Source organism: Myxocyprinus asiaticus, chromosome 33, assembly GCF_019703515.2.
Source record: "Myxocyprinus asiaticus isolate MX2 ecotype Aquarium Trade chromosome 33, UBuf_Myxa_2, whole genome shotgun sequence".
In the NCBI taxonomy this organism is placed as follows: domain Eukaryota; kingdom Metazoa; phylum Chordata; class Actinopteri; order Cypriniformes; family Catostomidae; genus Myxocyprinus; species Myxocyprinus asiaticus.
Window position 1 is genome coordinate 29,913,782 of NC_059376.1, and position 126,464 is coordinate 30,040,245.

The following is a 126,464-nucleotide window of genomic DNA, read 5'->3' on the forward strand; positions in this document are numbered from 1 at the left end:
TTTGGTAATAACCATTACGCGCGGTTAGTGATGAGACAACCAGTATCGCAATAGTAACGGTCTATGGACAGATACTAAGACTTAATCTTCTCGCAGTAAGATTCACCAATAAATGTTTTTTGCAAATGATGCCAAATATTTTAGCTTTACCGACAAGCACATCCAAGCCTTCCTGGACGAAAGGTAGACAAAAGTGAAATCGTTTGTCAGTGATTGTTTGCGTCCAGCAGCCTGTTTTCGGTTTTAATTCTACAGATCACACCCACGTTATTCCGGGGAAGGGGAAGTTACTACATGCTGATTTTCATAGACAGGAAATTCTAGACAAAAAATATCAGACAAGGGTACATTACTTTTTTTTGTCGTTGTTTTAAGGAATAGGCTACCCTTGACTTTTTCGTTTAAACTTCCTAACCTTCTGACAAAATTGTTTATGCTCCAGACCTTACCATGTTACTACCATGGTGATGGTAATTATAGTTTTTTTATTTATTTTTTAACCAAAATACCACCCAAGTTACAAAAAATGCCACCGAAATCCCAAATCTGGGAGCAAAAAAAAAAAAAAAAAAAAGAAAGAAAAAAAAAACTCAATGCCCTCTGAAATAGTTAATATTATATTTTAGTCGTAGTTGTGTGCATTATGGCATAAAATATGAATTTATGTTGATTTAATTCTTAGGATAAGAGGTAATCATTCTCAATGTTAAGAATTTGTATTAGTTAATCAATTAAATTAGTATTTGACAAACGGCCATCATAAAGGTAAATCTAGGGGACAAATATTGCCAATTAATGTAAAAGTTATTTTCTGAGACTGGTTTCAGTTAGCGTCATTACAATAAAACCTTTTTTTTTTTTTTTAAATACAAAATGACAAAGATTCTTACACTGTTTGAAGAATGTTAGACATTGAAAATATGTTTTAGTAAAAGATTCCCTGCATAGTTTTCTTTCCAACTCTCCCAAACCATCGCGGGACATATTTAAAGGGACAAAAAAAAAAAAAAAGGTAAGGCACTTAGAGTGGAAGTGAAAGCAGCCAGTCCAAACAAATTAATATACAGTTTCCAAAGTATAGCTACAAGATATGAACATCATACATGTTAGCATGATTTTAGTGTGCTAAAATTGCTTACTAACCTGATCTGTGAAGTTATTTCCAAGTTTACAACTTTATTGCCACGACAACAAAACCCTGTAAACCCCGGTATTGAATATTTTTTTGTGGTTATCAACATTATAACACAAATGCTGTTGATTGAGCTTCACTTGTATTGAGCCCTGAACATTCCTTTAAGCTGAAAAAGGGAAAATCGTGCACACTGAGTAGTATTATGATCATTATTATGCTTATAGACATTTCTTTAACAATGTTTAACAAAGGGTGGATGACATTGCAGCAATATAGTAATTACTATAGATTAAAAGCCTTTACATTTCCTAAATCCAAATTTAGAATCTATTAACTGTAATGTCATAATCAGAGTAAACCAGTCATTTGCCAACTATAACAACTATATTTTTTTAACCCTCACAAGCTCCAATGTACACAATTGGGTCTGAACTTGATCTAGCAGTTATATGACAGGTGGCAATACATTAATCACATGGCAATAAGACACACATCAAAGTAGGTATGAGATGTCTTATTTGGCATTTAAAAGTGTAGGCTACAAATTAAACCTAGTAAGCAGGACTTGGGTCACTATTGGGAGCTGATGGGACTTTGATGTTGAAGACAAAGTAAATATGTAAATTAATGAGTCAGCACTTCATGGCTGGCAAGCACAAGCCTGCAGGTATGTACTTCTAAAGCAGGACTGATGTTTTTCCCTTCAAGGGGGAATTACTGCCCACATGCTTAACCAGTTTCAAATATCATGCTGGGTTGAATACATCTCAGAGCATCACTCAAACTGCTGGAAAAAAAAAAAAACAGGCTCTTCACTTATTGCCCTGCATAAGTATGCAGAAATCAGCGTAAGTGGAGCTTTTACAAAATCAAGCTCAAGACCAGTCATTGTGAGGGAGAACAAGTGAGCAAAAAAAAAAAAAAAAAAAAAAAAGGCAGTTAGATTTTGATACTCAGTACTAAAGTTTGTACAAATTTTAGATCATGGAAGAATGTTTGCATCTGTGTATTTTGACAACCATGTATAGTTGAACTATAATGTGTACCAATGATCTGATCTGCACAAATTTGCCTGCAGATCCCATTAAGATAATTCCTAAAAACTTTGTTTAGCGTATACTGCAGTATTTGATTTTATAAAACAAGAATGAAACTAAAAACTGCTCATTTATAAGCCAGAACTCACCAGTAAAGAGCTGATTATTGTACAACAAAAACCAGCCAAGGTAAGAGGTCACTGGTTGGAGCTGTAAGTACACCCACCTGCAATACCATTCACTTCCATAACGTGTGATTCACAACATGCACACTTAAGACCACATCCAAAAGCAATCACTCAAGAGTCAAGACAAAATGTCATTGCAGGACACATGCTTACATTTTAAACATTTTACTTGGAAAGGCACAAACTATGATTTCCTGGTAAATAAATTTGATGTGAGAAATAAAACTTAAGTAAATTCTTTCTTCTTTTCCTTAAACAGTCCTCAAACAGATAAGAGCCCTGTGAGGGAATGTTCCCACATCAGTTTTTAATAGTTTTTCACGTCGGTTAATTTCAAGCCCAATGTGTTGTCTTCTTTTTTCCAAAAGTCCAATAACAACAACGACAAGAGAATAATATCCATTTGTCTCTCCATCTCCCCACAGTACCTGAGGCCAGTAACTGTGCTACAGAGTCCATGTTGACAGAAAATAAAGAAATGGAATACAACATACAAATATATATATACATATATATATATATATATATATATATATATATATATATATATACACATATATACATTATATATATATATATATATACACATTATATATATGTGTGTGTGTGTGTGTTTATATTATATATATATATATATATATATATACACACACACACACACACACACACACATATATACATATATGTGTGTATATATATATATATATATATATATATATATATATATAGACAGAAAGCATATCCAGAACACTACAACTGCTTTACAACCCAGGGAGTCCTCTGAAAACAATCCAAAAAAAATTAAATTACAGAAAAACAAAAGACTCCAGAGTCTGGTTGAGATTAAATGTGTCCTGTTACTTTTGTCATTTTATGGGTGTCATTCCCAGTGCAGAGTTGACTCCTGCCCCCCGTTTGCCACAAATAAGAACTATTTCTAAGAAAATCTTATATCATTCAGCCCATTGATGTTTCGTCCCCTGATCAATGGAGAGTGAACAATAAACATTCTGCATGGAATCTAGAATACACCAAGATCTTTTTTTTTTTTTTTCACACCACTGTGGTCTTGTATCATCATTAGTGGATTACACACCAGTCTCGTTCATTTAATCTTGAGTTTTTGTGTGATATTCTTTACACATCTTCTTCTGTATCTTCAATTATTCTCTTTTATTTTGAAGGAACTAGAGTTTATTGGAGTCAACAACATTCCTTTGCACTCCATTAAGTGGTGAAGAAGCATCTATAAAAGAAAGTGTGATGAGGACAGAAAGAGAAAGAGACCGAGAGAGAGAGAGAAAGATCTGTGTATTTGCTTGCATTTCAAACTTAACAGTGACCAGAATGTTTCAAGTTCTTTTCAAAGAGCGCTCTTCACTTGTGCCTCTGGAGAGCTTTCCTCTTTCTCCGCTTAAAGAAACAACAGCACCTGCACAAAAATCAGCAAAACAATTACATTTATTAAAGACTACATTTAAATGCAGATTTCATGATTAGTGTAATTAGGTTGTAAGTTGGAGAGCACTGATGTGTAATGAGGTCAGTGGTGGACACCAACCACTTCTCCATTAAATAAGTAAACGGGTGGTTCTCTTTCCTCCTCCAGAATGTTACATTTTAGCAGCATGATTTATTTATTTTTTTTACTGGCAATGCATGTCATTTGTGTTTCAATTTTAAAACGCTACATCCAGTTGTGCATCCAACCAATAACATAAGATAGTAGGAATATTATAGAGCAGCAGAAATACCTACTTCGACCAAAAATAGGAACGTCTCCTACTATTACCAAAAATGGAGCCACTTTGTGAACTACAGTGACAAAATGGCTGTCAAAGTGAACAGGGCTTGAGAAGGTGATTTTATACTCACTTTGTGTCATCTGCCACCTCTACCTCAGCGGGTGCAGTGATGGGAGCATTGGAGTGTCCTGCGGTTGGGTCATCCGTGTTCAGCTCGCCATTTGTTGAGCTCATGACCTGTACAGGATCACACAGACAGAAGCATAAAGATTTCATACACTCACAAGAACTGAAGCATTTACTCCAGTGTGTGATATTAGACAGTCATAATTCACACACAAGTCTTATGAGCTCTGAAAAAGGAAATGATTGAGAACGTTGAATTGCAAATATCCCAAAACATGAGATTTAAATGACTGCTATTCCATCACATGAATATTTGTTACAGGAGAATGAATTTTGGACAATGTTGTCAACTGCTGTATTTTTAAGAAATTGATTACTTTTTCAGCTTTTTCTTTCTCTTTCTTGAAAATGGCTCTCTCATATTTGATATACAAAATATTGTATACATACAGGGTTGAAAATTTACTTTCTGCCCCACCTGCAAATTATGGGTGAATTGAGAAAATGTACTGGCCATATTCTTTAGCATCCATTAAACTGTATTTTGCATTCGTTTCTATTTCAAAAACACACATTTTGTCTCTACGACAATGGGAAATTTTTTCAAATGCACAGTTTGAGAAACTAAATGCGCAGGTCATGGTGACACCAGTAGCATCATGAACAAGATGAGCAAGTGAACAATAAAACTGCACCTGTCACAAAAATGTAAAGGAACACTGTGAAGTTGTTCCTCATTCCCGTTTTGGTGGCTTAATGTGAAGAATGTCCACTTATGTGACACCAAACATCAGATGGTACATTTTCCACAGAGGTAAAAGTTCTTAGAAGACATACAAGTTCATTTAATAGACTGTTAGTATCTGATTTACAATCAGGGAGGGTTTTAAGAATGAGAATTTTAAACCATGTAATGTTTAAATAAAGAAAATTTTACTCGCCAAAGACCATTTTTACTCTCATTTGGCTTTTTCCGATTGTTAATGTACAACCTTGTTTACATGTCATAATACCAACGATTTGTAAACTACACCATACATTCCAGACACCTTTCCTCTCACCCTCATATGGAAAAAGGAGGAAGCACAACATCCTGCTTCCTGCACAGATGTAGACAAGCCTATAGCTATGAACAATGAATATGCGATAATTCATAGTCATTAACACCCTACACAAAGCACGTTTTGTAATGTTTTAAGGCAGAACACCCATGCCTATACTGTATGGTTCCAGTTTTTAAAGGTCAGAATTTTTAAGCTTTTAACTAAATGCCTCTTTGATTGCATTCATTTCTTATAAAAGGACAAAATTGGAAGTATTTATCTGAAAATTATACGCAACTGCCAACATAGTGCTAAAAAAGAATATACTTTATCAGAAAAAAACATCTCAAATAGATATGGGTTTAAAAACTCCATCCCATGTGTTTAAGGACCATGGGACAACATTTCAGAAACCAACACTAGGTGGCACATGTGTATCATCAAGTGCCTTGCAAATACAACATGTAACAAAAAGTTTGTACGGGAGAGAACTAATGAATGGCAAGTCCAAAGTTTGTATCTTCAGTTTATTGGCATCCATTAGATCCTATCACAATGTGAGCTGATATCCAACTTGCTTGATGGCTTCTATTTTAAACGCACACTATCTCTAAGAAATGGCACTGCAGTCATCTGTAGAGTGCTCTGGGCCTAAAGGAGGCGAGTGGAGCGTCACAGATGAATGAGTGTGTGGATGACAGTTTGAGCAGCAGCCAGAAAGGACAGACACACGCAAACACTCAAAAAGCAACATCATGCGCAAGCAGTACCTGCACTGAGCCCCCCAGCATCTCGGCTGTGAGATGCGACCCCAGCGTCTCCTTAAGGGTCACTGGAGTGGGCTGGGACTCACTTCCTTTGGGCTCGGGCGACTGACCGACAGTGGAAGAGCATTATGAGTGGGGAAAGCGTGGAGAGTGGAGGGGTGGGTGGAGATTTTGAGGTGTAATGGGAAGGGGTCGGGTGGGTGAGTAAACATACAAACGAAAAATAAAACATTAAAAAGGAGACATCTCACATGCAGAAGTTTGCTCATTACTAAGATTTAAGTTAATAGTGAATGACACAAACTAATGGAAATAACAAAAAATCAAAGTGGAGAAAAATAAACTAAATGTACAACCCAGCAAACATGCAGAATTCAGAAAGGTTGCAATTAGAAATTGACTTGAGGTGTTACAGATAAATACTAGTGCACTAATATCATTGAACATCTCTTCACATTGTTTTTAAAAGACATGTGAGCACAAGCAGAGGGGTATAAGAGGTGCAACAACCTTCCACCGGATGACATTAAATCCAGTTTATGCCAAATTGCATGAAATGAACGCAAAGATACTACTCCACAAAACTAATTAAAGGCAATTTCAAAACTTGCAAAGATTTTAATGCGCAAAACAACACATTTTAAAAGTTGATTAATCAGTCTTAAGGAGCCCTGTAAAATTAGGCTGGTTTAGGTTCATGTCCACTGGACACCCATCAGAGATGCTTCTTATCAATATATAGACACCAAGCATAGCCTTTCAAAAGGATGACTAACAGGTATTCAACAAATGAATAGTCTTAATCTATGGTTCGCAACCTTTTTGACACCAAGGACCCCCATTTTCAAAGTTGCTTGTTTTCAAATTTTATTAACAAAAATTAGGAATGTCAATCGACAAAAAAAAAAAGTTTCAATAATTGTATGTTCCTCAATAAAAACAGCTGTTGTAGGGAGTTATTGAATAAAAATAAGAAACATGATGCCAGTTTACATGTTGTTCATCTTCATTTTTAGCTGTTTTAAGTATTTTTAGATTATAGCAAATTTGATAATTATATTATAGATTATTAACATATTTTAAATAAATTTAAGACATTTTGTCACCCCCTTTGGAAGTTTGATGATGACCATGGTTGAGAACCACTGGTTTGAATAACTACAACCTTTTATTGCATAAATTCATCATAATCCTTACAACAAATCAAAACAAAAACAAAAATAGAGAATTTTGGATTATGCATAATAACGGGAATAATCCTTGCAGCAGACAATTTGATGTCTGACTTCAAATTTATTATTGAGAGGAGTGAACATGTTACAAATCTGTATATTGATGGCAGTAGCAGTGTGCTTGAAAGAGGATGAATTTAGGAGACAATTTCTCAAACAGGTTACCTGTTACACTGTCAACAAGCTAAAACCCTCTCAGAAGTTGCATCTCTAAATTTATTCCTCTAATAGCAAAAAACTAAAATATTAAAGCTTAAAAAAATCAAGATGAACAAGTTGACATCACAAACAAAGTTGTTGGATAAGTAGTCGGCCATCCTGACCCATCCACATTTAAAACTAAATTAGAAATCAGCCAACAAGAACTTTTCAACCTTAAGCTGTAATTCAATTCATCAAGTCACAAAACTGAAGTCTTACAACCAGAAAAATCTGTCAAACTGAAATACTTATGAAAATATAAAACAAACCAGATTTGTTTACATTGAGCAAGGCTTAACTAACCACCCTTCCATCCCCACCATTAACAAATCATATTGCAGGATATTCAGAGACTGCACAACCTCAATACCAAGCAAAACTTGAGCAACTCATCTGACAACTTTGCAGAGTGTCACTCGTCATCAGTGCGTCACCTGATATCCAAAACCCTCAAATGAAACACAAATTAGGGTATATTCTGATTGACTGCATGACCAAAGAGCACCACAGAAGGGCAACACATACACCAGATATCTGGCACTAAACTGGAGCAGAGATTATATGTCCTGCACTTGCCTAAGATTTTACCAGACACACTCACCTGGAGTAAGTTGTGTACTTCACTCACCTGGTTTTTGGTCTGAGGTTGTGCTTTGTCCCTGCTGCTGGGCTGTGCTGTGTCTGTGGGGATGGGGCCTATAGGTGTAGGCTGTGAAAGAAAACAATGATCTCACAGTTAAGCAAGTACAGCATCTCACAGACACGCAAACGCTTTCAAAACACCCAACGCAACATGAAAAATGTGTTTGAAGTTCATGAGAAGAGAATTAAGTGGTTGCAAAGGAAATAAACACTCACTAGAGGCTTGCCGACCCAGTCATACTCGTAATCAAAGACGTAGCCATTCCTGTCGAAAAGGTCTGTGAAGAGCTTCCTCAAGTAATCATAATCTGGTTTCTCAAAGAAGTCCAGTCTCCTCACGTATCTCAGATAGGTGGCCATCTCCTCTGCAGTGAGTAAAACAATACCAGCCAATTCATTTGTTGAGAGTTGGTTCACTGGAATGCTTCACACACACCACAGTATTTATGATAGGGGTGGATGCTATGACCAAAATCTTATATCACAGTAACATTATAGTTCACAATATAGTTGTTTTTACTTGAAATTAATTGGAAACAACAGATCATGTCTTAAATTATCATGCGGTAATGATATATTTGGGATAATCCAGAGAATTAAATGCTTTACAAATGAAAGGTGCTTAATCTCCTTTGACTATTTTCTCTCATTATTTGGAACTTGATGGATGCAAACCAAAAGATAAGCTTATACATAACAAAAAGATTAGTCTGGCATCAGTGAAAAAATAAATAGCTCCACATTATGTTACACTTGAGTGAAAAATAAAAGATTTACAATGGTAAACTTATAGTATACAATGTATAGTTCTGACTCTACATTGTGATCGGATGAGCCACACTGAAAGTCATCACAAAACAGGTTATTAATGCAGCAAGTTATGATGTTTCGGCAACTGTAAATTTGATTTTAATTGATGTCTGTGTCACATTGTGGCTAAAGGCTCGGGAATACTGCGTTCGGATCAGCTCGTGCCCGATCGACTGCGTTTCTTTTCTAAGTATACTCTTCTGACCACGAGTGAATTCGAACGCGTTCGACGCATGCCCAATACAGCTGGTTTTTGATACTCTTTTAGTACAGGCAATGGCAGGCACATGCGCAGACGATGCGCGCAAACGAGGACTGTATACGCCTGTCAAGAAAATCTGGGCCGCACGCGGTCAGTCAGCACGAACTGTGCCGATGACGAAATTTGCGTCACGCATACTGTGTTCAGAGCGATCCCCAGTGTGGACACCCAAAATATACTCATGTCTTACGAACACTACCTAATAACATGTTCTTCCTCATCTTGACTTGTTTGGGACAGTTCAGAATTTTCGCATTACTCCATGTCACTCTCACATGTGAATAACTTCACTCAGTCAATCTGATAGCCATGCAAATATATCTACTGTGGTATAAATGGTATTGCTAAATTTCAGCTGACACATTTCTAGCATTGCACGGTATATATATATATATACATTGTATCTTCATATCACCCAGCCCTTGTTTGTGATAAAAAGGGGTCACCAAATTATTTGCACTAACCTGGGAAACTTTCACAGAGAACTTCGATTGGTGTCGCCCGCTTGGTGTCCCCTATTTTTTGATAGCGCTCTTTCAATGTGTCCGCCTGTTTGGGGAAACATAGAAATGAGTAATTTCCCACCCACAGTACCCTGCGCAAATCCCCATGAAAGACACAAACCCACCCAAAATTTAATTAAAAACATGCAGCACAAAAAATCCAGGGCAACATTGTGCCTGGGGCTGGTTTTATTGAATAGGCAATGCTGCACACAAAAGCGAGTTGCACAAAAGGAAACGTTTTCCTTTTTTATGCTATTCTTTTTTCATTTTCACATTCTGTGATGTGGTTTCCATGTGATCTATTTGAGTTTGAGTTCTATTAACAATGCTGTGAGAAACAGCACTTCAGCAGTCAAGTGTCATCACACTTTCTCAGTTACATGTGCAAGAAACAAAAAGACACAACTGCAACTAGAGGTTTCATTTAAAGGAAGTTCACCAAAAAAAATTTGAAATTCCGTAACATTTACTCACCTTCATGTTGCTTTAAACCTGTATTACTTTCTTCTGTGGAACACAAAAGGAGATTTTAGGCAGAATGATAGTCTAAGTCAGCATTCACTGTTATTGCATTGTTTTTCTATACAATGAAAAGTGAATTGTGACGGATTATCATTCTGCCTTGTGTGTTCCACGTAAGAAAAAGTTATATGTGTTTGGAACAACAAAGATGAGTAAAGAATTAAATTATGATTGTTGTTTGTTTTTTTTGGTGAACTATCCCTTTGAAGAAACCACAACAAAGAATGGTTGCAAGGTTAAAGTCATACACCTACATAATTGAGGTGTAGAAATGAAACAACATAATTTCAAGAAATGACATATGCATTGTTTTTTTTTTGTTTTTTTGGGGGAATTTTTCCCATTTTTTCTCCCAATTTGGAATGCCCAATTCCCAATGTCTAAGTCCTCGTGGTCGCATAGTGATTCGCCTCAGTCCAGGTGGCGGAGGATGAATCCCAGTTGCTTCCGCGTCTGAGACAGTCAACCCGCGCATCTTATCACGTTGCCACGGAGACATAGCGCGTGTGGAGGCTTCACGCCATCCACCTCGGCAACCACGCTCAATTCACCATGCGCCCCACCGAGATCAAACCACATTATAGCGATCACGAGGAGGTTACCCCATGTGACTCTACCCTCCCTAGCAACCGGGCCAATTTGGTTGCTTAGGAGACCTGGCTGGAGTCACTCAGCACGCCCTGGGATTCGAACTAGCGATCTAGTGAACTCCAGGGTGGTAGCCAGCGTATTTTACCACTGAGCTACCCAGGCCCGACAAATGCATCGTTTAGAAAAAGAGGAAATGCAAACCTTCAAGCCCTGCCAAGGTAAACTGCCTCTCAGGAAATACATAAACATATGGCCCAGTGCTTCCAGGTCGTCCCTTCTGCTTTGTTCTGACAGAACAAAAACAACAAATGGTAGTGCATTGACTAATGTAACAAGTAGCCTACATTTTTTAGTTACATACAAGGTGGGAAATAAAAGGTGCATTTTAAATTTATGCAGAGAGTTAAATTATAATTAATAAATATAAAACATTTATAAATATAGAGGACTACTGAGATAAAGTGAGTAATATTTGGCTAGTCATATGATCTCAACATGGTGGCCCTCATGAATGTGCGGTCAACACCATATGTTGGACAAAGCAGCCTTTTCTCAAAGACTGATATGATTAGAATCTTATAACATATTTTTCAAAAATATTTCCTACTATCTCTTCAAGTTTATCAGTAAACTAAAATATACAAGTATATATCAGTATATATATATATATATATATATATATATATATATATATATATATATATATATATATATATATATATATATATATATATATATATATATAGTCAAGATGGTCCTTGGTTCCACATAAGACGTCTTGTCAATTCAAGACATCTTACGAGTCGCCTGCCACAGTGGAAGGCCAGGCAGATAAGGAAAATTTCTGCCATTGTGCAAAAAGTACCAGCATTTGACTGGTGGTGGGTTTTAATTTCCCTCCCTGGTTACACAAGTATGAATCACTCATGAAAAGGTACAGTGTTGTGAAAAAGTCCTGATTTCTTCTGTTTTTGTGTATATTTCATACTAAATAGTTTCAGTTCTTTAAAGAAAATATAACATAAAACAAAGGCAAACTGAGTAAACATAAAATAAAATTTTTACATTTATTTATTGAAGCAAAAAAAAGTTATCCAACACCTATACCACGCATGTGAAAAAGTAATTTCCCCCCTAAACTTAAAGGGTCATGAAACACTAAACTGAACACTAAACGCTGAGATGTTACCAGATATGTATGTGTTACACATGATAGAATTAAGTATCCATTCATTTTAACTGTAAGAGGCAAGTGAATAATTTAGGGATTCTTTGCGCTATTTTAGTCTTCCAGGTTTAAAATCAACACAGAGTCACATGATGTGACGTTTCCCTGTACTATAGTGCATTGTCGCGTCATCAGTGTGTCGTAATTATTAATGAGAACGCGCTGTCTCGTGATTATTCATTAACCCACGTGACCAGCGCTTCAATCTCTAAAGCGCCTCAGAGTCAGTTTCGAGATATGCGGTGAGGTGGACTGTCTCTGACTGGGGCTCGTTTGAGACGCGGTTTACATTGATTGTCCCAGACAAACACTATCGATCGATCCATCTATCCATCCATCCTTAAGGTAAGTGTTAACCGATCTAAGCACTTATATTTGTGAATCAACGTCTTGGAACATTAAGTCTCAAAAGTTATTAAAGTGTTAAAAAACATTCACATATTTTCAATACAATAATAATTAATTAATAATTTTCTTTATTTATCACACATTATACATTTGCACATATACAGTGACATTCTTCTTTTTCACATATCCCAGTTAGGCTGGGGTCAGAGTGCAGGGTCAGCCATGATACAGCGCCCCTGGAGCAGATAGGGTCAAGGGCCTTGCTCAAGGGCCCAACAGTGGCATCTTGGCGGTGCTGAGGCTTGAACCCCTGACCTTCTGATCAGTAACTCAGAGCCTTAACCGCTGAGCTACCACTGCCCCTAAACAGAGTACATGGCTTAGCATTTATTTGTGCATTACATTACAGATATATTACCAATATATGATAAATGACCAGTGTGATTCACTGTACTGTATTGTGAGCTTACAAAACAGTGTATAATTTATTTATTGAGTTGCATTTTTCAAAATAGTTGTAAAGCAGACTTGAGCTGAAAGAGGGGTGTTTCATGACCCTTTAATAGCTGGGTGTGCCACCTTTAGCAGCAAAAACTGCAACCAATTGCTTTCGATAACTGGAGATCAGTCTTTCATGTCACTGTGGTGGATTTTTGGCCCACTCTTCTCAGCAGAACTGCTTTAGTTCAGCCACACTGGAGAGTTTTTGAGCATGAACTGCCTGTTTAAGGTCCTGCCAAAGCATCTCAACAGATTTCAAGTCAGGATTTTGACTAGGCCTCTCCAAGAAATACATTTTATTTCTTTTGAGCCATTTTGAGGTGGACTTCTATGCTTAAAGTCATTGTCTTGCTGCATAATCCAATTGCACTTGAGCTTCAACTCACGAACTGATCAAATCAAATCAAATCACTTTTATTGTCACACAGCCACATACACAAGTGCAATGGTGTGTGAAATTCTTGGGTGCAGTTCCGATCAACATAGCAGTCGTGACAGTGATGAGACATATACCAATTTACAATAACATCAAATTAACACAACACAATTTTAAGTCTAATATACACATAATTACACACAACGCAATATACAAATAATAACATACACTGTACAATATACAATACACACAATATAGATACACATTATTCAATAAAAAAAAAAGTATATATAGTATATATAGAATGTACAGTAGGTTGTATTGTACTGTATTGACATTCAGGCTGTCGGTTGATAGTAAGTTGTTAAGAGAGAATATAATATAATAATAATATAATTTATGACAGTCCAGTGTGAGATATAAGAGTAATAAAGTGCAGTGCTGATGTATTTGATCGTGGGAGATCAAGAGTTCAAAAGTCTGATTGCTTGGGGGAAGAAGCTATCATGGAGTCGGCTGGTGTGGGTCCTGATGCTGCGATACCGCCTGCCTGATGGTAGCAGTGAGAACAGCCCATGGCTCGGGTGGCTGGAGTCTCTGATGATCCTCCGAGCTTTTTTCACACACCGCCTGGTATATATATGTCCTGGAGGGAGGGAAGCTCACCTCCGATGATGTGTCTGGCAGGTCGCACCACCCTTTGCAGTGCTTTGCCTTGTGGGCCGTACCAGGCGGAGATGTAGCCAGTCAGGATGCTCTCTACAGTGCAGGTGTAGAACCGTGTGAGGATGTTGCGGTTCATTCCAAACTTCCTCAGCCGTCTCAGGAAGAAGAGGCGCTGATGAGCCTTCTTCACAACGACTTCAGTGTGGATGGACCATGTGAGTTCCTCAGTGATGTGGACACCCAGGAACTTGAAGCTGCTGACTCTCTCCACTGGTGCTCCATTGATGGTGATGGGACTGTGTTCTCTGTCTTTTCTTCTGAAGTCCACCACAAGCTCCTTTGTCTTACTGACATTGAGGGAGAGGTTGTGCTCCTGACACCAGTGTGTCAGAGTGTGCACCTCCTCTCTGTAGGCTGTTTCATCATTGTCAGTGATCAGACCTACCACCGTCATGTCATCAGCAAACTTAATGATGGCATTGGAGCTATGTGTTGCCACACAGTCATGTGTGTACAAGGAATACAAGAGTGGGCTGAGAACACAGCCCTGTGGGGCTCCAGTGTTGAGGGTCAGTGATGAGGAGATGTTGCTGCCTATTCTAACCACCTGACGTCTGCTTGACAGGATGTCCAGGATCCAGCTGCACAGCGAGCTGTTTAAGCCCAGAGCCTGGAGTTTCTCATCTAGCTTGGAGGGCACTATGGTGTTGAATGCTGAGCTGTAGTCTACAAACAGCATTCTCACATAAGTGTTCTTTTTTCCAGGTGGGAGAGAGCAGTGTGTATTGTAGATGCAATGGCATCATCAGTGGAGCGGTTGTTGCAGTAAGCAAACTGCAATGGGTCTAGAGAGAGAGGCAGCACAGAGCAGATGTAATCTCTGATTAGTCTCTCAAAGCATTTGCTGATGATGGGGGTCAGAGCAACAGGACGCCAGTCATTTAAGCAAGTGATTTTTGATTGCTTTGGAACAGGCACAATGGTTCGCGCACGCTCTGATGACGTGGCCTGGAATGCCGTCTGGGCCCGCGGCTTTGCGGATATTCACCCGTCGGAAGGATCGGGTTACATCCGCTACAGAGACAGAGAGTGAACTAACCTCTGTAGCTTCAGCCGCGAGAGCTCTCTCCGCGAGGGCGGTGTTATTTCCCACAAAACGAGCATAAAAAGTATTTAGCTCATCCGGTAGAGAGGCAGCGGTGTTCATGGTGGAGTTTTTATTCCCTTTAAAGTCCGTGATGATGTTACTTCCCTTCCACATGCTTCTAGAGTTGGTGGTGTTAAACTGTCCTTCAATCTTGTTCCTGTACTGACGTTTTGCTGTTCATAACTGGCTTGTTTATGCTCCTCCGCGTTCCCGGAATTAAAAGCGGAGGTCCGCACATTAAGTGTCGCGCGAACATCGCTATTTATCCATGGCTTCTGGTTCGGACAGATCCGTGTTGTTCTGGTCGGAACAACGTCCTCTACGCGCTTTTTGATAAAACACATTACGCTATCAGCATAAAGCTCGATGTCATCATCAGAGGCGGACCGGAACATCTCCTAGTCCGTGTGATCAAAACAGTCTTGTAGCGTAGAGTCTGACTGGTCCGACCAGCACTGGATCATTCTGAGGGTGGGTGCTTCCTGTTTCAGTTTCTGCCTGTAAGCGGGCAGAAGCAGGATGGAAGAGTGGTCCGATTTGCCAAATGGTGGGCGGGGGAGGGATCTGTAGCCATCCTGGAAGGGAGAGTAGCAATGGTCCAAAACCCGGTCCCCTCATGTGTTGAAACTAATGTGCTGGTGGTATTTTAGTGCGACTGATTTGAAACTGGCTTTATTAAAGTCCCCGGTCACAATGAACACGGCCTCAGGGTGCGCGGGTTTCCTGCTTGCTTATAATCCCATACAGTTCCTTGAGTGCCCAGTCTGTGTCGGCTTGTGGGCGGATGTACACAGCAGTGATAATGACCACTGTGAATTCCCTCGGTAGCCAGAATGGTTGACACAGAAGCATGAGAAAGTCCAGATCAGGAGAGCAGAAAGACTTGATAGAATATACGTTCCTCTGATCACACCAGGATTTGTTGATCATAAAACATACACCACCACCTCTGCTTTTACTGAGAGGTCTTTCGCTCTGTCCACTCGGTGCACGGAGAACCCCGCGGGTTCAATGGCTGAGTCTGGAATCTCCGCAGACATCCAAGTCTCCGTAAGGCAGATAATGCAGCAGTCCCTCGACTCTCATTGGAAAGAGATCCGTGCTCTCAGAGCTTGTTATCCAGAGACTGAACATTTGCCAGTAGAATACTGGGTAGCGGGGGTCGATTTGCGCAGCGTCTTACTCTGATGAGAACGCCGGCTCTGTTTCCCCTTTTCCTCCTGCGTTTCCGGAGCCGAGCAGCGCAGACAAAAGGCTCCGCTTGCGTGTTTGTAAACAGCGGGTCGGCATTGAGGAATTTGAAGTCTGGTTTACGGTGTGAAATTGCTGAACCAATGTCCAAAAGTGTTTGTCTGTCGTAGACAATAAGGCAGACAACATCCAAGACAAAAAACATAAGAATTGTAAACAAAACAAACAAAACACTACCATGCTGTGTCGGAGCTCGCAACGCAGCAGCCATACTCGGCGCCATCTTGAACATGTCATGATGATCAGACATTCTCATTTAGGATTTATTAATAGAGAGCAGAATTCATGTTTTCCTCAATTATGGCAAGTTGCCCTGGCCCTGAAGCAGCAAAGCATCCCCACACCATCGCATTACCACCACCATGCTTGACCGTTGGTATGATGTTCTTTTAATGCAATTCCGTGTTTGGTTTACGGCAGATGTAACGGGACCCTGTCTTCCAAACAGTTCTACTTTCAACTCATCAGCCTAAAAAGCATTCTCCCAAAGGGTTTGAGGATCATCAAGGTGTGTTTTGGAAAATTCAGACAAGCCTTTATGTTCTTCTGGGTTAGCGCTGGTTTTCGCCTTGCCACTCTTCCATGGATGCCATTTTGACCCAGTGTCTTCCTGTGTAGTCATGAACAGTGAGTGACCTTTACTGAGGTGAGAGAGGCCTGCAGTTCCTTGGATGTTGTCCTTGGCTCTTTTGCGACTTCCCAGGTGAGTCGGCGCTGTGCTCTTGGAGGAATTTTGGAAGGTTGGCCACTTTTGGGAATGTTAACTACTGTGCCAAGTTTTCTCCATTTGGAGATAATGGCCCTCACTGTGGTTCTTTGAAGTCCCAGAGCCTTTGAAATAGCTTTGTTACCCTTCAAGGCTTATGTTTTTCCTCATCTCTTATAGAATTTATTTCCAACTAGTTATAGCGTGCTACTGGGTGAGACCTTTTAGCCAGCTTCAGGCTGCTGAAAAAGTTCTATTTAAGTGATGTTTTGATTGAATAGGGCTGACAGTAATCAGGCCTGGGTGTGTCTAGTCCAGCTGAACCCAGTTATCAAAGCAGTTTCGTAGATTTGGGTATTTAGTAGTTAAGGGGGAAAAAACTTTTTCACACAGGCCCAGTTAGTATTGGATAACTTTTTTGGCTTCAATAAATAGCATTATCATTTCAAACTGTATTTTGTGTTTACTCAGATTGCCTTTGTTTTATGTTAAATTTAGTTTGAATATCTGAAACAAAATAAAGAAAACCAAAAAAATAAAAGAAGAAATCAGTATTCTTTTTCACAGCACTGTACTTAATTTAAGGTGAGCTGTTACTTTTTTTTTTATTTCCCCTTCCCCTAAGAGATCAGCTCAAAAAAGAATTCCAGTAAATAAACAGTTTGGAAACACAAGGGTGGTAGTGACTCGGCACCATTCAATGTTTTTTTTTTTTAAGGAAAAGGAAAATTTGTTGGAGCTTTGAGGACATTAAGGCTCACCTTTCCCCAAGTGTGTGTTGATGCTCATGTACCGGGCGGTGCCGGTCAGGCTCTTATGCTCCCGATATGGGATGTGTTTTTTGGTCTCGGGATCTATGTATTCTTTGGCAAGCCCGAAGTCGATGATATGAATGGTGTGCTGCCTCTTGGAGCCCGGCCGCCCCACCAAAAAATTCTCTGGCTTGACATCTCTGTATATCAAGCTCTTCGTGTGAACGTACTCCATTCGTGTTATCTGAAAAAACAAGGAAGATGGGAGGTCAGGACATTCTGGAACCAGAAACAAATAAAAAATAAACCACACAAACGCATCTGAATTATTCCTATAAATCATTTAGAAACCATTACAGCCAAAGACATCCTAAACATTTAAAGAGACAAGCCAAAGTTGTTGAAAGAGGCTATCTGGCTGTCGGACCGGATGCTTACCAGTTGAATAGCTATCATTAGGACGGTCTTGAGGGAGAAAGTGCGGTCGCAGAGGTCAAACAGGTCCTCCAGACTGGGCCCGAGCAGTTCCAGAACCATAGCATTGTACTTGCCGCATGGACCAAAGTAGAAGACCTGAGGAACTCCCTCTGCAAAGACAATGAGAGCAGATACTTCATCAGCCCAGTAAAAAAAAAAAAAACAACCTATAAACCTCTCAAACTTAACAGAGTCTGCATCAAACATAGAATTTTAAACATTTTGGACCTCAGTCAGAGAGTAGACAATTTAATTTGACGTGAACGAAAACAAGGCTGTGAGAGAAAAAAGTACAGTCCATTCAATAAAAGTCAGTTCAAGCGATTTGTCTGTCCACCACTCTCATCACAAATCTGCTGCAAGATGCAAAACAATAACAGCCAGTCAATCAGAAGATATTTGATGCTTAATGTACAGTTATGAGGAGCTGGACTTTGGAAGAATGAGATTTCACATTGGGCGGGGTAACCCATCTTGATGATCAGCATGCATTCGCGTTTAACACGCTTGTCAGAATACCTTTCTTTAGAGAAGCAGATTAGTATTACCAGTTTCTTAACGCCACCAAATATTTTGCCTCTTGTTCATAGAGAGTACAGGTCACTGTATCTGAAAGGACCCTTAATTACAGCACCTTGAACAAAACATGACTAACAAGCCCTTGGAGAGAGAGAACATCATGCAATTGAAGCAGCGACTATCTCACCCTCACAGACAGTTTGCAGAGGGCTGTAAAACAGCTGAGCAATCACACACACATGCATACACACATACAGTACATATATTACATACTGTTCATAAAGGCCCCGCAGCATGTTTTGCTAAAGTCCTTAGTGGACAGACTGCGGGCATGATTCTGGTTATGTGCTGGTGCAGGCTGATGACTTAAGTCTACATGAAAACTTCACCCTTCTTTTTAATTTTGCCATAGATTATGGCAGAAAATCTGCAAAATTCTGTGGAATGGATTTAAATATTGTAAAAAAAAAAAAAAAAAAAAAATATTAAGCTGAGAGCACTCCTCAAGAGAAGTATTTGTAGAACATCATGAATGATGGGTTAGAATTCTACAGAAATCTGCATCGTTTTCAGGGGAATTCTACAGATGCAATTAAAGCAGGCTTACTGATGAATCTGACCATTTATTTTGCTGCAACAGAGACTCTTTATTGATATATGGCACACGGAAAAAAAATCATTGCACAGCTGAAAGTGCATCGTTATGGACCACTCTTTTAGGCCAAAGTAAATAGTCTGGTACAAACAACAGGTGTGCAGGATTATATTTTTGATTCAGTCTCCAAAAAAAGCGTTGCTGTGACTCCACAAAACAAGGCCTCAAGGACACAATTCTTGCTGCACACTGCTGCACACCGCCAGCGTTTCCAATTCAATTCTGGGTCGCCTGTGCCAAAGATTGGATGTGGGTGTGTTCTAAAGATTTTGCCCAATGGTCAGATGCAAAGACACACGGCACATACACACAGAGAGACAGCGAGCCCAGGAATGCCCAGCTCCAGGGAGGATTATGGAAGGATTTACCTGATCAGCCAAATATCATTCCCATGGGTGGGGTGTGAAACACACGCACACACCTGCCTGCACTTTAGCCGGCCGGATCTGCTTGGAAACCACAATGATGACGGATGTGCCCCACGGCAACAGTGCAGCCAGGAAGCTGACTCATCAAAGTACCAAATCTGAAGTTTAAACCCAACACCAACTTGGCAATCAGAGGGAGGAAAATTACTAACACTTGAAACACTTCCTTAAATTGTAAACAAGACACACACAGGTTTTCAAATGTTCAAATCGAAGTGAAGGAATGAATTATTTAAATAGTTATAACAGAACCATAGAGCAAGGCTAGAGGAAAAACAGGGTCCAATTTACCTATGCAGTACGAAAAAACTGCACAACAAAGGCGGGAGTAATTGTAAAGGCAGTAATTTGCTTTGTGGATTTTTGTGATGGTACACTGATCCACTTAGCAATAAAGCTAAAAAATTATATCACAAAATTCTTCAGCTTTTTACATGCACACCAATACGATGATAACTACCAAAAAAAAAAATCTGACAATACAAGAAAACTAAGTTTACATGAGATTTGAAATCATCGCGCTATTCTCTGCTTTTGATGTCAAAAGGTAAACAGTCATGCACACAACCCTTGCACACAATAGATACTTTAAGTAACAACGGCGGAGCAAAATTGAGGTAATGGGCAAAAATCTACTCATGCCAATTGATTTATACATAAGCCATTTATAATTTTACCCCGATAAAGGAACACAGTTTAAGGCGTTTACACGATCTTATATGATGTCTGCTTATTAAGCATGTAACATTGTGCATCTAAACAGCACATTATTCAATATATATGTTATGATATTTACACTATTTACTGTATTTTCAGGAAATAAATTCTCACCTGACTATGAGGTGCACCGGGTAAAAATCCTGTTTTTTTTGTTTTTCCTCCCCAATTTGGAATGCCCAATTCCCAATACGCTCTAAGTCCTTGTGGTGGCATAGTGGCTTGCCTCAATCCGGGTGGCGGAGGACGAATCTCAGTTGCCTCTGCATCTGCGCGTCAATCCACGCAATCACGTGGCTTGTTGAGCACGTTACAGCGGAGACATAGCGCGTGTGGAGGCTTCACACTATTCTCCGCGGCATCCATGCACAACTCACCATGCGCCCTACCGAGAGCAAGAACCACATTATAGCGACCACGAGGAGGTTAACCCAACGTGACTCTACCCACCCTAGCAACCGGGCCAATTGGTTGATTAGGAAGCCTGACTGGAGTCACTCAGCATGCCCAAAATCACATTGTTAAGAGAAAAAAAACAAAACACATGTAAGTCACATCTCTGTATAAGTCGCACTGACATAGGTTGTATGCGGCAGGCACTAGGACCTGGGAGCAGCCATCTGACTTCCATTCACCGGTTCAGATGTCAAACACCTTCAGTGAAGATTACAGTACTTCAGAATCTACAGTACACATCGTATCACTGTGCTTTTGGGCTCGTTTTAAACGGGAGAATTTGCTTTAAGTAACTGTGTGTAACCATTTCTCATATTCTGTTTATGTTTCATGAAAGAAATGCGACAATAAGCCACATCTGTTTATAATATCTGTAACTCCATGCTGTGCACAAATAAACAGCTTTTAGTCTATGAGTAAAACAACACGCCTGTTGTATTCTATTCATTCGTTAACGTCAGAGACTGTGGATATACCTCTCTGCAATGTATTAATTATCCGGTTCACTGACTGAATGTTTTTACTACGTGTGCAATGAAACTTCATTTTGTGGACATGTGAGGAGTTGCATTTGACAACAGTCTAGAGTTTGTTAGAAAAATAATGTTATGATGGACAAAATATTTAAAATGGTTGCATAAAATACTTTGTAAAGGCAAAATATTCTGAATTGGCAACTTTAAAACACTTCTACTGTCTCTATGACTGATGTTTTCTTCTGATTTGGTGCGCGTGTGTTTGACCAGCCGACATCAGTTATAAACAAATTATGTATATAAGTCGCTTCGGACTATAAGTCACAGGACCTTCCAGATGATGAAAAAACAAGACTTATATTCCAGAAAATACGGTATATCTTTATTTATAGATTCAACTTACACTCACAGAGCACTTTATTAGGAACACTATGGTCCTAATAAAGTGTCCAACCTGCTCTTCTGCTGTTGTAGCCCATCAGCCTCAAGGTTCGACGTCTTGTGCATTCTGAGATGCTATTCTGCTCACTACACTTGTACAGAGTGTTTATCTGAGTTACCGTAGACTTTGTCAGCTCGAACCAGTCTGGCCATTCTCCGTTGACCTCACTCATCAACAAGGCGTTATCGTCCACAGAACTGCCTCTCACTGGATGTTTTTTGTTTTTGGCACCATTCTGAGTGAACTCTAGAGACTTGTGCGTGAAAATCCTAGGAGATCTGCAGTTACAGAAATACTCAAACCAGCCCATCTGGCACCAACAATCATGCCACGGTTGAAATCATGGAAACCACATTTTTTCACCATTCTGATGGTTGATGTGAAAATTAAGAAATTAAGCTCCAGACCCTTATCTGCATTATTTTATGCATTCCACTGCTGCTACATGATTGGCTGTTTAGATAATCGCATGAATAAGTAGGTGTTCCTAATTAAGTGTTTAGTGAGTGTATATCAATATTTACTCTTAATGTTTACTCTACAAATGGCTCAACATGGTAATTTATTTATTTTCAATTTGAGGTTCATTTTGACCAAACTGCAATTGTAGCCATTAGATTCAAAATGTTTATTGCAAGTGGACAGTAAAAATAATCAAAGCATGTTTTCCACACTTTGTTACTAAATAGTATTTTATCATTTTCATTTGTTTGCACCATTATACAGTATGTGAACATCCGTTATTGTCCTTTTGTGTATTTCTCTATCCATTTTTATAACTGAATAATTACTTCTTATTATGTCTTGTTTTGTATTCTCTATGCGTGGAAGCTCATGACAAATTCCTTGTGTGTTTAAGCATACTATGCAATAAAGCTCATTCTGATTCTGATATGACAATACTTAGTGATAAACAGCAATATGTGAACATTTTTGAATGGTTGAAACATTGATTTTGCTACAGAAGTTTAAAGTAGAGATTCTATTAAAAGTGTTTTAACTTTTCTGGAAACCTAATGGCCAAATAAAAGTTACATTAAAAATATTACAATATTCAGGATGTTGTTTTACTATATATCCATGACAAAACAATCACAAATGTGAATATTTAATAAAACACCCAGCCCCGCATTAATGACACTTAAATGGAACACAGAAGATTTTCTGTGTTTCTTGCCACATTCAAAACCCCCCACTCTCACATCACTAACAGAGCTCGATGGAAAACAACAAAACTCATTGTTCATCAAACACATGTCCTCTCAGAGCAGACACACTGGAATCTCAAAGTTTAGCACACATGCCCAACCATGCCGGCACAGCGAAGGCTGCACATTAAAGATTCAGCACACAACCACAGAACAACAAGGCTCTGATACCATTAGCTGGACAGAGGATTCAGGGCCTGAAACATGATCATTCCGTCCGGCACATGTCCCAGTGTGATTCAAGAGATGAGAGGGCTTGCGTTATCTGGCCTGCTGCATAAAATATCCACAGCCTGTGCTGCAGAGAATATGCTAATGGTGCTGTTACCCTTTTTCACCTAAATGTCAGGGATTGAACGTAACCAGCCGTAAAGCTACAAGCCATGTCACAAATCGCACCACGCAACTCCACACAAACAGCTACAAATAACTCAAAGGCTTTAATCAGAAGAACAGTAGCAATTAAAAAGTTAAAGGCAAACTATTTAAAACAAGCCACACAACGATCACAGCAGAGCGATTTCTCCTTCATTGCACTTTAGAACTGGGCTCATGCTTTAAATAATTGATCAATAAAAAGTGTATGACATTTAAGTTGCAAAACTCTTGATGGAAGAGGAAAGAGATCCTATTTATGATAAAAGCAACACTTTGACATCAGAATATGGTTGTGAGCCCTGATAGGTTTCCTAACATGACCTGGATTCTTTCCAGGCCAGTAAAGAATTAACACTCTCCTTTAGCTGATGGTTTAAATGAGAGGTTCTCCTATGGCTTAAGACAAGCTTCACAATGATAGATCCTCTCAAAGGATTCTGACCTGGAAAGCTGGAGGTTCTGTTTTGGCTACATGTCACACAGTTATTACATAATAGAATGCAATTATTTGAAATAAGCTTAGGGGCAACTGCCCTCAAAGTAAACGCTCCTGGTGCATCCTTGTGTGTGTGTAAATTGTCTGCGAAAATATAAACAAGGCTTAACTGTTAGTTCACCCAAAAATGAAAATTCTCTCATCATTTACTCACTTCTTTCTCCACCAGAACACATTTGAAGAAAAATAGAAAAATATCTTAGCTCAGTAGGTCCTTAAAATGCATGTGGATGGTGATCAGACCTTTGAAGCTCCAAAAAGCACTAACAAATGTAGTAAAAGTAATCCATTCGTCTACAGTGATTAATGTCTTCTAAAGTGATATGATCATTTTTGGTGCAAAAAAGATCAATATTTAAGTATTTTTTAACCCTAAATCATTGCTTCCGTTCAACAGCGGCATGCACGTGTGACCAGTGCCGGTCCTAGCCGAACAGTATGTTCATAACACTACTTGCTTAGTTTGCCTATAGGGAGGACCGGCACTGTGAGTGACGTAATCGCGTTGATATTTTCATGTGAGGCACGTGCGGCACACCCGGCACTGTTTACAACTGAGTAGGAGGAATGCTGTACAGAAGCTTCATTGGTTTTGGTTTCGATATGTTTTTGCATCTTTTTGTTTACTCACAATTGTTCGTTTGTGTGCTTATCCTGGATGTCTCAACCAAGAAGAGAACGTGAGATTACATCCGTTATCTGCTAATGCGAATACGTCACACAAAAGACCGCGTAAACTCCACCCTCTTGTGAAGCTTACAGGAAGCAATGGTTTATAGTTAAGAAGTACTCAAATATTGATCTTTTTTGCACCAAAAGTGATTGTATTGCTTTAGAAGACATTCATTTAACCACTGGAGTCGTATGGATAACGTTTATGCTGACTGTATGTGATTTTTGGAGCTTCAAAAGTCTGATCACCATCCACTTGCATTTTAAGAACCTACTGAGCCAAGATGTTTTTTGATCTTTCTTCAAATGTGTTCTGGTGAAGAAAGAAAGCCATACACACCTGGGATATCATACGGGTGAGTAAATGATGAGAGAACTTTCATTTTTGGGTGAACTAACCCTTTAAATGAGGCTCCCAAATCACTCCAGCTTTACCTTAATGTAATGGAAAACATAATGTGTAAAAGTTAAGAATTTAGGGCAAAAATGTATTACTTTGGCAAAATAACATTCTAATAATTATAATAATAATAATGATAATATATAGTACAATATTATATTCAGGTTGGATGAGTTAAAAAAGACAACACTGTGAATAAAAAGTGGACTAAGTCTAAAGTGGATCAAAAAGAGAAATATTTTAGACATTTATACATATTTAAAATATTATTATTCACATCATTCTACCCATGTTATATTTCAACGTAAACAAACTGAAGGTGCTTATGCATTCAGCTTACACTGTAATGGACTACTTGCACAACTGCTTCCACGTTCTACGTAGTGTGGATCAGACATTTCCTGTTACAGCGTTCAGCATGCCTACATACAGAGGTTTATTCATGGGAAGGCAGATTATTTCTTTTTTTTATGACTGACAGTTGATGAAAAAAATGAATCATGTTTTTGGCACTAACGTGACGTCTCAAAATTATAATTTGTTGAAATTTGCCTCCAAATATAATGGTCTGAATATTTCTTTCCCTCTCTCTGAAAATTTTCAAATCATAAAACAACATGACACCGTTTTACTTTACTTCAACATCCCTGAGTAATGATTGTAAGGTGAGGTAGGTCTGTTTAGATTAAAGAGCACCTATTATGGTTTTTCAAATATTACCTTTCATGTAGTGTGTTATATAGCTGTTTGTGAACGTAAAAAAAGTCTGCAAAGTTTCAAAAATCAAAGTGCACGAAATATGGAGTTATTGACACCCAAAAGAAAGAACTGATTCTGAACACCTGAAACGAGTCGTTAGTAATTCCAGACTTACTTCCTGCACTAACCTATGTAATTTGGTAACAAAAAACCCGCCTCTGGTCTGTTTACATGTACAGCCAGTGCACGCTGTTAGCCTGTTAGCCTCTGCTAACCGGCTAACTCACGTTATTGTCAAACTACATATAAACTTACCACTGAGAAACGTCCTGTTCTCGTCGTGCTTGCGATGGTGGTTCGGTTTGGTCTTCCGATGTATCACTATCGGACTCGGGCTCAAATTGGTAAGGTAAAACAGACATTTTTCCAGATGGAGCTGAAACTCGGATATGGTAGTGGGCGTTTCCTTTCCGACACGCTGTAAGCGGTAGACCAATCACAACAGACTGGGACATCTGACCAATCAGAGCAGAGTAGGCTCTCTGAAAGGAGGAGTTTAGAATGAATCCTTTATAATGGATCATTGGAGTTGTTTGAGACACTGGGAAAAAAAGGTAATGCTGCAATTTAAATTATGAGCAAATTAAAGTGTTTTTTTGACCTTGGATGCATGTAAATCTATTTTTTTTTAGACATTTAAAACAAAATTAGGTACGTTTAAAAACCTTTATATGTGCACTAAGTATTTGAGATGAGTACATAAAATAGACCATAATAATTCCACGCTGTGGGCACTCTCATTGAAACAGACTGCAGTGGAAGTTGTTTTATGCTACTAAACGAAGCTTCCACTCTGAGAACACGGACGCTGATGCACACTCTGGTACGGGGATCCTCATCATTCACATGCATTTGCTGCAGCTAGATTATAACGTGATGGCTCGCGACATAGTGAATCATAATACAGTTGAAGTCAGAAATTTACATACACCTTAGCCAAATACATTCTCAGTTTTTCACAATTCCTGACATTTAATCATAGGAAACATTCCCTGTCTTAGGTCAGTTAGGATCTCTATTTCAAGAATGTTAAATGTCAGAATAATAGTATAGAGAATTATTTATTTCAGCTTTATTTATCACATTCCCAGTGGGTCAGAAGTTTACATAGAATTTGTTAGTATTTGGTAGCATTGCCTTTAAATTGTTTAACTTGGGTCAAATGTTTTGGGTAGCCTTCCACAAGCTTCTCACAATAAGTTTCTGGAATTTTGGCCCATTCCTCCAGACAGAACTGGTGTAACTGAATCAGGTTCGTACGCCTCATTGGTTGCACACGCTTTTTCAGTTCTGCCCACAAATTTTCTATCAGATTAAGGTCAGGGCTTTGTGATGTCCACTCCAATACCTTGAATTTGTTGTCCTTAAGCCATTTTGCCACAACTTTGGGGGTATACTTGGGGTCATTGTCCATTTGCAAGACCCATTTGCAACCAAGCTTTAACTTCCTGGCTGATGTCTTGAGATGTTGCTTCAATATATCCACATAATTTTCCTTCCTCATGATGCCATCTATTTTGTGAAGTGCACCAGTCCCTCCTGCAGCAAAGCACCCCCACAACATGATGCTGCCACCCCCATGATTCACGGTTAGGATGGTGTTCTTCGGCTTGCAAGCCTCACCCTTTTTCCTCCAAACATAACGATGGCCATTATGGCCAAAAAGTTCCATTTTTGTTTCATCAGACCAGAGGAAATTTCTCCAAAAAATAAGATCTTTGGATTTTTTATGGCAGTTTTGGAGCATTGGCTTCTTCCTTGCTGAGCAGCCTTTCAGGTTATGTCAATATAGGACTCGTTTAACTGTGAATATAGATACTCGTCCACCTGTTTCCTCCAGCATCTTCACAAGGTCCTTTGCTGTTATTCTGGGATTGATTTGCACTTTTTGCACCAAACTACATTCATCTCTAGGAGACAGCATGCGTCTCCTTCCTGAGTGGTATGATGGCTGCGTGGTCTCATGGCGTTTATACTTGCGTACTATTGTTTGTACAGATGAATGTTGTACCTTCAGGAAATTGCTCCCAAGGATGAACCAGACTTGTGGAGGTCCACAATTTTTTTTGGTCTTGGCTGATTTCTTTTGATTTTCCCATGATGTCAAGCAAAGAGGCACTGAGTTTGAAGGTAGGCCTTAAAATACATCCACAGATACACCTCCAGTTCAGTACACCTCCTATCAGAGGCTAATTGTCTAAAGGCTTGACATCATTTTCTGGAATTTTCCAAGCTGCTTAAAGGCACAGTTAACTTAGTGTATGCAAACTTCTGACCCACTGGAATTATGATATAGTCAATTAAAAGTGAAACAATCTGTCTGTAAACAATTGTTGGAAACATTACTTGTGTCATGCACAAAGTAGATGCCCTAAACAACTTGCCAAAACTAAGGTTTGCTAATATTAAATCTGTGGAGTGGTTAAAAAAAATGAGTTTTAATGACTTCAATCTAAGTGTATGTAAACTTCTGACTTCAACTGTGTGTCACATTCACTGTGTGTATCATGAAGAAAATCGGCGATACACAGCTCTATTAAGAAGAGAAAGTTTATTTTTTGTGAGTTAAAGATAGATAGAAGTGTCAAGTGAACATAAAGGTGAGAGAGTGTAGTCTTAGCCCATTATACACTGGAACAAAATACGTTTTTGATTAGTCTTTTTTGGCTTGTTTTCCAAAATAATCTCTAAAACTCCTTTAAAACAACCTACATTTACTTTAGGAGTTATACTGCAGAAGAAAAATTGTTATCAGAGAATGCCGAGTACAATATTTAATCAGGGCTCGACATTAACGCTTGTCCGGGACAAGTGGATTTTTGAAGAGGCAAGTGAAAGTATTTTTTACTGGACAAGCATACTGATTAAAATGTCAATAACGAAGAAATAACCGGCTATATTTGTGATAGCCTAGGCCTGTGTCACTTATTAGAAAGTTCATATTCTTATTCTGCTGTTGAAAATAATCCAGAGTGCATAATTGTATAATTTGCTAGTGATCTAATAACAGCTGCACCGTTTGATTGACAGGCGGCGTATGTGTGTGTGCTGAATATGCGCGTAATGCGCACCTGAACGGTCAAATACATTTCAAACTTCCGCCAAAATGCCCATCTTGGTGAGGTATTCATGTAAACGCAGAGAGTGATGTCTAAAGTGAACGTAAACAGTGGAGAAAAAAGTGGATTTGTATTAAAATGTCAGACTTGTAAGTATAAATGTAAGCTAACAGACCTGCTGCCATCTAGTGTGTCATTATAATAAAACAATCATAACAAGAAAATGAGAAAACCACTCACTGCTCTTGACTGGGTAACTTTAGTAGCTTTAAAAAGTATTAACATATTATAATCATACAGTAAAGACTACTTGTATTTTATGTTGCATTTCATTCTGAATGTTAACTTGAATACTTGATAGCCTAGTGGTGTTTGTCCTATTATTTTAAATCTATTTCTATTCAGTGCTGTTTTCCATGTTATTTTATTACTGACTGTTTACTTGTCTTGAATAATTACTTAAGAACTTGAAACCATTCTTCCATAATTAACATATTAATTGGTGTTATTATTTGTTGTGATTTTGAAGCTGGTTTTGAGAATCGTCAAATTTCACTACAGACTACTGAAATTTTGGTATTGTGATAATTTATACCCTTTATTGGTAGATTCTTGCTGCAATAACATGATGAAAAAGTAGATCTAATTCCATAGAACTATGAGCATCCCAGTTGTTAATGGTGGTGATGGATGCTTTTCTTTATTTGACTACCATACGTAACATAAAATATTTATCATATGACAATAGCCTCCTCCTCTACCCAGTGCAGTTTACTTTTCAAGTTCAAGGAAATCCACTGTTAAAAAGAGAATGTTTTTTAAAAAGTTCAATAAAAGCATGATGTTTCCAAAGTCAATGAGTAATCGTGTTAAATAATCGTGATCTCAATATTGACCAAAATAATCGTGATTATGACTTTTGCCATAATCGAGCAGCCCTACGCAAGTCACAATCAGTCCAAAGCAACCATCAAAAGAAGAGGCAATTTCAAACTTGATATTCTTAGATGCAAGTTTTAAAGCAGTAAAACACAGACTAAGTAGATTAAAATATTTAATACACAATACAGTTGCAATCAAAATGATTCAACCCCTCTGACCAGCAATACATTCGGGTGATGTGAATTAAAACACATCAACTAAAACCTCAGTAAACAGTCAAAGTAAGTTTTTAATACACATTTGAGTGATTTTGAGAAAAAAAAGAGTTCAGTTTACACAAATTGTAAAATAGAAAATAACTAATTCTCTCCACAAATGTAAAAAATATTCAACCCCCAAAGTCAATAATTTGTGGAGCATCCTTTATCCTTAATAACAGCAAATAAATGCTTCAGGTAAGTGTTCTCAGGCTTCAGACACCTCTCTATTAGAACTTTTACATATTTCTCATGAGCAAAAGCTTCCAGCTCATTGACATTCTTTGGTTTCTGTGCTCCCACTGCTTGCTTGAAATCCCAACAAAGGTTTGCAATGGGATTTTAATGATGGACTGAAAGGGCCATTTAAGGACATTCCACGACCTATCCCTGAACCAGATTTTGGACAACTTGGATGTATCCTTGGTGTTATTGTCTTGCTGGAAAGTCCAGTGATCACCGAGCTTCAATTTACACACTGAAGGCATCACATTTTTCATGCCAAAATGGCCTGATACCTGAAAGAATCCATGGTGTCAGTCACACAGTCAGGACAGCCGCAAAACACCCCCATAACAGGACTGACCCACCACCATGCTTGACTGTGGGGATGGTGTCGTTCTTGTCATCAACTTGTCATCTTACTCCAGACATACTGCTGACCCATGGGTCTAAAACTCATTTAACCTACTTCTTTCCTAATACTTCTTGAATATTCAAGTCAACATTTCCGTTGGTGACGTTTTGCTTTCTTCCACACCCCAAAAAGTTTGCAGTTGTACCATATTTAAAAAATGTATGAATGGTGCTGCCAACTTTGTCTATTGGAAATTGAAGTGCCTTGGAAATGTACTTTTAGCCATGACCTTTCTTGTGTAATGAAATAATCTCCTCTATTAGCTTTTGAGACAGCTTATTTTTAATTGCATTTTTTGCATAGAAATACATTTTTGCTTACAACGCTAAACTTAAATGTTAAAACTTAAATAAGTGCCATTGCAGATTGATGACTTAATTTTGTTTTAAAACAATTACTTGTGCAGCCTTACATATTTAAGAAACAGATACATGCAGTAGGGGTTGAATAATTATGACATGGCTGTATTTAAAAAAAATCCTGCTATTTACAAATATTAGGTTATATATTCACACAATAACTTTGAATGTGTCACTCAACTAATATAGATGTAAAGTTTAAAAATTCTGGGTCATCAGAAAAGCTTACCTTTGTAAATCCTTACTGTCTTGGGGGGTTGAATAATTTCGATTGCAACTGTATATAAAGATACAGTATTTATACTATTTTCAAAAGCTGTGAATTTCTGTTAAAATTTGTACAAAATAGTCAATAAAATCACAAAATTGTCAATGGAATAAATCTGAGAATAAAATCTGATGCAATAAAGAAAAGGATTTATTTTGTGGGCTCTATTAGAGAAATAAGGAATTTACAAAACAAAATTTATTTTGTTGGGCTGTGTAAAAAAACACTTAAAACGATTTTAAATACGAGTTATCTGAGAGGGAATTATCTGACAGAAAAGAAAGAAAAAAAAAATGGGCCAAATAAAAATACTTCCGGGTTCCTCCCTTTAGCTTTGTGAAACATCTTCATTTCAACCAAAGCAAGATCATAACAGCACCACCAACCTAAACATGACAGCCGGCCATGTTTATTTTCTCCAAGTGCACTACTGGAAATAATGCTTTCTTCTCAAGAGGAACCAGTCACATGCTGGATATTCGATAATGGCAACCCAGCCGCGAAGAGTTGTGTAGTTATAAATAAAGTGGGCCTGCCCTGCTCCCCTGAACTTTCACTGGCTATTAATGTTGCAGTGGCAGCAGCAGTTGCTCCAGTGAGCTGGCAGGGGATCAGATGGCGCTCTGGAGACATGCATTCAGTGAATGAGATCACAGCATTGCAGAGTGGTAGTGTGTGAGTGGTGGCTATGTGTCAATGTGAATAAGAGCTGCACTTATGTTTGTGTTTGTGTGCGAGTGGCGATTCATGCCAATCAATCTTCCGGCCCAGTGATCAAATGCATAGATGCACGGAGGATTTCTACAAGCAGCTCATTCTTTTCATTCAAGGGCTTAAAAGGATCAAAGTCCAGCCTTCTGGCTCTGTAACATGTATGTTAATTACAATTGAAATAGTGGTCTATAAGCGCTCACTCTAAGATTTAATCTACTATAACCTCATTCATAAAAGCAAGAGATCATTTCATTCCAGGAGGGGAGACACATTATGAGCCATTACGCAATAAATAAAAACTTAAACAACGTGTATGCTGCTGAGAGAGACAGCAAACATGACTAGGACTGGGCTACGTGTAGAATTTACACAATATATTTGCAATGAATTTGCTGGCGAATTTTAATTAAACGACATCGTGAGTATCGCGATGAATAAGACAAAGATGTTTTAATAGAGTCTCTGATATAAACTTCAGAAGTAAAAATGGCATTAGAGTTAATAAGTTTGATTCATTCTGTGAATGAGTTCACACTGTGTTTACATTAATCAATTCCAAACTCTGATTCAACTATTTGTTTACATCACTGAGAAATGTTTATGGATGTTTCCATGTGATCTTTTTCCAAATATTAAAATGTTTTATTAAAAAAATTTGTTAACTATGTATTGTAATATTGGTGCATATAAATGAAAATTATTATTTACTGTATAATTTAGTAAAAAAATTTGGAAAACAGTCTTGTTTTTTCCACTCTATTTTTATTATATTGTACTTCTTGAATGTAATTCAAGAATACAGGTGCATCTCAATAAATTAGAATGTCATGGAAAAGTTCATTTATTTCAGTAATTCAACTCAAATTGTGAAACTCGTGTATTAAATAAATTCAATGCACACAGACTGAAGTAGTTTAAGTCTTTGGTTCTTTTAATTGTGATGATTTTGGCTCACATTTAACAAAAACCCACCAATTCACTATCTCAAAAAATTAGAATATGGTGACATGCCAATCAGCTAATCAACTCAAAACACCTGCAAAAGGTTTCCTGAGCCTTCAAAATGGTCTCTCAGTTTGGTTCACTAGGCTACACAATCATGGGGAAGACTGCTGATCTGACAGTTGTCCAGAAGATAATCATTGACACCCTTCACAAGGAGGGTAAGCCACAAACATTCATTGCCAAAGAAGCTGGCTGTTCACAGAGTGCTGTATCCAAGCATGTTAACAGAAAGTTGAGTGGAAGGAAAAAGTGTGGAAGAAAAAGATGCACAACCGACCAAGAGAACCGCAGCCTTATGATTGTCAAGCAAAATCGATTCAAGAATTTGGGTGAACTTCACAAGAAATGGACTGAGGCTGGTGTCAAGGCATCAAGAGCCACCACACACAGACATGTCAAGGAATTTGGCTACAGTTGTCATATTCCTCTTGTTAAGCCACTCCTGAACAACAGACAACGTCAGATGCGTCTTACCTGGGCTAAGGAGAAGAAGAACTGGACTGTTGCCCAGTGTTCCAAAGTCCTGTTTTCAGATGAGAGCAAGTTTTGTATTTCATTTAGAAATCAAGGTCCTAGAGTCTGGAGGAAGGGCGGAGAAGCTCATAGCCCAAGTTGCTTGAAGTCCAGTGTTAAGTTTCCACAGTCTGTGATGATTTGGTGTGTAATGACTTCTGCTGGTGTTGGTCCATTGTGTTTTTTGAAAACCAAAGTAACTGCACCCGTTTACCAAGAAATTTTGGAGCACTTCATGCTTCCTTCTGCTGACCAGCTTTTTAAAGATGCTGATTTCATTTTCCAGCAGGATTTGGCACCTGCCCACACTGCCAAAAGCACCAAAAGTTGGTTAAATGACCATGGTGTTGGTGTGCTTGACTGGCCAGCAAACTCACCAGACCTGAACCCCATAGAGAATCTATGGGGTATTGTCAAGAGGAAAATGAGAAACAAGACACCAAAAAATGCAGATGAGCTGAAGGCCACTGTCAAAGAAACCTGGGCTTCCATACCACCTCAGCAGTGCCACAAACTGATCACCTCCGTGCCACGCCGAATTGAGGCAGTAATTAAAGCAAAAGGAGCCCCTACCAAGTATTGAGCACATATACAGTAAATGAACATACTTTCCAGAAGGCCAACAATTCACTAAAAATGTTTTTTTTTATTGGTCTTATGATGTATTCTAATTTTTTGAGATAGTGAATTGGTGGGTTTTTGTTAAATGTGAGCCAAAATCATCACAATTAAAAGAACCAAAGACTTAAACTACCTCAGTCTGTGTGTATTGAATTTATTTTATACACAAGTTTCACAATTTGAGTTGAATTACTGAAATAAATGAACTTTTCCACGACATTCTAATTTATTGAGATGCACCTGTATAATGTAAAGAATGTAAAACTGGTTTGGTTAAAATGATGATTCGTTTGAATGAAAATCACCCTTTTAGGTGTTTCAGAGCAAATATACCGTATATACACTTCTATAAACACACACACACATACACATATATACATATATCCCACACACATACACATATATACATATATCCTACACACAAGCCATACATACATATATATACACAACCATATATATATATATATATATATATATATATATATATATATATATATATATATATATATATATATACACACACACACACAAACACACATATACAGTGCATCCGGAAAGTATTCACAGCACTTCACTTTTTCCACATTTTGTTATGTTACAGCCTTATTCCAAAATGGATTAAATTCATTATTTTCCTCAAAATTCTACAAACAATACCCCATAATGACAACGTGAAAGTAGTTTGTTTGAAATCTTTGCAAATTTATCAAAAATAAAAAAACGAAAAAAAAAAAAAAAAAAAAATCACATGTACATAAGTATTCACAGCCTTTGCTCAATACTTTGTTGAAGCAACTTTGGCACCAATTACAGCCTCAAGTCTTTTTGAGTATGATGCTACAAGCTTGGCACACCTATTTTTGGGAAGTTTCTCCCATTCTTCTTTGCAGGACCTCTCAAGCTCCATCAGGTTGGATGGGGTGCATCGGTGCACAGCCATTTTCAGATCTCTCCAGAGATGTTCAATCGGGTTCAAGTCTGGGCTCTGGCTGGGCCACTCAAGGACATTCACAGAGTTGTCCCAGAGCCACTCCTTTGTTATCTTGGCTGTGTGCTTAGGGTCGTTGTCCTGTTGGAAGATGAACCTTCGCCCCAGTTTGAGGTCCAGAGCGCTCTGGAGCAGGTTTTCATCAAGGATGTCTCTGTACATTGCTGCATTCATCTTTCCTTCGATCCTGACTAGTCTCCCAGTTCCTGCCGCTGAAAAACATCCCCACAGCATGATGCTGCCACCACCATGCTTCACTGTAGGGATGGTATTGGCCAGGTGATGAGCGGTGCCTGGTTTCCTCCAGACATGACGCTTGCCATTCAGGCCAAAGAGTTCAATCTTTGTTTCTCATGGTCTGAGAGTCCTTCAGGTGCCTTTTGGCAAACTCCAGGTGGGCTGTCATGTGCCTTTTACTGAGGAGTGGCTTCCGTCTGGCCACTCTACCATACAGGCCTGATTGGTGGAGTGCTGCAGAGATGGTTGTTCTTCTGGAAGGTCCTCTCTCCACAGAGAAATGCTGGAGCTCTGTCAGAGTGACCATCGGGTTCTTGGTCACCTCCCTGAGTAAGGCTCTTCTCCCCCGATCGCTCAGTTTGGCCAGGCGGCCAGCTCTAGGAAGAGTCCTGTTGGTTCCAAACTTCTTCCATTTATGGATGATGGAGGCCACTGTGTTCATTGGGACCTTCAATGCTGCAGAAATTTTTCTGTACCCTTCCCTTGATCTGTGCCTCGATACAATCCTGTCTCAGAGATCTACAGGCAATTCCTTGGACTTCATGGCTGGGTTTGTGCTCTGATATGCACTGTTAACTGTGGGACCATATATAGACAGGTGTGTGCCTTTCCAAATCATGTCCAATCAACTGAATTTACCACAGGTGGACTCCAATCAAGTTGCAGAAACATCTCAAGGATGATCAGTGGAAACAGGATGCACCTGAGCTCAATTTTGAGTGTCATGGCAAAGGCTGTGAATACTTGTGATTTTTTTCGTTTTTTATTTTTAATAAATTTGCAAAAATTTCAACAAACTTCTTTCACGTTGTCATTATGGGGTATTGTTTGTAGAATTTTGAGGAAAATAATTAATTTAATCCATTTTGGAATAAGGCTGTAACATAACAAAATGTGGAAAAATTGAAGCGCTGTGAATACTTTCAGGATGCACTGTGTGTATATATATATATATATATATATATATATATATATATATATATATATATACATACATACATACATACATACATACATACATACATACATACATACATACATACATACATACATACATACATACATACATACATACATACATACATACACACACACACACACACACACACACACACACACACACACACACACACACACACACACACACACACACACACACACACACACACACACACACACACACACACATACAGTTGTGCTCAAAAGTTTGCATACCCTGGAAGAAATTGTGAAATTTTGGCATTGATTTTGAAAATATGACTGATCATGCAAAAAAACTGTCTTTTATTTAAGGATAGTGATCATATGAAGCCATTTATCATCACATAGTTGTTTGGCTCCTTTTTAAATCATAATGATAACAGAAATCACCCAAATGGCCCTGATAAAAAGTTTATACCCTTGAATGTTTGGCCTTGTTACAGACACACAAGGTGACACACAAAGGTTTAAATGGCAATTAAAAGTTAATTTCCAACACCTGTGGCTTTTTAAATTGCAATTAGTGCCTATGTATACATAGTCAATGAGTTTGTTAGCTCTCACGTGGATGCACTGAGCAGGCTAGATACTGAGCCATGGGGCGCAGAAAAGAACTGTCAAAAGATCTGCGTAACAAGGTAAATGGAACTTTATAAAGATGGAAAAGGATATAAAAAGATATCCAAAGCCTTGAAAATGCCAGTCAGTACTGTTCAATCACTTGTTAAGCAGTGGAAAATTCGGGGATCTCTTGATACCAAGCCAAGGTCAGGTAGACCAAGAAAGATTTCAGCCACAATTGCCAGAAGAATTGTTCGTGATACAAAGAAAACACCACAGGTAACCTCAGGAGAAATACAGGCTGCTCTGGAAAAAGACAGCACGGTTGTTTCAAGAAGCACAATACGACGATACTTGAACAAAAATTAGTTGCATGGTCGAGTTGCCAGAAAGAAGCCTTTACTGCGCCAATGCCACAAAAAAGCCCGGTTACAATATGCCCGACAACACCTTGACACGCCTCACAGCTTCTGGCACACTGTAATTTGGAGTGACGAGACCAAAATAGAGCTTTATGGTCACAATCATAAGTGCTATGTTTGGAGAGGGGTCAACAAGGCCTATAGTGAAAAGAATACCATCCCCACTGTGAAGCATGGTGGTGGCTCACTAATGTTTTGGGGGTGTGTGAGCGCTAAAGGCACGGGGAATCTTGTGAAAACTGATGGCAAGATGAATGCAGCATGTTATCAGAAAATACTGGTAGACAATTTGCATTCTTTTGCACGAAAGCTGCGCATGGGATGCTCTTGGACTTTCCAGCACGACACTGACCCTAAGCACAAGGCTAAGTTGACCCTCCAGTGGTTACATCAGAAAAAGGTGAAGATTCTGGAGTGGCCATCACAGTCTCCTGACCTTAATATCATCGAGCCACTCTGGGGAGATCTCAAACGTGCGGTTCATGCAAGACGACCAAAGACTTTGCATGACCTGGAGGTATTTTGCCAAGACGAATGGGCAGCTATACCACCTGCAAGAATTTGGGGCCTCATAGACAACTATTACAAAAGACTGCATGCTGTCATTGATGCTAAAGGGGGCAATACACAGTATTAAGAACTAAGGGTATGCAGACTTTTGAACAGGGGTCATTTCATTTTTTTTCATTGTTGCCATGTTTTGTTTTATGATTGTGCCATTCTGTTATAACCTACAGTTGACTATGAATCCCATAAGAAATAAAAGAAATGTGTTTTGCCTGCTCACTCATGTTTTCTTTAAAAATGGTACATATATTACCAATTCTCCAAGGGTATGCAAACGTTTGAGCACAACTGTATATGTACACTACCAGTCAAATGTTTTGAAACTCTTGACTGAAATGTTTCTCATGATCTTAAAAATCTTTTGATCTGAAGGCATATGCTTAAATGTTTGAAATTAGTTTTGTAGACAAAAATATAATTGTGTCACCATATTAATTTATTTCATTATAAAACAAAAATTTTATTAAAAAAAAAAAGGTTTTTGAAATTGATGACTTGAACCAAATAATAAAGAAAAGCAGCCAATAAGTGCCCAACATAGATGGAAACTCCTTCAATACTGTTTAAAAAGCATCCCAGGGTGTTACCTCAAGAAGTTGGTTAAGAAAATGTCAAGAGTACATTTCTGCAAAATCTAGTCAAAAGGTGACTACTTTGAAGATGCTAAAATATAACACAGTTTTGATTTATTTTGGATTTTGTTTAGTCACAACATAATTCACATAGTTCCATTTATGTTATTCCATAGTTTTGATGACTTTACTATTATTCTAAATGTGGGGAAAAAAATTATAATAAAGTTTTTGACCGGTAGTGTGTGTGTGTGTGTGTGTGTGTGTGTGTGTGTGTATATATATATATATATATATGGTTTGTGTGAACTGTGGAGTTCCCCTGGGTAACCTCTCATTTACGGTACCACTTAATCTCATTCCACTCTCTTAGACCCTCCTTTTCACTGTCACATGCTGATGGGTGAAGCACCCACATCAAAGGCTGGAGCTCACCACCCCCATAGTTCTCAGTACACTGAAGGAAGCTCAGTCTCACACAGGATGAGGAGCTGGTGGCTTTTCGTAAACCATCTAACACATGATTCTGGAAAGGCTGCGATGCTTACCTGAACTTCCCAGCTGTTTATAAAATCTGTATTCCAAATGAAGCTGTGGTGCTCTAGATTTGATTGGCTCCTGAAAGAGAAAAGAAACACAGACATTAGAGTATTATGGGAATCCAGTCAGTGAATCCAACACAAATAAACAAACATACAAATGTGAACATAAATCTTTAGCTTTAGGCTAGTATAAGCTAAAGGTATTTTCAGCATCACATATTCATAATAGCTAGATAAATAAAGGTACACAGATCAAATAAACACTGAGCTTTATCTGTGCATCTATGATAAGAATGACATAATCTTCCTATAATTGAGCCTCCATCCTAAAAACATAAATCATTTTAGCAGAAGCAGCTTAGCACAGCTCTTCTAAGAAACCATGAGAAGTAAATTCACATCTCTGCTTTCATTCTGCACAAAGTTGTGCCCATTATCACATCAATTTGGCCAACAGAGCACATTTTTACCATTATATGTCTTTACCTACTTATGATGAATTATTGTCAAGTTTTGGGAGTGACAACCACAATTAAATGAACGACTGTGCAACCTATGGCACGTGTGCCAGCATTGGCACGCAGAGAGGTAATCACTGGCACGCCAGCAACGTGAGAGAGGAGAGAGAGGTGTAGACCACTTTATTTATATGAAAGTCCGCACTTGCATTCCAGTTTGCACATTGATCTAATCCTTCCTCATGATCACGCAGCGTGTTTCCATCAGTTGAATGGGAAGCTAAACAAAAAGTTCAAATGTGACGAGACTGCAGTACCCAACTGACTCGTGCAGTGTGTGCAAGCCATTCACGATTCACTTTCGGTTAATCGCGCAAGTTAAAACGCGCCCGCAGTGATTCGGTCAGGCAGCATGAATGACAGCCTACATTCCATGTTTCATTTGTTTCTTTTTGCTTTCAGAACAACACGTGATATAATAAGAAAAACACCACTATTAATTCTTGAGATTTCCAACTCAGCATACAGGTACACCGTCCTTAAAACCATAGTCACACTCAAAATTACATTGAATGATTAAAAGAGAAAACATACACCCACATCGTGGGGTTCAAAAATCTGAGTCTATTCAAAATATAAATTAAACCTGGAAATAAAGTTTTAGGATTTTACAGGTGCGATTCACCGAAAAGGGCTAAATAGTTGATCGGCTTGTGATGCGCGAATGGCTTGCACATGCAGCCCAAGTCTCGTCACATTTGAACTTTTTGTTTAGCCTCCCATTCAGCTGATGAAAACATGCTGCATGATCATGAGGAAGGATTACTTCAAGATATAGATTGGAATGCAGGTGCAAAAAACCTCATATAAATAAAATAGACTGCTCCTCTCTCTCCTCTCTCGCTATTGCTTGCGTACAAGTGATTACCCCTCTGCGTGATTTTGAAAAATATACATACATAATTTAAGAAATATTAAAAATTCCACACAGTTTCAGTAATCAAATAAGCAAATGTGTGACATTAACTGTGTTAACTCATTTTGAACAAAAGGACAGGTTTCTTTCATTAAAGCATTTTCACAAGATGCTGGTGGACATTGGCACAACTAGGTACTCCATGTCAAAAAGGTTGCCGGCCCATGGTCTAGCATGTATACGTGTCAATCGGTCCACATAATGCCTCGCCGTTATGCTTATGCTCCGAGAAAAAGAGGTGATGCGCGACGTGTATTTAAGCCAGAAGTCAAATGCAACACAAATCAAAGAAGAAGAGCAACAACAACACGTGTGCATTTCAATCAGAAGTGATCATCCTTATGCCCTTTTCCCTTCAAAGACTTTACCAACCACTGTGAGAGCTTTGGAGGGTTGAAAGGTGTGGGGCTCAAAATAATGTTTATTCCGAACTCACATCTGAAGTAATTTTATTTGAAATTCGGTTTAAAGCGATCTTACAGCATGGCTTTTGATTGTTCTCCCTTCTGCCTCACCTCCCCTTTGCAATGTCTTTCTTTATAAAATAAACTATAAAAAACAAACTATTTTCACAATTCCATCATAAAATGCAATAAAATAGCGTAACAGATGCATACTATGGCCAAAGTTACCATGCTAGCATTAGCACTATGAATGAGGGATGCAAAAATAAAAACAAATACATTACCTACTGCATATCTTACTTTCAATTATCAAGTGGTTATAACAGATTCTTTTACTTTTCTCTGTAGAATGAGGCAGAAAGCATGATTTTTATTGCATATGCAGTCTGAAGCAAATGACAGAACTGTTTCAAGTATTCAGACAAACAAACCTATTAAATATCAGCGATCACTAGGATAATATAGACAAAACATATATTATCTATATAATCATTTATTTATTCACGATATCTCTCCTCAGTCTAAATGTTATTATACTTTACAATGAGTTTATAAGGATGAAAGTGAAGCAAAGCAGAGTTCGTATTGTTAGAACAATCCAGGAGCAAATGGTGTCAACTTCTGCCTTCAGACATCACCATAAGCACAACAGATAACGTACAGTACATCTGATCTGCACCAAAATCAATGCGTAATGAATGTAAGAAATGCAAGTGGCTGTAAAGTTTTCCATGTTGTTGTGCTTTTTGTGCATCTAGCTGCTGACAAGCTAGTTAGCTGACTCCTCTACTAAGGTCAACTGGAAACAGTCTATGTCACTTCCCCAGCTGATGTCCTTTTTTAACCTATTAGATTGCGCATAGCATCATGTATACTTGGACAGACGTATTCAGTGATAACTATAACAATGTTTTGGCCTCAAGAAACATAGGCCCTGTTTAAAACTGGTATTAAGATGCACTTTGGGCCATCCAATTAAAAGTCTATAAGCGAGACACATCACGTTTAGATTTCAGATGTCATGATGCATTACGATGAATTGTAATTTTTAGGTAGAGAATCGAATCGTCGTCAGAGCAAATCGTCCCAACCCTACTTTTGACCTTTTGTGTTTGGATTTTGCTGAGAGGACCTCTGATTTCATGACAACACACACTGTCATAGTGACTGATGTATTACTGCAAGATAATAATGCATGAAAGGAAAAGTAAAAGAATAAAGTAAAAGTGCGAAAAAATAGGCACACTGTTTCCCCCAATTATACTTGCATTTAATCCAAGCACAAACATTAAGTTTAACGTGGAATTCTCCATTATTTTAGTAAATTGCTTGTAATAACAACAATTGTAATTCATTAACCGCTATTTATTCAATTATGCACACATTACATGGATAAAAATGAAAATTTGGTTGTCACTCCTCTTAATAACTGAACTCTGTGTGAACAGAATGGAATTAAGCACTAAAAAAGGAGTGACGACCACATTTAGCTGCAGCGTGTAAATGGGTGTGATGAGGAGGAGGGTGTGGCCGCGCCGTGACAAAGCATACCCGGCACTGAATTGTCATAACCAGCTGGGAGGGGGATAAACACGAGCCAGGAGCGCCAGTTCGAGGGAGAGAGAGACACACGCGGCCACTCTCTGTGTGTGCGCGTCTGTGTGTTTTATGTTGTTTTAAGTTCATTTATGTCATTAAATTTCTGTTGACTGTTCTGCCGGTTCCCGCCTCCTCCTCGCCCATTCTGAACCCATTACAATGGGCCATAGAGATATTGTTGAAAAATGTCAGGTGACCTGGCTTTTGAGGTGTTTATTACTTAATGTTAACATAAGTCACCAAAATCTGCAACAAGAGAGATGGCACACATGCTCTGATATAAATGTAAGTAACGCCAACAAAACTAGCAGCGAGTGTGCTGTCACTCTCCCACATTTTCTCTCTGCTGTAACAATCCACCCCTGCACCCTTTACAAAAGTCAAAAGAGATTGCTTGGAAAAACTTTCCAATGGTTAATGGCCTGTAACAGAGAACACACTGAGCAAGTCCTCAATCAAGTAGGGCCTGGGTGTCACATTACAGAGTTGCCAGAGTGCAACAGCTTGGCCTCTTTTTTTTTTTTTTCCCAATTTGGAATGCTCAATTCCCAATGTGCTTTTAAGTCCTCGTGGTCGCGTAGTGATTCGCCTCAGTCCGGGTGGTGGAGGACGAATCCCAGTTGCCTCCACGTATGAGATCTTCAACCCGCGCATCTTATCACGTGGCTTGTTGAGCGCGTTGCCACGGAGACATAGTGCGTGGAGGCTTCACGCCATCCACTGCGGCAACCACGCTCAACTCACCACGCGCTCAACTCGCCACGTGCCCCACCGAGAACGAACCACATTACAGCAATCACGAGGAGGTTACCCCATGTGACTCTACCCTCCCTAGCAACCGGGCCAATTTGGTTGCTTAGGAGAACTGGCTGGAGTCACTCAGCACGCCCTGGGATTCGAACTAGTGAACTAGCGAACTCCAGGGGTGGTAGCCAGCGTCTTTACCACTGAACTACCCAGGCCCACGACAGCTTGGCCTCTTGATCTTCCAGGACCTGCTAACATCCGGTGCTCAGGGTTTAGTCACATCCACCTGAGTACAGATGTGTGAGCATATCCAAGCCCAGGGTGATGAAAACATGACCTTAATGGTGTAATGGTGGCCCTGTGATTTATGCTTGAGTGGTAATGCAGCCATGGTTTCAATCCCAGGTAGGGGTGACCCATGAACTGAGAGAGCCCCATAAACCCACTTAACTTCATGCTGCACCAGTGGAACTGTCCATGCAACAGTGGTGTTCTAAATTTTGAGTAACCTTAAGCAGAACACCAAAAATCCAGCTAAAATAATTAAGGCATGTTTTCCACTGTTAATAATGAAGAAAGAATAATATTTTTCACATTTATTTATATATAATCCAATCTAACAATACACAGCAATAAGCAACATTTACCTACTTGTATAATTATACTAAAATATTTTAAAACACTGGGATATCCATGAAAAATTAGGAGTGATGATGCAAATTAATTGCAGAATTAAGAGTTTTGAACCATTCGTGTAAATGAAGTGCCTAAGCGCAATCTTCATAATGTTGCTTCATTTTATTTGTCAACAAAATGATTTTGAATATATCGTAAATGCATGAAGTATTGCCCAGTCTGAATGCACCCCCACTTGCTGTAAAAAGAAAAGGAAAAAAGCTTACAGTGGCTTTAGATGCTTAAAATCAGGACAGTAATGGCTGGGTTAGGTATAACAGCATAGACTAAGAAGGCTCTATGCTCTGGGTTCTAATGGTTCAATCCAGCTCATGTTACTTGCTCGGAAAACAGGCACACACAGCGGTGCAGAGCTGCATCTGTTGAGCAGTGATGTAACAGTGGTCACACACACAAACAAATACACAGCTTTTTCCAGGAAGAAGAGTGAAGGGATCGGACAAATTAAGCACTTCATAATATCCATCCAAATCTCACAGTTCAGAGGAAGTGGGAAAAATGATGTACAATTCTGATAAACGACTAAAGCTTGAAATGAAACATTAAGCATCTAATCTAAAACAGACAATAAATGGTAGGTAAATGTAACTTTAAATTATGTAGAGCTCTAAGAGCTAACAGTCTGTAAAATTAAAGTTCACCTGTTGCAACATGTTTTATACTTGTAACTGTATGATTTGTGTAACTGTTTTACAATTAGGAATGTCGTAACAAATCAGTACATCAATTATTGATCGGCACATTATTTTCTTGATATGCTTTTGAGGCATCGATATACAGTATATCAATGAGATGTAGGTGGCAGTCCAAAGTTGTGAATCCAGTCACCATACACACAAAAGTTCCAAAGGTTTTTGTACATCTTGTACAAAATGAACAAAGTAATGTTGATGAATTTGCAGGTTAGTGTATGAAACTGGTGTAACTGTGTGAACTGAATGATTAGAAATGGCATTCATTATGCAATTTCTCCGTATGAAGCCTTGAATAGGTTTCATTCAATCTGTCAAACCACAAAAAGACATACCTTGTTACTGAAAATACATTGCGTAGGCAATATGAAAGATACATATACACAATACATCATCCAGTGATGGCTAGTGTAAATAAGTCCTTTGATAATGATTTTGGTCAAATTTAATGGAAAACTATGCGAGTTGTGCTTTGTGGAGCTGCAGAATTTTGTTAAAAGTAAGAGTTCCTGGTGACGTCAGCAGAATAGGAAACCCTTTCCGATGTAAAGCAAGTTATATTTATAAGGGAACAATTTTTTTTTTTTTTTTTATTCAGTCAAAATAAACGTTTAGAAAACATGTTACATCGCCTATCGCTAGACATTTCTATATATAGAAATTAGTATAATCACAAAACAGCTAACTTGTATAGGGATAGAAAAGATAGAAAGTTCCCAAAGAGGAGGGCATATGGAGAAAAAAAATTTGCCTACTTTTCCAAAAATGAATTGGTAGAAATAGATGTGTATGTTTTTTAAGTGTTTCTAAATATGCTCTGGTCCATACATCGTGGGGAACTGAGTTTATGCCTTATATTAGGGGTGGGCGATATACCGGTAGACATGATAAACTAGTAAAAATCTGGTAACCAGTATACATTTTGGATTGTAGTCTGTATCATGGTTACGCAAAACCGCCACCACGTGCAAGAAATGTGCACTTCATTCTATTCACATAACACGTACGCGGTACACATTTTGTTGGAGAAATGGAGGAAGGTGGAGTGGCTTTATGTGAGACTGAGAGATTTGAAGAAACAGGGTTTTTCAGGAACTGACAAATTCAATTACATTAATCTTGAGTTCTGAATATGCTTCTCATCAGACACACGCAGCTGTGTTTCAAGTGATTTTCGCACACGCTATCTCTGAAGCTTGAAAGTGCGTGCAAGTCCAGTAGGCTTCCAGATTGGGTCCACAGACAATTGCGCTACTCAGCCCCGACAGGCCGGTCTCTCTCTATTGTGAAACAAACTTCAAAACTTGTGTGACACATCTGAATTCTACTGAGTTTTGAGTTTTTTACCTTAAAAGCACTATGGAGGAAGTCAAACATCTCAAATGGCGAGAGAACTTGACATTCTAACCAACACTGGCGAGGAAAAGAGCTAAAACAATATGTCATGTGCCAACAATTGCGTATAATCTGTCATGCAGATTATTTAAACTACACTTCATCACCCGTAACATAAAATTTATATAAAATTTGTGATATTGTAATGTACGATTTTGGTCATATCGCCCACCCCTACCTTTTATGATTGCTTCAACATGCATGTAATACTGTTTGTTAAATGTTTTATCTTTGTAGGTGTTGATATGGACTTATGAATGGCACTAGCTGCCTGATTTTAAGATGTTCTGATTGATTAATGAGCTTGTTAAGTAATTAATAAGATGATTGTGTTTGTTGAGTTTTCTAATCATTTGTAATTGGAAATCAACACTAGGGGGAAAAAAACTATAAACTGTTTGCATTAGTACACTCAGGAAGGCCATGAGGCCAAAACGTTTGTGTCCCCTGACTGGTGAAAAAAATAAAATGAAAAAAGTTGAAAAAAAGGAGTGCGGCTCATTTTTTCTTTAGACAAAATAAGACTAGGAACATATATTAAGAAAGTAAATATGGCAAATGTTAATTTCATGTTGACTTTTAAAAACATTAATAAGCTACCATTACACTTAAGATTGCACTATTCTTACCTATATCTACCCTATATTAGGCTATTTGAGTGTATGAACTTGTACACAGCAAGTCTGTGTAATGGAGTACATCAACCGCAGAAATTAACCAGAAATCAAACAACAGACAGGGGTCAAAAATCACTTCCTCTTCAACTTTCCAGCTGACTGACTGAGCTTGGAGTATGAGTGTACACTCTTCCCAAATCACACAAATGTAGTCAAGTTACATGGGACAACTGTGAACAGCAATTCTACAAAATGAAGCATTAATTGTCATTAAAATGTAAATGTAAAAAGCTTGAATGATAATATGGAGCAAATCCATTGCATAAGAATAATTTAAGACTCTTATGTTCTCATATTAAATGTGATGCCTGGGCCTTTACACCAATGCCATTATGAAACACACATAATCCAAAAAGCAACTGTATATAGCTTAACAGAGTTAATCCTTGTTAGTTGTAATCGATGATATAATCTGCTGCATTAGAGGACTTTATTGAATCTTAACTTGGGCTGATACTGCTTCACTGGCTACAGGCATTACTTAATTACAAAAACACTTTCAATGTGAGTGAATTTATGATGAGCTAAGCAATGCACACTATTTTACAGCTATGCAATTAGCCTAGAAATAGGTGCTATACATGAAGTGGTTGTCTGTAACTTTCTGAAAGGATAGTAAATTAAAAGGATTTCAGAGTGGATATATTTTTACATTCCATAGTTTAAACAGGCTCATGTTAGACTGAGGAGTGATTTCAGATACTAGCCATGTACTGCCCTGAAATACCCTACAATCTGTGAGACTCTCAATTTAATACCTTTTAAGACTGAGGTTATACATGATCTGCACACTGGTAATCAGCCCTAAATATTTGCATGTGTTGACATCAACTTTTCAGGATAATTGGTAACTCTAAAACCATCTTGATGTAACTAATGCATAAGTGGACAAAATAATTTAAGCATGAGACTTGAAGATAAGGTGCATAAACTTTTCCTAATATATGACTGCAAAATCAATTATCAAGCATGTCTGGGACCAAGGAGCACCTGCAATGCCAATTGTGTGGGTATGTTTTGATGATCTGTTAGAAAAGCCAGGTGGCAATCCATCATTATTGCTGATACAGGCTGAAGAGGGCAGGTAGCACAGCCAAAGACTGAGGTGTTATGGATTTTTTTTTTTTTTTTTTTTTTAAATCCATGATAGTCAACATCAAAGATGCAACTCTGCACTTCGTATCCAGGAACACTGCATGACCCATAAATATAAAGGATAAATATATATGGGATGAAATGTTTCTAAGCTCATAATAAATGTTTACAAGTCTTTTGGAAATAATGTGCTTTAGGAAATTAACAATTTAAAGACAACATTCACTTTACACCTGGTATTAAGATGCGTCTTGGATGATCCAATTTCATGTGGTCAGGCAAGAAACAGCCGTTTACACCTGGTTTCTTAAATCCGCCACCTGTGACCACTTGTGTTCAGATTTCAAGGGGAGGGTCTCGAAAGAGAGAGAGAGTGCTCAGCTGTATATGCTTTGACAATACAAATGTACAAAAAACTGTCATGCCAATGAAGCACCTACAAACTAAAATTGAGAGAAATGCACAATGCAAAGGACAAGCAACACACGGATCTCTCTTAGACTGAGATCTGAGGCCACATGTACAATCAAATAAACCAGAGCTCTCATATTACTACAAAGTACTTGTTTTGGAAGCTGTCATACATGTATTACACAGCTGGGATCCCCAGCTCAAGTGTGTGTGTGTGCGTGTGTGTGTGTGAGTGAGAGTGAGAAAGAGAAATTACAGAGCATTTCTACTTTGCTCTGGATCCCTGGTGAGTCTCTCGCTATGGACTGACTGAAGCACTGTGTCGACAAGAACCAGGAAACAAAGATAATCTTTCATCAGCTTTATTCTCTCTCTAATTCCTGTTGTTGTTGTTTTTTTATTTTTTTTATTTTTTTTAGTTCCCTCCTTTCTTTCTTTTCTTCCACTACTCTTGCATTTTCACATGTTAGGAAACAGTGACAGTGGCGTTCATCTTTGCTCCAGGTGTAGCCGAAAAAAAAAACAAGGAAAAAAAAAAACTGCAAGAGGTTGTTTAAGGAACAAACAAACAAGAACTTTACAAGCTGAAATACACAGAAAAGCTGTTGTAGTGCTTATCAAATGGCAGCAGAAATCAATCTGCCAAGAAAGGAACACAAAACTATATGTTAGGCAGAACGTTAGGGGCTAATACCCTCAGTCACCAATCACTTTTATTGCATATTTGTTATACGCAATGGTGACTGAGCTGTCATTCTGCCTAAAGGCTCAGGCATAGGCTCAGCCTTTTAATGTGTACTCTCTATACTCATTCGATGCATTCGCACTACTACTGCTTTGTGATAGTCTTCAGTAGTCAAGGGAGGGTGCATGCACCATTGATGCGCACAGACTAGGACTCTCCATGTGTCAAGAAAAACTGGGCCGCATGCGGACAATTGTGCCGATAACGAAATTTGCGTCTGATGCTTTGCGAGATCCAATTTGAAAAGAGGAAAACAAAGTATACTTAGGCCTTAACTAGGGATGGGCATTCACAGAAAACAAGTTCCCAAATACTCGTAAATTTAAATGCATGTCAAAAAAATATGCATGACACGTACATGAATCTTATATTTAATTTTATTCACAAACGTTACCAAGAACGGTTTCAAAATAAGATAACTTCAACAAACTATGCTTTTCTTTTGGGGGGAAAAATACATAAACAATATGCATTAATAAAAATGGAAAAGAAAAAGAAAAAAAACAGTAAAAAAAGAAAAATAAAAGAAAAAAAATTGCTTACACAGAAAACAATACTGATGGCATGAGGGTAATGCACAGATATAAACTGAATCTACATAAAGGCCATCACATTTTTATTATTCCACATGTTATTATTCAGAAAAAACAAGTGGTGAAAGTTCGCTTTTTATGAAATGCGCTCCGCCTCTGTTAAAAGATTTCACACTCATACATATACTGGTCTGATCAGCTTCTGAGTTTGTGTCAGATTTTTTTCCACCATAAAAGCAGATCCTCATCTGTTGGTTTGCATGACTCCAACAAGAACAGAATACAAAAAGAGTAGAATTCAATAAGAACCAAAATATTACAAGTATCGCCTTGTAATACAAATTGGCTGCACAGATAGCCATGATATATCGTCTATTATCCAAAACCTCGATAACATGTATCCAAAGCTCCCTCCTATGGACTCAATTATAACTGCAAGATTTAGTGAAAGATTTAGAGGGAAACCAGTGTAATTCAGCGCTGCTCACAGCAGGCAAATGAAATTATTTTGCGATATTCGAGTAGTGTTTTTAATACTCAAGTAGCTGGTGCAGAACAAGTACTTGATTACTTGTGCAAATCCCTAGCCTTAATATCTCCTTATGTGTTCCACATCAAGTACATTGGTATATGAGTGCATATAAAGATAAGGTAGGATGACCATACGTCCTCTTTTTCCCGGACATGTCCTCTTTTTCAGTAAAACTCTATTTCTAAATTTGCGAAAATGTCCGGGATTCGGCTTTAGTTGCATTATGATGTGCATCTGGTCTAATACTTCATTGTGTGTGCGCATATTTGCATGCTTTAACCCCTCTTTGTAAGTCCCACCTTCTCGCACACCAATTGGTCGATTATAAGAGGCTTGCAGCAACTATTGGCCAAATTCCTGCCTGTCAATCTCTCTGCGAACGCGCGAAGTGCTGTTGTGTTCGGCATCAAACAGTTGCTTGACAGTAGCAGCAAATGACAGCTGAGTGGAAAAAAATGCCCAAACGAAAGTGCAAATCTACAGAAGATTTGCACAAAAAATTCCCATGTTTTCATCCAGGTCGAGATCCATGGGAAGCAGGATGAATGACATGTAAAGCTGGCACTTATGTGTCAGTTGCTAATAAAGGTGCAAGTGATTTAGAAGCACACATTATCTCTGCCAAGCATAAAGGGTCAGCAATAGGTGAAAGTTCATAAGGTAAATTAACAGACTACTTTTTGCGACCAGGTAAAATGATCACATTGCTTCATTTTCCATGGCCATTCAAAATAATAGTAATAGTAAATGAAGGTACACTCATGGCATCAAATATTTTATTTTAGTACATGGACATTCAAAAGAATGTTGGAAATGTTTATTTATATATATTTATGTTATGCTAATAGAGTGTCTTTTTTACTGTATTAAAGTTTGCATTCATAGTAACACAGTTTTGAACACTATTATCCCCCCTCCCAAAAAAAGTGTCCTCTTTTTGGAAAACCACAATATCTTAACCCTACATTAGGAACAAAATAAAATATAAGTGATGTACGGGCAAATAAATGATGGTGAGTGAACTACTGCTTTAAATTAATTCTGAACTTGCAGCAGCAAATATGGAGCAAATATTCCAAAAAGGCAGTTAATTTTCAGGCTTTATCATAGTTACAGTATGTCAAGATCAAACAACACAGAGAATGTTTAACTGACAGTGCAAACTTGTGGTGTACTCATTAAATAAGCAGCAGCCAGCTGGTGAGGACTGTGGGTGTTTTGAGGTTTGGTGTTCAGTGAAAAACAGACATGCATCGTTCTGCCTCTGTTTGCTTCAGACAAATGTCCAATAAAGTTCTTGAATCTCTTGAGACAAGGTGGGAAATACTGAATATTCATAATATATGCACAATGATTTTGCTGGCGATAAGCAACATTGTGAATAAAGTGCTTTTTACTTACTGTTTAGGGTTCCAAAAGTTTTCAGACAAGTTTTGAGGGTTGAGGTACTGCAATGTTCCCTCTACGCTGCGCGTTGCCGCGCTCAAGAGCCGCAATACACGTTTTCACGCAAAAAACAAGAGCAGCACAAACTGAGGCGATCAAATAAAAAGTTTCCCACAATTCTGTGAGTATCTATATGCTTGAATTACAGACAACGAGATTGGAGAGTTTTTGACTCAGAAACACTGAATTCCGCATGTTTCTTAGAGAAACTTCCTCTAATAGGCTATTCATATTGTTGGTTGACAGATAAGAGGTTTTAAGTGGTCTGTTCTTTTGTTTTTGTTTTTTATCCACTTTTCTCCCAATTTGGAATGCCCAATTCCCATTACTTAGTAGGTCCTCGTGGTGGCGCGGTTACTCACCTCAATCCAGGTGGAGGACAAGTCTCAGTTGCCTCAGATTCTGAAACAGTCAATCCACGCATCTTATGATGTGGCTCGTTGTGCATGACACCGCGGAGATTCACAGCACTGGAGGCTCATGCTACTCTCCACGATCCACGCACAACTTTCCCCACTGAGAGCGAGAACCCCTAATTGCAACCACGAGGAGGTTACCCCATGTGACTCTACCCTCCCTAGCACCCGGGCCAATTTGGTTGCTTAGGAGACCTGGCTGGAGTCACTCAGCACGCCCTGGATTGGAGCTCACGACTCCAATCCAGGGCATATTGCAGCAAAAATGGCAAGAGCTGCCAGAATATCCATTTTCTATTATATTATATATCCATTTTCTAATATCCATTCTGATTGGCTGGCTGCAATGCAGCTCTTGTGAGACAAGGGTATGCATGTTTTAATCAGGTAACAAAGATTTGTTTAGAAGTTACTAGGTTGCTACAATGAGCACCTTTGAGAAAGAACAAGTTTATGGCACTGAATCTTTGAAAGAAATTATACTTTCAACAGATTGTGTGATTAAGTGATTATTTAATTGATTATACAGCTACCACTTTGTAAAATAATATATATATATATATATTTTTTTTTTAAATCGACCATTCTGAAAAAAAAAATAAAAATAAAATAAAAGAGACAAATTCTACTAAAAACAAATGTCTTACCAATATGCATTACTTTTAATCAGGTACCAATCAGTCTGCACAGGCCTGCATAAAGTCGAACACACCTATTGTAACATCAATTAACTGTGTGAACTACTCCGAAGTAAAACTGATGTTTACATTACTGCTCTAACATACATTCTTTTAGTATCTAAATCAGAAATATGTTTTGTGAGGGGAGGGGGGCCTCCAACATAAATGTAGCCTAGGGCCTCTTAACGTCTAGAACCGGCCCTGTCGTTTCTTAGGACTGATTTAAACTTCAATAGCTTAGCTGCATTCAGGTCGGTACATTACATTTATTTCAGTTCAAACTTTAACTATTTTTTTTCTTTATCACTGAAAAATTTTCAGGTAAGTCTCCACATGGCATTGTTCATCCAGTATATTAAAATGTTATAGTTAAAATATATGTACATTATGAGGTACAAATTTCTGTTTAATTGTATACATTGGTATTAGGGCTGCAACGGTACACAAAATTCACGGTCCGGTACGTGCCTCGGTTTTGGGGTCACGGTTCAGTACGGTTTCAGTACAGCAATGAAAACAAAGTATCTTTCTTTAAATTATTTATTTTGAAAACACAGTGGCTGATGGGCAACAATTCTTATTGGGAAGGCTCATTTATACATGACCGTACTATTTCTTCAACGAAATTACAATACAAAACATAAGAGCCTCTTATATGTATATCGTATACAAACATAAATAATAATAAAAGGAAAAAAGTGCAATTATAATAATTGTAACAAAATTAAGACATTAGCAGTGCAGATTTCTATGTCTTTTGCCTTTCAGCTCACCACTTGTACTTAATTTAAAAAAATAAAAATAAAAAAAATCAGGAAAAACAGAATATCCACATTATCAGAGGAGAGGTGGCTCTGTTAGCACAGAAAGGCTGTTCTATTTTGTGTATCGCATCTAAGGGCAATCAGCGGGAGACGCGGATATAAATACGGAGACAGCGTGCAAAATTGAAAGCCACCGAGGCAGCACGCACGTTGATGAAAGAACTGTCTGCATAAACTCTCATGCATTTATGTGATCCGCAGATTCTAGTGTACCATGTGGTGCTCTGTTTTTAAGTTTTGGTCCCGTGCGGTCCCGTGTTGCTCCACAATCTTTTTTCATTTTAGTTCCATGCGGTTTGTGTTGTTCGTTATATGTTTCGATATTAGTTTCAAGCATGCTAAGGTATGTAGCCTAATCATTCATGTGACTGCGTGTACTGTACTAAAGGCCCTGTATCCATTCGGTTCGGTGTAGATACATGTACTGTTGCAGCCCTAATAGGTATATGGGTGCATATAAATAACATTTATTAATTTGGTGAAAAACAGTGTAGAAAACAACTTGGTTACAATAGCTGTTTGGTCAAAATGATGGTTCCTTAACAGTCATTTCAGGACAAATACATAAATCAAGATGTATTACGGCTGAAGATGTCGACAGAAATGCAATGGCATGGGTGCATCATTGTACGTAAATAATTTTAGCTCTAGCTTCAAAATTACAGTGCTTGACTTAGCTTTTTGAGCGGTAAAAAAAAACACTTTCATAGGCAAAGATGGAAAGATAATGAAGACCTTGACGTTACTAATGCAAAGATAATCATATATCCTTTACTGAAGAATCCGGGTGGGAGGGCGACTATGACTGTGTGCACGCTATCAATGACAATCCCTTTCTCATGGTGCCAAGTTACTCAGGACACAGGACCTCCCATCAACAGCTTAATATGATCCCTATAAAACTCCTATTGAATAATAAAACAAAACATGGACTTTAAATAGCACTGAACTTTGAGCTTCTGTTTGGATGCAGCACAAATCGAATATGTCAGTGTACATTCAGTAGTCCGTCAAACTGTTTAGAAGCCTAGTACAGACCTGTGAATGAAATTATACATGTATAAAAAAAATTATAATAATTTAACCCAGATCTGTATGACAGTCCCTGGGGCAATAAAATCACTTCACACCTCTGAGAAAATGTTGGACACGTATTTCTTTAAAGGCCCTCTTCATGTTCACTCATGTTTAGAGGCCAACTTCGAGTCCACAGTGTGTGTCAGGAGATGTTACGTCACAATGATCATAATGATCACAAAACATGGACTTTAAATAGCACTGTAATCTGTCAGTACTTTACTGCATCTTAAGGATAAACTGAACTGTTTGTTTGGAAGTAAAGCTTTAACACTCACTCAAGAGTCAATGACAGAGTAGCATTTGTTGTAGTAGCCCAGAAACAGCTCAGTTGGGTTTACTTTCCATTTCACTTTTTGTACCTTACACAGCAAGCCAGCCAAAGTTAGCAAAATGTGAAACATAACTGGTATAATCTTTCTCGGAAATGAAAACCCATAATGTCACCCATCAATAAATGTCTTATTTGCTCATTAATAGGAAGATAAAAATGTGAGTATGTCAACAAACAGTCATCCTGATTTATTATACTTGTTAAAAGTTGAACAGGGAAAGTAATGTGTGCTCTTCCCATTAGATATTGCCCAATTCTGCTTCCAAAGTTACACTAGTTACATTTATTGAAGTTGTCCCACTGAGGACAGCTGATCCGCTGTACATAACCAAGATGATGTGGTCTGTGCAATTCATGTAATTATGCTTTCACTTAAACAGAAAACTTTAAGTAGGTAGATTAAAATTGTAAGTTATTATAGGGATATTTATAACAACTTTGAAAGACAGTGGAGTAAATAAATCTACCAGGTCTAATATTAAAATATGCAACATTAACAATTATTGCAAAGTTGATGCTTATTCAAAAACTGCAACAGGAATTTTTAGATGAATTCATGCTTCATGTAAAGTGAAGGACTAAAATAAAATTACTAAAAACTAAAATACCCACATAAATATGGGGAAGAGGTGATATTTTTAATACTTCTCTTTGCACAAGAATTCTTACCAGTTTGATGGCCACATATTCATTGGTATAGAGGTTCTTGCCCAGCCGCAGTTCACCAAAGTTTCCACATCCAATCTTCTTCCCAACTCTGAAGTTGGGGCCGACCATGAGGACCCCAGAGTTCGTCCCCGTTCCCCGGCCCCCATGTCCAGTCCTGCTACTGGCTGCTTTGGACATCCTTTTCCCTTCCTCAGTCTCCCCCTTCCCACCTCTCTTCTCAAAATCCATAAGCTTGTGATACCCTGGCCTCTCCACGGTTACTCCCCTGCCATGCAAAATAGAGAGGTTCCAAAACAACCCCCAGGGAATGTGTGGGGATGATGGCAAGACAACACAGGTGAGGGGGTATAAAATTATATATATATATACTGCTGATTTTAGAGAAGCAGAAACTGATGTCTTCTGCAGATGCAGTGGGTATCACTGAACACGTTGTCCTTGCATTAATCCATGGGTGGATGGGACTCCTTTTCTGTAGAGTTGCCCTCAGAGTAGCATGTTACTGCCTGAAGCAGGCAGGTTATGCTAGCATACGCATACATACAGACGCACACGCACGCACGCACACATCCACCCACATGTGCTCCTCAACACTGACACATACACAATTCCTGCTAGTGGGACTAAAGTGCGACCAGTGAACGTCCTCTTGTACTCCTCATGGTTTCCTTGAAGTCAGTCTTGGGTAATACAGTGAACATTCTTCATGTTCTAACACTGCTGTAAGCGGTCTCAGACAAAACCAGCAGTAACAGGTTCAGGCAGAAGACTCCTTTTTTTCTTGATACCTAAAAGACATTGAAAAGAGAAGTAGATTACTAATTAGAATTGCAAAAACTTTGTAAATGCTTCCCTTACATGCGCAACTGGGTCAATGATGTGACGCTGTTTTTCCACATATATTATTTAAAATACATAAATGCAATTTACACAAAACAATTATTTGAATTAATCTCTATGATGAACATACTTTACAATTTTGAAGTTCAAAGTCATTTTATTTTCCTGGGGTTTAAAAAAAAAAAAATCTCATGTGGTGTAACTGTCTAGAGCAGTAAAAAAAAAATTAAAAAAAATAAAATAAAAATACAAATTCTGTCTCATTAAAACCTGAAATTCATAAAAACAAAAAAATTGGAGTATTGCAGAGTAAGAGTTTTAATTAATAATCTTAACAAATAAGCCTTAAGACAATTGTGTTTTAAAATATAATTAATGTTTGAAAAAATAATTCCACCAAATCAAAGTCATGTGAAGTAACTAACATGTTGGTGGTAGCCATAAGATGTTTAAGTTGACAAAAATCATAAAACAGAGAGGACCCCTTTATCCCCTAGTCTGAGAGTGAAGTTTTAAAAAAACAAATATGAGATTTTGACATTTTTTATGAAAAGGCACATTTTGTGCAGGTCATGTGGTGTAACCCTGAGAAAACTTCTTGACCCAAAAAGTCATGATTTTATATATATATTCCACCTTAGAACATTTTTAAAAACTTTTGAAATTAATGATTTAGTTGTGTAAACACCTTTTATTTGATGGTTAAACCACATGACATTTAGTCATTAAATAATTTTTTTTTGTAGAAAATGCTGTAAATGTTTTAAAAGAAATTTATGAAACCAATCTGAACAAAAAGATTACATTTGTATAAAAGATATGCGTGTTTTAAACTACATAATTTTTTTTTATCCCCTTTTCTCCCAATCTGGAATACCCAATTCCCACTACTTAGTAGGTCCTCGTGGTGCCACGGTTACTCACCTCAATCCGGGTGGCAGAGGACAAGTCTCAGTTGCCTCCGCTTCTGAGACCGTCAATCCGCGCATCTTATCACGTTGCTCGTTGTGCATGACACCGCGGAGACTCCCAGCATGTGGAGGCTCATGCTATTCTCCGAGATCCATGCACAACTTACCACGCGCCCCACTGAGAGTGAGAACCACTAATCACGACCACAAGGAGTTTACCCCATGTGACTCTACCCTCCCTAGCAACTGGGCCAATTTGGTTGCTTAGGAGACCTGGCTGGAGTCACTCAGCACCCCCTGGATTAGAACTCACGACTCCAGGGGTGGTAGTCAGCATCAATACTTGCTGAGCTACCCAGGCCCCCTTTTATCACTACATATAATCCATCTTTTTTTAACATGCAAATACTCACTATAGTTTAAGAGTGAAACAAATAGCTAATGCTTGTTATATTCTACTTGAGTATTTTCCAAAGACATAAGATATCCTATTATGATTATATTACAGAAATTATTAAATACCATATTAATAATTTGTCAGAAAATTAAAAAGCAGTTAAGAGTGTCAAATTGGCTTTGCTTTGTAAAGTCCAGATTTTAAGCTTTTAAACAACGCCAAATCTGTGTCCGTTTGCTAGCTGATTAGCTGGTGCTGAAGTTGGATGCAAAAGGTAAAATTTGTGATTATTGTTTCAGCCATATCAAGTCGCTGATTATTTGTTAACATTATTGGCCCAGAAACGGCATATCCATGCATTCCTAATTTGAATCAGTAAGTGAATCTAGTACCTTCTTTACGTAGAAAATGACAGACCAAATGAGAAGATCAGGATCTTATAATATATACAACCATTCTAATTTTGAAAGGCCACCCAGTCCTTACAAATAAATGCACTAAATAAACACATGCAGAATATGATGCTGGACTAAGGCATCATGGGATACTCAAACACAGACACTAATCCTGGTCCACAATGTTCATGGAATCCATTTTCAGATTACCTCAAGGTCCAATAAATGAATCAATAATAGCATGAGAGAGAGAGAGAGAGAGAGAGAGAGAGAGAATACTGCCCGCTACACACTAGAAGAATATGCATGATGAGATGGCACCCTCACTCTATGAAGAAACCAGAATTGAGAAGCAAATGGATCAAGTTTCTTTACAGAAAAAGAGAGAGAAAAAAAAAACACCCAAGTCACAGTTTTGGTAGTCTGAAGAATGGGAGCCTGTTTGTGACAGATTTAGCTGGTCTGCCTCCAAATCATGGGATTTTCAAAATGTGAACAGAACGGTTGAGAATTACAAGCCTTACAGTGCTGGTATCACTTTCCAATTCCAATGAGTGCTTTGATGACACCTGTATGGTTGATAACCAAGAGGGGGAGCTCTGTAGAAGGTCAGAGATCTGTATTGCACACCACCCCCCCATCCCATTCAGGGTCAGAAATGCTGCTAATGTAAATGGAAAAGCAAGTCTCAGAGTAGGTAATGCAAGAACTATTGGAAAGATGACTGTGCTTTCCTTCAGAAAATGCACTTAAACCAATCAATGGCTGTCTGGAACAGTGGACACTGGAACAGTCTTAGACTAGCTGTAAAAGGATACCCAACCAGAGCTGATGTGCAATGCACAATCAGCTCAGTGGAAAAACATCTAATACATTATTGGGGGATTTTGAGTCTTTATTTTCAACATTATTAGCACAGTTAAGGTTTGTATATGAAACTGATGTACCGGTGCAAACTGAACGATTAGAAATTGCGACTTTTAATTATGCAGTTTCTCTGTATGTAGCCTTGAATGGGTCTCATTCAAGCTGTCAAACCACCAAAAGATATTGACTTGGTGGAGGAATAGCTTAAAACAACCTTAGAATCATTATAGATGGGTTATTCATGTTTGCATTCAGGTTATTCAGTATTACTATCAGAAATAATTAATAATTATTTATTTATTTTTTAATTAATATTTAAATTAATTAATTGAATCCAACTCATTAAAACCTCATATGGGGCTACAATAAATGTAGTGTGCTACGTTTAGGAGCAGGTTTGGTTATTAGCAATAATTAATAATTATCAAAGACAATTATTAATTATTAAAATCAATAGAACATTGATGAGAATCAATGTTAGCTTTTTTTTTTTTAAATCCTTTAAAAGATAATGATCAATTATCAAAAATCAATAGAATATTAATAAGGATTAATATTGACAGGGCACCACCCTGGAATCAGGGACTAATAACCAGATAGTATAACAGTCTCAATATTAGATTGTTTTCTTAGGAAAATCGACATCCGAAGAATATCGATTTTCGGAAAAAAACAATGAATGAAGGCTTGAATCCGAGCACTGACATCCCGTCAGCATGTGACACAGGTGTATGCAAAACAAACCAAAACACTTCTCTTTGAAATATAACAAAGTTTATTTATGCAGTAATATCAATTAATAATTAATACAATGCAGTCAATAAACTTCCGACTTACAACTACAAACTAAACAGTGATATGATTAGATATGGAAACCAAAATAATCCTATAACACATGAGGGTGTGTGTGTGTGTGTGTGTGTGTGTGTATGTAAGGAGGGACGCGCACAAAATGGCGGACGTGACTCTCGTGGAGAGTATGTCACGCGAGACTTCCGGCCAGAGAATATGGCCGCGAATGTGGGCGGAGAGAAACCAGTCAATGGCGTCTACCAATTTACCGCGTGTATCCGCTTGTACGATAGCTTAGGGTCAAAGCTGAGCTTTACCACAAAGCTATCTACTAGCCAAAAATGTGTACAAGAATGTTTGTGAGGGGTCGTGTGTGTGTGTGTGTGTGTGTGTGTGTGTGTGTGTGTGTGGTTAGTACAAGAGAGAGAGAATAAAGTGACGGCCCCAAAGCTGGTTTTGCGATCGTGGGAGAGAAAGCAGCTGTTAGTTTATCACTCAGAGACGCGGTGGACGGCTCGTAAACCATCCCGCGGTCTTTGATTCTTTAATGGATAAACTCAGTGTGCTGGTCTCACCCGCGATGGTGGAAATGCATAACAGTCCAATGTGGTTGGACTACAACACAGCAAATCTCATTCGTAATAATTAATACCTTGAGTATTAATCGTAATGAGCGGACTCTGCGGTCAGTAAACTGTACAAGCAATAACGCTGATACACATGAATAACACACTATAATATTCTATCTCTGCCCAGACGTAAACCTCTTACTTGAATCGCATGAGGACACAGGTAGAATGTGTGTTCATCCGTCCTTTCACTCAGACTCGGTTCCTCGAGGCTCGGGTGATGACAGGAGGCCATTTCCTCGCTCTGTCGGCGGGCGGTACGGCTGTTGATTCTCGGCGGGCTGGCGGAGAAATCAGCGACATCGACTTGATTGAAGATGGAAGAGAAATCTTTTATCTCTTCACTTTGCAGGCAAACGGATGAAGATGCGGATTGCTCGGCGGTCTCCTTTGGATCCGTTAGAGTGTTCGGTGGAACACAGAGTAATCTCAACTCGTCCAACGAGATGGAGATTGTATGGCCACAGTTTCAAGTCGGACATTACTTCCTTGTGCCACGAGGCTACACCTGAGAGCAGCGATGAGCTGCGTCTACGCATGGCGAGCAAAGTTGCTGGAAGCAAATCCCGGAAGCATTTCAGAGGTATTTCTACTCCTGATGATGTCATGGTTGAGGTGCGTTCTGTCGTGTGCCTCATCCAATAGGAGTTTAGAGTTCGATCCTTTAGTGAGCAAGGCTTCATGGGATTTGTAGTCTGTTTTGGACTCCCTTTGTTTGATTTTGGCGCGGTTTTTATCAGTAAGATTTATGACTTGGTATGTGGGCCTGAGTTAGGTTTTACGACTGTGTTAGGCCTGCCTTTGTCTTCTATCTGAATACATGAGGCCCAACATATGTGTGTGTTTACTGGGGGCTTTTGAAGGGCTCTGGGGGTAAAACTTACTAAAACATCTGAACATTTGCAACAAATCTTATCTAAATCTCATGGGGGTTACAATTCTTACCTCTAGTTTTATTCAGATAGAAAAATTTTTAAAGTACAGCCTAATTATGGTCCTCTGCTTCAGACACTTGTTTCTCAGCAAGATGTTATGCAATCATATGCTGAATTATGATTTACATGCACCCTCATAATGCGATTACAATACGATTAAGGATTAAACTGTTTGCTCATGTAATCAGAATATTGCGATTATGATATTACAATTACGCTAATAAACAGACTAATGATAATCGCAGTAAGATATGTGGAGTATTTATATTTAATCACTTTATACTGTCATGTAAAAGCTTTAAATCGCATTTCTTCCACTCCGACCAAAGTGCGCCTGCGCCTGTGCTGCAGACGGATGATGTTACGCACAAGCACAGGTTCAAAAACATCACGAAACAAAAGCTGCACTTACTTCATGTGAAACTGCAGTTTCTTGCACTGTTTTCCAGCAGTGGTGCTCCCCAACTGCAGAATCTACAGCCCCACAGCAAAAGAAAACATATTTTCCAGAGTTATAAATGTCTGTTTGCAGTCTAAATTGAATGTTGGTGAGATAAAGACTGTATACTGCAAAAAAAATGGCAAGTACATCTTTCAAATGCGTTTGTCTTCACGAGCGGAACACAACAACATCCAGCACGTGTCTTCCGATTCAAACAAGTGGCTCTTGTGAACCGATTATGTTTAGTGAAACAAAACAGACAGAGCAACCTGTTTAATCTGACACACAAGTGGCTCTTGTGAACCGATTATCTTTAGTGAAACAAAACAGACAGAGCAACCCGTTTAATCTGACACACAAATGACTTTTATGAACCGATTCTTTTTAGTATATCAAAACAGACAGCGCATCCAGTGTAGTCGAAAATGACTCTTATTAAATGGTTCTTTTAATAAATAGTTCAAAAAGACTTACAAACTGACTGACTAATTTTCCTTATGACAAGCTGTATTTAAATATACACATTTGCAACTAGATGTTTTTTGTAATATTATTTTATTTAAAAAAAAATTAAACATCACATTTCATACATCATGATGGAGCCACGGATGGCCGCCTCGGTGTGGAGCGCTTCTATTGCTTTGTTATTTTTGTTTGTTTGTCCTGTGTTTAGTCATCTTTTTTCAGTCAGTTTTACCAGAGACGAACTGCTGAACATTCGACAGCATACGCCAGTCAATATTTTCCCAGATTTTGAATATTCGGACGTTTTGTTTGACATTTTAGTCGGAGGCACGGCTGTGTTGTTTAAACGCGCTAGGAGACACAGGCGAGGGAGATGAGCAGGCGCGCTGGTCAGGCTCCATCGGTGCGGCTTTCGAACAATGCTGCCGAGCATTCATCTAGCAAATCTCTGCTCTCTCCCTAACAAAACGGACGAACTACATCTCCTCACCCGCACAAACAAGGACTTTTCAAACTCTGCTGCCTTGTACTTCACAGAAACCTGGCTGAGTGAAGCCATTCCAGACAGTGCATTACATCTGCCGGGCTTCCAGCTGTTCAGAGCGGATCGCATCGTGGAGTTAACGGGGAAAACGAGAGGCAGTTGAACATGATTTTACATCAATGGAAGTTGGTGTACAGATGTAACAACGTTAAAGAGGATGTGCTGTCCTAATTTGGAAGCGCTCTTTATTAACTGTAAGCCTTTCTACTCGCCGTGGGAGTTTTCCTCGTTTATTCTGGTGAGTGTTTACATCGTGCCAAACGCGTGTTTGAACGCAGCGCCGCAACAGCTGGCTGATCAAATCACAGACACAGAACAAAAATACCCGGACTCAGTTATTATTATTCTTGGGGATTTTAACAAAGCAAACCTCACACGTGAACTGCCCAAATACAAACAGCACATCACATGCCCCACCAGAGACAGAAATTTACTGGATCACTGCTACACAACAATAAAGTATGCATATCACTCTGTTCCTAGAGCAGTTTTGGGACTATCTGATCACTGTCTGGTTCATCTTCTTCCAACCTACAGACAGAAATTAAAATCTGCTAAACCAGTATTAAGGACTTTAAAGTGATGGACCAACGAAGCAGAGCTGGAACTACAAGCCTGCTTTGACTGCACAGATTGGAGTGTTTTTGAGGCTGCAGACACCAATCTGGATGAGCTCACAGATACTGTTACATCATATATTAGTTTTTGTGAGGATATGTGCATTCCTACTAGGACTTTTAACAACGACAAACCATGGTTTACAGCGGAATTCGGGCAGCTTCATCAGGCCAAAGAGGATGCTTACAGAGTTGGGGATAAAGTCTTGTACAATCAGGCCAGGAACACACTAAATAAGGGAATCAGAATGGCTAAAAAAAAAAAAAAAAAGATACTCTGAGAAGCTGAAAAACAAGTTTTCAGCTAACGACCCTGCGTCAGTGTGGAGTGGCATGAAACAACTTACGAATTACAGGACTCCTACCCCCAACCCTGTGGTGGACCAACAACTGGCTGACGACCTGAATGTGTTCTACTGTAGATTTGAAAGGCCCAATCTCACACCCCACACCCACTCTGACCTTCACTTCACACAAACACCAACACCTCCTGCAACCCCCCTCCTCCCCCTTCCTGCTACTCAACCTGCACTTAAGATCTGTGAAGATGATGTGAGCCGCGTCTTTCGACTACAAAGGATAAGGAAAGCGCAGGGCCCATATGGCGTTTCACCTGCATGTCTTAGATCCTGTGCTAACCAGCTGGCCCCCATCTTCACACAGATCTTCAATAGATCACTGGAGCAGTGTAAAGTCCCATGCTGCTTCAAACGTTCCTCTATCATCCCCATCCCAAAGAAACCAAAAATCACAGGACTTAATGACTACAGACCTGTCGCCCTGACGTCTGTGGTCATGAAATAATTTGAGAGACTGGTGTTGGCCCACCTGAAGAACATCACTGGACCCTTTCTAGATTTCCTTCCATTTGCTTATCGAGCAAACAGGTCTGTGGATGATGCAGTCAACATGGTATTGCATCATATCCTGCAACATCTGGACAGACCAGGGACATATGCAAGAATCCTTCTTGTGGACTTCAGTTCGGCTTTCAACACCATCATCCCAGCTATACTCCAGAATAAATTACACCAACTCTCTGTTCCCTAGTCTATCTGTCAGTGGATTACCAGCTTTCTGACGGACAGGCAGCAGCTTGTGAGACAGGGGAAACTCACTTCTAGCATCTGTACAATCAGCACTGGTGCCCCCCAGGGATGTGTGCTCTCCTCACTACTCTTCTCCCTCTACACCAATGACTGCATCGCCAAGGACCCCTCTGTCAAGCTCCTGAAGTTTGCAGATGACACCACTGTCATCGGCCTCATCCGATATAACGATGAGTCTGCATACAGAAGGGAGGTTGAACAGCTGGCTGCTGGTGCAGTCAAAACAACCTTGAGCTGAACACGCTCAAAACGGTGGAGATGATTGTGGACTTTAGGAGGAACACCCCAACACTGACCCCCCTCACCATTCTAAACAGCACTGTGGCAGCAGTGGAGTCATTCAGGTTCCTGGGCACTACCATCTCACAGGACCTGAAGTAGGAGACACACATTGACTCCACTGTGAAAAAGGCCCAGCAGAGGTTGTACTTCCTTCGCCAGTTGAGGAAATTCAACTTGCCACAGGAGCTGCTGGTACAGTTTTACTCAGCAGTCATTGAGTCTGTCCTCTGCACTTCAATAACTGTCTGGTTTGGTTAAGCTACGAAATCAGATATCAGAAGACTACAAAGGACAGTTCGGACTGCTGAGAGGATTATTGGTTGCCCCCTGCCCCCCCTTCAAGAACTATACACTTCCAGAGTGAGGAAAAAGGCTGGAAAAATCACTCTGGACCCCACTCACCCTGCCCACTACCTTTTTGAACTGTTGCCTTCTGGCTGACACTTCAGAGCTCTGAGCACCAGAACCGTCAGGCACAGGAACACTTTTTTCCCTCAGGCTATCCATCTCATGAACAGTTAAATTGCCCCATTGAGCAATAACTATGTGCAATACACAGTTTAGTCTTTCTTATCCAACACATCCAAGCTCTTTTGCCATTTCATTCCTCTGAGAGAAAAAAAAAAAAAAAACATTTCCACTGTACATAACAGATTTGTATTTACACTATACATAACAGATTGTATTAGATTTGCACTACCCATGTGTATGTGTGTATGTATGTGTGTCTGTACGTATGTGTATAATTATTATTATTTTTTTATTATTATCCAAGTCTTGCTGCTGTTTTTGTATTGTTTTTGTATGGTTGTACACTGGAAGCTCCTGTCATCAAGACAAATTCCTTGTATGTGTAAGCATACTTGGCAATAAAGCTCATTCTGATTCTGATTTCTCTGTGAATAATCAGAGTATTAACAAGTAGCATGTAAACTGGATTGAAGAGGTTTGCCCAAATCATGTAAACATCTTAATCTAATTATTCCTTATATTCTGATTATTGCAATAATCAGAGTATTGGTGTACATGTAAACATAACCATTTATGTTGTTGTTCTTGGCAGATACCTTTAACAAAAGACTTAAACCGGTAGTTAAAGGGCAGTTCACTTAATTTAATTTCTGCCTTTACTCACCCCCAAGTCTGTATGAATTTCTCCCTTCTGTGGAACACAAAAGGAGTGTGGAGAGGGCGTGGTTGAGTGTCCATCCAGGGAGAGGTGAAGCAGTAAGGATTTATCCCTGGTGACAATTAATCTAACAGCTGTTTCTTGTTGCAGTAATTCGGGAAAAGCGATAAGAAGAGACCACGCCAGAGCCCAGAGAAAGAGAGAGAGCGTGCTACACAGCTAAACCCCGCATGAGAGTGTTTACAAGCTTTACAGTGTGTATTTGAGTTAATAAAAGAGTGTGACATTATCTGAAACCCGCTTCCTCATTCCTACAACATCCAGTCCTGTTACAGAGGTGCAGAAAACTGGGAAATCTGAGGAAGCTAATATGCCATCATGGAGTCCTTGCCATTGGCCGAAGTAATCCAATCTCTCGCCAGCATGCATCAGGCAGAACACCAGGCCATGCTTGAGCTACGTCGAGAGCAAGATCAACGCTTCCAGGCGAATCTCCAAGTATAAGCAGAGGACCGGCAGGCGTTCCGGAGCTTGCTACACCAGGGGGAAGGCCCAACCGTGACCCTGGACCCAGCAATCTCCATGCCTCTGATCACCCTTATAAAAATGGGCACACAGGATGAACTGGAGGCATTCCTCGAACTGTTTGAGCAGTCGGCAGAGGTCTGGAAATATATGAAATCAAAGTGGGAGGCTCGCCTCCTGTCGCTGTTGTCCGGGGAAGTCCAGCTCACAGCCAAACACCTGCCTGCAGCGAACATCCTGGTGTATTAGGACTTGATGAAAGCCATCATGCAACGGGTCGGCTGCAGCCCTGAGCAACAACGACAGTACTTCCACTCGCTGACACTGAGTGAGCATGGCTGCCCGTTTGCGTTTGCTTAACAGCTCAGTGATGCCTGCCAGAAGTGGCTGCTGGCAGAGGAGCGTGACACGGAGGGAGTCGTCGATCTGGTGGTGCTGGAGCAGTTTGTCCTTCATCTGCTGACCGGAACAGCAGAATGGGTCCAGTGCCACTGCCATGCATCGCTGGAAGTGGCCGTCGAGCTGGCCAAGGACCATATGGCGGTGTACCCGGAGGTGGAGCAGCCCTCGGTTTCTCTCTCTCCACACTCACTCTCTCTTCACTCAAACCACTATCCACCAATGTTTGTTTCAAAACGAGGCTTTGGGCACTGGGCAGAATGTGAAGGTTAGGTGTGTGCATGGGGATATTCAAAGTTACCCTATAGTGACAGTCACTATTCAATTTCGGGGACAGAAACAGTGTCGAGTCTGAGGTTAATTCCCGCCTCACCCATCCACTAATTTTGGGAACGAATTGGCCGGAATTTACAATTTTACTGAGGGGAATGTGTGTGGATGGGTCCTGCAACAAAGCGTATCAGTGTGTGGTGTGGCTTGCTGGGGAGGCGGAGCCAGCACCATCTACGTCAGCTCCACATCAGGATGATGTAAGGGAGGGGGAAGTCTTGGCTTCCCCAGCCCTTTGAGGATTACCTGCTGTGTATTTCCCTCTGGAGCAGTCACAAGACGAGACCCTAAGGCACACCAAGTGAAAGTGATTGATGGTCAATGTCTCCAGACAGATGTTGCACTCACTTATCTGTACTTTTCAATTATTAGAGATAGGTTGTATCAAGTGACACAGGACGCTCAGACAAAAGAAGATACAACCCAGTTGTTGATACCGAAGAGCCGTCGGGAAATGCTATTACAGACAACTCATCATAATCCAATGGTGGGTCACATAGGGCGAGAAAAAACACAACTGTCTAATGGCCCATTTCTATTGGTCGGGCATTCACGATGTTCACAGGTGATGTGCGGCATGCCGTGAATGTCAGTTGGTGAATCCACCGGCCACCTCAAGAGTGCCATTGCGTCCTCTGCCATTAATCGAGGTCCCCTTCGAGAGAATTGGCATGGACCTTGTCGGGCCATTAGAATGGCGGCACGCAGACATCACTTTGTGTTAGTTCTTGTGGACTACACAATGCAATATCCAGAAGCAGTGCCTTTGCACAACATCTCAGCACGCAGTTTGCTAGGTTCCGCAAGCCTCCACAGGATTTTCTCAGTTTGAGCTACTGTATGGGCGTCGACTGCGCGTCATGCTCGACATCATGCAGGAAGCTTGGGAGGAGGGACCTTCAAATAGTAAAACCGAAATTCAGTACGTTCTTGATCTTAGAACAAAACTCCACACTTTGGGTCAACTAACACAGGAGAATTTGCTCCAAGCTTAAGAACACCAAAGCCAGCTGTATGTGGGGAGCTCGGCTAAGGGAATTTGCACCGGGAGATAAAGTGCTTGTATTACTCCCAACCTTGAGCTACAAATTACTCACCAAGTGGCAAGGGCCCTTTGAGGTCACATGACAAGTGGGAGATCTCGATTATGAGGTAAAACGAACAGATAGAGGTGACGCACGTCAAATATACCACCTCAACCTCCTGAAATTATGGAGATCCCTGTGATGTTGGCGACGGTGGTTCTGGAGAGGGCAGAGCTCAAGCCGGAAGTGAACTTAAAAGCCAATCATTTCACCCCAGACACCTCTCACCATCTCAACTCACAGATGTTGCTGGGGTAGTGGTACATACGTGTCCCTACCGACTTCCCGAGCACAAGAAAAGAGTGGTACAAGAAGAATTGGATGCAATGCTCGAGATGGGAGTAATAGAAGAATCCCACAGTAACTGGACCAGCCCGGTAGTGCTGGTTCCTAAGAGCGACAGGTCAGTCCAGTTCTGTGTGGATTATCGAAAGGTGAACAAGGTATCTAAATTTGATGCATATCCAATGCCTCGTATTGATGAACTGCTCGATCAGTTAGGCACAGCTCTTTTTTATTCGACACTGGATTTGACAAATGGCTATTGGCAAATCCCCTTAACCCCAATATCCCATGAAAAAATGGCCTTCTCCACACCATTTTTTCATACTAATTCAAATTGACTGACTCACAGGGCAAAGAAAATACCTGTACAGGCCAGATGGAGCTCCAGCTAGATCATGGAGATGACAGATAACAGATGTTTAATTGTTTCTCTTCTCCTTGAAGTAGTTTCTCTTCACCCAGAGTAGTTCTGGTAGCAGTTTACACAAAGCAGTTTTGCTGTGTCTGCCTTTCTTATCAAAGGTTCTGTAATATGATATGAGGGAGCGATATGAAAACGCAACGTTATGAAAGGCAGGTAAACTAGATCACTCCGACATTGTAGGCTTGCAATGTTGACAGCTTTGCTTTGTTGATTATAAACAGGAGCAATACTTATCGCATCGCTCGCTTACAGAGACGCTGTACATTGCCATCCGCACAAAGAATCTTAAGTTCAATAAACATGCAACAAACTTACTTGTGACTTTCTGCGCGCTTACATGAAACTCAACAAGCATTCAGTGATGTGGACGAGAGAGGGAGTGAGGGATGCAGAAGAGCAGATTTACTCAGATTCTGGAATTACAGTTTGATACAAACACAAGATAATTGATTTGTTCATCTGTATGGATTGGTTCACCAATTCGCAGCTACATGTTAAAGCGAATAAAAGAGTGTGGTAATTCCCTGCATTACGAACATGGAACATCAGGAATGATTACATTTGTGTGCAATACCTGCAATCCCACGCTGATTTTCAGACCCTGCGGGTATCCTGCTTCTCCATTGCAGGACACACTCATGTTGGACTGCTATATGGTGACGTCACTGTGATTAAGTGCATGTATGTGTGTGTGCTTGCGGTGGGGTCTGTTTCATACCAGCCCTATTCAACAGCGTGCAGTGTAAAAAGCGCGTAGCTGACTGGGCCTAGCAAGCGTTCCGTTGCATAAAGATATTAATGAACCAAGCAATTTAGCATGATTACTCAAGGATAAGGTGTTGGAGTGATGGCTGCTGGAAATGGGGCCTGTCTAGATTTGATCAAAAATGACTTTTTTTCTAATAGTGATGGTGCTGTTTTTTTACATCAGTAATGTCCTGACTATACTTCGTGATCAGTTGAATGCCACTTTGGTGAATTAAAGTACCAATTTCCTTCCAAAACAGCTAAATCTGTACATTATTCCAAACTTTTGGCCGCCAGTGTATCTGCATCATTTTGGCCTATCGGCCACCCTGCTCTCTGGATATCGGCATCGGCCATTTTTCAATGATTTACAGTGAAAAGGAAGTTACATTTTGGTCTATTTCTCAACCAAACCCAATCATATTGCTTCAGAAGACATGGATTAAACCACTCTGTGGCAGCGGGGGCGTGGTCAAGCATCTCTCCGGAGAGAGAAAGCGGTAAGGGCGCTTACTCCTGAGCTAAATTATGTCTAACACCTGTCTCTAATTTCAGTGAGCACGGGGAGAGCGGCATAAAGAGAGCGACACAACGCTCAGTGTGGGTGACGGGATATGACAGAGCTGAGCCAGAGTGACGATTCCCGAATAGTGGAAGTTATTTGTAGAAGCAGTGTGTGTGTTAGTGTTGAAAGAGCGTATAAACGTAACTGTAAAGTGGTGTCGAGGAAGAGGGGAAATAAAAGCGTCACCTGAAAAAGGAAAACTGCGTCTCGCGTCCTCTTTTACACACTCAAGTTGCATGGTTTAGCCTACTTTAATGCTGCCTTTATGTCCTTTTTGAAGCTTGCATTGTTTGGACAAAAACAACTCATACATCCTTCAAAATATTTTTGTTTGAGTTCTGCAGCAGTCAGTCAGTCATACAAATTTGAGGTGGCATGAGGTTAAGGACATAATAAGAGAATTATCATTTTTGGGTGAACTATCCCTTTAAGCTTTAAATTAAGGCACTATCCACATGTTCTTTAAAATATTTCCTTTTGTGTCCTACAGTAGACAGAAACTCATACAGGTTTGGAACAAGATGAGGGTGAGTGAATGCTGACCAAATTTATTTTTGGGTGAACTATTCCTTTAAACAGAATAGATGAATGCACTGCTTTCTAGTTTTAGTAAGTTATAATACTTAAACCTGACAAGAAAAAGCATGAAAACAACATAATTCCCTGTAATTCATAAAATAAAATTATGAAGAAGAAAAAACTAAGCGCATGACCAATCAAGTAGGCGTCACAAATCAAGTAGGCTTAGGCTTAGATTTTGTAACAGTTATGGGGCAGTTGGACATCCCTTTTTAGAGAGACTGAATTTCCAGGCATCAAGCAAAAACCAGGGGAATTCTCAGTCAGTACCAGATCAATCATTACAGCAAACACAATCTTAATTGCACGCTGTCTTTTGGTAGATGCTACACAAATGTGAATAATAAACAGAGTTATATAAGGTATGTAATAAACCATTTATAGTACAAGTAGACAACACATACTCTGCTCTATACAACTAACATAAAATGGCTTGTTGAGTCTTGTTAATTCTGTAAAATGTATAGCCAAAAAAAGAATAACCTCAAAGTTGGAAAAGCAAATGGCAGTTACCGTAAATCACAGACTGGCACATAATGCATTTCGTGGAGACAGGATTGGTTACCCAGCCTGTTGTGTTTGACGATGGTTGGTCACAACCCCAGACAGCATTAGAAAAATGCTGATGTCTATCCCATTACATGTTGATTACAAGCTTAAACAAGGGCGAAATGGAAAACTATTCCACAAGGCAATGGTCAGACAAGGATAAGAAATAATTACAAGAATACGGACCAGGCATAGTGTATAAGTGCTGATTATGGGGCATCTTTCCCTTTAGAAGTTGATTTATACTTTTCTTTAGTCAATTCAGAAAACATAGCTTATCACTGCTTTAACTTGAATGAAAATGAAGACGTGTTAAAGCATTCACCATAAAAGTGTGTGGACTCTGGCTTCAACATCAAATTTATAGCCACTAAATCAACATACCTTAAAAAAGTGCATCAGATAAAGCCACAGTGATGACCATAATGCCACATAATTTTGCATTTAAACTGGGAGACTAGCGTTGCTTGCCATGCTCATGATGTTAGTGTTCGCAGCTGTTTTGAGTCGCTCTGCTCACACCAAAACAAGACAAACAGCAAGCTAATAATCTGCTTTCCCTTTGTCACTGCTCTCCTGGAAAAAAAAAAAATATTGAACAACTATATAAAGAAACCAAGTTTAGGCATAACAAGCTTCATCATCGAGCAAACACAACCTCGTTGGACACATTTAAACCTAGTGTGCTTTGAGCTTTCAAACAGGAAATTTGCAAGTGTGAGAGAGACTATGTGAAAAACCGAGACCTTTACTTCTACTTTCTAAGATAGGCAAAAGAGAGAAGAGATCTTTTAGAGCCCTGTGTTGTTGATTTGGGCGAAAGGGTGACAAAGAGAGAAAGAGGTAGCTGTCTAGCCATGTATTTCCTTAAGCACCATGTGATTTTCCATAGTAATTTGTTTAAACTGTTAGTGAACTGGGGTGATAGAGTTTAACACTCCTCTTGTTTGCTGTCTGACATCTTTTCAGTCTGATAACTGACTAAACGTGGCAACAACTTGTCATTTTAAGATGTGAATTAGACCGTTTACATTATCTGGCATGTATTAAAAACACAACACATTGACGCATTCGCATAAACTTAATATTTTAATTGTTTTCTAATCGCACAGATAATTTTAATGGCTAATGACGCCCTATTTGCCCAAGAGGTCGTTTTCATATTCTGAATAGTGACATTTAAATACAGCCATTTCGATTTTGGCAATAAAAGCGTAGGCTATCTCATTCTTACATCAAATGTTTCACCTCACAGGATGAAGTATTATTTCTACAGAGCTTCCTGTCTTGGCCTAGCAAGAATACATACTTGAATAGTTTACATATGAGTCGACACGCTAAATGTCTTAATAAAACACAGTCAGGCTGTTTTCTTTGAGGCGTTTTTTTTTTTTTTTTTTTGGCTAGTGGCATAAAAACGACCTTAAAACTAGTCACTGTCAAAGGTATCTGTCAAATATTTACTAAATACTCGTCGAACGGATTTTCATTTAACATTTAAAGCAATGTCTTCCCTTTAATGACAGAAAATACCGAGAAACCAGCCAACAACTCCAAGCCTTGTTAGACAAACATGACAATAATCCTCCACAAATGAACTAGCTCAGCAACCCACCGGCTAAACTAACATCACATTAGCCGTTTAGCAGCTAACCTCCCAGACTTTCGATTAAAACGACGGGGGAATGTTTTTCTTTAGGAAACACAAATATGTTTTACCTGCGTGTGAGCCCCTTATGTAGGAAGCGGTGACATGGTCCTTTATTTGTGGTGTGGAAGTGATTTAATTCTGCCCTGAAGACTAGCCCGGCTTTGCTGTTGTCTCTTTAAGCCTCCCGTTTCGGTGAGCGAACCTCCGGCGTCAACCGACACTCCCATTGCTGTGGTTACGCTCTCAAAGTTACGTATCTCGATTGGAGAATACGCAGCTGTGTTATTACGCGCACTCGTAGCCCTTTACCACCCTCACACGGTGATACAAATACAATGTTTCGCCTGTATCAACAGTTGTGGGACTACAGTATGTAGGAAATATTGGACTCCTTTTTTGGAGTGCAGTTAAACAGAGTAATATAATAATATAAGGAGGATGTTGATTGTCATATGTAAATGTTTGTGGGGTTATTTTTACCTGCTTGGGAAATGTATGGGAAAATTTGACATGAAAAGCTTATTGCGACAAAAGAGCTTGTTTCCTTTCCTGTAATCTACACGTGCTCAGTGTAACTATATTTATTTCACACACACACACACACACACACACACACACACACACACACACACACACACACACACAAAATGAGGGCAAAGAATAAAGATTCATTCATTGTATTTCTCACTTTTCTAGAAAATATAACCATTTCACATGTTGGGGGAGAACATTCAAATAGCATCAACTTTCAGAATGGTAAAATTACTGAATCTTTCCAAATGCAATCTTTCAATTAAAGCATTGACTGATATGTGGCCATGCAACAGGAAATGTGAATGGTTTATGCTTTTTGCATTTGAAAATGAACAAAAATTCCTTATGTGAAAGATATTAGATACATAAATGTTGATAATGCTGTTATGTTCTAGGGTATTTAAAATCAGGGTTTGAAAAAAAAAAGTTTAATACATTATTAAAGGTGCACTCAGTAACTTTTTATATAGTCGTCTTGGACTTACACTGACACCTGGGGCATCAATGCTGCATCATTCAAATGCAGTAGTTTTCAGTTACCGATCCCATTGTAAAAATACACTATTCACTGTCAATCATGATTTTTTAATCCACGAGTGAGTGTCCAATAACAGGGCAGTTACTGAGATTAAGCGACAAGTGTTTGGCTAGGCATGTGATCATAACATGGCTGCCCCATGAGGGGACCCTCTCCATATAGAATAAAACTGCTTTTATAAGCTTACTGATATCACTGGAGTGATATGTGTAAGTGGTCATGTTTTTAATTTATACATATATTTCAAAATTATTATTAATTCCTTTAGGAGTAAACTTTTTTACTGAGTAAAAAATTACTAAGCATACCTTTAAGTGCAATCTCATGACAAGGTTACACAGCAGACATGTAGCCAGATCACACAATTAAGTTATATTCTTTAAGCTTCAAACCAAATCATGCTAGGTTGCACTGTACATTCCTGTCAAGTAATTTATATACTATATTTTACTGATTCAGTTCAAGGCCTAGGTGTTTTTCATGACTTGTTCATATGTATTCACAAATTTGATATGTGACGTTTATAAAAATCTAAAAAGTGCTCAAAAATGTGTGTCCAACACAATAGTTTTTTCCACAATGCTCTCATAGTGAATTTTCTAACTGTCCATAGCAAGATGGAAAGTTGATAAGCTCATATATGAGTCTGTTTTTGTACAAATACAATTAAGACCACTTCATTTAATTAAACTTAATGAGAAAAAAATATATATCAAAATCCAGACTTTTCCCCCAGGTTATACTGAGACTAAAAGTGTTCTAGTTTTGTGGAGGCTGAAGGATGCAGGAACAACTGTTTCCCTGTTTACGTCCAAATGTGGCTGAATTGGTGGTAGGGCTAAATGTCCTGGTGGTGGTGAACCATGGATTTGGATTGACAGGCAGACTGAAGCATGAGATTGCTGCATTTTCCAATTGGCACAAGATTGACAGGAGTGCTGTGCTGCATTATGGGTAAATATGCGGGAGGAAAAGGAAGACCTGCAGACAGCAGCCCAAGCGTCTGAGGCATTGGTTGCTGGTAATGTTCTCCAGTAATGAATGGAAGAACAGCAGAGGAGTGCAGTCTGGGGTGGGGAAAAAGGTGAATAGTGTCTGTTGGGGGAGAAATGGTGGGATTGACATCGGTGTCCCTGACAGAGGATGGAGACTTTGAATTAGAGCCTTTCTCGTGGTCCTTAATTGCTTCCTTTCTTTGCTTACTGGCACACCGTGGTACATGACTTTCTTCTTTGGGAAGAGGAGTGAAGCGTTGGCCTTTTCGAAACTTGGCACGTCTGTTTTTGAACCACACCTGAAGAAAGATACCCCATTAAACTAAAATATCTTAAATAAGGCAAGTAATCCAAGTCATTCTAAATGAAGATTAAATCTTCACCTGGATACGGGCCTCGGGGAGGTTGATGCAGACTGCCAGCCGCTCTCTCATGCCCACATCTGGATACTGGGTTTGCTGAAAGGCCTTTTCAAGCGCTTGTAACTGGGACACACTGAAGGCCGTGCGGCTCCGACGGTGCTTTTGCTGGTTTCCATAGCGCGCCTCGAGGATGAGCTCTAAATAAAGAGGATATTTAAACTTTACATTTTGCATTTGACACATATTTCATATTTGGGCTGTAATAGACCTATACTGTATATGGACTTAGAGTTGATTCTAACGAAACTTGTCAAGAAAATGTCCTAGTCATATTTAACCCCAAATCAATATGAAAATAATATGGGATATTATTTTGCATAAATAAATTAACCCTACATTTAGGAACATTAAGATTTTTGCATTGCGACATTATTTCCAGGACACTTCAGCACTCCAAAAAGTGATTACATATTAAATACATGTTGTTGTTGTTGTTATACATGTAATTTGATTTACTTAATACCTACGTAATTACACTTAACCATGATCTCTGTAAAGTTCCATTCATTTTAAAGCTGTGAAAATCGGACTTCTTAATAGTAATTATTTTTATAAATGCTGCATTTACAATGATTCGCTTCATTTATTTGCCTGGTCTCTTAAGTGAAGACTGCATCTTTACCTGCCAGGCGCTCAGCCACTGTGAAAGTTTGTATGGATGACGGACTGCCCGGTGAACGAACTTGATACTGCAGCGCCATCTGCTGGTGAGCGTCGTAAAATAACGAATTGACGCGTTGCAATGGAAAGGCCCCTTGGCCGCTTCTCGGTCCACAAAAGTACACCGAATCCATTCTGCTGGCTGTGAGAATAATAATAATAATAATAATAATAACAATAAAACATTTTTTTAATTATATATATTCTAGAATTAGTACAGAGAGTTCAGAAACACAGTTTCAACATTAAAGTGAAAAAGGAATATAAAAGCATCATTATGGACGTCTAACTTCATAACTGAACACAGTGTAGGCTACTTACGACTTCAGACGAGTTGTCAATTAAAAGCGCGCACACTGCTGATTTTTTCACTCATATGACACAAAATTCCAAAGGAAACCTCTCACAGGAGCTGGAGGAAGAAAAAAAAAATCACAGAAATATTACTTTTCGGCTAGTCCTTTGCTTTTTGTGAGGCAGTCTAGTAATGTTTACGGTGAGTCTGCGCTCCATGCGTTTTGAAGGATCGGTTGAAGGTCCCTCCAGCTCAGTTTCCACTATTTAAGAGGTATTAACTTCAGCTTCCTTCAACCATTAGCCAATAGAAAGAAAGGTATTAGCCTGGATTAAGTGGGATGAGGGAGAGAAAGGGGGGTTTCAGGGCTCAAGTTTTTGAAACTATTGAACTTGGGAGATTTAGCAAAGCATCTCCCTTCAATGAGCGGGGCAAGGCGCTCCCTCCCTTTAAAAAATTAAAACAATGTGCTCCGCTAATCTCTGGGGTTGGGCAGATTAAAATAACAACCTTTGATTGTCCGTTGTTCTCTTCCCTCTTTCTCCACCATTCCACAGTTTTTGTGAGCGTTAACTCCAAGGGGGTGTTTGCTAGGCTGGTTTGTTTTGCTAACTGGAAAAATGCACTCTGGAAGTGGCCTATTAGGCTAATTTCTCTTCTGATAAAAACGTCTCTAAAAGAAGGATTTAAGATATTAGCATCTCGAAATAAATAAATAAAAACACAAAATAAATAAAACAATGCATATTTTTAAAGACACATGGGACTGTGCTGTTAAAAGCTAATTGTAGGCCCAACTATTGTGTGCATACACTAAAGAAATGTTTGTTGTGTTGTAACATCTACATTAAGTGGTTTTATTCAAGTCAAAAATATGATTTAACATCACTGAATCAATCTGAATAATAACCACTTTTTACAGTGTGTGTGTATATATACACTACCGGTCAAAAGTTTTGAAACACTTACTCATTCTTTATTATAATTTTTTTTCTTTACATTTTAGAATAATAGTAAAGTCATCAAAACTATGGAATAACATAAATGGAACTATGGGAATTATGTTGTGACTAAACAAAATCCAAAATAAATCAAAACTGTGTTATATTTTAGCATCTTCAAAGTAGTCACCCTTTGCCTAGAATTTGCAGACATGTACTCGACATTTTCTCAACCAACTTCTTGAGGTATCACCCTGGGATGATTTTTAAACCATCTATGTTGGGCACTTATTGGCTGCTTTTCTTTATTATTTGGTCCAAGTCATCAATTTCAAAAACTTTTTTTTATTTTATTTTTTTATTAAATGTTAGTTTTATAATGAAATAAATTAATATGGTGACACAATTATATTTTTGTCTACAAAACTAATTTCAAACATTTAAACATACGATCAAAAGCCTTCAGATCAAAAGATTTTTAAGATCATGAGAAACATTTCAGTCAAGTGTTTCAAAACTTTTGACCGGTAGTGTATGTACGGTACATAAGTAGACTAGTTTAGTATAGTATAGCCTACTATAGTATGCTATATGTATACTATAGTATACTATGAACCATATAATAGGATGTGGGTTCCCTTGGATCACAAAAGTCTGACAAAAACTTGTTTGTAGACAGTTATGATTTAAACAAATCAGCCAATATGATTATCAGCAAAATATCTTTCCCTGTCATTATCCCACCAGGCACCAGCCATCTCTCAACATCCTCTCACTTTAACTGAACCAGCTGAACTCCATCTGAAACCTCCGTCACCTCAGATCAGATCATCCTCAGTAAAACTGCAATGGAGCGGCTGGGGGCGGCTAAGGAGGTTCAGAGATGTAAATTCCACTAAATCCTGACACTGTGCAGCTCAGGGCCAGGAAGGCAGGGCATGTGGAGAGCTAGATTATGTTTCCCACGAGTATCAGCGTAGTTGCACACTCCTCTGTGTGTGCGTGTGTGTGTGCGTGTGTGTGTGTTCGTGCGCACCCAAGAGGGCAACACAGGAACCAAAGACAGCAGCCAAACACGGGAGCTGATCCACTGGCATGAGACTGGCACACACACACACACACACACACACAGAAGCCAAGAAATTAAAAAGAAAAAATCCAAATGAATGGTAAAATTTGTTGATGGAGGAAAGACTGCTATAAAACTTCTGTAAACTTTGGAGATTTGACTGGCTTTTCCATGAAGACATTCTGTACCATAGCAGCAGCATTAGCAGCAATGATGGTACTTCATCAAGACCAGTACGTTCCATATTTCTGATTATATCACACCTGTCTGACCTTTCAAACAACCATCGTGGAATTGTGTGGCATTTTACCCCCTTGTTTAAGGTTCTGCTTTTTTCTTCCTTTGCGATGTTCTTGTCTGTCAAACTGTATTAGTGTCCGCTCAAAATAAGTCATTTAGAAGAACCTTAGCTGAGCAACCTCTGAACCCCATTAAAAGCTTGGAGCTCAGGACCCAGAAGCCTTTGTCTCTTCAGCCTGCGGGATTAGTGGAGATTTGCTGCTAAGAAAAAAAGTAGTTATTTCATGGCACTTTCATGATGAAACCTGGCCAAAGCTGTGTTGGCTGAGAGGATTAGAGCCACACAAAGACGCTTGTTGTGTGTGACCCCCTCCCAAAAAAACCACCACCTCAGTGCTATACCCCCTCTAAACCCCAAACACACACAATCTCCACCTCATCACTCCGTAATGAGAGCTGCATATCAATCTTCAGCCCACTAAAATTGCATTTCAGCATGACGAAAACCTACTCACTGGCTTTAAAGAGACCACAAAGTGGTGGATGCATCTGAAATTTTCTCATCCCCTCTCAATATTCAGATATTTATTTACATTGACGTAATTGGATGCAAACTCCTTTAATTTGTCTTAGTGCAGAGCTAGGCAAGCTTAGAGCTTTGAAGATTTAGGTGCTGTATGTAGAGTTTAAGGGGTTTAGTGGATGTGTGCTAGTGGATCCACTTACATCCACACAGATTAGCAGTATTAAAAACACAGGCCAGACTAGACCAGACTCATTAGAGAGCATGAGTTAAAAACCATAAAAATGGCTTAATATCTTGCTAAATACTTGCTCAGTTTTGATTGGTTTAATCATACAAATACAAAAATGCTAAACAAAAAATAAATACATATCTACTTTATAAACCTACACAAAGATAATAAAATGCATACTGTAAAAAAATGTGCATCTACAAGTAAAAAACTTAAAGTTTTAAGTAAAATCAATATGTATTTACAAATCATTTCAACTCATTAATTTAGATCTAATCCTAAAAACAACTAAATGTAATACAATGAGTTACAATGATTTGTAAAGTCACACTGATGTTACTTAAAACTTTAAGACAGCAGTGAAACAAGTTTTTAAGTTGAAGCAGATGGATTCTTTTTTTTTTTTTCAGACACACTTGACTGAATTTCTCATGATCTTAAAACCTTTCGATCTAAAGGCTTATGCTTAAATGCTTGAAATTAGTTTTGTAGGCTAATATAAAATACCTTTAAATTTCTTTACTTTAAGGGTTAGTTCACCAAAAAATGAAAATTCTCTCATAATTTACTCAACCTTATGCCATTCCAGATGTGTATGACTTTCTCTCTTCAGCTGAACACAAACAAAGATTTTTAGAAGAATATTTAATCTCTGTAGGTCCTCACAATAAAAGTGAAGGGGTACCAAAATCTTGAAGCTCAAAAAAGCACATAAACGCAGCATAAAAGTAATCAATATGACTCCAGTGGTTAAATCTATTTCTTCTTAAGTGATATGATAGGTGTGGGTGAGAAACAGATCAATATTTAAGCCCTTCTTTACTATAAATTCTTATCACTTCACAGTAGGAGGCGATATGCACAAAGAATGCAAATAGCAAAAAACAAAAGAAGAATGTGAAATTGAAAGTGAAGATTGATAGTAAAAAAAGGACTTAAATATTGATCTGTTTTTCACCCACACCTATCACATCGCTTTTGAAGATATGAATTTAACCACTTGAGTTGTCCGGATTACATTTATGTTGCCTTTATGTGCTTTTGGAGCTTCAAAATTTTGGTACCTATGCATTCACTTGCATTGTGAGGACCAACAGAGCTGAAATATTCTTCAAAAATCTTTGATTTTGTTCAGCAGAATAAAAAAGTCATACACATCTTAGATGTTATGAGGGTGAGTAAATAATGAAATGATTTTCATTTTTGGGTGAACCCTTCCTTCAAGTTTTTGATATGTTGACATTTTGTTCAATACAATTTAAAAAGCATCCCAGGTGGCACCATATACCAGGTTACATTGTAGAAACTAAAATACAAATAGTGAAATTTAAGACAGTAGGTGACTACATACTTTAGACCTTACACAGTGGAGTAGAATAGAAGAAATTCAATGTGTACAATTATTTTATTGAGAGTTTCATGGGAACTTGGAGCTCTAGCAACAACCTTTTTTGAGTTTGAGGAAAACTGTGCACTCTTTTTAGGAGCAGAATGCCCTTCATGAACAGAAGTGCACCTTTTATCTCTACGGATGTTCTAGAGCTGCCACTAACTGAAAGCATTTTAATATGATTTGGGTTGGTTTAAAACTACAGGGGGGCTCAAGAGGAGGACTGAAGGGGTTTATTTAGCCTTTTGAGGGGTTTTGTTTACAGGTCCTATTTAACAGATGTTGGAGTGAGGAGCAGAATGCTCTCCCTTTCTTTAATTACTTATCAATAGTTGAAATTTGTATTGACAAGTGCCTGTCAAGAGGAGAGCTTTGTAGTTGTCAGTTATCTTAGAGAGAGCCGCTTAGCCAAGAGGCCCCTTGGACACTTGCTGGATCGATCTCAGTGCAGCACAATTGGCTCTCCGGGCAACTCAGTGTGGACAGGAGTGTGAGATGGGGCCACAGGAGAAGCTCTGTGGGGCTAAAGACTTCTTCATAGGCGGAAATCGATGTGGCTAGCTTGGCCTCTGACCCTGCGCAGTGAGGGTCCAGAAGCGTGAGGTCAACGGCACAGTTTAAGCTCCAGTAAGAGGCACCCGGAACAATTCATAAAAGAGTCTTTGAACAAACAAGCACAAAAGCTATCGAACTGCAAAAAAAAAAAAAAAAGTAGAAGAAAAAGCTTCATGAGTAAAACGCACACCAGATTTTAGTTTTATCCAGATAAGAACCGACCCTTACTTCTTTACTCTTTCTCTATCAGTTATACTCTTATTGATATTTCATGAAAACCAGTCAGAGTTTTAAACAAATTTCCATCCATAGTGTTGATTTCATTATTTTTGTATAAGGAAAATGTTGAATAAAAATGGATCCGCACATCAACACACCCACGTTGGTTTGCAAAATCAAAAATAAGAACAGCAATATAACAACTTAAAGTTCATAAATAGTGATTAACGGATTAGATTAAACTGCATATGTAGAAAAATACATAAGCAATAAATATTTAAATCACACTGGCATGCACTGAAGTTAAATTCATTTCTGTTCATGAACCTGAAAACAAAATTGTTTTTTTGATTCCTTCATATGTCCCAAAAATAAGCTAGTGACAAAAGGACCAAATCACATTCCAAAATAGACCTATCAGATACAAAGGAACAAACTAAACATTTTAATAAGACTGGTAGTATGTTTTTGTTTGACAGTGCATTGATTTTGCTGCATTGAAGCTTCTTATTCACACTGGAACAGCGTTTTCCTCCACCGAAAATGGAGCATTAAGAAAACACCCTCCATTACTGCATTACCACAGTAGAAAGTTTGAAACGATAACAGATTAGTGTGGGTGTTAGTCCTGCTCATCTAGTGTCTTAGATAATTGCTGAAGGACCAGCAAATACTTTTAAGTATTTAAACAAGAAGCATTTAGCAAATAACATGTAACAGACTGTCCACTAAACTATGGAAACAAGCCTAAACGAAACCTCTCCAATTAGACAAATCCGTGGCTCGAGCATGGCTTATCTTTCTGTCTGACAGATCAATATTGGAAATAACTGAAGGACCAGTGGCCTAATTAGGCCACAAGATTGTACTTAACAGGGCTAATGACCTATGAGATGCAGTTAGTAATTTTATTTTGTTTATTTATTTTTTTAAATTGTCATCGAAACACCACAGAGGCTGCTTGTGGGCGATTCCCTTCCCAGTACGGGGTCCATTAGCCCATGACCATCAATCCTTTCCCCAGCGACCCGCAGCAGTCAGAGGTGATCAGAGGAGTTACTGATCGAACTTGATAATGACGAAGACTTTAAGCTGTTTCACTGCACATGGTCAAAGCTCCAAATAAACACAAGGAGAGTCACCCCCCTCCAGGCCACCCGCACATTGTGCACAATATTGATTCTGCCATAGTTTTAATACCTGGGGTCCCCATAAAGAGCAGAACTGTGACATGAAATGACTGGGGCCCAGGGTAAACACATGGGCCTGGGGTGAGAGGGATACAATGGACCTCCCCATATCCCTCCACAGGCTCTTTGTGTCATTTTGTTGTCCAAGAAAACAGCTGCTGAAAGAGTTCTTAGTCAGGCACCTGCTGAAAAGAGTCTCATATATACACATACAAAATAACTGGAGTAAGTGGGAGAAGTGGTACAGACAGGAGAGATAAATGATCAGAGAATATCAGAGTACAGGCCTGATGTGTATATGAAAATTGACTTGGATATGTTCACCTGTGCATTTGGAAATTAAACAGGGAACATACTGACACTATTAGAGGTATTAACTTCCTTTAACCACGTCAAACAGACTGTGCGTTAATTTTCCATTCAGTGGCCCAAAAAAGTAATTAGACACGAAGACCCACTTAAAACTAAATGAATATCAGTGCATTGGTGGACAAAATATCAAGCCAAGTGTCATGTTTTTTTGAAGAAAGATAGTACAAGCTCACTTTAAGCAAATTAAGTCACAAAAATAAGAATCAGGTAAAATAATTGTGTATAAAGTAAATTCAGTAATGTAATAGATATACTGTATACATTAACGTTAAAAATAAAGAAATTATTTGAACAATTTCTGGTTGTCAAAATGTCCATAGTTGTGCTGAACTTCTGTTGTTACTCTGCTAGGGAACAGACTTCATATTTCAAAATTACCGTTTGGATCATGTTGGTTGAAAGTAATTGCAAAAATGGCTTAAGTTAATTCTGAGACAAGGCCAATTGTTTGCAGATTCCACTTGGTTTGATATTTTGTTTTCTAATGCAATGAAATTCATGTGGCTCAAGGGTCCAAATATGTTTTTAAAGCCATTATATGAAGGCTGAGGTGGGTTGTAACAGACCATTTCATTTTATGAAAACTGGATTATTAATAGTTTAATAGAAAACAAATCTAAAAAGCTACAAAAACACCTCTAATACAGCATATATTCATCTCATGGCATTATTACATTCACATTTTTGAAGGGGAACGCGTTTTTAGTTTTAGTTTCTGAAAGTGATGTTTTTCACATTGCAGGCAGCATTTTGCATTTTAAAAACTGATGTGACATTTAGTTTGTCAATTTACAAAGTACTGCATCAAGCTTACACGGACTAAAAAGCAAAAACTAAATTAACACCTCTTCAAAGTAAACATTTGTTTATTTTCTTCAAATAGTCCCGTTGGTTCATGAATTAGGTGATCAATTAATAAATTTAAACGCAAACAAATTCTCAAAATATAAGTATTAATTATAGAACAGATAATAATACTGTCCTGGTTAACAAGGCATTGTGTCATGAGAATGCCACAGAAAAATCTATTTTTACATATTTGCAGATAGACAGCATTTATGAGTATGTGGATTGCTATACATTATTACTAGAGGAAGTGACATCACATCAGCGCTGATAAACATGGTTTCAAGTATAATTAAGGGTTCAATATATAGCTAAATCATAAATTTCACAAGTACAAACTTCCTTCGAGTGCAACACTTAAACCTTCCATAAAGGATTCCTGGAGCCACTGTCATTAAAACAGCATCAAAACTGAAGACATTTATCAAAAATATAGAATACTGTTTTAACTCAACAAAAAGACCACTACCCCCAATAAATAAATTCTTTTTCAAGGGGTTAAAGGGATAGTTAAAAAAGCCATCATTTACTTACCCATGTTGTTCTAAACCTGTGACTTTCTTCTATGGAACACAAAAGGAGATGCTAGCCAGAATGTTACTTTCATTCACTTTCATTGCATCTTTTTTTCATACAGTAAAAGTGCATGTTGACTGAGGCTAGCATTCATCCTTATTGAAGCTTAATAGCACATTATTTCTCATTATGGGTTTCACAGAAGAAAAATATCATATGAGTTTGAAACAAAATAAGGTCAATGAGTAAAGGACAACAGAATTTCCAGTTTTGGGTGAACTTTCATTTTACATCTAAACTGAAGACATGATGATGGCCATAACCAGGTCTGTTTAAGCATGGTGGGTGTTAGGATTGTTCCACAGATTGCTTTGATAGAAGACCAGCTCGGGTGGCTAGAAGCCATGGTGGTCTAGGCTTTACAATCTAACACTTTATCCCCACAGGTCTCCTCTTTGTGTCAGTCCATTGCGCTCTCTCTCTCGCTCTCATTTAAACTGCAGCATTTAATCTGAAGCAGTTCATCCGAGCCAAGTGACGCAAAACCCATTATGAAGGGCTTCACAAACTCTTCTTCCATGCCACTCTCTTCATCAAATCCTTCCAGGTCATAATGTAGCGACAAAGAGCCAGTGGGGTAAAAGGTCATCTCTTCACCTTTGCATCCTCTTTGATCTTCCAGATCATGAGTTCCATGCAGGCGCCCGCATCCTCACTGGAGTCATGCCCCCCCACTGTAAGGAAAGGGAGTATAGACATGAAACATGCATACAGTCTAGAGCAATCATTATTTAGATCCTAAGTAACAATTCTTTTCAATAAATTGTTTGATCCTGTTCACAAAATAGGTCTGAATGATTTGTTCATTTTCACAATGTTCATTTTTCAGGGAACTATTCCTCTGAATCAAGCAAAAACGCATCACAGTACAATAAAATTGTTGCTATACAAACAGCTAATACTAGAAATAACACACAGTAGCATCCTCACCATTGTCCTGTATGATTCGTTTGAGGTAGTCAGCCATAAGGTTTCGTAGTGCCCGTTTGAAGGGCAGACCCAAGCGATGAGGAAACACAATGGCCGTGTCCACGACCGTGCTGTGAATAAGCTAGTAAACAGAGAGCATATGGCGACAAGATTAAGACAAAGAGCAAGAGCAGACAGCATCATTTTTAGCAAACACTCATTAAATGTTCACTAAAAGGGACAGTTCACCCAAAAATGAAACTTCTCTCATCATTTACTCACCCTCATGCCATCCCAGATGTGTATGACTTTCTTCTGCAGAACACAAAGATTTTAAGAAGAATATCTCAGCTCTGTAGGTCCTTAAAAACCAGTTGTGTCTTATAGATTACTTTTATGCTGCCTTTGTGATTTGAGCTTCAAATGGTCTGGCCACCATTCACTTGCATTGAATGGACCTACAGAGCTGAGATATTCTTCTAAAAATCTTAATTTGTGTTCTGCAGAAGAAAGTCATACACATCTGGAATTGCATGAGGGAGAGTAAATGAGAGAAGTTTCATTTTTGGGTTAACTATCCCTTTAAAAGACAAAAAACAAACAATGGCACTGTTCCAAAAAAAACCTTGAGCCATCTTGCTACCTTCTGTCTACATAGGTAGCTCCCATCTAAGACAGCATCCTTACACAAAATGAACCTCAATAGTGGCTGACTTGCACAAAAATTAAATTCAGGGAATTCGTATTTCTATAGAGAAAGTATTTGAACCCAATATAGATTCCTAATAAGTTTAAGGTACTCTATTTTGTGCTTATAACCCAAATATAGCGTTGATAGGTAATAATAACCTACTCAGAATAATGTTGGATGCATGTAAATATAAAATCTATACATATATACGCAAGTTGGAAACACCTAACATGAAAAGCTTCAAATTATATCTTCATGATATCTAGATAATTTTGTAAGGGAGAAAATTACTTCTATGAAGCTGCAGACATAAATTTAAACAATACTGGACAATATGGATTTATTATATTCCTCACACTGCCCCTCACTTTTTTGCTTTGTAAAACAAAAAATAACATTGTGTACATTTTTGTTTAGTTTATGTTTTATGTCTTTGTTTTTGATTTGCATAGTTTATCTTTGTATAATTATTTTGGATAGAAGAGCTACTGTATGATGAAAGAGAAGATACTTGCTTTGTCCTCAAGAATGAAAAACTTTTTTTTTTTTGTCAAAATGAGGTATCTCAAAAGGCAGCATATTTGTTTTCTGCCAACTGTCTGTAACATCCTTCATGTTGGGAGCATGCCTTTGATACATAAAATGTTGTCTAGGTAGGTATGACAGCTCTTAGAATTTAAACCCCTAAGAAATATTCATAACTATAAATTGTGCTTGTGTGAACCTTAAGTGCAAAGAGGTCACTCTCTAGACTGTGTCCGATTAGAATGGATTCAGCACTGAACATGCTCAGTAGCACTGCCTGCACGTCTCTCAGGGTGATGGTGGTGTTCTCCAGATCATCATGAGTCACACCCGAGAACCTGAGCATGAATGCACACACAAAGCAGGCACAGATGTAATGTGTTGATTAAAACTGGAGAACTGAACTATAAAATCATGCTCTGAACGCAATTCCTACCGTGTGTTGTAATCCACCACTTTGCTCGCCGGCTTGACAAACGTATCATACACGACCTTGAGCTCAGAGGTAATGACAGTCACCCTGGTCAGCTCCAAGCCTTGTTTTGTGTAGCACTTGGAGGACAAAAATTTAGATGGAGGTTACAGCATTTCCATTGATTTAATACACTTACTACATTTTAAAGCAGTCTGTGGTATTTTAACCCTTTCGAATAAGATTATAGTCATGATTTATTCACCCACAATAGCATCTTTCTTTCATGTGCATGTACATAATGAAATGTGAACATTAAGTGTAAGAGTGTTCTCAAATAACGGTTCTCTCACCATCTCACAGTCCAAGGCATAGACACCTCCATTACCATCTGCAGGTAGCCGTTTGCTAAAAGTCTTCACAAAACCATCTAAAGACTCTTTACGGCCATCTTGAACATGTTGCTGAAAAAAAATGGTAATGGTCAAAAATAAGTGTTTTAAACCTTTTCAGAGATCTTATACACCTTGCTTAACATACTCTTCTTCGCTGTATAACACATACACCAAACACCTTAATAAGGCTGGATATGGCTTACTCTCAGACTTGTTGTAAGCTTTGCCTCATTCACATGTTGTCTGTAAAAAATAAAACCAACTAGCAAAAGACCAAAATTTTTTGGGACTGAAAGTATTTAATTAAAGGGGACAATATTTTCATTGCTCTTTTTTTAAATGAAAGAATGTGGTGTACTACACAGACAAACTCTAATACTGTATTTACAACAGAAATCACCAAAACATGACTTACTTTTGCTACTTCACATCCAGGAGAACCAACCGCACCAGAACAGCAATTATAAAGGGTCTCCCAACCTCCTGGCACTACATAAGACACACAAATGCATGCCAGCATTAGGCGTGACAAATGTTGAAAATGTACTGCATTATATAAAGCATCTTCTCCCTTGTTTGCACATGCACACATACCAACCTCTATTTCTACGTAGTCTTCCCCAGTGGTGACTGCACTCCTCCTTACGCACACAGCTGCCATTAGCGTTTATTCTGTACTCAGCACCACATCGACAACACACTTTGGAAAAAGCTGAGAAAGGCACACAGGACAATTAATTAAAATCAATTATTAAGATGAATAAATGATAAGAAATAAAGGAATGCATTCCCAAATGGGAGTCAATGTTGTCAAGTCATAAATGTTTAAAGTAATAAATGGCTTGCAACTTAGGTTTAATGCAAGCATGAAGACCGAAACAACATTGGCCAATGGGGTGATAATATTTTGAGCGTAGTGCCATCTAGTGGTTTGGCTGTGTGCTACAGGGTGTAATGTTTATTGACAGCAAAAATACATTGGTGAGACCATAACAAAACTCACAGTCATTGTTCTTCTTTTCTGGGAGGTTATGGACAACAGCGTGACCCGAGATCTCGGGATCAGGTCTGGGGTAGCCATGCTCCTGCAGCTGTTCCTCAGTCATTAGGTACTTCTTCAATTGTTTGTAGAGAATGGCACCTGGAATCCAACACAGAGCAAAAAATCCATACATAACGTGCCCATTTGATGAGTCTTTGGTGATACCCCACCAATACCAAGCAGGCTGTATAACCAAGAAAACACCCATCTAGACATATGTGAGTTAATGAGCTTAAGACTGAATGTGGTAGTCAAGTACCTTTAAGGTCCATATCCTGCTGTTTGCCAGAACGGTTGATAGTGAAGCTGGTTGTGGCAGCAAGTCGACCACCAAGCACTCCTTCATGGGATTGGGCCTTTCTATTCACAGATACTGCTGGACTCTCTGAAGAGACACATGGCACAAAAAAAAACACATTTTCATAATCTGACATATGCAGTCTTTCATGATCAATACCATCTTAGATGCTGGACTAATGATCATGCCGCTAACAAAACAGTTGCTAGTTAAAGCCTTTACCATTCAAAAAGACCCCTAAACTCGAAAGACTAAGATCGCAATCCCTCTCCATCACTGATATTCCCTTGAGAAAGGCACTTAGCCCCATCTTTACTGTACCCTCAGTCACTTAAGATGAACATCTGGTAAATTGGAAATACAAAACAAATATTTTTCATTAAGAACAACATCACATGGCACTTGTTCAGGATCTAGCAGAGGTGTAATAGCAATATTAACCTGGTGCGACCCCGCGTCCACATGCATGGACGTAATTTGGCTTTGCTATACTCTTTCCATAATTCTAATTAATTTAAACCAACTGAATACTGTTCACAACTCTCTAGTCTGTAATTTAAGGGTTAACCCTTGTGCGTCAATAAAAATAAAAAGATACTCAGGTCCTCAGAGGACAAAAATCTCCGCGTCAAAAAACTGCCACAAAAATATTATTCTCCACTTTCACTGACTTTTAACCAACATCAGTCCTGATCACAACTACCAAATATTCATTCATTCATTTTCAGGATTTTAACCCTTTAAATGCCAGTTTTACATCATGCCACTGTTGTTGTTTTCACACACACACACACACACACACACACACACTTCTCAATGCACACATACAAAACACACTGACATCCATACTAACACACCCCCCACACAATTTTAGCTGAATCATTTATTCAATTGGGTTGCAGTGCTCTAATACAGCAAACAGAAAATATGAAAAAAGCATGTATTTGCTCCATAGGCTAAACATGAGAAAAATGGCACCATCTGGTGGAAAATATTAAAGATTTCAATTTTGATGCCAGGGCTCCGGAATGAAAGCATATCATAGAATTCATGATTTTATGCTTTAAATGGCACTGGGATCAAATAATGCAGTTTTAATTGGTTTCAATGGGGACAATTTTGTCCTCAAGGTCCTGAGTGTAACTATTTTGTGTACACAGTGTATTATAGGAACTGAGGTTGAAATATCAAAATTCCCCCAAAAATACACACCTTTGGCAAAATTTATGCCGTTGGCATTAACACAGCCAAAATGATTAAAAAAAAAAAAAAAAAAAAATAAAAGACAAGTGTCCCGAAGGTCACACAAGGGTTTAACTTTTGGCGTACCGAGTCAGGTGACACAACAGCATGCCGTTGATTTCCATGAAGCGCTTCTATGGGTGCAGAGCTAACAAAAGTTTTTTCAATGAAACCTGTTTGGGTGTAAAGAGTAGTGTTTCTAGTTTTGTTTAATATGCCACTTCAAAAAAATTCATTCAGTTTTCGCAACATGATAAACAAGTCCACATGTGGATTTTGGGACATTATTCCCTCAGAAGTTGAAAAAACATGTTAGTTACTTTGAATAACTTTCAACATTAACACATCTGTGGGTCATTTCGCTTCATTTTAATATAAATTTTGTTGTATTTTTTGTTGTTATCACTGTTCGATATGGTTCTATTCATTAACATTTGTAAATGCATTCATATTTTGACTGTGCATTTTCGCATTGAGAATCAATTGGTTCATCCAAAAGCAGAAAAATGTTGCTTTCAGAGGTGTTATATGGAGTCAGGAAAAAGGTGCATTTCGAACTGTTCTGAAACTAGTGTAAACAGACAGCACACTGAGATTAAGTAATTCACTAAATAGGGAGCAAGGGGACATCCTGTAGCTTTCTATACAGCTAAGCGCATTCACTCCTGTAGCTTTCTATGCAGCTAAGCGCATTCACTCCTGTAGCTTTCTATGCTGCTAAGTGCATTCACTCCTAAAATCCGACCAAATGTTCAGTTTCAGGCTACAGCTGATGTTGGACGACTCAAAATGATTGGCAGACGTAAGACAATGGTAATCAATACTTAGATTCAGAATTTATAATGCTAAATTGTATTTTAACATGGTTGGCAGTGTTTGGATGATGCGCTGGTGAACTGCTGTTCAACCATGAGCATGTGGTGGGAGCAGCACACAGTACTGGCACTTATACGAGCATATATGGGCTGCCCTATGAATGCGCACAATTACTGAGAGGCAGAAAGTCCTCTGATTGGCTAAACAAACAATCTGACCACGGACATCTTTTTCGCCGCTGTTTACTGAGCCTAGGGCTTTTACAGAGACAGGTGATGTTTCATGGCACCTATATCAATGAAAACTGTATAAGGATGTTTTCCGCATGTCGTTTGATAATTTTTTTTTTTTAAATCACTAACAGCACATTTATTTTGTGTGTGTGTGTGTGTGTGTGTGTGTGTGTGTGTTTGTGTTAGACGCACTGAGGGCAGAAGACACAGGTGTGGTCTTGCTGCGGAGTTTCTTCAGTGTGTTCACAGCTACATTCAGGTAAATGTTCTTACTGCTGCTTCTGTCATACACCACCTTCTCCTCCTCCAGAGCCTGAGAGCAAACGACAACCACAAAACAGGCATTAATCCAACCAACACACTTTCAGTAATTATATACTGTATATGCCCAAGATAACCGCTCTGTCACAAAACCTTTTTTTTTTTTTTTAAAAATGGACAATTACAAAAAAAAAAACTGTAGAGCAATATGCTTATACAACAGCTATGAAAAATAGAGCTCACTACAAAAATGGAATGTTAGAGAAAAAGTTGGATGATGTACTGTCTGAAAAGCTTTTTGTTCAGAGGGATAGAACTTCAGACACTCGTCTATGAAGATGTTGAGATAACGCTGGCGGACATTAGTTGGCACCTTTGCCCCAAATTCAGCAGGAATGATGGGACACTTCATGGTAGAGCTCTGCAGTAAGAAAGTAAAGGGTAGAAAAGAGAGAAAAGGAGAAGATTTAGGGTAAACAAAAAGGCAGCCCACATGATAATGTTTATGTTACAACCCCAATTCCGAAAAAGTTGGGACAGTATGAAAAATGCTAATAACAACAAAAAGGAGTGATTTGTAAATGATATTCACCCTTTGCTATATTGAAAGCATTACAACTAAACATTATATGACGTTTTACCTTGTGAATTTCATTTTTTTTTTTTTTTTTATGTTCAGTAGTAATGTCAAATCAGATGATTGCAACACACTCCAAAAAAGTTGAGACAGGGGCAATTTAAGATTAATAACAATCTGATGAGTTAAAATAACAAGGCAGTGTGAAACAGGAGATGTTACACAGGTGAGGCAATCGTGTCATAGTATAAGGAGCCTCCAAAAACAGCCTAGTCCTTCAAGAGCAAGGATCATTCGAGACTTGTCAATTTGCCAACAGATGCTTCAGCAAATAATCCAGCACTTTGAAAACAATGTTTCCCAAAGACAAACTGGAAGGATTTTGGCCATTTCACCCTCTACAGTACACAATATAGGTCAAAGATTCAGGGGGCCTGGGTAGCTCAGAGTAAAGACGCTGACTACCACCCCTGGAGTTGCGAGTTCGAATCCCAGGGCATGCTGAGTGACTCCAGCCAGGTCTCCTAAGCAACTAAATTGGCCAGGCTGCTAGGGAGGGTAATCTCACATGGGGTAACCTCCTCGTGGTCGCTATAATGTGGTTCGCTCTCGGTGGGGTGCGTGGCGAGTTGTGCATGGATGCCACAGTGGATGGCGTGAAGCCTCCGCGGTAATGCGCTCAACAAGCCACATAAGATGTGCGGGTTGACGGTCTCAGATGCGGAGGCAACTGAGATTCATCCTCCACCACCCGGATTGAGGAGAGTCACTACGCCACCATGAGGACTTAGTGCATTGGGCATTCCAAACTGGGGAGAAAAAGGGGAGAGGATTCAAGGAATCTGGTCAAAAAAAAAAAAAACAATTCAAGGAATCTGGTCAAATCTCAGTGCGTAATGGGCAAAACGAAAACCACTTCTGAATGCGCATGATCTCCGATCCCTCAGACATCACTGTCTTAAACATCATTCATCTGTAATGGATATCAAGAACATGGGCTTGGGATTACTTTAGTAAACCTTTGTTAGTCAACACCACCCGTAAAGTTAAGACTATACTATGCAAAGCAGAAGCCCTACAGCAACACTGTCCAGAAGCGCTGAAGACTTCTTTAGACTCTGTCTAATCTTAGCTGGAAAGTAGTACAGTGGAACTGTGTTTTTTGTCCGATGGGTCCACATTTCAAATAGTTTTTGAAAAACACATCCGTTGTGTTCTCCGAGCCAATGAGGAAAAGTACCATCCAAGCGGTTGTCAGCGTCAGGTCCAAAAGCCAGTGTCTGTATGGGCCAGGGGGTGTGTCAGTACTCATGGCATGGATAACTTGCACATCTGTGAGGGCACCATTAATGCAGACATACAGTTCATCCGGAAAGTATTCACAGCGCTTCACTTTTTCCACATTTTTTATGTTACAGCCTTATTCCAAAATGGATTAAATTCATTCTTTTCCTCAAAATTCTACAAACAATACCCCATAATGACAATGTGAAAGGAGTTTGTTTGAAATCTTTGCAAATTTAAAAATCACATGTACATAAGTATTCACAGCCTTTGCTCAATACTTTGAAGCACCTTTGGCACCAATTACAGCCAAGTTTTTTTGAGTATGATGCTACAGGCTTGGCACACTTATTTTTGGGCAGTTTCTCCCATTCTTCTTTGCAGGACCTCTCAAGCTCCATCAGGTTCGGTGCACAGCCATTTTCAGATCTCTCCAGAGATGTTCAATCAGGTTCAAGTCCGGGCCACTCAAGGACATTCACAGAGTTGTCCCGTAGCCACTCCTTTGTTATCTTGGCTGTGTGCTTGGGGTCGTTGTCCTGTTGGAAGATTAACCTTCACCCCAGTCTGAGGTCCAGAGCGCTCTGGAGCAGGTTTTCATCAAGGATGTCTCTGTACATTGCTGCATTCATCTTTCCCTCGATCCTGACTAGTCTCCCAGTTCCTGCCGCTGAAAAACATCCCCATAGCATAATGCTGCCACTACCATGCTTCACTGTAGGGATGGTATTGGTCAGGTGATGAGCGGTGCCTGGTTTCCTCCAGACATGACGCTTGCCATTCAGGCCAAAGAGTTCAATCTTTGTTTCTTATGGTCCAAGAGTCCTTCAGGTGCCTTTTGGCAAACTCCAGGCGGACTGTCATGTGCCCTTTACTGAGGAGTGGCTTCCGTCTGGCCACTCTACCATACAGGCCTGATTGGTGGAGTGCTGCAGAGATGGTTGTTCTTCTGGAAGGTTCTCCTCTCTCCACAGAGAAACTCTGGAGCTCTCTCAGAGTGACCATCGGGTTCTTGGTCACCTCCCTGACTAAGGCTCTTCTCCTCCGATCGCTCAGTTTGGCCAGGCGGCCAGCTCTAGGAAGAGTCCTGGTGGTTCCAAACTTCTTCCATTTATGGATGATGGAGGCCACTGTGCTCATTGGGACCTTCAATGCATCAGAAATTTTTCTGTACCCTTCCCCAGATTTGTGCCTCGATACAATCCTGTCTCGGAGGTCTACAGACAATTCCTTGGACTTCATAGCTTGGTTTGTGCTCTGACATGCACTGTTATCTGTGGGACCTTATATAGACAGGTGTGTGCCTTTCCAAATCATGTCCAGTCAACTGAATTTACCACAGGTGGACTCCAATCAAGTTGCAGAAACATCAAGGATGATCAGTGGAAACAGGATGCACCTGAGCTCAATTTTGAGTGTCATGGCAAAGGCTGTGAATACTTATGTACATGTGATTTTTTTCATTTTTTATTTTTAATAAATTTGCAAAGACTTCAAACAAACTCCTTTCACGTTGTCATTATGGGGTATTTTTTGTAGAATTGAGGAAAATGAATTTAATCCATTTTGGAATAAGGCTGTAACATAACAAAATGTGGAAAAAGTGAAGCGCTGTGAATACTTTCCGGATGCACTGTATGTACAAATTTTGGAGCAGCATATACTGCCATCCAGCACCGTCTTTTCCAGGGACGTTCCAGAATTTTCAGCAGGATACTTCAAACCACATACTGGCCGAATAAGCAGAGTGCAGGTGCTAGATTGGCCTGCCTGCAGTCTTGACCATCTCCATTTGAGAATGTGTGGAGCATTATGAAGTGCACGATATGGCAACAAAGGCCCTGTACAACTGTGCAGCTGAAAACCTGGATGAATGGGGGAAAATTCCTTGTATACTTGTGTCTTAAGTGCCTAAATGCTTAAGTGTTATAAGAAATGGTGATGTTTACCAGTGGTAAACACTCGATTGTCCCAACTTTTTTGGAGTGTGTTGCAATCATCTGATTTGAAATTACTGTACAATTATTGAAATTCAAGAAGTAAAACATATGTTTAGTTGTAGTGCTTTCAATATAGCAAAGGGTGAATTTAATTTACAAAGCACTCCTTTTTCTTTTTATTAGCATTTTTCATACTGTCCCAACTTTTTCGGAATTGGGGTTGTAATATAGAGAGGCTTTGCCTTGAGTGTAGGGGCATGAGCCACTCTCTTCTGCAATGAAGTGGTTGTGGTCTTTGATGGGATGCCAGCTGATGTATGAGCTTTCACAGAAACCTGATCAGTCACTGTTGTGGTGGGTGATAACACCCGTCTGCTGGAATTAGTTAGGCCTGAAAATAAGAGCACACTCAATCTATTATCAAAAAAACTACTGGGAAACATTATGTATTTCAGAACATCAAATAATTTTACTCATACAGTCGGCAAAGCGTCTTATTCTGGGAGCTTGGTTTAGCGTGGGGGAAATCGATTCCCCATTACCGTTAGTTAACATGAGAAATATCCGATAAATTTGCCTATTTTAACAACGAAAAACATGACAAATCTGTTGTGTAGTTTTTTGCGCTTAAGACAAAGCCAAAAAACCTGGAACTGATTTTATTGCCTTCCAACCGACAAATATGGAAGCTAAAAGAAGAGCAATGTTGCTGCAGTCGACTATATGCTGGATACTTGATTTTGTGTTTGAGAAACATCCAAGTGGATTCAAGACTAAATCAATCATCATAACAGTAGTTCCAGCAGAGATATAATGATGAGTTAAAACCAGAGAATAAGACAAGATACCAGAGAAAGCTTTACATGATTGGAGTGGGGTGCTGCTTTTATTGGTTTTCATACTTTAATGAATCAAACTTCTATGGGGATATTGTGCTAACTGTTCAGTTTGGCGAAGTGCTTAAGGTAAAACTGCTGTAAAATGTTTAGGTACACAGTACTGGGTGTGAATGTATACTGATCTCCATTAGCACTGTCTTTACTGCCAAACAAAGTACTTAAGAAGAAACAATGAAAACTGCTTATGATTGTAGGCTTTTTTGTTATTGCATATTAATGCATATTTTGTGTTTAATACAATTTAACCCCATCATTACTGAATTTTTTGTTTACATTTTTATTGTGCATCTACTATTTTAACCTTACAAAAGTTAAGCCTTCTTGCATTGTCCGATGATGCTGTAAATTGTATAAAAATAAAGGTCTTCCACTGAAATCACATTAGCCATATCACAGGTTTCACCTCTTAAATTTGGGCTATTTTATGTGTACAATCATTTAAAAATAGCATTAATGTGTGGTTAAACACTTTAATAATCATTAAAAATATATACCAGTACATAAACAATATAAAATATATACAAAAGGATAAACAAAGCAGGAGACAAAGCAGTTAAAATGATTTAGATCCCAATCTGATAAAACACTGAAGTGTAAATGGTAAGTGTAAACTTCTGTCCTGAGACTGCTGAACTCTATGGCTCTGCAGCTCAACAGCTTGCAGCAGCGCTCTTCTTTAGGCTTCTGTATTTGTTTGTTGAAAGGCAACAAAAAAAAACAAAAAATCAGTTCTGTTTTTTGGCTTTGTCTGAAATGCAAAAAACTACACAATGTCATGATTCACTGTTGTTTTGCCTTGTGTTTAGCCTGTCTTCTGTTTTCCCCGGACTACATTTCCCATAATTCACTGCCATCATCACTGCCAGCTGTTCCCAATTGTTCTCACCGGTTTTCCATTACCTCGTGTATCCTTCTGTATATAATGCCCTGATGTTTGCTCAGTTGTGTTTTACTCCTGTTTGATGTATCATTTGTTTTTGTTTCCTGTTCCTAGTCTTGCTGTGTTCCAGTGTTTACCCTGTTTTGTACTTTGGTTATTTTCTAGTAAATTAGCTGCACCTAGATCCTGCTCTCATGACCTCTTTAAAAAGTTGCACACAACAGCTTTGTCATGTTTTTTTTTTTTTGTTAAAATAGCCAAATCGATCTGATATTTCTCTCCGTTTTTCTCATACTCCTAGGAATGAAAGAGTAACTACACTTAAAAATATAAATGCAACATGTAAAGTGCTGGTCCCATGTTTCATGAGCTGAGATAAAAGATCCCAGAAATTTTCCATACGCATTGATTAGATTAGGGCCTAATGAATTTATTTCAATTGACCGATTTCCTTAAATGAACTAACTCAGTAAAATCTTTAAAACTGTTGCGTTTATATTTTTGTTCAGTATATATTAACAGGGCTTTGCTTTTTCCCATGAATAGGTGGGGCTTCCTTACCAACTACATCTATTATACCTAAATCCTAGTGTAATAAGATATGAGGATCACTCATACCAGGCTTTGGGGAGGGAAGGGAGGCATTTGGCTGGTGTGCCACCCTCTGTTTCGCTCCAGAGAGCCCCAGAACTGGTTTGGTGGAAGCAGACACAGTCTTTACTGCAGCAGCCAGCTGTGCTGCCTGCTGCTGGGCCTTCTGCATGCGCTGGTAACAGATCTCCTGCGCAGTCAGCCTCCGATGTGGTATCGGCACAGCATTCAGTGATGTCTCCGACTGATTGAAGATGACAATTATAAAACAAAGATTAAAGATGGAGAATGCAGTTGGAAGATTAGAAAATGCAATCTGAACTAGTATAATACAATTTGACAGATTTATTGGAAATATGCTGTATATTGCATTGCAAATTCCATAAACTTCATCCACTTGCGCTTAATCTACCTGTGTCCTAATTTCAGACACTTTGTATTTTTATCTTTTTGAGAAAGACTTATGACTTAAAACTGTTGCACAACATATAAGGTTAATATACAAGTGTAATGTGCAGGGAACCAAAGAGAAGAGAGAACAGGTCCATCAACATTCCCACACTCACTTTTCCTTGAGCTTTAAAATGTGACACCCTCTTCTTCTGGCCAGGAAAGAGAGTTGATAAAGTGCTTTCGGTGTTGTCTTCCTCCTCCTCTTGCTCCTGTGAAGGCTAAAACGCACACATGAAAGTGATACTGAAACTGTCAGGTGTGCTACAAAAATCAGAAAAATTCTACCACTAGCAAAAATCTTTGCATAACGTCCTCAGAAGCCCACAATGTCATTTTAAGGAGCACTAATATTATAAGATTCAACTTATTAAACATATTAGTAATATCAATCTATAACTTCAAATGGATTTTGCAAACTGATTTGTAGAGCCAGAGACTATGAAAGAAAAAAAAAAAAAAAAAAAAAAAAAAAAAAGATCCAGTCTTCTCAAAAGTACAAAAATATACAGAAGGTGCTCTTTGGTAGGGAAAAAACCTCACATCTTTGAAAAATAGGTTCCAAGGCACTTGTCAGATAAAACCACCTATATTGGATTGGCCATTTCATAGTAGAAACAATTTAAAAACTGTCAGCAATAAAAATGTGGATTGCAAACCTATGCGTATCGGCACTACTGCCTTCTTCAGACCAAACCTACAGTAACAAACCTTGTCGAGTCCTGAACAGTCTGATGTATAAATATCATAAAGCAATATGCACTCCCTGGCTGTGGTACCTGCTTGGCTTGTCTCCCTTTATCTTCCATCTTCACCTCTTTAGATTCATTAAATATCCGTAGACACTCCTCCATCGGGTCCAAGTCATTCTCCATCTCAGCCTGCAGGCTAGAGTAGTCCACTCCTACATCATCATCTCCACCACAATCATCATCATTCTCATAATCATCCTCAGATGATGATGTAACTGAGGTTTTCCTCTTATTTACAAGGCTTCCCCATTTAAAAGCAGAAGCCGACTTCCTCACTATCCTTTCATCTTCCTCCTCAGCACTCTCGGCACCAAACAAATCCACATGCTTTAGACTCCTCTGTTTGGTCTCTCTTGCCTCTTTTTGATTGGAGGCTGAGCTGTTTTTTTTACTTTTTTCTTTATTGCTTCTGCTGCTATTGCTGCTCTTTTGCTCCTTTCCACTGGTCTCAAGTTTTCCATTTTTGTTGTCTTTGGATTTGGATGATTCCTTGTCAGTTTTCACTGGCTTGAATGTTCTGGGCTTATTGGAGTCACAGCTTCCTTTATCTTTTTCCTTGTTGCTGTGGTCGCTTTTCAACTTTCCTGACTGCTTGTTCTTGTCAACACTGTGCTTTGCCTCCGTACTTTCTTTCCGCACCTTCTCCGAAGACTTTTCTTTAGGTTTGCTGCTCCCCTCCACAATCCTACCTTGGGTCTTGTCTTTTTTCATACTCCCCTTACTTGAATTCTTTGACATCTTGTCCCTACTGGAACTTCCTTGTTTTTCTTTGTGACTGTTACTCTTTTTATTCAAGTCTTTCACCTCTTTTTCATATTTATTGCTTTTCGACTGGCTACTTTCAGTCATCTTTTTTTCTACCATTATTTTGCATGTCCTGTCCACAGCCTGGAACTCAAAGTCTTCCGATTCACTCAGTGAGAAGACATCCTCGGTTTTAGAGTCCTGCTTTTTTTGCTGTCTCAATGTACCAGAATTTCCATCACCTGACTCTCTTTCTCGTTTCAAGCCTGCGTGGATTCCCTTGAGCTGCAGTCGACTTATGGACATCGGACGATACTCTGTCCCAGAACTTTCTTCATCGGATTCAGAAAAACTAGCTGTGTATTTTGGGACGTCTGCCTTAGGTGGCAATGGCCTTAGTTTCTTTACTGTTAGAACATATTCCTCATCCTCAGATTGTTTTTCCCTTTCTGTGGGGTGAAATCTCTTTCTCCCCTCTTCCCTTGAACACAAAGCCCTCTGTTCTTTAACAGTCAGCTTAGCAGAGTAGTTTAAAAGAGGGTCATACTCCATATCCGTGGAGGGTTTGGAATTATCCAGCGTGTATTTACACTTGACAGACCTGGTGTTGACAGTAGGAGGTGGCATCACACGAGACAGTGGTGGAGGTAACACCTTTTTAATGCTTGTTTTGGAGACAGCAGTTGGCACGTACTCCAGCGCATTGCTACTGCTGTTCTCAGAGTCCAAGGTATATTTACTGGAGCGTGGGGTAGGGTTGTATTCAGTTGCTTGGCCCATCTGATAGCTCCCAGGATCATAGCCCTGATGGGACGATGCAGCAGTGGGTCTATGTCTCTTAACAGAGCTAGATGCGGGCTCATATTCCTGATCTCCAATCTGAGAGAGTTTCTTCTTGTCTCTCTCCATCTCACTGCGAACAGTCTCAATTGCCCTATTGACCAGCTCCAGCTCCATGGTGCCCAGGTCCACATCCTGACCCTCTGACAGGCTTGATGGTGGCTCCTCATTACAATTTTCTCCTGGTCTTTCAACCTCCGGACTGAATGGATCATATCCTTGATCTGTCAACAAATGCCCGAAATAGGTTTAAATTAGATACACTGAATAAGTACACTAAATAATCAGAACAATTCATTGTGTGTGTGTGTGTGTAATGTAATATATATATATATATATATATATATTATTTTTTTTTGACACACACACACAGAAAACTGCATTAAAAAAAGTGCATTAAATATTAAGTGTAAATGCAGTATATCATTTTTATTAAATGTCTCAAATATGTATTTTATTTCAGATCCCATTTTATACAAAAATATTCAATTTATGAGCAGACACATCAACAAAAAATAAAAATAATAATAATAATAATAATAATAATAATAATAAATAATTCAATAACCATTACCCAGTTGCAATACTACCTATTTTAAGCAATCAAGTGACTTTGAAACCCAGATATAAAGATTTTAGCAGCCGATCTCCAGGGCTTTCTGCAAATGTAATTGTTCAAAGGGCTTTTGCATGGTGTGCATTTGTTTATCAAGGTAAACCACACAGTGCAAACACTGCAGCATTTCTAAAGTACCATGAAAATGCTCGTCAACAATACACGTTGGACTAGCTGAACACCTGGTTAAACATATCCACAAAACAATACTGAAGAGTGTTGTTTCTTCGTTTCACCAGTAGAAAGCTTGTGCATTTAGCAACCCACAGATCCGTTTGAACAGATAGAAAACATGACATCAAATAAATCTTGGATTCACCGTTTGAACTCGCCGAAAGCGCTTTTGTCTTTCTGATATCGTTTATCCCAGAGGATGCTCGCCTTTGTTTGCTGTGTCTGAAGTGACAGTAGGGTCTGCTGCACCCATATGGACCGGCTTTCCCTTTGTCACAATAAAACGGGCAGTCAATGCCACGGAAGAACCCGGTAGATCTCAACATCGCCGTTCATTACCACGGTCACCTTATTTTCCTTTTAACGCGTATGTTTTGTCCACTACACGCATGGTTCTTCGCATTCCCGTGTGTTGCCACTTTCCTTTGGACGACAACAACAAGGCTTCACACTACGCCATATTTTAGGAGCGACAGCATGAACCGAAGGCCCCCGGCGCGTTTTCTACGCAACATAGTTGACTGGATCATTCGCCTGTATGATGTGACGTAATGGGTCAGGCTTACTAGCGCAGCAGTTTGTGACAAAACTGAACTCGGACAAGTTATGGCGGCGTTACGTTTCCCCACACTTTACCTCTGTATGGAAGCGTTATATATCGTCTTTATTCATGTAAAAGACTGAATAGCTGCTGTGCAGCGTGACTGAGGTGCAGATGTAGGTTTGTGTAGGTGTGGCGGGATATCGGGGGGTGATTTGATTGTTTAGGTAAGTGTATGAGTGCCAACATTAGGTTCATAATAACAGACACAACACGGTTTTATTTTAATAATAAAAACTCGGTACACCTCAGTCCTTCCCGCGCCGATTCTCGCAACTGAAACACGCTGAAAATTAGAAAAATGCGGAAAATTAATCGAAGGCTTGGGACCACTTTTTAAAAAGCTAATGTAGTAGTCCTTATTTATAAAAAAATAAATAAAATAAAAATAAAAACACGCTACAGATGGTCATCTACTACATTTCTGAAAGTGTAGTTACCTCTTGTAAGTGACAGCAACTCTTCGGTAACAAATTTGCCATAACCACAGTTACCGCTAAACTACAATAAACCGTAGGCCTAATATTTGCCACCACCGTCATGTCATCGAGAAGAGGTAATGACAAAGATTCTTAAAGATTAGACGGCTTGAGTGTCCAATATTGATGCATTATGTCAGGAGTTGTTACCATTTAAACACGGTCAATTTGTGTAAAGGAGAGCTGACTCACCTTATACGTAAGAGACATCGTACAAAGTGGGTCCGCTAACTAAAGCATTTTGTCAGGTTTGTGTATGTGGGCCACATAAACACCTCAATCAACTTGACGCAAACGGCAATCATTCCCGAACTCCAAACTTCGTCACAGATGTGTTGGTCTCACTTTTATAAAGGCGCATTCACCTGAAAGCCATTTAAACACTTAATTAGATGGACAGCCTCTCAACCGAAGCCAGGTCTCATTAGAATTCAATTGAAATCAAGAACTGAAAAAGTGCAGTAAACTGCAATAAATAATTATTTCTTACTAGTTGGAACATTCGAGTAATTCACTTAATATGATGCCACAAAAGTGTTAATTCCATGAACAGCAAAAATGGAAAAAATAAAGAAAATATAGATGTATATCCAATGAGAGAATATAGCACATTATCAAATGAATAAAAAAATAAAGGCTGTCATCATAAGGTTTTCACACGCCAGAGGGAGACATACCACAGTGTAAAATGTATTTGTATTTAACGTGTGAACCATGAGAGTCCCCCATTTCCTTTAATTATAATACAATAAACTTTATTTATAGAACACCTTTCATACATTAGTAGCTTAGAGTGCTTAGCAATATTAATTTATTCAATATTTATTTACTTAGTACAAAGGTACAACACGGCTAAAGGCCCCCATGGTAAAAGGCACTTTTCATTTTATTTTTTTGAAATTGCAACAAAATCTACCACAGTACTTTCCTAACCACATGTTTGTCTATATACACTGCAAAATAATCCTGATCAATGAGACCATTCAGTGCCATGCCTAAAGTGTGATTTTAAGGTTATTTGATGTAATATTTAATAATTTTTAAAATGTTGCAAATGTATGTAAATAAGCCTCTTACCCCCAGGTATGGGGTAAAATGCTCCCTTGACACCTTTAAAACAATTTTTTTTTTAATCAAAACAGCCTTCTGTTTCTTTTCACAAAATAATGGTGCTCCATCAAAATTCAATAAAAAGACATTTATTTTTTCAATCATGATACACTTTGTGACTAGAAAACAAGCTTATTTCCTTTAGCCCCATTGTACCCTACTTTTCACTTTTGTACTCTTATATATATTTGTTATGTAATTTATACATATATTGTATAAGTGTAGTATATTTATACATTTCTACAGTATTTAACATATAAAGTGAACGAGTTTAGATTAATTGTATGCTGAAATACTCTTCTACTCTACTTATATACTCTTACTCTTTTTATAAGTATAAAAGTACTACAATTCATATATATGAATAATCTTAAAATAAATTTATAACCAACAGAATACTTGACTTGCAGTTTAGCCGTGCATTTATCCACTCACATTTGTAAGTCTGAGGACACACTGTAGTCAGTGTGATCCCAACAGCATGTTGACTCACTTCCCTCCTCATGTTCAACCCACACTTTTACAGTAGCCTGCAGGGCCGGAGTGGCAGTCGGGAAGATCGGGAGAATTCCCGCTGGACCGGTCAAAATTGGGCCGGTTAGGTCCGAATGTTGATTGACAAACCTTTATCATATGTCGCATAACAATTGCCAGCAGTCTGTAAAATCCGCTATTTAAATGATCAGAATTGCGTTCCGTATTATAGCGGACGCAGTCTGTATTTTATCAACTCACACCCAAACAAATCAGAGAGTAGCCTGTGAGAGACCAAACTGATGTGGCGCCGCCTCACTTGACAGTGCGGGAACGATCACGGAAGATCCATCGAGAACAGATAGGCTACTAATAGCTGAATGGATGAACGTGCTTCAGGTACAAGATCATCATAAATTTAATACTGACTGCAGTCTCACAGTCTCAGTCATTTAATCTCTGAAATCCTCTTCCCTAGCAGTGCAGAATGATAATAGCAAAATTATTTTTTGTCATAAAATAACAGAATACTTAAAGTAAATGAATACAGATGCAACAGCACGACACGGTACGAAAATTAATGAGACTTAACAGCTCTCAAAAGCTTAAACTCAACGAAACAAACTGCACAGAGTGCCTTCAATGTTGTATCATGCGATAAAAGCCTCTTAAAGAGACAGTAATCATTTTGCCTTTGTCCTGAACATTTACATTCCAAGTAAAAGAAAAGTACAAATGTGTTATTTTTAGTCTTTTATTTCACTCTTACGTTGTAAAATGTAAAAACAATCACTCAACCTTCGTTGTTTCACTGGATCTGTTGCTATTTTAATTATCTAAACTACAAAGCACTGACCATTTAAAGTGTGAGCCTGTGCATCTTGAAAGAGTTATAAATAGTTACAGTTCTACAGTATTATGTGCTAGATAGTCTTTCAAATAAACTTAGTTTACCCAAAAATGAAGTTTCTCCCATCATTTACTCATCCTCATTCCATCCCAGATGTGTATGACTTTCTTTCTTCTGCTGAACACAAATTAAGCTTTTTAGAAGAATATCTCAGCCCTGTTGGTCCTTTCAATGCATGTGAATGGTGATCAGAACTCAGAAGGTGCAAAAATCACATAAATGCAGCATAAAAGTAATCCATACAACTCCAGTGGTTTAATCTATGTCTTCAGAAGCGATATGATAGGTGTGGGTGAGAAACAGATCAATATTTAAGTTTTTTTACTATAAATTCTCCTCCCTGCCCAGTAGGGGGCGATATGCTTATGTAAATCACCAAAAACAGAAGAAGAACTCTTAAGAGAGAAGAGCGCTTATGAAAGTGAAAGTGGAGATTTATAGTAAAAAATGGCTTAATTATTGATCTGTTTCTCACCGCTTGTCATTTACTTGCATTGAATGGACCAACAGAGCTGAGATATTCTTCTAAACATCTTCATTCATGTTCTGCAGAAGAAAGTCATACACATCTGGGATGGCATGAGGGTGAGGAAATTATCAAATATCCCTTTAACTTTCACTTATTTTTACAACACATACAATGAAGTCTTATGACAAAGTGAAAATCTTAGTGAATGCCGTATGTGGTAAAATGACATGGAGAGCTTAAATAATTTTCAAGTAATTGCATATATTTCATATTTTTGCCATGATCTTGTTTTATTATCATCATCTTCACCTCCAACCCCCCTTTTGGGTGTGGGCTGACTTGGACATGACATCCCAGGCTGAATATGAATCCCAATCCGGCCCTGGTAGCCTGCAATGCTGCTCTGAGATCTCTATAGCAACCGTGGGCCAGCTGGCTTTTACAGTGTGTTTGCATCAGACACTGTAAAGGAGAAATCAGCCTTGGCATGTTCAAGTGAAAAATCATCACTGTTGGAGCAAAAAATCTTGGCTTCAGTAATGATGTTTATCGAGTTAACTGATACACCATGTGACTCATGCTCAGGTGACAGTGGTATGCGTAATTATGTCAATAGGATTTAGAGCCACTTCAAGAGAACCTTGTCTGAGAGATTTAGCTTTATTGGCAGTATCAATGTTTGCAGTGTCAGCATGTGATATCAGCCCTGTGAGTTTGAACACAGGCAGAGGTGGCATTGATAAAGTTCAAATTTTGTTGAACTCACATTTCACTAGTGAAAACAAAATTAACCAATGAATGTGATGACAACGGACGAAAGGACTTTATGTTTAAAGCATTTTATTGCATTTTTTTTTCTTGGTTTGTTTTGTACAAAACGATACAAAATTCTGCAACAACAGTCAGAAATTTAGCTTTGAGTGAACTGCAATTAGTCACATGGTACAGTAAAGTGCTTCTTTAAATCAATACCTATGTTTTCCCAGGTGAGGCCCCATTTCCAATTTTATCCCCAATTAGTATTTTGGACTAAATGACAAACCTTGGAAATTGGAAATGGACAAACAGTGCTCTTAATGTGTGTTGAAACACTCCAAAAACAATTGACTTCAGGCTCGAGAGTCATATTAAAAAAAAAAAAAAAAAAAACATGCACCTGAATACTTTTTATCCCAAAAATCTTTGGGTGGAGGGTGGGACATCATATTACGATACTTTTACATTTGTTTTGTAATGGGATGTGTAAAACACAGACATTTAATTGCAACTGAAACCCCCCTAAAAAAAATCTTCAGAATACAAGTCAGATTTGTTAATACAAGGCAACCCATACAACTGTATAGGTAAAACAGTGGTGAATCTTCTGTCAGAGGCACAGGGACTTTTGAGGCTGGTGTTCTGACAATCTGTGCTACCTGCTCAGGATGTGTTACCAGCAGTAAAAACAGTAATATGTAAAGTTAAAACATGGGTAGCACATGTTGGGAGGCACGGGAGAACCTGTCGGTATGTACTACAACAGCATGTGTTAAAAACCTAAGTAGCACATCTTGTCAGGCAGATATTACCTATCAGAATGTGCTACCAACATACATATCAGATAGTGTGATATGGTGTAAGGCTGCACTAAGCCCTAACCCTAACCCTACCCCAAACCCCAACCCTAAAACTAAGCAAATATAGCATTGGTAGCACATCCTGATAGGTAGCATATATTTTCAGGACACCGGCCAAGCACCACAGACACTTCAGAAAATACAAACCCCAAACATTTGGGATATCTGCAATATAACAAAGCAAAAAGAGAAAAAGACAAAATACTGAACAAAAGTCACGGAAATTGTATTTTCCAGACCAAAGATTGCTTTAAATTTCAGCTTATGAAAGCTTTTGTTTTCCATTTGTACATATTCATTGTAGCAAAGTAGTTTCCTGAACAAAACAAGAGGAAACCGCTGCACATACAATTTAAGTCTTACTATAAGACATAAAACCCCCCACAAAGATGTATCTGTAAAAAGATTCTTAAAAGATAAGAAAGAAAATCTGTATAGGTTACAATCAGTGTCATAATCAGCATAATGGGTCCTTCAAAACCAAGGATTGCCATTAGGTTTCATATATTTTAGAGCTGTACACAAAAGAACTGGTGACGCTCTGAAAACATTCAACAGGATCATATGCTTGGGTGATTTCAGCTCCCATTGGTGACACTAATGCTTACTGACACTAATGCTTGTTGATTCATAAAGACTTAATTTGAATCCAGATCTCTGGGCCCAAATGCACCTCTGACAGAGAATGGTGATCTATGCTCCCCTTAACTAAGTCCACAGTGTCTTATGAATTTAGCATGTGAATGGTTAAAACTGATCCAAGCTCAGCACTCCCAGACACGTGCTGACATTAAAGCATTAGATTTTAGAGATGTGCACTTTGGCAAAATTAGTTGCATCTCCCTAAAACAACCAAGCCACCAATAATTACAGAGAGAACAGGGGAGTTTGAACAACCCTGAAGTCACTTCCAAAGCAAGAGCAAAAACAGTAAAACAATACATCTGCAAGGACTATCAGACTTTTGTTTACTTCCTTCGTTTTTCCTTCCTTTTTTCCTGCTCAAGTCACATTTACTTAAACTCTGCTCTCTCTTTACAGCAAATAATCAACATTCATAAGTAACAAAAAAACAATACAAAAATGAAATAAAATTGTTCCAACAAACAGCACCTGTTTAAAAATAAGATAGAAAATAATATTTTTAATAAAAAGTTAAACAAAGCTCTACAAGTTTGAAATATCAGTGTGGCACACTCTGAATTGGAGTCAACTATAAACATATAAAAACCAAAGTAAACTTTCTTAGACCATTTCACTCATACAGCTAAATTTTCTTGGAAGACTTTTTTTTTTGTTATTTTTTTTTTTTTAAATCCTTTTTTTCCTGGAATGCTTTTTCCATTTTTTTTTAATTTTTTTTAATTTTTTTTTTAAAGTTTTATACTATTTGAAAATAAATCTCTCCATCCCCTCTTAATATTTAGAATGGTTTACTTTTGGCGGCACCCACAAGGTGATGGTTTAATATTTCCGTACCATAATTGCCCCCCTCAGTATGGAGGCCACATGCTCAATGCCTTGACTCCCAGATACCAGCCATCGTCATTCACATTGGCAAATGTGTGCTTGTGCAACCACCTGGCTGTCTCCCAGCATGCACTTAATCCCTGTTGCGCTCAGGAATATCTCATCAGTTTTTGGTGACAGTTCAGTTATGGGGAACTTTTGTGGTTTCCTGGACATTGGTTTGGATGCATTGTATTCACCAATTCTATTTATTCTAAGTTTCGCAAGGTGGGAAATCTTGCATTGCAAAAAAAATAAAAAATAAATAATAATAATAATGTATATATATGTGCAGCATCTTAATATGGACAGCATTTGTGGCACAATGCTGTAAAGCACAAAAAATTATTTTGACTTGTCCCTCCTTTTCTTTAAAAAAAAATAAATAATGGAGGGGGGTTAATAAAAGCACTTACATTAATTTTTCTGTTAAAACTTGTTTATTATTTGAGCTGTAAAGTTATTTATATCATAAATAACTCAGGGATGCATTAACTGGGGTGAGGCACTATTATCAGAGCTTCGCTCCACTTAGATGAGATCTCCTCTAAAATAATGCCTTCATCGGTGTTGCATAAGCACACACTAGTATCTTTGATATCTGCTTAAAGGGAGGGGGGAGCACCCATGCAAACGTACAGGCAGAACATTCATAAAACTAATGCATTTCTCGCAGAGAAAATTCACAGTGGATCCAGTTGTAATGTGGAAGCAGCACAAAAAAAAACAAAAACAAAAAAAAAAGAGGTTTGTGTAGGGGTATTAGACCTTTGGTATATGAGCTGGTATTTTATGCTCTGCCTTGAGACAAATTTCAGAATGGCTGATGTAACCCAGACTCTATCCTAAACCCAGTCTAGTTCAAATGCCTAGAGCTGTCCAGGTGACCGTTGTTCCCGGGCTGTTGAGAGTTGATCAAAGTGCTGTTGGAGCTCTTGCGACAGTGCTTAAGGGATCTAACTGGATTTGGGACAGGCCTGAACCAAACCATTGTTTGGTAAATAGTTGGGTCTTATTCAAGTGAACAGAGGAAAGGGAGAGGGATGTTTGCACAAAGGTAGCAGATACTCAGTCTTTCATTTGTCCATCTGAAATTGGAAAATTGGGAAGCCCAGCTCAACCAATCAAGCACAGTCTCCCACAATGACCAGCGGTGCCAGGAGCTGCCTGAGCTCGGATGCAGAAACAGGCGCCCCCCTCAGCAGGCTGTTCCTCTGTCTTCTCTTGGCCAGTTTGGAGTTAGAAGGAGGGGAAATGCGCATAGATGTGGCACCAGCCGTGACAACATGAGGAGGGTCCTGCAGCTGCTGCTCTTCCAGGTCGTCTTGCTCAGCCAGTTGCCGGTTCATGGCAACTGCCTTGCCCGCAAAGAACGTCAAGTCCTTAGTGTTGCTGTTCCTGTGAGCATGGAAGGACAAGGTTAGTCTGACTTTTTCAAGAGTGACACTATGAGTATCATGTTAATGTCAAGACTACTCCAACTAGTACAGTCTTAAACTCACCTTTGGGGCAGGATGGAGGAGGGGAGACAGTCAAGTGCACCCTGAAAAGACAGACAGAAAGTAAATAACGAATATATGTTCTTGTTTTTTAAAATTTCCATTAGAAACATCCAGTTAAAAACAAAACTTTTGGCCCCTTACCCCTTGTACCCAGGGGTGCTGGAGAACCTGAGCAGCGCCGAGACGTTTCTTGGCGTCTCGCACAAGCAGTTTGGAAATGAGGTCTTTGGCGCTGGAGGAAATATGAGCCCACTCTTTATCTGGAAACTCATACTTTCCCTCCTGGATGCTTTCAAACAAGGTGTTCTGAAAAGAATGAGAACACAAGAGATGACCTTTATTAATTCAACTAGTTTAAACATAACGTGAATTGTTTCCGTGTAAACATGCACCAGGACTAAGGTGAAGACTGTCCACTTTCATAATCCAGGGCAGAGAAACTTATTGGATGTATGTTTGTAACATTGCACAGTCACGTGAATAGCAAGAGTGTGTAATGTACCTGACACGCTTGACAAGGTTCTCCATTCTCCCAACCACAGTCACTTCCACAGCGACCCACGAATGGAGGGTAACCGCTCAACATGATGTAAAGGATGACCCCCAGGCTCCACAGGTCACAGCGCTTATCATAGATTGTGGCCTCCTCGTTAAAGGCTTCAACCACTTCTGGGGCCATGTATTCAGCTGAACCACACTATGTTGAAAGAAAAAGAAATAAGAAGGCGTGAGAAGGTGGTAAACAACCGCAACATGGGTGATTTCAGTCACGAGGCATAAACACAGAACTGGCAGTCACACTGATGGAGTGCAATGTAGCAAACAAAGACAAAAGAGATAGAGGACAAGGAGTAACTGTAAAATGTGCTTGTGTTCATTCCATTCAGCTGCTCAATTAAGCTTCATTTCTGTAGGTTTTTTTCAGTGACCTTGTTTACATTCTTTCAGCTGATGAATGTCATGTGTTGTGCGGGACCCCCAAGCATGTCTTGGACAGACTGTGTGAGAATCACATGGTAAACAGCAGATCGATCGATTAACCGTTTGAATGCTGAACAATTCACCCCTAGTTCTCGCTCCCATAATCCTAAACTTGTTTTTTGCCGCAGTCCGGATGAAAAATGCATTGTGGTGTATAGAACCTTAAATAAAGTAACCATGGTAATGATTGTTATGTCACAGATGGCAGTGGAGTTGTGAGTCATGGAGAGTTTTGTGGGCTCAGCTGCAAGCTCAGACTACTTTGTTCGGTTGGGCTCCAAACGCCTCTGCCTGAAACTAGGTCACACATTGGGACAGGAAAAGAGGATTGTGTGTCCCAGAAAACCCACATACCATTTTTTTATTACATAATGGTAACACAATCATTGATAATGGCACGATGTGCACATCTTTGATCTGTTTGTTATATATATATATATATAAAACTCTCTAGGGTAGCAGTTCACTAGTTCAAGAGGACAAACAAGACATTCTTTAAAGTTCTGCAGAACACAGTCTCCTTGACAGGCTGGGCCATCTCACTACATTAAGCACCAATGATTATGCAACTCGGACTGAGGTCAGTGTTACAAAATAACTTTCTTTAGCAATTTTTTTTTTCCAGAGATCTTGATTCCAGGAATTTTCCAAACGACTTTTCCAGATTAAGTCCTGAGACTGGCATTTATCAATGGTTAACGAAGTAAAGTACAATAATTTACCCATAAAACAAGCTACAATAAAATATACTAGAAGCTGATACAATGTCAATGTTAACATAGGAGGGTGAAATTCAAAGGTTTGTCAAAATAGACTAAAAACAAACCGATTACACCACAATAGCAAAGGCTGGTATGACCAACCCCCCTTCTAAATGCATTTACAGGTGTTCAAGTGCAACGTAGGTCATGTTTTGGTTTGTTTCTCTGAGGTTAAGGAAGCAGTCGGTCTGCACTGCTGGTCTCTTTTGTTTTTCTCAGCCCAGCTGCCGTCGTAGCGCCGACTTCCTGCACACTTATGTAATGCTATTTCGCAGTGCAGGAATTCGAGGGCAGACAAAAGCTTCCACTGTTGCACCCAACCCCCATCAACACGACTGTTTTGTTCACCACCTCTCAACACCCTTACATTCAAGTGAACACTTCACAACCACCCCCACTTCTGAACAAAGACTTTTACAAAGCACAACCAATCCGAGGTGAACAAGCAGATAGCATAAACACTGATGTATAACTAACTGCAGTTACAGTATGTACCCATATGAATGTTTTTTTTTTTTTTTTTCGGAAGGGAAACAGACTGACCTGTAATTAGCATATGGGGACTCATGACAGGCAGGTTTTGTCTCAACTTGACTCAGATTGAGAAAATTGCAGTAACTACAAAATCCACACTAAAACTGCTTAAGCCATTTTCTAGGTTTCAGTGTTGGTGTAGTTACTGAGTTTTGCCTTTGTAAGGGGATGAGCAGTTGCCATGTGCTCTCTGAAATCTAAGAATATTCCCCTGACTCACTGCCATGATACTGAGCCTATCGCTGTCTCTTAGAGATAAGAGTAAGGGTGGGGGTCGCCAATGATAACTGCACAGCAGATTTTTACTTTCAAGACAAACTTCAGTTGTAAGAGTAGAATGACATTGCATCAGTCACTCTACTTTTACATTTAGTCTAACCCATGTGTAAATCATATGTGGGACTTTCCAAGCTCAGCGAAAGGGAAAGACAAACTGGCTAGAGCAGTTGTGTTGTTGGCTCAGAGCTTTTTGTGGTTGGCATTGAGACATGCATCAGCTGTGTGAGTTAGTCAACTATACATAGATAAATGCAGATATGAATTTCCCTTGTGGTTACAGGTTAACGGAATAGAGCTAGAACATAACTAAAGGGAAAGCAGTATTATAATCAGTTCAGGCAAGAAGGTACATGCAGTCTTGATTTCTGAGAAAAATAAAGACTTCCTTTATGCTTCAAAAATAAAATCACACCACAAAAACATATGCCCACTACTAATGTAACAATGGCACTTAAAGGACAATAACAAATACAGTTCTCTTAAAACAAAACATCTAGTGAACAACAAAGCATTAACCTCTAGGTAGAGAAGAGCAGTGAAAAAAAAAGAGAAAAGAATCAGATAAAATCCCTGAGATCCTACCCAAGAAAAACATGTTGACTGCATGACCGCAGCTCCTCCCGCTCGCACCCTCCCTCTCATCAAACCAATCACAGACCAGTTGCTAGGTGTGTGTGTGTGTTGGGGGAGGGTATGGCATTTATCAGAAGTCTAATGCCCAGGCAGGCTCGAGGAAAGCCAGAGACAAAAACAAAAGAGAAATGGAGTCTAAAATGTGCTGAAGGGGGAAGGTAGGAGCGGAAATTGAGCACAGAATCCTGACATGTTTGTTTTTGTTTAATTCTTGTTCTCCTCAAGCCATTTGGCCAGAAGTAGCATTACAGAAATATGGGTGAAGTGGGAACTATATAAGCTCGAAAACAAACACTGGCTCCAAGTTCAGGACTCAAAATGAACTTTCTGATCTACATTCCGTTCCTCCCTCATGAAGTTGGCCTTGTGAAAGCCATGGTACGGCAAGTTTCTGGAATGCTGATACTCTGAATAGTGTTCTTGGCTGTTTTCAGTTTTTCCCAAGAAGTGACTGAGCATGCCCTTTTCCAAACTATGAAAAAAAATTATAATCTTTACCCTTAAGCTTTTTGTTACAGCGTACCACAAAGACTCTATCCCAAATTTTAAGTGTATGAGATGCATTAACACTCCTACACCACGGGAGAATCACTAGGGACTACTGGCCCATCAACAAGCACAGGGCATAAAGACTAATCTTTCCTAAGAACCTTTCGCCCCTTCAACCATTCAGTCCACAAATAGTCCAGCATACAGCTATTCAATGAGCTGTAGGACCAAGCTCAGGTTACCCTGAAAGTCCCATGCTGAGAATTTCTCCTTGTACTGTCCACCCTTTTCTCCCTCTCTCTCTTTGAATCAGCTGTTCTCATCCATCTCAACACAACTATTCAAAGCTATGTATATGAAGACAGCTCTTTGTTTACATACACAGTGGAGAAAAACTCAAGAGCAGCTCAGTGTCAGTTTACCATTTCTAATATTTTAAAGCTGTTATTCTTTTAAGACTGCAAATCATCTTATCCACAAGTCTGTACAGTCGATAAGCACAAGGATATAGCGAGATATGCTGCTGCTCCAGTATCTCACAGCAGCCAATACAGTGATATGACTGAATCATTCCAGTCTCTTTTAAAAAGTTCCACTCTGGTCATAAACCCAGTTGTTGACCTCAGTCTTTTCAGAATGATTAAACTAGCCAATCAGAACGAACTGCACCACTGGCGCCACCCAAAGTTGATGAATGGCGTAAGAGCAGGCCCTTCTGATAATGAACGGCATTGAAAAAAGTACAAATTGTATCCATAGACTTAATAAAAACAAGTCCATCGGTTCTGTTAAACGATTTTAAGCTTTCTATCTGTTTCTCCATTAAATTTAATAATATTTTGGTTTTCAAATCTATAGTTAAAGGTTACAAATTAAACTCAAGCAACCAGAATGTAGGCCACACTTACTGGAGTGAGTAGCTCTGGGGTGGAGATGGGAGAGCTGTCACTGTTAAGTTTAATTCCACTGCCCAGATCGAAATCACAAATCTTCACAGGAGAAATCTACGAGAAACACATCAGCAGGAAATCAGATCAAAAACTTCTGTGCAGAAACAACTGGCCACAATTGACAGGCAAGATTGTCGAATGTTTACATTCTGACTGGAAATGTGGAAACCGCAAACTGTCTGAACCACATAATGCAAAGTGTAGTTTGAATCTCTGACTATGCAAACATGCAAATGCAAGAGACTCACCCTGTGCTCATGTTCACACAAGATGTTTTCAGGCTTCAGGTCTCTGTGGGCCATACCTACAAGAGCACAAATGTAAGTCATGTGTTAGTGGTATTCAGGTTAAGTGAGGATTTTCGAAGAGGGCAAAGTGAGCACCACAGGCAAATGTTTCCAACACAGCCTGTTGCTAAGCACAACTATAATTAGCTTTGCATCCCTTTACCCAGCAATAAAGATAAGAATAAAACATGCGAGATCCTCACGTCTTTACCTAGAAGTCCATCTCTCGCACCAAGCTTGCTGATGAAATATGATCAATTTACAACTCGATTCGATTTCCAACAACCCCCATAACCTCCCCTATTCCCACTCGTCACCTGACAATTGTATCAAACTACCCCCCAAAGTGAAACACCATCTCCTTATCTCCCCTTTCCTGTCCTACAACACCCCTCCCCATCAGTCTTGTACCTTTATTGTGAAGGAAGTCCAGAGCACTCGCAATGTCCTGCACCACAATGCTGGCTTCCTGCTCGCTGAAGTATCTCCTCCTGTGAATGTGGGCCAAGACGGAGCCTAAAACATAAGGTTACACATTAACATCACGCCATGAGATCTTTACATTCCATCTGAGATGACCAGCTCTCAATTTAATTACTCAGGACTGGCCTTTGGTCTCCATGGGTGTCTGGATTTTGTTTCTGAACAGTAACATAATACTTCAGAAAATGCACATACCTCCTCTCAGCTTCTCAAACACAAGGTAAAACTTGTCCTCATCCTCAAAGAATTCCACCAGCTCCAGAATATTTCTGTTGGGTGGACAAAAGACATTAGTATTGTCAAGACAATAGTACTGTCAAGACAACAACATACAGCCTCACTTAGAAATGACATGTACATTAGGTTCTGGCTTAATTGCCCTCACAATTAAATTGTGTCACATGCAAGATTTTTACCGAACATATTTGAATATTAAAGGGTTCACCCAAAATACAAATCCTAAGATTTACTTGCACTTATATTTTGGAGAGTGATATCATGAGTAAATGACAATTCTCATTTTTTGCATGAACTATCCCCTGCCCGCTTGATGGTCAAAGTCTATCAGTTATATCTGGGTTACCTGTGGCCCTGGCACTGGTACAGCATTTCGACCTCTCTGAAAACACGACTCCTGCTATGTCCTGGCCTCTTCTCAATGATCTGCGGTAAAAAAAAAAAAAAAATCCTGAGTTAGGATCAAAGAATAGACACAAGCAATATCCTGAGGTGATAACAGCCCCTCGAAATCTACAACTACTATTGACCATTTGGTGACTGTTACTAATTACCTCCCCAAAAGTACTATAAAGAGTGCCAATTAACCCACTTATTAAAAGACAGAACAAGGCGCCAAACCTCTAAATATAGTTTAAAAGAACAACCCACATTCATGTAAAGGCCAATTCCAAGCCACTTGAAAACGTGGGGCACCACTTGTCATTCAAGCATCAATCAATCAATTATTTCTAAGGCACATTTAAAAACAGCAAGTGCTGACCAAAGTGCAAAATCCCACTAACTAAACTAAGTCAAGGAATGACTAAGTCCAGATCAAGGAATCCACTGCTGACTATACAGCCAACATAACTGTGTACATTGAATCACATCCGCCCCCATGCAAGGCCTCTATGTTTTCCCGAATGTGCTTGTGGCTTTTCAATCTCCCTGGATTAGTGGCGCTATTAAAAAAGAGCAGGCAAGCCACAATGTGTATCAGAGTTAAGAATGAGGCCTGTGGGCCAGCACATTCCCAAAAACCCTGGTACTGCACGGCTGAGTCAGCATTCAATCTTCTCCTCAAATGCCACAAAACAATTAGAGGGTATAATAAATGCTATGGGGAACCTAAGGTACATGTTGACAGATTTCATCTAGTCGCTTGTTTAAACATGTTAGCCTATTTGCAGCTCATTTGTAATGATGAGAGAGAAAAGACTGTTGGCAATATACATCATACACCACAGAATGGGTGTGAGTGTTTTTGTTGGGATGAATTTAGTCCTATGTAGCAGAAAGACAAAGGGGGAGGCATATAGCACCTTCAGCTCCAATAAATCTCCATATTAGCTTCAAAAGAGGCAATATAGAGTCTTACTGCTGCTCTGTAAATCAAACCACGCTTGTAAACCTACGCTACCTAGGAGCAATCGGGTGGAGGAGGCCAAGCTGAGGAGGCTACTGGGTTGTTTTCATTCAGCCTTTGCTTTTGTTCAGACCAGGACACTACAGACAACGACACCCCAACCGCATGCAAAGGGGGGAGGGCTGGGCAGGACATCTGGTAAGAGCTGTCTGAAACCCATCCCAGTATAACTGACCTAACGCTTGTAATGATCCAACCCCCCCAGGGATCAAGACACAATCCAACATAATTTTATTATCGTCTTTGTCTGGCTAGCTTATATAAAGACTGATTAAATGAAAGAAAACATGCTATAAAAAGCCCAGTCCATTGAGCACACACAAAGTCAACAATTCAAAATGAAAGTAAAAAATAAAAATTCAACAATATCATGTATTTAATGGAGTATCTTTGTGCAAATTAGGAAAACATTAATTTATCTGAGAACTATGTGAAGGGTACCACTGTATACATGTATTGAAATGTTGAAATATTTTGATGGCACACACTGCCCTCTAAAATAAAACTTCAGCAAAAATGTAATTTCACAATATTTTAGTGTCCTCAAATAATGTGAAAAGCTATGCAAGATGTATCATGCACACAATTTTCATTTCCCAATTTGAACTTTGTTTTAAATTCAACAATGTGCGAGAAAGGGAAAAAAAACTTTGTAAACACATCATGGACATAACCCCACCCTAGCCCCCCTTTCTCTTGAGGTTTATGTTTTGGCAGACTTGTCGGTACAAAATGCTCCCACCACTGTACGATCTACCAGCCAATGGGGCTGTTGAAAGAGAAGAGGATGTAACTGCCTCAAGTTTCTGATTGGTTAGCCTTCCATCCGGTCGGACAAAAACAATGAAGTCTTTTGACAAAGACTGCACTGAACTTGTAAAGCTACAGTACCACAACAGAGCGGGCATAGTTGTTTAAACATCTGTGTCTGTGAACTAGAACACCACTCGGTTAAAGTACAAACAGTTTTAACCAACTCTTAAGAGTTAACAATTCCTCATTGAAAAAGTTACATAATGAATTATGTTATATTACCATTATCCCAACACAGTCCTCAGAATTGTGTTCACAGGTAGACCCTAATTATGATCTCACCAACCACAGCTTGCAGGAATCTAGCATGCCCTCACCAATCACATGCAACACAGCACTAGGCAGAACAAACATCTACAGTCACATATCCTTGTCAAAGAATGAAAACAAAGAACTGACCCTGTAACCTTTTTGATTCTATTTGATTCGACTGAAGTCCTTTCTAACAATAGCTTTCGAATGCCATATCTGAGCAGCACGGATGCTTCTGATGGAACAGCCGTTAAAACACGCATATGAAAGACATCAGCAGCTTTACAATTACATTGCCCAAAGACGTGCCCGCATTGTCCCAGCTCAGCTTAGTTAAATCAAGCTTGAACAAAGTAAAAAGCGTCTTACCTTCACAGCATATTCTTTATGGGTGATTTGGCTGATGCAAGTTTGGACCCTGGCATAGGCCCCTTCCCCCAGTACCTCATCCTGCAGTTTGTATACATCTGTAATAAAAATAAATTAATTAATAAAATTAAGTTTGGACCTAAATGGTGCAAATTGCAGAATACTTTCCCTGCTGAAATTTTAACACCTTAGTCACAGAGGACACTGAAATGTGTATTAAAGAAAAAAAAAGGTGCCCCATATGATATTCAAGCATGGTAACTTTGTGTATACTCACCCTCAAATCGCCCTGAGAAGCTGTCTGTTGCCCTGCATCTCTTTTTCTTCTTGTTTCTCTTCTTAGCATCAGGGATGTCAATGGGCTGGCTGAATGGCATGTCTGCATGTCACAACAGAGAAAACAATTCCGATTAGAAGTCTGATCTGTTGTCATTAGCAACAGACACCCACATATGCAGGAAAGAGGCTTGATTATAAAAATAAAAAATAAAAACAGTGAGAGCTACAGCAGACTGTACTAATGCAGTGTTTTGCAATATATAAGACAGTGCCTACATTTGTCCTACATCAAAACAATAAGAATGTGTTATCTTGAAAGTGAAGTATATAAACGGTGGTGTACGGTCATAAAGCTTATCTTAAAGTCAGTAAGTTAGTAAAAAAAAAAAAACCTACCAAGTCGGGCAGAACAATCAAAGTTAAAGGCCGTATCAAGAAGATGGGATCCGGTTTTGGAAAATTCCTCCGATTCAAAGGGATTTTGACCCTGGATAGGAACATCTCCATGAGTTTTACAAAATAAGGATACACATGGCTGGTTATATCTAAGCATATTTAAGCATTAATCTTGTTTTATTCTCTTTCACCACCTAAACAGTCAGACCATATCGTGCTCTGGTTAAATGTCCTACAGATATTTATTATTTAGGATTCAATTTAACTTCTAAGGGCATCTTGGAAATCTATTTAATATTTAATCAATGTCCTATGATCTCCGTCACCCAATGCCATGGACTGGAGTTAGCCTCATCTCTTAACTCATACAGTATAAATAAATGAAAACAATCTGCACCTATTCTGACTCATAATTCCAAGCCTGAAAACAAAACAATTATTAAGTTTAGTGCATCTTCTGCACACATACCCTAATTCATGCATCAGTGAATAAAAACAAACTCTCACCTTAAAAGAGCGATGGAATCCAGTAACTTCCGTGATCTTGTTCTGCACCATTTTGTTCTGATTTATGAGACTTTGTTTGGACTGGATGGCGGCAACAACGGTGGTCTTAGCTTCAGTGATGAATTTCACTCAGCTAATCCGATGTCTTGGGAACCTTGGTGCTTTTAACGGGAATCCTGAGGGGAAAAGTTTAGTGCATTGTAAGGTTAGGCATTTATTAACGCACAAAAATAGCCACTCTTTTGCAGATAAATCGTCAGCAAAAATAAATCACTTATTTAAAGCTACAATATTTAATTAACTGTATCTTTAAAAAGTCAGTTTAACAGCCGCGACAAAATAAGGAGCTGTTCAGAACAAACACATTCTTCTTGCGCTAAAAAAGCTAGACGAAGCGCAACGAATAGGGCTGAACACGGATGTCACGAGAGGCGTTTTTAAAAATTGACATTATTTTAAACTAAATTGTTGGTCAGTAGTTGCAACGGTCAATGGCGTCCGTCTGGCGCGTATATACGTCGAAAACCATTGAAAATAGCGCCGACGGATGGGATGTGTTCGGTGTGAACGGCCCCTCAGACTACAGACGCAGAAAGGCGAGTCACGTCATAAGCAGGTACTTGCAATAACATGCCCAGCAGACTTGTGCAGGTATAACTCTGGAAGAAAATCTTGCCATTTCCGTCCGTTATCCAGTTTGCCAGAGGACATATTTTGTTTTCTTTACGTGACGAAGCTCGGGCTCGTGCATTTGTAACGATCAACTGACCGGTAAGACTGAAGAGTAAACAACGCATCTGCGCTTTCATTGAATGATTCCAAATCAAGATATAATGAAGCAACTGTAATTAATCCAACTGGAGTCCATCCGCATCTCAATCAATTTGATGAAAGAAAAACAAATGCCAGAAAGCCAAACATCGGCATAATGTACTGACTTCAAATGTCAAAGTATTTTCTAGACATTTCCTGAAAGCTCCAACAATGTCTCAATCCGAACGTTGCATCGCATCCATTCAAATCAAAACCATCCTGTTATTGTGCTGTCTGCTCGTCTACAGCAACAAATAACAGGCCCACAAATCAACTAAATGTAAAACTCGTCCTTACCCCGTTGTTGTCTTAAAGCTCCAGGCTTGACGCCGTTGTTTGAGCCTCTGCTTCGGGAGCAGCAGATGGTGGTCCTGGGCTGTTGGGACTAAATGTGTGGAAGGAACAAAAAGGCATAAAGCAAAACAAGTTTTTATAATCTCACGCCCTTTAATGCCCACCTCCTTTCAGTAAGTCCAGCCCCTTGTCCCTGTAAACACGTAGCACACACACCATGAAGAGAGAGAGAGTCACATGGGCAAGTGATGAATGTTGACTATTGCCTGAGGAGAATAGGAATCGCTGCTATGCATAGTCTATTTTTTTTTTTTTTAACTGAACAAAAATACATTAATAAGTTGAAACAAAATACATGAATGGTAATCCTCAAAAATTATGCCGAGGGATCAAATAATCATCATATAAATCGCACATCGTGTGTGTCGAAATGCATTCATTCTGCCTCTCTGCCTTATGCAATATTCTGTAACAGCCAGTTTAACTGTCAAAATCCCCAAATGACTAAGCATGAATTATAATTTCTGATCATCTGGTGCGAACAGGTTTTCTGTCATGACATAAAAGCAATAGCTAATAAGGTTGCATTGAGAAGCTTGTTACAGAATTAGTGACCAGGAAAACATAAATAATTAATGTATTATTTTCTCAAAACTGTACCAAGATAATTAGCCAGTAATTGATTTCTTTGTATTTGAATCATACACAATAACCAGTTTCTCACTCATATCACAAATACATGTACACTGCATCTACGTAGAATTCCTCAGTCTATTCGGGATTGACTTCAAACACTTTGTCACTACAGTTCATACAAATTCTTTAGTTTAAACACTGGCCACCAATATTTACTCAATTTATTCATTTAAACATGACTTATATTACACTGGTTTCCGCCGAGGTTATTTTACTGTGTGTGTGTGTGTATACACTGGCGGCCAAAAGTTTGGAATAATGTACAGATTTTGCTCTTATGGAAAGAAATTGGTACTTTTATTCACCAAAGTGGCATTCATCTGATCACAATTTATAGTCAGGACAATAATAACGTGAAAAATTACTATTACAGTTTGAATTGTTTTTTCAGAACTCTTAAACTACTTCAAAGAGTTCTCATAATAAAATCCTCCACATGCAGCAATGACAGCTTTGCTGATCCTTGGCATTCTAGCTGTCAGTTTGTCCAGATACTCAGGTGACATTTCACCCCACACTTCCTGTAGCACTTGCCATAAATGTAGCTGTCTTGTCGAGCACTTCTCATGCACCTTACAGTCTAGCTGATCCCACAAAATCTCAATGGGGTTAAGATCCATAACACTCTTTTCCAATTATCTGTTGTCCAATGTCTGTGTTTCTTTGCCCACTCTAACCTTTTCTGTTTGTTTTTCTGTTTCTTCTCATAAGGCCTGTACCCCTGAGTCTTCTCTTTACTGTTGTACATGAAACTGGTGTTGAGCAGGTAGAATTCAAAGAAGCTGTCAGCTGAGGGCATGTGAGGCATCTATTTCTCAAACTAGAGACTCTGATATACTTATCCTCTTGTTTAGTTGTACATTTGGCCTTCCACATCTCTTTCTGTCCTTGTTAGAGACAGTTGTCCTTTGTCTTTGAAGACTGTAGTGTACACATTTGTATGAAATATTCAGTTTTTTGCGGGGCAATTTCAAGCATTGTATAGCCTTCATTCCTCAAAACAATGATTGACTGGCGAGTTTCTAGAGAAAGCTGTTTCTTTTTTGCCATTTTTGACCCTATATTGACCTTAAGACATGCCAGTCTATTGCATATGTGGCAACTCAAAAACAAACACAAAGGCAATGTTAAGTTTCATTTAACAAACCAAATAGCTTTCAGCTGTGTTTGATATAATGGCAAGTGATTTTCTAGTACCAAATTAGCAATTTAGCATGATTACTCAAGGGTAAGGTGTTGGAGTGATGGCTGCTGGAAATGGGGCCTGTCTAGATTTGATCAAAAATGACTTTTCTCAAATAGTGATGGGGCTGTTTTTTACATCAGTAATGTCCTGACTATACTTTGTAATCAGTTGAATGCCACTTTGGTGAATTAAAGTACCAATTTCCTTCCGAAACAGCAAAATCTGTACATTATTCCAGACTTTTGGCTGCCAGAGTGTGTGTGTATATATATATATATATATATATATATATATATATATATATATATATATATATATATATATGTGTATATGAAGTCTGAATGAAGACTTTAAATCATGAATAATGTAATTACAGACATTACGCCTTCATTTTTGTTACAGCATATTTTGTGTAAGGCTGCTTTGAAACTATGTGTGTTGTGAAAAGCGCTATACAAATAAAAATGTCCGAGTACTTTTATTTTAATAGTTGTTGCAATATATGGTCCCGGTTTATATTAAGTGTCTTTAACTACTATGTACTAAACACACACAATACAATGTATTTATTATGTAACTACATGACGTTCTGCAAAATTATCACAAGATTCACATTTGCTGCTACTGAGGATACAGATAGGTTTAGGAGTAGGGTTTAGATTAGGGTTATGCCTGTTTTACACTGCACGGCGAAGCAATACGTGAGCCGTATTGACGCAGTTCGTCACAACAATTTCGTTGCAAACAACTGCTGCGCTCTAGACAGAAAATCAAGTTATAAAATGGTTATCAGGAGTGAGCTATTGTTGTGTTACAAACGTGGCGTAAGGGTTTAGAGTAAGGGTTGGGGTAGGGTTAGGTTTAGGGGTAAGTTTAACAGTGTAACTACATATGTAATTAAATGGAGGTTCTTGAAATGTTAGCTCAAGTCAAGTCATTTTGATTTATAGAGCAGATTTGAAAACAACAGAAGTTGTCCCAAAGTACTGTAGAACTGTAGCATAATTTGTAAGGAGATTAGAACAATGCATAGAACATAACAAAATAAAAATATTAAAAATATATATTTTTAAAAGTATTATAAAAATAATAATATAACTGTCTCATAAATAAACTACTTGAAATATTTTCATGTAAATTATTTAGGAAAAATGCATGGATTGTCCACTGATAGAAAAAAAAACTTTAGTAGGCCTACTCTATAAAATATTGATACCATGGATGGATCATTGTCAACTGTCTGATCTTAATCGGAACTTCAACATTCCTTTCCCTTAACAGGATGGAATCTTAATATAGATGGAGGGAATGTTGGGGATCCATAGGCAGATCGCTGACACACCCTGTTGTGACACCTGCACGTTTTACTGACTTGCTGATTTGGCGATATATGGTCAAGAATATCTGATCCTCATGCTGGAGTTAACGAAAGCCTGGGTGATTTTGATCCTTTGAATGAGCCAAGTGAAATAGCTGACATATGAGCCCCAGACATGTGTTGTTATAAAGTAGTTTTACTATCTAAGCCATTTCATTTCATGTGGCGTGTGTGTTGTTGGTGAAACATGACTAAAACGTTCTGGGTTGTGTCAGTAACAATACATTATGCTTTATTTTCTTAGATAGTCTTTGTTATTGTTGCTTAAAATCTTTCAATGCCATTTGTATGGCCTTGTAGGGGCATTTAGGTCAGAGGGGCATCTTGTGACTGTACCTGCAGACTTGTGTGTGTGTGTTTTGGCCTATACATTCACCCATGAAAACAGCACGAAACATTACACAAAGTTCAGTACAGAGCCTGGGAAGAGAGAAGCACATGATGAAATTCCAAGTGATGTTGAAATCAAATCACGTGATGGAGGAGGAACAGAGGGTACTCAGGGTTAACAGAGTGGGGCAATCGCAAAAGGGTCCAAATGGTATTCTAACTCTCCATTGGGTAGCAATGTGTTTTAGAGTCAACAACAGCAACACACACATGTATGTCCCAATGGGGGTCTGTAAGGGTGGAATGTGATTGGAGAAATTCTTTGGGTGTGTTAGGGAGAGTAATGTTAGGTTATTCTGTAAAATGGGATCTTGTTTACAATATGAGAGAAGAGATGGCAGCTCTGCATATGAACGTACAGTGCAAAAAAATATGATTTTTATGGGGAGGGAAAGTGAACGAGTTCCTCATTTGTAGAGAAAGGGAGAAAGCAATGTGTTTGTGTGTATGACTGAGAGTGTGAAAGTGAGAGTGTCTGTGCATATGTTTGGAGAGGGAGATAAAGACAGACGAGCATGCAAGTGTGTGTATGTGAGTTTGCACTGATGGGCATGGCAATCTCTTTAGGGCTTTTGTAGGCCTCTTCAAGGGTGTGTAGTTTTTCTGAGGAGTCAGCTATACATACATACGATAAATGTTATTCTCTCTTCTACTGCAGCACTTAAACCTATCCTGGAATAAAACTCCTGGCAGCAGGAAAACACGAGCAGTTTATGCCTAGAGGCGATTGTCGTCAAAAGCATAGAGCATTTGACAACAGAATAGACAATACCGGCTTAACCTGAGAGTGAATGACAGTCTGGAATGATTACATGTTAAGACTGTAGGGAGTGCACTAAACAAGGCATATATAATTAGCCAAAAAAATAATCATCCAAATAATTACTATTTAATGATTGAAATGAATAAAGTTAAAACCTTTTGTAGCAAGCATTAACTGTGGAGGGAAACCTGGCCTGCCTGTTTGTCCTTTAATTAAAGGAATTTATATCCATTGCAGAAAATATTTTTCTGATTAAGCAATCGGCCCTGGTTCCTGTTTCATAAGTTTGAAGAATTGGTGACATAGCATCACCATATTCTCTATTTAAATATATATATATATATATATATATATATATATATATATATATATATATTTATGGGCCCTGGGCTGCAAGGTCTCGTGGCCCATCAATTTTGAAAACAAATGTTTATATATGTTTAAATATGTGGGCCCCAGAGCTTATGCAAGGCCCCCTCAACAGGGCCCTGTGACTATGAGGGCCCCCAGCCCTCTTATAGGACCCTATAGGACATTGTTTGAGCAACTCTTTAACCTTATAACACCGCACATTTCATATTTGATACATGACTTTCTAAAGCCTCTACATCATCATCACAATGTGTATTAGATGTCTACTGTCTCCTGGTGATAGTTTTCATGCTGTACTGGAAGTAGAAGACCTTGTTATATAATTCTACAAAATAGCTACCATCATGTTTTGATGCACTTATCTTTTTTATGTGAAATCTTTGCTGATTTTGAAGTAAAATTAACAATAACGTTTATTTTGCTACTGATATTTCAAAATTAGTATTTATTTAATTCAAGCTACATGTGCTTAAAATGTCATTATTTTGTAGAAAAATAGGTTTAAACAGGTTTAAAAAATATAATTTTCTGACTATTATTTCATATGTAAGGTTTTATATGGTTAAACTTTATTCTTTGTATAAAAGGGCTGTCGGATAAAAACGTTTATTATACTCTTCATTGCTACAACTGCATGAAGTTATGAAAAAATAATTTGGCTTAGGTGGTTGGGAAAAAGAAAATATTGATATTTTACTTTGTGTGGTTCAAAAGTACTGATTAAACTAGATATGTAAATTTTGTTGAGACAACTTATAATGTTGGTCTAACAAAACTTTGTCTGAAAGTTTAAAATGGTTTTAAATGCTTGAAGTTACAGATTTTTACAGGTTTTACAGAAAGAAAGAAAGAAAGATTGTTACTTTTTAACTACAAATGTTCACTTCCATACATCTCTGTGATGTGCGCTCATGAGAGGGATGACGTAAGCTCGTTGGTAAGGTCACACTTCACGTGGAGTCAGGAAGCGCGTCATTGTTTACAAGAGAAACTTGTGCCGTTCACAAACCAAAACAGTCCAAAATAATTTCAAAACAATATAAAATAAAAAACATTTCCAAATAATAATAATAAAAAAAACAACGTAAACAATGACGCGCTTCTTGACTCCTCCTCCATGTGATGCG

At 38.9% G+C, this 126,464-nt stretch overlaps 5 protein-coding genes across 17 annotated transcripts in view; all 5 read right to left on the bottom strand.

Annotated features, from left to right (window-relative positions):
- The window catches only part of mfsd12b (major facilitator superfamily domain containing 12b), an 8,856-nt gene extending 8,477 nt beyond the window's left edge, over positions 1 to 379 (bottom strand). For 4 of the 8 annotated variants that reach the window (XR_007894502.1, XM_051670124.1, XM_051670123.1 and 1 more), the window contains exon 1: positions 1 to 379. This exon is cut by the window's left edge and continues 321 nt beyond it. The gene's annotated coding sequence lies outside the window, so the exon portion shown is untranslated. The other 4 variants (XM_051670126.1, XM_051670125.1, XM_051670127.1 and 1 more) reach the window with 2 other exon arrangements.
- A 2,688-nt stretch (positions 380 to 3,067) lies between these two features.
- On the bottom strand, positions 3,068 to 73,157 carry csnk1g2b (casein kinase 1, gamma 2b). Of its 3 annotated transcripts, none has more exons than XM_051670132.1 (12): positions 73,018 to 73,157; positions 61,635 to 61,696; positions 55,457 to 56,244; positions 39,057 to 39,126; positions 18,221 to 18,369; positions 17,792 to 18,026; positions 11,009 to 11,094; positions 9,653 to 9,737; positions 8,333 to 8,481; positions 8,103 to 8,183; positions 4,236 to 4,342; positions 3,068 to 3,792 (listed from the first exon to the last, which is right to left on the bottom strand). In XM_051670132.1, the coding sequence occupies exons 3-12, from the start codon at positions 55,682 to 55,684 to the stop codon at positions 3,738 to 3,740; spliced, it is 1,245 nt and encodes a 414-aa protein (XP_051526092.1). In that variant the 5' UTR covers positions 55,685 to 56,244; positions 61,635 to 61,696; positions 73,018 to 73,157; the 3' UTR covers positions 3,068 to 3,737. The 3 variants fall into 3 exon arrangements, with proteins under 3 accessions (XP_051526092.1, XP_051526091.1, XP_051526090.1); XM_051670131.1 differs by lacking the exon at positions 61,635 to 61,696 and adding an exon at positions 71,683 to 71,874; XM_051670130.1 differs by lacking the exon at positions 61,635 to 61,696.
- Positions 73,158 to 74,753: 1,596 nt separating this feature from the next.
- On the bottom strand, positions 74,754 to 76,437 carry zgc:101100 (uncharacterized protein LOC445169 homolog). Its single transcript, XM_051670133.1, has 4 exons — positions 76,420 to 76,437; positions 76,061 to 76,240; positions 75,400 to 75,575; positions 74,754 to 75,315 (listed from the first exon to the last, which is right to left on the bottom strand). The coding sequence occupies exons 2-4, from the start codon at positions 76,230 to 76,232 to the stop codon at positions 74,860 to 74,862; spliced, it is 804 nt and encodes a 267-aa protein (XP_051526093.1). The 5' UTR covers positions 76,233 to 76,240; positions 76,420 to 76,437; the 3' UTR covers positions 74,754 to 74,859.
- A 7,272-nt stretch (positions 76,438 to 83,709) lies between these two features.
- LOC127424706 (RNA exonuclease 1 homolog) lies at positions 83,710 to 104,372 on the bottom strand. 3 transcript variants are annotated; one of them, XM_051670109.1, is made up of 17 exons: positions 103,743 to 104,368; positions 102,390 to 102,562; positions 98,771 to 100,551; positions 98,108 to 98,212; positions 97,569 to 97,785; positions 95,414 to 95,562; positions 91,654 to 91,791; positions 91,302 to 91,422; positions 88,780 to 88,905; positions 88,482 to 88,619; positions 88,077 to 88,190; positions 87,894 to 87,967; positions 87,437 to 87,547; positions 87,108 to 87,223; positions 86,871 to 87,009; positions 85,477 to 85,597; positions 83,710 to 85,220 (listed from the first exon to the last, which is right to left on the bottom strand). In XM_051670109.1, the coding sequence occupies exons 3-17, from the start codon at positions 100,442 to 100,444 to the stop codon at positions 85,132 to 85,134; spliced, it is 3,432 nt and encodes a 1,143-aa protein (XP_051526069.1). In that variant the 5' UTR covers positions 100,445 to 100,551; positions 102,390 to 102,562; positions 103,743 to 104,368; the 3' UTR covers positions 83,710 to 85,131. The 3 variants fall into 3 exon arrangements, with proteins under 3 accessions (XP_051526069.1, XP_051526068.1, XP_051526067.1); XM_051670108.1 differs by lacking the exon at positions 102,390 to 102,562 and having other exon boundaries at positions 103,743 to 104,372; XM_051670107.1 differs by lacking the exons at positions 102,390 to 102,562; positions 103,743 to 104,368 and adding an exon at positions 101,263 to 101,579.
- A 1,611-nt stretch (positions 104,373 to 105,983) lies between these two features.
- On the bottom strand, positions 105,984 to 120,681 carry mknk2b (MAPK interacting serine/threonine kinase 2b). Of its 2 annotated transcripts, XM_051670128.1 has the most exons (14): positions 120,556 to 120,681; positions 119,446 to 119,621; positions 118,939 to 119,029; positions 118,541 to 118,642; positions 118,264 to 118,361; positions 115,768 to 115,847; positions 115,380 to 115,453; positions 115,113 to 115,217; positions 114,663 to 114,718; positions 114,373 to 114,468; positions 110,290 to 110,484; positions 109,929 to 110,093; positions 109,788 to 109,828; positions 105,984 to 109,683 (listed from the first exon to the last, which is right to left on the bottom strand). In XM_051670128.1, exons 2-14 carry the CDS (start codon positions 119,494 to 119,496, stop codon positions 109,410 to 109,412), a joined length of 1,428 nt encoding a protein of 475 aa, XP_051526088.1. In that variant the 5' UTR covers positions 119,497 to 119,621; positions 120,556 to 120,681; the 3' UTR covers positions 105,984 to 109,409. The 2 variants fall into 2 exon arrangements, with proteins under 2 accessions (XP_051526088.1, XP_051526089.1); XM_051670129.1 differs by lacking the exons at positions 118,939 to 119,029; positions 120,556 to 120,681 and having other exon boundaries at positions 119,446 to 119,590.
- Positions 120,682 to 126,464: the final 5,783 nt, after the last annotated feature.

Bases quoted from the DNA above. Each gene is read 5' to 3' on its own strand.
- csnk1g2b (XM_051670130.1), bottom strand. From the start codon at position 55,684: ATGGATTTTGAGAAGAGAGGTGGGAAGGGGGAGACTGAGGAAGGGAAA. The intron at 9,738-11,008 runs GTTTGCATTTCC...TTCCCCAAACAG, and splicing joins TACCTTGGCAGGGCTTGAAG to GCGGACACATTGAAAGAGCG. The intron at 8,184-8,332 runs GTGAGTGTTTAT...TTTCTTTCACAG, and splicing joins ACTGGGTCGGCAAGCCTCTA to CCTACACCTATAGGCCCCAT.
- zgc:101100 (XM_051670133.1), bottom strand. From the start codon at position 76,232: ATGGATTCGGTGTACTTTTGTGGACCGAGAAGCGGCCAAGGGGCCTTT. The intron at 75,576-76,060 runs GTAAAGATGCAG...CTCTTTATTTAG, and splicing joins AGTGGCTGAGCGCCTGGCAG to AGCTCATCCTCGAGGCGCGC. The intron at 75,316-75,399 runs GTGAAGATTTAA...ATCTTTCTTCAG, and splicing joins TCCCCGAGGCCCGTATCCAG to GTGTGGTTCAAAAACAGACG.
- LOC127424706 (XM_051670107.1), bottom strand. From the start codon at position 101,443: ATGTTGAGATCTACCGGGTTCTTCCGTGGCATTGACTGCCCGTTTTAT. The intron at 95,563-97,568 runs GTATGAGTGATC...TCTTATTTTCAG, and splicing joins CCTTCCCTCCCCAAAGCCTG to GCCTAACTAATTCCAGCAGA. The intron at 88,906-91,301 runs GTGCGTCTAACA...GTGTCTCTTCAG, and splicing joins ACCTGTGTCTTCTGCCCTCA to AGAGTCCAGCAGTATCTGTG.
- mknk2b (XM_051670128.1), bottom strand. From the start codon at position 119,496: ATGGTGCAGAACAAGATCACGGAAGTTACTGGATTCCATCGCTCTTTT. The intron at 115,218-115,379 runs GTATGTGCATTT...CTTATGTTTTAG, and splicing joins GTTTGAGAAGCTGAGAGGAG to GCTCCGTCTTGGCCCACATT. The intron at 114,469-114,662 runs GTGAGTCTCTTG...TGTTTCTCGTAG, and splicing joins TGTGTGAACATGAGCACAGG to ATTTCTCCTGTGAAGATTTG.